The sequence below is a fragment of the Polyodon spathula genome, chromosome 25, assembly GCF_017654505.1.
Source record: "Polyodon spathula isolate WHYD16114869_AA chromosome 25, ASM1765450v1, whole genome shotgun sequence".
NCBI lineage: Eukaryota > Metazoa > Chordata > Actinopteri > Acipenseriformes > Polyodontidae > Polyodon > Polyodon spathula.
The window spans coordinates 6,606,759-6,734,297 of NC_054558.1; the positions used below are offsets into that span (position 1 = coordinate 6,606,759).

At 42.6% G+C, this 127,539-nt stretch overlaps 6 protein-coding genes across 16 annotated transcripts in view; 1 reads left to right on the forward strand and 5 right to left on the reverse strand.

The window, feature by feature from the left end:
* Positions 1-1,689: 1,689 nt before the first annotated feature.
* On the forward strand, positions 1,690-16,985 carry LOC121300122 (ethanolamine kinase 1-like). 2 transcript variants are annotated; one of them, XM_041228539.1, is made up of 9 exons: positions 1,690-1,909; positions 2,058-2,248; positions 8,231-8,490; positions 9,272-9,412; positions 10,414-10,556; positions 11,106-11,189; positions 12,242-12,402; positions 13,843-13,916; positions 14,287-16,985. In XM_041228539.1, exons 2-9 carry the CDS (start codon positions 2,102-2,104, stop codon positions 14,357-14,359), a joined length of 1,083 nt encoding a protein of 360 aa, XP_041084473.1. In that variant the 5' UTR covers positions 1,690-1,909; positions 2,058-2,101; the 3' UTR covers positions 14,360-16,985. The 2 variants fall into 2 exon arrangements, with proteins under 2 accessions (XP_041084473.1, XP_041084472.1); XM_041228538.1 differs by having other exon boundaries at positions 1,691-2,248.
* Positions 16,986-17,858: 873 nt separating this feature from the next.
* On the reverse strand, positions 17,859-42,629 carry LOC121300136 (transcription factor SOX-13-like). 7 transcript variants are annotated; one of them, XM_041228568.1, is made up of 14 exons: positions 42,381-42,629; positions 26,110-26,311; positions 25,573-25,669; positions 25,054-25,128; positions 24,669-24,841; positions 24,430-24,498; positions 23,664-23,775; positions 22,925-23,001; positions 22,526-22,688; positions 22,344-22,450; positions 22,146-22,239; positions 21,851-22,021; positions 20,549-20,768; positions 17,859-20,063 (listed from the first exon to the last, which is right to left on the reverse strand). In XM_041228568.1, the coding sequence occupies exons 2-14, from the start codon at positions 26,308-26,310 to the stop codon at positions 19,802-19,804; spliced, it is 1,821 nt and encodes a 606-aa protein (XP_041084502.1). In that variant the 5' UTR covers position 26,311; positions 42,381-42,629; the 3' UTR covers positions 17,859-19,801. The 7 variants fall into 7 exon arrangements, with proteins under 7 accessions (XP_041084502.1, XP_041084504.1, XP_041084503.1 ...); XM_041228570.1 differs by having other exon boundaries at positions 17,866-20,063; positions 23,664-23,778; positions 25,579-25,669; XM_041228569.1 differs by having other exon boundaries at positions 17,867-20,063; positions 21,851-22,018; positions 23,664-23,778.
* An 8,893-nt stretch (positions 42,630-51,522) lies between these two features.
* On the reverse strand, positions 51,523-55,189 carry LOC121299498 (small nuclear ribonucleoprotein E). The gene is made up of 5 exons (XM_041227244.1): positions 54,976-55,189; positions 53,464-53,490; positions 53,079-53,141; positions 52,232-52,310; positions 51,523-51,812 (listed from the first exon to the last, which is right to left on the reverse strand). The coding sequence occupies exons 1-5, from the start codon at positions 55,027-55,029 to the stop codon at positions 51,757-51,759; spliced, it is 279 nt and encodes a 92-aa protein (XP_041083178.1). The 5' UTR covers positions 55,030-55,189; the 3' UTR covers positions 51,523-51,756.
* Positions 55,190-56,086: 897 nt separating this feature from the next.
* Positions 56,087-65,659, reverse strand: LOC121299661 (zinc finger CCCH domain-containing protein 11A-like). 2 transcript variants are annotated; one of them, XM_041227545.1, is made up of 18 exons: positions 65,558-65,659; positions 64,060-64,122; positions 63,423-63,635; positions 63,161-63,280; positions 62,801-62,924; positions 62,522-62,713; positions 62,022-62,138; positions 61,838-61,918; positions 61,535-61,645; positions 61,225-61,326; positions 60,828-60,923; positions 60,544-60,603; positions 59,937-60,428; positions 59,628-59,707; positions 58,791-59,523; positions 58,526-58,698; positions 58,147-58,319; positions 56,087-57,883 (listed from the first exon to the last, which is right to left on the reverse strand). In XM_041227545.1, exons 3-18 carry the CDS (start codon positions 63,474-63,476, stop codon positions 57,643-57,645), a joined length of 2,949 nt encoding a protein of 982 aa, XP_041083479.1. In that variant the 5' UTR covers positions 63,477-63,635; positions 64,060-64,122; positions 65,558-65,659; the 3' UTR covers positions 56,087-57,642. The 2 variants fall into 2 exon arrangements, with proteins under 2 accessions (XP_041083479.1, XP_041083480.1); XM_041227546.1 differs by lacking the exon at positions 65,558-65,659 and having other exon boundaries at positions 61,225-61,323; positions 64,060-65,289.
* Positions 65,660-67,051: 1,392 nt separating this feature from the next.
* LOC121300298 (acidic mammalian chitinase-like) lies at positions 67,052-71,760 on the reverse strand. Its single transcript, XM_041228812.1, has 11 exons — positions 71,678-71,760; positions 71,340-71,369; positions 70,818-71,022; positions 70,444-70,500; positions 69,981-70,146; positions 69,758-69,882; positions 69,126-69,249; positions 68,683-68,865; positions 68,475-68,591; positions 67,807-67,939; positions 67,052-67,488 (listed from the first exon to the last, which is right to left on the reverse strand). Exons 1-11 carry the CDS (start codon positions 71,700-71,702, stop codon positions 67,277-67,279), a joined length of 1,377 nt encoding a protein of 458 aa, XP_041084746.1. The 5' UTR covers positions 71,703-71,760; the 3' UTR covers positions 67,052-67,276.
* Positions 71,761-90,578: 18,818 nt separating this feature from the next.
* The window catches only part of LOC121300348 (contactin-2-like), a 46,162-nt gene continuing 9,201 nt past the window's right edge, over positions 90,579-127,539 (reverse strand). Inside the window, exons 3-23 of one of the 3 annotated variants that reach the window (XM_041228910.1) lie at positions 112,523-112,661; positions 111,912-111,973; positions 111,212-111,307; positions 110,806-111,018; positions 110,574-110,676; positions 110,108-110,289; positions 109,769-109,905; positions 108,575-108,704; positions 107,979-108,129; positions 107,544-107,671; positions 106,961-107,136; positions 106,258-106,378; positions 105,983-106,141; positions 105,613-105,762; positions 105,074-105,144; positions 104,468-104,702; positions 103,195-103,310; positions 100,702-100,888; positions 100,167-100,279; positions 92,161-92,329; positions 90,579-91,770 (exon numbers count right to left, since the gene is read on the reverse strand). In XM_041228910.1, coding sequence (XP_041084844.1) covers positions 91,664-91,770; positions 92,161-92,329; positions 100,167-100,279; positions 100,702-100,888; positions 103,195-103,310; positions 104,468-104,702; positions 105,074-105,144; positions 105,613-105,762; positions 105,983-106,141; positions 106,258-106,378; positions 106,961-107,136; positions 107,544-107,671; positions 107,979-108,129; positions 108,575-108,704; positions 109,769-109,905; positions 110,108-110,289; positions 110,574-110,676; positions 110,806-111,018; positions 111,212-111,307; positions 111,912-111,973; positions 112,523-112,661 — 2,945 coding nt within the window. In that variant the 3' untranslated portion in view covers positions 90,579-91,663. Of the gene's footprint in view, positions 91,771-92,160; positions 92,330-99,709; positions 99,887-100,166; positions 100,280-100,701; positions 100,889-103,194; positions 103,311-104,467; positions 104,703-105,073; positions 105,145-105,612; positions 105,763-105,982; positions 106,142-106,257; positions 106,379-106,960; positions 107,137-107,543; positions 107,672-107,978; positions 108,130-108,574; positions 108,705-109,768; positions 109,906-110,107; positions 110,290-110,573; positions 110,677-110,805; positions 111,019-111,211; positions 111,308-111,797; positions 111,974-112,522; positions 112,662-127,539 lie in introns of those variants that run through there. The other 2 variants (XM_041228909.1, XR_005947516.1) reach the window with 2 other exon arrangements.

Genomic DNA, 127,539 nt, shown 5'->3' on the forward strand with positions numbered 1-127,539 from the left:
TGAAAACAAAACATACTTTGCTTTGTTTAAAATTAAAATGCTCCCAGTCACATAGATTCTGGTTGCGCTGGAGGCCTGGTTGAGTGATTGCATTCTTCCAGCTAAACGTTTGCTCAACCGGTCCGCTTGTAAGTTTGGTGCTCGTAACTCTGAGGTTCTGCTGTAATGCAAAGTGGGACTGTCACCTGGAATAGAATATGCAGTGTAAGAGGCACTAAGGGACACAGTAAAATACCAGTATAGTGCAGAAGTGAAAACGGGAAGAGAGGGAAACGCATCAATGGGCATGGCAGAGTTGCCCAACCTTACTGGCGAAAAGAGCCATTCAGATTAACAGAGATTCCCTTTAGAGCCATTTAAAGAAGGCTAGCTTTCTCCTGGTTGAGCCAGTTGCAAGATGGGAAATGACATTTACCTGGTTTAGGTGCAGATCCAGTCTAGTTCAAGTTACTATGCATTGTGGCATATTCAATTAAAACACAGATCTTCAATGCACCCTTTTTGTGCTAATTTGTTTTACCACCACACCTAACTTTTTAAAATATTATTTTCAGGTAAAAAAACAGCTTGTATTTTTTGGTTTCACCACATTGCCAGTGAGGTACCCCCCATAGAAGGATGTACTTGGAGTCAGTCCCAGAAACAGTGTCAAGATGATCTCTACCTGGGGGTTGAGGTTCAAAGCCAGATTTGGTGCTCTGATGAAGGTCTATACCTGTTTGAGCAATCTGTTCCTCAAATCCTTTCTTTATTCTGTGTGTAAACCAGTTCAGAGCTGGAATTGATGTTGGGGTTTAATCAGATTCCCAGTGCACACAGGTTCAGAAGCACTGGTTCCTTTGAACCCCTTTGAGGTCCACATGTCAGTGATGCATATTCGTTTTCGGATACAAAGCAATCAATTAAAAAAAAGCATCATTTTAAATGCATTTAAGACTTTGAAATGACTGATAATGTCACGAATGTGGGGTATTTAATTCAAAACCCTTAATTGAACTAATAATTTGCTTAATTAGACTCTTTTTAAAACTTGTTTTCAGCTTTTAAACAGTTGCAGATTTCAAGTTATCGATAACATGGTATAAGTAACTTGAACTCTGCAGCTTTTTAGGAGCAGAGAACAATTAACAAGGTCTTATTAAGTACATTATTATTAGTTTTGTTAAGTAATTGAGAGCTCAGCTGGAATGAAAACCAGGACACGCAGGGGGTCCCCAGGACCAGGGTTGGGAAGCCCTGACGGTGGCAAGCCAAGCAGAACACCCCTTGAAAGCTACGATACGCGGCGGCTGACTGACAGTGCTTGCAGAACATTCTGGAACATGGTGACTATTGAATTTCAATAGCTTTACTGCCACCTAGTGGAGATTGTGTGTAATTCAGCTCAATATGCAACGTGTGTGGTCAAACGGGACCCATTTTGAAACAAGCAAACAAATGTTTTATTTTATTTGCTAGTTTTATACGATTAAAAAATAACGATTGACAAGTAATAAGCGTCTCCAAATATGTAAAATGTCCTAGCCAGGGCAAGGTGTAGAATTAGTTCCATTGTCTTTACCGGCGTTTAGCCTGATTTTTTTAATTTCGAAAAGTTGTTTTTAAAACTTTGAAACAGCACTAAAACGAACAATAATGAAACAGTTATGACTAAACAAAATTATCAATAATAATAATAATAATAATAGATTCATGTAGGCATTCGACTAAATTCACACCAGTTTGCTTCGGTCTTACAACCACCAGGGGAGACACATCTTTACAAACCGCTTCTAATGCTGCCAAGTCCGGCTCTAGCCGAGCCCCCGCCCGCAGGCACGCCGGGTTGCGAGAGCTCGGAGTGGGCGTTTCTCCAGCTCTCTCGCCGGTCTCTCTGACTGAGCTCCCCGCACTGGAACCAAACAATCAGGTGATTCTTCTCCAGGGCGTTGCGCACCGGACACCAACATCACCGTCGTTTCATTAAGAAAAAAAAAAAAAAACCGGCCAGTTATATTGTTCATTCCGTTTCTCTAAAAAACACTGTTTTATTTATATCGCTGTCTTTTATATTGCAGATAATTATTTGCTGTAAAGTCTTGACAGAAAGGAGATAAGCAGAATGGAGACGGAAATCCATGTGCCCGTCGGTTCGCCGGTAATCCGAAAATTGTCAATTTGCGTGGATGAGCATAATGTAATACCCGGTGCATTGAAACTGATCAAAAAGCTTCGACCCGCCTGGGACACCGACCGGGTACAAACCAAGGTAAATAATTATTACTGTTACCTTTCAAAATATACACATTTCCAGCTGGTATGACTTCATTTCCTTTCATTAAAAGTGACAAACCGGCGCAAACGAGAATCCGTCGTATTAACAATGTTATTGTAATCCCAGCCAGGAGTCGGTTTATTATTAAAGCTGTAGTAAATCGTGTTATACTAGAAATGAAGTGTATCCCAGTAGCTATTCATATTTTCTTACTGCAAAAAAAAAAAAAAAAAAAAAAAGCATCGTCTTCACCCTATCGTTTTGATAGATATATATATTTTTTTTTATCATGGCGTTTACATTACTTTACAAAGGGGGCTTTTTGAATAATACTGTGGTGTTACTGAAATGCATCGAAAAGTATCTATCTATCTGTGTGTGTGTGTGTGTGTGTATATATATATATATATATATATATATATATATATATATAGTGTGTGTGTATTATTTAACAGTATGCCATTATTACCAGCTATAGGCTGTGGTGTGCTTTTAATACAACTTCATATAAATTAGACATTCTACACTGCGGGATTCTCAAATGTAACAGGTTGACCCAGTCCCAGTGCAGTGTTGTAATTATGTCATTGTGTTATCTAGATTGGTGCCGCTTTACTGCCTCACCTGCAGACGTGGCCGTACCCAAGTGTTTAGCAGGTCAGCTTTCTCACTGCTGAAACTGACAGCTCTTTTAAAGAAACACACAGCCTTTTTAAAAAGTTATAGGAATGTTTTCTCTCGGCTTTAGCTTAAGCAAGGGTGTAACAGTTTTGGCTAATTGCTCATTTTCAGTTTGTATGAGTTTAATAAGACACACTTGAGCTGGTTACCTATACACTGTGGCTAATCAAGCTCTTAGTAAAGCATGGAATGGATGAAACAGCTATTCAGTAAGAGTCTTATTTCTATCCCCCCCCACTGTCATTACCTGCACCTTAATGAGCGCTAGTCTAAACACTCCATTCTCAGCTCTCCAGCTCTGTCATTACCAGCACCAGTATGTGTTTTTATTTTTTTTCAGTTTCAGCAGTTATCTCAATTTTGCTTTAGTTTTTTAGTTTCAGTTAGCTGGTTAAAGACTCCACTCTCATCCCTGCACGCTGTCGTGATGAATGGTTTTGCCAGTAAAATGAGCCCCTGTTTGGCTGGCTGCTGAGTGCAGCAGCTTAGGGGATGCACTGTAGGTTCGATAGATAGATAGATCTCTAACTGCACTGGAAATTCACAGGCAAAGTCGCCCCTGCTTTTGGTTTATGGCAGGGTGCTAATGAACAGTGTTGCATTAAAAAATGCAATGTGGCCGAAAGCATCCCTCATAAGCAGCATCGCGTGTCACTTGCACATCTGTTTTATTTTTCTGCAGATCTTTGTTTTCTACATTCGATTTGACACCAGTGTGGTATCTTGTTACAACCAATGGTGAAGCCGAGCCAGAACACTGTTCTGTTACTATTTCTATAGGCATCGTGGTGTAGTCGAGACAGATCTCATAACAGGCAAGCTATATATTATTATTATTATTATTTATTATTATTATTATTATTATTACATCGTCCGCACGAGTGTCTGATTCCTCTTGATGCAAAGAAAAGAGCAATACTGTGAAAACAGGGGAGGAAATCTGCATGATAGTATTGAAATCCTTTTTACAAACCAGGAATGCATATATCGAATTAAGCGCTGACAAGAATCACTATCCCACTGTATCGTATATGATTTTAAGCTTTCAGCTCAGCCTTTAGCGAATGTACGAAAGCTGGGACAGCAGCAAAGTCGGCTTTTAATAAACTGGGACAACACACGAGTGAGAGAAGTTTCATCACAAAACAGTTTAAAACAAAAACCAAACGAAGGTTCCCCAAAAAAGAAGCAATACATTTTAATAATAATTATATTGTATCAGCCACGTAAAATACAAACAATTGGCACCAAGTAACAGGATCTGAAGTCGCTTTTCAAAGAAATAGAAATAGACCCCCCCCCACCGTTTGCAATAATCTTGCCCTACATTGTCGTGGATAATATTAGGCGGTGCAGGATTAGTGCTGATCGGGTTATGTGAAATCCTACATACAGTAGGGTTGAGTTACAGTCAGATCAGAATACATGTAAAAGGAGAATATCTGCAGAATAGAGCAATGTTTTAGGAGTCTAGAGTTCCCACAATGCACATCCCTGGTCTTTGCATTCAAGAGTATGGAGGAGCTGAGCCAGACTGTACTCCCACTGATCCACTTGATTGTTCAGCTGGAAGGGCCCAGCCTCCGACAGCAACACTGTCCCTAGGGCTAGTTCTCTTTCTAGCTGTTAAAATGTTTTTATGGACATGGCTTTTAACTGTAATGTAGCTCCAGTGCCACTGAGCAGCCCGCCGGGGTGTTGGTCTGGTTGCAAGGTGCTGCTTTACGTGAATGTCAGCTTGATGTTGTCACAGCAGCAGTTTGTTTATGACTCTGACTGTTCATGGTGTCACTGCTGCAAGTTTCACTGTACTGAGGGAGACCGAGCCAGTGTCGGATTACAGTGCTGTCTTGAGCATTGTGACCTGCGATGGGTGGGTGTGTTTTGTTTGTGTGTTCATTTAGCATACAGGTGCTTGTAAACCTGAAAAAGTACTCTCATGAAACGGAGACACCCTAAATGTTGCGTCTGAAATGATTTCACTTTGTCTTCGTGAAGTGCGAGTCCAGAACAGAGTGACAAGTGTCAGCTACTTCAGTAAAACTTTAACTAAAAAGAAAATACATTTTAAACAGAGGGCAGACATTTTAGACCAAAGTACTGGTGAAATTCGCCAGTGACAAAATGACTGCACTCCTGAGAGCAGAGGTCAAACTGACTGCTTTTTATAGGTTCACAAGATTTCAAAAAGTCACAACCTAGTCTGAAGGGACCTTCAAATCCAAGACTTGATCATCGTTCAGCTGCTGTAGCACATCCGTTTATTAACAGAGTGACGATGAGCTGGGCTCAGTGCGAAATAAACAAAACCAGACGTTTCAGACACCAAATAATGTGCCTACTTTTAAAATCTCTAAACTGAGATCTAATATGGGCCAGCACGCCTTTGTATATCAGGCATCTGACCTTTGGAATTCACTGCCCTCAGACACAAAACTGACCTCTTCATAAATATTTCTTTTTAAATCCTGACCGGGGTTTCAAATCCTGTAAATACTGACTGTGAACAGGATCATGTGCTGTAAATTGGAATTGTTTTACATTTTGTATTATTATTATTATTATTATTATTATTATTATTAATTTGGCAGACGCCCTTCTCCAGATGACTTACATGGCAGTACAAGGTTACAATGCAAGATGAATATTTAAATACAGTATAGTTTACAGTAAGTGCAATAATACAGTATGAAGTATGACGCAACAAATTCTATCTACAATGACATAGTACTGCAATAATACGTTAGCTGAGGCTCCAGCAGTATGGTGCTGAGGTCAGGCAGTCCAGTGCATACTAGGAGGTGGATCAGAGAGATCTACATGTGCAGTTTGAACAGGTGGGTCTTGAGGAGGTGACAAGAGACAGAGCAGCCGTGAAATTCCACAAAACATTTCCAGCTGGTTCCACACATCTCTATCGGCACTAAACTCGGACTCCCTCAGGTAACGTAATCCAAGACTAGAGCTATCCAGGGTCTGTGAAACCAGCCCAAAACATGATCTGCTTTAAGCACAGCCTTGTGTCACAGACGTCCTCCCTGCCGTCGGGCAGTGGTGTGGGGAATGGAATGCGTGTGTCTGTGGGAGGCATGGAATGTTTTGTACAGTGTATAGTTTTGTGTAGATTAATGCAGTGCCACCCTGTATCCAGCACCCTCCATTGAATTGAATACCTGCCATAGTTTAGATCAATTGATTTAGTTGCTTTATCATGTCCAAACGTTCTCTTAAACTTGCAGAATGTTAGCATTGTTTTAATGTAGCGACGCTATAAAGCTGTAACATATTACAGCAGCGAAATACCTCAGGAATAAAATAACGCATTGCCAGGTCCAAATGAAGCTGATAAACGAAGGAGAAAACACGTGTCCATGCAAAAAGAGTGTGTTAGAAAATACCAAATAAATATTTGATTAATTCCTGCCATCGTTATTTATTCATTTTCACGTTGCGTGACGTCTCTGTTATAAATTGCAGATTATTTTTGAACCCATTGCAATCGATATTGCAAACTCTGTATGTATGCATGGCTAAAAATGTATGCTGTTTGAAAATGCATTTTTATCCATGAAGAACATATGTTATATTCACTGTACAGTGCAATTAGCAGCCTTTTAAGTTACTGATTGAAGTGGAATGAGCTAAAATGACTGGCAGACACATGCAAAGGTATGTAGTATTTAGAGTTCTTGTGATAACAGAATGCAGATATGTTTAGTTTTAATAAACATGGTACACAAATGCCCTGTTTAATGAGCCCAGAGATGCCAGTATTTGGTTCACCATATTGTTACATTCATGCACGTCCTGTATTCTCTATAGAACCTGGGGAGGTTCGGGAGGACAAATTGATTGTTTAAACTCCCATAGAGGATAGTTCATATTCTGGCTAACAGATTTTCATGTACCCAGACAACCTTCAATCAAGAATAATCACACAGACTCAGTTTAACGAATCACAGTATGTATTTGACCCCTTTTGGTTTTATTAACGCTTAAGTGATCACAGATCTCCTAGACAGTCCAGACAGTCTGGGGTCTTTTTAAACTAACAGCATTAATACTGTAAAGCAATATAATTACAACACATACTTTGTCAGCCTAAAACACCCAAAGCTAACCTAAAACATACAATAAAACATCCTCCCTAAAGCTACATATAATAATCCTATCCTTATAGCCTTATTCTTCAATAGAGGTGAGATATAAATTCAAGATTATGCTTACCCTCTTATTTTTATATGAAGAGAAATACATCTTGAAATGTAAACCAGGATAAATAAAGGACAGTCGTCCAAACAAGGCTCTTAATACAACACCAGCAGTCGGCTTCACAGAGAGGTCTCCAGCAAACGCACCAGCTAAGACTAAGAGGACCAGTCTTTGAGTTAAAGTGCCTGTGTGTGTCAGTAAATTTAGCCTTGCTTGCTAAAACACATTTCCCTGGTGCAAAGAAGAGCTTGGTACATTCCTAGATGAAATGCACAGGCAAGGGCCCCCTGTCTGGGTTAAGTTGCTTCTTGCTGATAAGAAACTTTGGCTGCAAGCACATTCTAAAAAGGTTCAGTCAGTGTTATTGCATTAAGTCATAATTTGAGTTTTACTGAACCTTCATTTAAGCTAGCGTAGGTTTCTGCAATCATGTTTCTGCTTGTTTAACCATTTCTAAACCAGTACAGTTTTATAATATTATTGCTCATAACAGGTACTGGTAACAATGGCCTTTTAATCAGGTAAGTTTTTGGTATTCCTTCCATCCAAATTATCTGAGTTGGCTAGACTTCACTTTTTAATATCAATGGGTTCCCACACCTCGTTTTCATTTCCGTCATCCGTGGGGAAACCCCACCAAGAAAGGAAGGTGGTTCTGTTGAAGGGTCGTATACTTCTGCAGCACAAGCCTTCCATTCAAAAGGAGCTAGCCCCGTGTACAAGAGAGAAGGGGTTTTAGGGTCACTTGTGACAATGTCACTGTATTTCACCTGGATAAACTCCAATGAGGCATTTCCATAGTAGAGGTGTATCACAGTTAATCCAGACAGCGGCTGACCAGCCAGGTTTCTGCTTGTGCCCCTGTTCGTTATGCGTGTTGTAGTCTGGTGGGCATGGATCCATCGCTATGGCTACGCAGCAAACAGGAGTCTCAGAGGCTGGTGGGGAATGCCTTTTTTTTGATCTGGGAAAGTATTCAAAGTGTTAAATATTGATTTGTTTGCTGAAAGCGAAACTTTGCCTGTTGGGCGCACGAACACTGGTGGGAGTTGAGCATGACTCTCCTCTCTTTCTCTCCTCCAGTTGTTCACGGATGGCATCACTAACAAGCTGGTGGGCTGCTATTTGGAGGAATGCCCGGCTGACACTGTGCTGGTCCGGGTCTATGGGAACAAGACGGAGCTGTTTGTGGACCGTGACAACGAGCTGAAGAGTTTCCAAGTCCTGCACGCCAATGGCTGCGCCCCGCACCTCTACTGTACCTTCCAGAACGGGCTGTGCTACGAGTTCATGCAGGGGGACGCTCTAGGACCCCAACATGTCCGGGACCCTGTGCTTTTCAGGTAACAGACTTTCGGGATGTCTTTAATGGGGTGAAATGTGAACCTCAAAGTAGTCTACAGGGTTAGACACTCGCACTAGCCTTGCACCCAGTCCTGGGTTTCCAAGCTACCATCAATTAAGTATATTATGTAAATGATTTAGTAGGTTGGAGTTTGAGCAACCCCTGTTAATCGTATTTTTCCTTGTCTTATAGCTGCATGAACAGCTTCTAACAGTCAACCTGCAGATGCAAATGAGACTTTAAGTGTGATCATTTAATTCAGAGCAGATTTAGCAGGGTCCTGATTGTTCAAACTCCTGGCAGCTGTTGATTTCAATAATATACTTAAACAAGGGGAGTTCTGAAACCCAGGACTGGATGCAGGGCTAATGGAAGTTTCTAACCCTGAGTATATCATTAAAGATCTTGTGAACAATTATGTGTTGCGATTAGTTTGGTATTGATCCTTACCTGGAGTTGGGGTGAGTTTCCCAACTCCGGCAGAGAAACTCCAGCCCCTACAGAATATAATTTCAATCAAACCTGCTAACAAAGACCACTCAACAAACAGGGTCTGGGATATAAGACTCTGAACCAGAACCCATATCAACATTCAAGACTGAGGAAGACTTCTAGTTGAAACACTTGTCATTAAATTTTCTCTATATGTCTATATATTTATAATATCACTTGGCATAGTGTACATAGGTGTGTTATACTATATAGGTAATATCTACTCCAGGTCTTGTGCTTTATTTAGTAATAATAATAATAATAATATTAATTCAACACCCCTGCAGATTGATTGCTGTGGAGATGGCACGGATCCACACTATCCATGCGCACAACGGCTGCATTCCCAAACCCAACCTGTGGATCAAGCTGCGGAAATACTTCTCCCTCGTGACAACAGAGTTCACGGCAGAGGCCTCCAACATCAGGTAAGAACCCCCCCCCCCGGCACCCTTCACACTGCCCAGTTCAGTCCACTGTCCCCTTCACCGCTAGCAGTTACACCTGCAGTCTTCTAACTGAGCGTTTAACTGAGACCTGAATGAATGTGGAGCAGGATGCTTATCAAGAAAGAGTTCAGCTACCTTGAAACTGGCTTGTGTGATAAAACTGGGTCTGGTGGCTTCTCTTTACTAAAGGTGATAAAACTGTAAATGGGCATCAGTTGCAATGAGTTTTTGCAACAAAAAAAAAAAAAAAAAAAAACTATTCACGGTAAAACGTGAACATGCAAGCACTGACAATGTCGTCTTTAAGCAGCCTTCATGTGACGGTCATCATTTTCAGTGCAGTGGTGATGGAAGCTTTTCAGTGATACCTTGCACATCTTCCATATAGAGTTTAAATGCATGTATTAGTGTTCGTGCACTGTATTATAGTGTTAGGAGTATAGGATGTACAGCTCGGCTGGAGCAGGGGGTAGATTTGTGTCTGCCTGTCTTGGTCTCTGCAGGACTAGTGCCCTGACAAGCCCATTAGTCTGAAAAGGTGAAGTGGTGGTCTGTCTTGCTGGCTCAGTTCCCCTGGTAATCAGCCTGCTCTAATTACAGTATCGCTCTAGCAAAGCAATTACAATAGCAGCTCTCAGAAACAATCGCAGTGCATGGAGCTGCAAGTCTGTCTGCGAAAGGGCTAGAAATAAAACACCACTTGGAGTCGTTTGGTTTTGAATTTTCCTCTGTGTGTGTGTGTGTGTGTGTGTGTGTGTGTGTGTGCACGATTACGCAGCCTGCTTTGAGAATACTCTCATACAATCCTCGATACTGAGACCTGAGTTAACCTAGAGCAAACCTTTCAAATAATGAAATAAACAAACCTGCTTGCAAAGGAAGGGCAGCTCCAGTAGTAAGACTTCGAAAGAACCACTTGTGGCCGCTGTGCTTGGATTACCTGCTGCGTTTCTGAATGGATTGATTTGCTTCATTCCTAGGATCCAGCAGGAAGTGCCCAGCCTGGAAGTGCTTGAACAGGAAATGGCGTGGATGAAGGAGCACCTCTCGCAGCTCGGCTCTCCCATAGTGCTTTGCCACAACGACCTGCTGTGTAAAAACATCATCCACAACGACAAAGAAGGCAAGGGCCCGCCAACCGCTATCTCACAGAGCTTTATTACATTATTATACACAGCTGGCTGGCTTAAAGAATGATCTTAAGTAGATTTTGATTTCATTTTATTACCCTAGCCCCTGCTGTTACTGGGAAACCAGCACAATTAAACATACTGACATGTGTAATTCATGTTCCTCTTCATAGCTGTGTGGCTAATAGAAGTGGTTTTAGTGTTTAGTAAGTGCAGAAAATCTGATCATGTCCCTAGTTTTGTATTTGCAGACCGGGGAATTCTCTATAGATTAGTAAACTATTTCTAAACTGTAGAGTGAGCGTTTCGTTCATTAAAATCCTTCTCCAGTTGGTCACAGATCTCTGACACTTTTCTCTGTGTCTTTAACCCTTTCATGCTTGAAATATTGAAAATAGCTGAAAATAAAGTTTCGATGCAGAATGTATATCAATTGCTTTTATATGGAGGGGAACAAATGGCATTGTTATATGAGGTTGCCGTGTGTGAAAGGGTTAATTTGATTCCTAAATGGCTGCTGATTTCCTCCTCTGCTTCCTCAGGCCAAGTCAGATTTATAGATTACGAGTACGCCAGCTACAATTACCAAGCCTTTGACATTGGGAACCACTTCAATGAGTTTGCAGGTAAGTGAAGACCAGCATGGCCCATGGGGTCAATGCAGAATCCTTTCCCATAGCTCTGAAGCTTTGCTACCCTGGTCCCTGCTCCCCTAATGCTGGGGCTGTAGCTCTTGTTCCACAGCAGGTGGAGAAGGTTGTAAGTAAATGTATCATTACACTGTGTAACAATTATTATTATTATTATTTTTTGTTCCTGGGTAGTAAGTGTTATTTCCTAATTGCTTATGCCTCAAAAGTATAGAAAATGGCTATTATTCCTCACAAACTTTGCTTTTGTGACCAGGACAGTGATATTTCAAAATATCACTATTTCCAATGAGAAAACGGGCAAATGTGTGTCTTTTCGTTCACATAAAGTCAGAAAAAAACATACGAATCCAAAAATGAACATGTATTTATACTAAAGTAATACAAAAATGACTACAAAAGATTTAGAAGTGAGTAGTTTTTTGAGATTTATGATTATACTGTAAATTTACAGTGTAATCGTAAATCTCGAAATTTACGTGAACGAAAAGATACAAATGCCACGTTTTCTCATTGGAAATAGTGATACTTTGAAATATCACTGTCCTGGTCACAAAAGCAAAGTTTGTGGGGAATAATAGCCATTTTCTATACTTTTGAGGCATAAGCAATTAGGAAATAACACTTACTACCCAGGAACAAAAATTGTGTTACATAGTGTTATTGTTGTGTGTTGTTGATAACTCCATCCAGCCCAGAGCAGTAGCGGGAACGCATTGAAGCATTTGCATACATTATTAAAATAGGAATCTGGCATGCAAACGACAGGCAGATGAAGTCCTTGATGCCTTATGCTGCAAAGCGCTTCTTAGTATTGCTCCCTCATGTGAGAATGCTTTTTAAATCTCTCTCTAACTCTTCCCCACTTTTTCCCCCCGTGTGTGCGCGTGCGTACGTTGGTGTGTGTGTCTGCTGGAACGCTGGTCTGATTTGCATTCGTGTCGGTGGGTGTTGCGTTGGTCTGTGTTGTGTCCTTTGCGTGCCCTGTGTGTGTTTTGGATGCTTGTTTGGGTGTGTTTTCGTGCCAGGAGTGAGCGAGGTGGACTACTCCCTCTACCCCAGCAGGGAGCTCCAGATGCAGTGGCTACACATCTATTTGCAGGCCTACAAGCGCTTCACCAAGAAGGGGGAGGAGGTGACGGAGTGCGAGATCGAGACGCTCTACGTGCAGATCAACAAGTTTGCTTTGGTGAGTCTGCAGCGCTTCTTCTGTAGAGCTTGTACACTGTCTTCTCTCTCCCGCAGAACACTTCCAGTATCCGTTTAGATGAAGGGACCAAGCTAACACTCCAGGCAGCAGGGCATTCAGATGGGGAGGTGCCCCTAACACACGATATTTCCCTAATGCCAGTAGCCTACATTTCTTTGGGTTTAGAGTAACTAACTCTGTATAGTCCTATTTGTTCATGGAGTTCAGAAAATGTAGAACTCTTAGTTTTTCCAAAAAAAAAAAAAAAAAAACATCTTAAATCAGAGCTTTTTGCTGTTGTGCTGTTGCTGGTTGATGTTAGGCAGGTTGAAACATTGGCTTGGAGTCTAAATTGAAAATATCCTGTTTTTTGATTTTTTTTTTTTTTTAAATATGATTTTTATATGACTGGTTTTGTATAATTGGAGTGTATTGCACACATGAGCTCTCTCTTTTTTTTAATGTTATACAGCGGTCTGGGATGCTGTGGCATGAAGGGCGCTATATAAAAATAAGTTTGTATTGCATTCTCTGCTCTGGATACATGCATAGACTGTTAAACTGAATTATAAACTTGGGTCTCTGCATGTTGAAGTTAAGCCATAGTGTTATATGGAGTGTGTTAAAATAGTAGGTTATTTCTTCTTAATTGTTGACAGACCTGAGGAACAAGTTCCACTGTAGACTTAATGTGTATATGCAAATCGCCTATAAAACAAGTAACTAAAATACATCAGGGTCACTAGGGAAATGCAGTCCCTTGTGTGATGTGTTCCTATGTGGCCCATGGGATAATGTTATCTAAGGACACTTCCCAGTGATGTGAACCTTTGTGTCTGTTTAACAAACAAGCCCGCTTTGATCGTGGTGAGCCGGGAATGTGTCTCGTCACAGAAGAGTAAACTCTGTGATCTCAGTGAATTGGTCCAGCCTGTCTGCTGGGTTTTAATGGAAAGTGGTGTTCTTGAGTGTGTTTGTTCTTGGTCACGTGAACGCTTCTGCTTTTACTCTACCTGACATCCTGCTCAACCAAACAGGAGAAACTGTAACGTTTTCATATGTCGTTGCAACACTGCCGCTGTTTATCCCCCTGCGAGGAGGGTATTGTTGTGGATAAGCTCTGTAAGTCACACTTACATTTTTAGTATATGGAGAATCACTCATCCAGTTCTGATGAAACTTGGTAAGGACGTTCCTTAGCACAAATTAATAGGACACTAAGACTCTAGGTTGATGTCGTTTCATTTAGTATTGGTATCTTGGCGATTGCCTGCTTATCCGAATTTGATCAGACTGTCCGCGGAGGATTGTTACAAGTAGTTATTCCAGGCATTGCGGATGCAGCCCTGCTTTTCACTGTCCCATTGCTCCTGGCTGTTTGTAAGAAGCCCTGTTTAGACTGGATCAGTTTAATAATGCAGTGTCATCTCTGTCCTGCAGGCTTCTCATTTCTTCTGGGGCTTCTGGGCGCTCATTCAAGCCAAGTACTCCACTATCGACTTTGACTTTCTCGGGTGAGCTACTACTGTTATATATATATATATATATATATATATATATATATATATATATATATATATATATATAGATATAGATATAGATGTGTGTGTGTGTGTGTGTATATATGTATATTATATATATATATATATATATATATATATATATATATATATATATATATATATATATATATGTATGTGTGTGTGTATATATATATATATATATATATATATATATATATAATATCTTTTTCAATGTTAGCTTTTTAGTTTGGTTCTTGTAAAATGTCATCTGTGTGTACTGATTGCTAGTGATCAGAGCTGCTTTGTGATTTGTATTTCACTGCACACTCTGTCTGACCCTCCTCTCTGTGTGTCTGCTCAGGTACGCTGTGCTGCGGTTCAATCAGTACTTCAAGATGAAGCCTGAAGTGATGGCACTAGAGATCCCTGAATGATCCCTGGCCTCTCACAGCAGCGGCAGCTCCTCCTGAAGTCTTTTTAAGGACTTCAAACGAGACGCAGAAGCACTTTTCAGATGGGAACTGAGGTTACACTGGTTTAGTTAGTCCGGTGAAGGGGGGGGGGGGGGGGTAACACACATTGCACAAGCCCCTCCCTTTCCTGTTCTCCTTCCATGTCTAGCTGCAGCACATCACAACAATACATGAAGTCTGTTTTAGTTGGATGATCAGGCCACCATTTTGCCAGATTCTTGATTTGCCTGAATGTCATTTGAATTGTGGGTAGTGAAGATCCTACACAGGCTGAATGTTGTGCCAAGGTGGCCAAATCAAAACTGTAAAACCCACGAGGACCATATTAATATTTGTGCGTTGGAGATGTATTGGAATTCCCCTCTGAATGCTGCACAAGGGGCTGATCTGAATGAATTCCTGCAATAAACCGAACGTGTGTAAATCAGTATTCCTGTAGATCTAATCGATCCATTCACTACTGCCCCACACTCTCAGTTTGTTGCATGAATGTTCTGTCTTTTGTTCTACTCCCCCTGTCTAATAGTAGCGATTCTGGTGCATTCCATACTTTGGAAGCAGAATTATGGGAGGAGTAGAGGTACGTGAATTTTAAAGCTTCTTTTTTTCGGATTGGGGTAGGTTTATTGTTTTGGTGTTCTAGAACGTAAACTTTTTAAAAAGGCACGATCCCCTTTCTGAAAGGCCCTGGCAGGGGGACAAACCTGGAGATAAGCATTTATTACATAAAGATATTCCATATACTGTGAATGTAGAACACTGTGACCTACCTGCCCACGGTACTCACTCCTGATTGGCTAAGCTATATCTTGGGCACCCCTTGTCCGAATCTAATGGAACTTACACCATTTATTATTAGTGTTTAATATCCTTTTGTCTCACAAGGAATGTGTATATACCTTTGCTTATTAATGTGACAAACCCTACCTGTTTTAGGGATAAGATTTAATGCAAAATAGACCAGTGTCTGCTAATTATTAATTCATCGGAAAGATTTCTTTAACTTGTTTTTATCATTGAAAAAATATAATTTGCAACAAGTGTTGCACTTCAGCCTCGGTTACTAACGAAGCCATTCATTTGTGAGGGTTAATTAATAATTGCAATGATCTGTGAATTATTTAAAGGTATTTTGAAATGGGTAATGTATAAATACATATATTCTGAAGTAAGAATATACAAAATGAAAGTAAATGAAGATTTTTGGGGGCGAATTGAAGGCGTGTAGAACACAGCTGGACTTTACTGAAATTGTAAAACTGGGTGACACAGTGACTGAATGCCGTAGCATTTCAACTGGAAGAGCTGACATTCCTAGGTGAAGTTTATCACCGATATTAAAACGTGATCCCGTCTTACTTGACTTAGAATATAAATTATACATTTGCCACATTTGATGTATTAATATAATGTCGTGATAGTTTGTCCCCAGCACGATGCCTCCGGGAAGCCCAGGGCTGAATCGCAGGAGTGAGGGCTCTCTGAGGGTTCATTATTTCGGTGTGAAATCAGCCTGACCTGACTGCAGTCACTAATAACTGGTTTCACACATTCCTATTGGTACTAGCCAACCTTTGCCGCCATTGCTAAAAATGCATCTGTGAAACCAGCCTTTTGTGTAATAAAAAATATCATATGTGCATTTTTAAATGGTTGCAATGCCGTATTTATTTATATTTTATACAGAAAATGTGGTAGTAATTACTAATTAAGTCATATGTAAGTGCTTTGATGTTACTATAAGTATTTGCAAATAACTTAATGTGCTTTTTGTAATAATAAGTCCCACTAAAACATTAGGTCAATATCTAAACTACTGCAGTAGCGCACCTCTGAACAGATCCTGATTAGCACTTCTCATGGCTATCTAATCTAACGTAATCTTAGGTGGTCCTAAACTTGGTTGATTTAAGTGCTGTGTAATAACATGTAATGGCAGTTACATGATACCTAATGAGCAATTATTATATAAAACACTTGCACAAACACACCCACTCTCATTTCAAACACACATTCATGTTGTCAACACTATTGGATACCAATGATTTATTTTATTTATTTATTTTTTTAAAGTTGTGTGTCTTGAGAATAACATTGCCCTGCTTCGAATGATTACCTTTGTGAATGTACTGACCCAGTTTAACTTGAACTGTACAGAATGCCTGTGAGTTGAATTTCTATGCTGTTGACGTGTTAACTGTTTGAATCGTGTGTTGGGTTTGTTACAGGAGGAAGATTAAATGTTAATCATCTACAGAACGTTGAAATGGAGTGTGCTTCAGCGCTCCTGTATTGTGAGTGTGCTGCAGGGGGGTGGGGGGTGCTCCAGCGCTCCTGTATTGTGAGTGTGCTGCAGGGGGGTGGGGGGTGCTCCAGCGCTCCTGTATTGTGAGTGTGCTGCAGGGGGGTGGGGGGTGCTCCAGCGCTCCTGTATTGTGAGAGGGCAAATACAACAGCAACCTGTAAATACTGTAATTTTGTGAAAATTCCTGGTGTACAGTGGCACTTGTACAATTGTGTATGTACTTCTTGGAAGATGTTATTTTACATTGGCTAGTAAATATTTGCATTAAAAGACAAAAAAAAATCAAGTAGCTCTTTCTTTTGTTGAATCCTGGTGAAGGCTGAACGCCACCATCGTCAGATACAATGCAGTAATTCCAAAGATTGCTGATCGTGTCTTGCAAACCCACTGTGAGATTTCAACCATGCATCTTATTTATATATATATATATATATATATATATATATATATATATATATATATATATATATATATATTAGGCTGCAGTGTATTATGAGTATTTAATTGAGGGGATAATGTGACATTTTATCCCGACGTGTCTGTCTCATTCACAAGAGGGCGCTGTGGTCCACATTGTTTTATGTACAGCTGGCTTGTCTGCAGCGTTGCTCTTGATTCAGAGGTAAGGCTGGTAATGGTTTTGAAAAGGCTGCAGGCAGATCAGTAGCCTGATTAGATATAAAATAAATATTTTGCATTAAATGTTTAAGAAAGTGCATAAATACTGAAGCAGTGTCTCAGTTTTGCCATACTAACCTATTCTGTTTGTCAGTTTCTTTGCTGCAATTTTATATATATTTTTCCATTTCATGCAATTTTGAAGTTTTGATTTGTTTTTGTTTTTGTTTTAGCTCATTAAGAGCACACTGGTCATCCCTATAGCTGTTTTCTGCTGTGCAGTTACAATGACGTCAATAACGGGGAATGTGGTTACAATACAGAGCTATGCAAAAAGAGGGGAGGCCTGAGGTAAGATATTTCTGTAAACCATTTATTTCCTGGTCCATAACCCAGAAAATCTTTACTTTTGTATTGTAGCAGAATTTACTAGTACATTTCATCATGTCGTCGTTGTCTTCTTGTCCTGGTGTTTCAGGTGACAAACTGCATTGTTTGCTAGTTTATGAAAACTGCTAAACACGCAGGCAACAGCGAGGCAAGGTTACATTGAAGCATGCTCAAATGTGTTCTAAGTTTTCAGCTCCCCAGTGCAGCGTGGTCTGTTCTTGGTAATCTGAACCATGGTACGTGTGCCAGTGTGCGTGCTTTAACTTTATTTTTAAAACCAAACAGTGACACACACAATCTTGCAGCACGAGAGAAGGATCTCTTTATTGCATCAAACAAACGAACAAACAAACGCATAAAATGTGTCTAAATAAAGTACATGAAATATACAGCTTAAATTACACCAGATTTTATAATCAAATTCTACATCTGTATTTACAAGAACGGGTTACTAGCTCAGCCACGCGGAGTTGAATGTTTTCTGTTTAAAAAAAAAAAAAAAAAAAAAAGTCCCCAAAAGTTTCTTTTTTCTCTTTACAAAGATTTCCAGCATAGTCCACATTTTAATAAATCTATGAATCTAAATAAGACATTTAAATCACTGAAGCAGGGCATTTTACACGCTAGAACAGAAAGCCCTGTTTAAAGATGTTGGTTTCCAGAACCTTATACACATCCCTCATTTTATAGTCTTGGAGGAAATGTACTCCTCGCTTTTTTAAAATCTTAAATTTAACTTCAGATTTTAAATGCATCTGCTGTTTTAGTTCAAATGAAATGTACTCGTGGTAATTTTTTTTCCAAACTAAACGACGCACAACAAGGCTATGAAAACCAGCGAAGAGAGAGCTCCACGTGTCATTCATTACCACTAAAACACATTTATTAAGATTAAGGCTTAAACTGAAAGTCTGCTTTAAAACAGTCAGAAATCCACTGCTCACCCAGTAGATCTTCATTGATTAACTCAAACAGAGTGCTGACCAAACCCTTGCAATGGGCCCAGGGTGAACACAGCCTGACGTTATACTCCCACCTTCTTCCTGCAGTGCACAGGGGTTTGCAGCATGGTATCCAGATCTGACCAGAACGTGCTGTAACACGTTCTTAGAAAAAAAAAACCCACTAAAGCTTTGACATCTGTCTTTCAGTAGTATAGAAACAGTGTAGCTGCTTAACACAACGCGCTGGTTTCTAGTCCCAGTGTGGTGAGCTGCTCTGTGGAGCCTCTCACCCGAGCAGGGGAGCTACAGGACAGAGCAAAAACCACCTTGGGGTTTTCTCCATCACTTTTTTTTGTATTTTTTTTTTGCAATTAAAAATATTACATTTAAAATACCCAAGCGCTAATCCTTCAGCAGAAGGACACCTTGTCAAATGATTAAAAATAAAAAAATAAATAGAATGAATGAGGAGACAGAAAAATTAGTTTTTAAATAACAAATATAAAACTTAACAGTTCTCAGGAAGATCCTGTTTTTTTATTTTTTTTATTTCATTGACCGAAGTGCTAAATCACGGTTGGCAAGGACTAGGCAATAATCATTAAAGAAGGAAATCTTACCCAGGATATTATCTTACCTCTGAGGCAGATAATATTCCAAGTTGCCATATTTGTGTCCCCTGCAGTTGAACAATTGTCTTCACTCAAGATGTGGTACGGGTCAGGGGTCAGGGGTCAGGGCCACTGCAACTACACAAGGCTTAAGTTTCTGATGGCCTTATACATTTTGTTTTTAAAATTAAGAATTTGGTTTGAAAAACTAATTACTAGCTGTTTTTTTTTTTGTTTTTTTTTCTATTTTGTTCAATTTGCTGTTATGTTTTTGCACAATTAAAAGTGTAGTTACTTTACAACTATTGTGCCAGTTCTTTTACTCTGCCACGCCTAGATTCAGCAACAGTGACCACAGATTCTTAATGAAACAAATGTATTGTTGGGGTGTTTACAATGTCTACTTATGTATGCAGAACTTTACCCCACAAAAATGTCTACTACCTTGACTGACATCAGTCAGAGGTAAAAAAATACATTTCCCAGAGTTCTTGGCGGTCATTGAATTGGCTACTGAGCTTTGACCTATGACTCTTCAGTCTGTAAGCACCACTAGCTCCCCCTCACTGCGCTCCCCTGTGTCGCTCTCCTCTCCCTCACTGTTGGGGTGTCTCTCCGCAGGGGGTGGTCCCCTATCCCTCTCCTCCCCCCCGACCGGTCGCAGGCCGTGTGGCTCAAGGACACGTGGGAGGTAGCGCTCCAGCACGGTGGACTGCATGGCCAGCGTCGTCATGGAGACCGGCTGACAAGGGTAGGGCGGGGCCTCTGCTGAGGGGTAATGCAGCTGCTCTGGTTGGCTGACAAACAAAGCAAAAGGAAATTACAATCAGTTATATAGCACCTTTCCCAAAGCATTGTTGCATTTTGCTTTACAAAAGTAAACCGGAAGTCTTGTGTAAAAATAATTCTTTGCCACCTTTGTTCTACAAATAATATTAAATATCAACAAGTTCTAAATATAAAATTCAAGCTATTAGTATAAAAAAAAGTAGATAACCATTGTTACATCCAAACAGATAGCAGGTGCTACTATGTTTACCCAGACTGTACATACATACATGGACACGCATCTGCTTACATACCCAAACAGAGAAACTCTCAGTAACTTGTGTTAAAGAACGCACAGCGCTAACCGAGTTTCATCACAGCTCTGGAATTGTGTCAAACTCAAAATCGTGCATGCATACAGGAACCTCGAATATATCTTCAGGGCTAATAATACTAATAATAATAACAATCGTAAGCAGGCTGAAGTGCGTGTGTGAAGCTGTGCAGTCCCTACCTCTCTGTGTAGCCCCCTGGCCGCCCCTCCTGTCTCCGGCTCTTCATCATGGCCTTGTACTCTCCGACGCGCAGCCGGCGCCCCTCCACGATGCAGGTCCGTTTGGGCCGCGGCTTGTACTTGTAGTCGGGGTAACGCTCCAGGTGCTGCCGGCTCAGCCGTGCCTGCTCCTCGTAATAGGGCTGCTTCTCCTGGTTCGACATTGACTTCCAGCGCGACCCTGCACACACACACACACACACACGGGTTAGTTAGGAGGTAAAGAGTCCACATGCATGCCATTTCTAACTCCTACATTTCCACACGATTGAACTCTTGTCAATTAACTGCAAGTGGCAAGAAAGTATTTTTCATAACATAAAAGGCAATTATAAAAACACAAAGACAGCTCTGTATGCTGTATTTTATTAAGGCTTCATACACCTACATGTAAAACAAAAACCAAGTTACTGTTTGCAGAAGGGAGGCAGTATGGCTCTGTGAAGAGAGTTGCAATGGAGGGAAGGAAGCAGAGTGGCCTAGTGGTTTGAGATCAGGGATGAGCAGCCAGGCAGTGTGGCCTAGTTGATCAACCTATGTGACTGGGAGGTAGGGAAGCAGTGTGGCTGAGTGTATAGAGCTGGGGGACTGGGAAGGTGGTAAAAAATGTGGCCCAGTGGACAAAGGGTTGCCTAGAGACGGAGAGGTGAGACTGAGAGGGAGGCACACAGGCACTAGAGATGACATCTGCCAACCCCTCTCTGATGACAAAGGAATGGAATGCCAGCATGATGAAACAGGAACTGTGCGAGATGAAGAACGAGACGGGCGATCGGGTCTCAGAAAAGAAAGAGCAGCAGGTGCCGGGTCTAAAATAAACCACAGTGCCTGACTGACAGACCAAGCGAGTGTGAGGACAAGAACAAAACAATGAGCGAGAGACAGGTTATACACAAGCAGAGGGCAAGAGGGCAGGATAGAGTGAGGGACTGAAAGAGGGCAGGAGGGAGTGAGTGTAAGGGGAGGCCTGTAAAAGAGGACAGTGAGTAAGAGAGAGAGTGAGCAGGAGTAAAACTGACAATCGAGACTATATTCCGTAACTGTCAGCTTGTAGATTATAGCTCCCAAAATATATCTTGTACATTTCGTGGCCAACGTTACATATGTGAAGGTCGCAAAACTGCCCGTAAACACATTGTGAAAGAGCTACGGTAAACATTTCGACTAGCGGTCTTTCTCAATGTCCAGAAGTTTCTTACAGCACTTCTCAGTGTAGCGCTATTGAGGGTCTGACTGGTCATGGAGGACGCAGGGCTGGCTCACCGAGGATCTTGCTGATGCTGGAGTTGTGCATGTCTGGAAAAGCCTGCAGGATGCGCCGCCTTTCGTCCTTGGCCCACACCATGAAGGCGTTCATCGGCCTCTTGATGTGTCCAGCGGAGGGTGCCCTGGAGTCGGGGAACCCCACGGAGCCGGCTGCCGACAGTCCTCCTGCTGGGGTGACCGAAGGACAGTCAGGCAGGGCAGCTCAACACTGTGCATCGCACAGAGGCATCAATACGAACAAACTGACTGTTTCCCTGCAGGCTCCCGATCCCACCCCCCCCCACACACACACCTTCCGAGTCGCTGCTGTCGTCGGCAGCTCGGTGCTGGGGTTGGCATTCCTCTGTCCTCTCTCTCAGAAGGCATGCCTCCCCTCTTGATCCATCCTGAAACAAAAACACCAGACTGCGTCAGCAACCCGCTGTGCACAACAGCAACAACCAGGATCAATCATGCATGCACTCAGTTCACAGCCTCCCTTCTGCCTCACCTTCCTGCCGGCGCTGTCTCTCTCTCTCCCGCCTGCGCCGTGGCTCCGGAGTAGCTGGCGCGCTTCGTGGATCGCCTTCGTGACAGCGTCTCCCTCGCCCAGGAACCCTGTGGGGGTACAGGATGGGGTCAGCACAACTGGGCATGTTTTTTTCAAATTTGTACTGATGTTGGGTTACTTACCCAGAGTGAGACCGGATCTAGACGGGCTGTGCTGCAGATCAAGGGGTGGTCTGTAGCCCGCTGGCAGGTGCCCCTGTCCCAGATCCATTGACTGAGGACTGGGGGCCTTTCCCAGCTCCTGAGATTTTGGTTTGGAGGTCAAGTTCAAGGGCTGAGGACCCTCCTGGAAGAGATTGAAATGCAAACATTTGGAATCCATTCATCTCCAGCACTGTCATTACCCTGCACCTTAATAATGAGCACTAGTTGAAACACTCCATTCTCAGATCTCTAGCACTGCCATTACTTGGATCTTACTAATGAGCACTAGTCCTAAACAATCCATTCTTAGATCTCTAGCACTATCATTACTACCCACCACCCCCGACAACCTTCCATTGTAGAAACGACATACAGCACCTGCATGTGGACTGGTCCATTTGACCTCTTTACGGGGGTGGGGTGGGGGTTTGGAAGCAGATGCATGGGATAGTCAACTGGTCAAAAGAGAAAGAAGAGAGAGAGAGGGAGGGACACAGTCAGCATCAAAATGAACATGGCTGTAGAGACAATTATCACAACAGCAATACAAATAATAATATTCAATAATAATAAGAAGGTGGTTTTCTTTTGCACCTAATGCAAGATCCAGTATCAATTGTATGGATTCATTTCTAGAATAAAAAGCGAGGGGTTTCAGAAACGTCAAACCTCACGTTTGGAATTGTTCACGGAATATAGACTACAGTGAACAGTTCTGTTTATGTTTCATTTTCAAGGACAAAAAGTTCCCAGCTGATCAGTGTATTCAAATACAAATTTGCATCTCAGTTATGGCTGAGCTGAGCTGAGAACAAATGTAACAATAGGACTCATTGACTTTGATGGACAATTGCACCTCATTTTATTTATGTAGCTAGATTTCTCCTTAATAATGCCCTTTCAAAAGAGAAACAACACATTTGCATGCACCCGTCTGCGGTGAGCTGGGAACTATTCTCTTTTGTTTCCTATAGTTGTTCTTATCTAACAAGCCATTAATAGGTACGCATGTATTATCCTGTACCAGCTGTAACACCCCACAGCACAACGTACAGCCAGCGAATCATATATCGAAGTACATTATACACTTGCATCGCTCCTGCCTGTCCACACATACCTGGTTTGCAAGGAATGGGCTGAATAGGGAGTCCCATCTGGGGGTCAGAGGGGACAGGATGTGCCTGCGTGTTGTGATGGAATGCGGGGATCATCACATAGGGCATGTTGACCTGCTGAAACACATCACACAAACAGCGTTAAAAACACCTGCAAACAAAGACAAGCGAGGACAGCTTAGCACAAGACTGTGCTGGATTTAATTAGTTATTTCACTATAGCACTATTCCATAACACTGTAGAAACGTCTGACACTTCCAATTTCAGAATCTAATTAATGAGTTGTTATTTCTATTTAAAAAAAAAATAAAAAATTAAAATAAGCATTTATATAATTTAACACTAGCCCTAAATACATCTATGGCTAAAAGTTTAGCATCACCTAGAATTTTAGGATAGAGACTGCAGATTAATATGGTGTAATCAAAGCTATAGTAGTATGGTATTTCATGTTAGATGCCAAAATGTCATATTTTTAAATTTTCCTCTTGTATATGGAAAACTACAAAAGTGATATGCAATTCAATATGTTAACGTAACATTATCAGCAGGCTTCATTCGACTAGGGGGTTCATTCAAAAGGGTCATGCAAAACTTTTGGCCACGGCTGTAGTCTCTTGGCTGGTGTATGGAGAACAATTCTCAACTCTCTACAGGAGCTGCAAGAGAATCCCTGCTGTACTCCCAGTGCTCACCTAAGCAAAGCTAGCAGCATGTCAGGCTCTGATCTGTGCTTGTGAACGGCAGGGCAGGCACGCTCTCCTTACCTGGATTTGTTGCTGAAGCAGGTTAATTTTGTGCTGCTGCTGAATTAACTGCTGTTGCTGCTTTGCAATCTAAAGCAAAAAACAACAAAAAAGAAGAAGCATGAATTGGGGACCCTCATTGCATGACCTCTAGGACCTGCCTACCAATGAGGTCGTTGTGCATGTGTTAAACCCAGGTGCAGAGGGTAGCTGTGCGCCTTCAGCGCGCCCCTCCCCCCCCCCCCCCCCCCTCCCCTCACCTGCTCCTGCTGCTGCCTGGAAAGCTCCATCTGCTGCTGCTGCTTCTCGAAGAGCATGGCAGCCATGTTCCTCTGCTCCGAGTGGGCTCCCAGCAGCTGGTCCCGCAGGCTGGACAGCTGGTTGATCATCACCAGTAGCTGCAGCTCCTTCTCCGCCAGGCTATCAGGGGTACCTGCCCAACACACACAGGCATACACACACAGGGTTAGGGCTTCTGTTCTCTGAACTGTACCCCAAGTTAATCTGAGTCAACTGTGTTAATCTGTGCCCATGGCCTTAAACACTGCTGGCTCCACAGACCCTGGTTGAATATTAACTCCGAATCTGACACTAAGGGATAGCCAGCGGACCAGCACTGAGGAAAGAAGGGAACTTTCACCTCACCTTTGAGCTCCTTGTTGTTTCCTAGGATTTTGTCTCTCCATTCGCTGCTCAGCAGTTTTTCAATGGTTGGCATAACTGAAGAAGAGGAAAAACTACATTAAAACACGTTCCATCCCATCAGAGTCTAGAGCTGACCGTTTATTACTTCATAGTATTTAAATGTGTCACCTTTAATTAAAAGATGAACTTGTGTAAAGTGCACACGTACAGCAACACGCGAAAGGGAAACGCATTTATGTGTCAGATGAGATTTCCAGATTTCAGTTCAAACTTCTTGGGCGTGATTTTCCACAGTGGGTGAACTAGTGATGTCATGCAATTACTATGTTGTGGGCAGTTTGTCAGCAATGGAAAACACCGGCCATGGTATTGCAGTGCAGTAAAACATAACCCAGTAAACATTAAACGACAAGCTGGGAGAAGATAGCGATCTTGGTGATGCATTTGAATGTCTTGCTGTAAGCAGTCTGCGCGGAAGACCTGGTACTGTGCAGCGCTCGAGCGCAGTCTGTCTCTCACCCTCACTCATGTTCTGGTTGAGCTCCAGTCTCTCGTGGGGTATCTGGACCGGGCCAGGGCTGGGTCCGTGTGTCCGTCCCCTGCCTGGGGAGCCGTCCTGGCAGACAAAACAAGCCCAGTTACCCCCAATCCAAACCGCCATTAACATAACACTTTTTTTTTTTTTTAACAATTTTTGTTTTTAAAACTGCATGGGGCTTATGCAAATGATTCTAGCAGCTTTTAGGCAAATAAAATAAAATAAAATAAAACAAAGCAAGTGGCACAAGAAATTGCGATCACTGCAACACTCAAGGTCCCTTGTGTGTCTGACAGCAATTCTCAAGCAATGACGTCAATGGAACGTATGTGCAGAACTTCAAGATCCCATTACTTATAAATGACACAACAACACTAACATGTTCCACTGCGGATCGTATGAATAACGAACACATTTCTTTGAAAAGTCTTACAGTATCCAAAAGGTTTGAGATTACTTGTTGGATTGGCAATGTATATTGCAGTTCATTAGGGTGCTCTGCCTGCACTAGAACTCACTGAGGGGGTGTGTGTGTTGCGCGGTGTCCCGCCCCTGCTGGGGGGCTGCAGTGACCAATCACATGGCGAGGTTCGCCGAGTGTCACGGCTTGGGGCCCTGCCCACCTCAGCCTCCTCTTCCTCCAACTTCACACTGAGGCCCACCATGGTCACATCCCCATTGCCGCGGCGACACAGAGAGGTGGGGCTCGAATCACACATCCTGAGTAAACAGAGAGAGAGAGAGAGAGACAAAGGATAATTCTAAATAACTAAATCGAAGTTATCGGAATACCGTATTGAAAAAGTGGTGGGGTGAAGGTTCTTTTAATGTTGAGTGATTTAAGAAGTCTGCTATTATTCACAACACAAAAAAAATGGTACAAAACAGGAGCAGAGAAAAGGTAGTGTCTCTCGTTGAGGTTTAAAAACAACATAGTTGAACTGGATGTAGCTTTGGAGGCGAGGAGGGCATTCTCCCATAGTATAATGCAGATGTGCATTCAATACCGTAACTGCGCAGTATGAAGCAAAAATGACTTGTCTACTACATGCAGTCCCACACTCTGTCATTGTAGATGAGATTAATGGACCTGGTGCAATATTTAAAATAACAACTCGCTAATTAAAAATTGGAACACTAGGAACAGACTGAGAAACGGATAGGTGTGACAAAGGGCAAGCAAAAAACTTTTTCCGTTCCGGAGAAACAAGTTTTAGGAAGACGGGCACCAGGTAGAATCCTCTTTAAAAGAAGCTAAAGATAGCACAGAATTTGTTTTTTTTGTGCAGATCCCCGGGACTGTGCCACAGAAATGAGGGGATAAAACGCAGAATAAACTTGCGCAATGCGAGGGAAGAAAATGAAAGTGTTATTTTTTTTTTTTGGTAGGAAAATGAAAATCTAAATTAAAAAAAAAAAAAAAATCCCTTCTTGAGAAAGAAGGAACAAAAGGAAGTCTTAACAATAGACCTGAAACAAAAGCACTAAAACACAGGAAGTGTGGCAGTGCAACAATGCCGGGCTGGAGCGCGCCAATATCCCCTGCAACGGGCGGGGGGAAGAGGACCGACATTACATCCCTCAACTGCAGTTCTGCACCCCTAATAGCCAAGGGTTTAGATTTATTACCATTCCTATTGTAGTCTCATGCACACAACTCAACCACCATTTAAAAGGGTACTATTTAAAGTCTCATTCATTGTTATTTAGAGGTCACAACAATGCATGCAAGAGACTGTTGTTTACCATACAGTACTGTATAGTCTGTTTGTCCAGAGAAGGGGCTTGAGCAAACGCTGTTAATCAATGCTTATCTACCAGACCTTACCGCAACCCTTACAGATGCAGCTGAAAAAGCTCGGAAACAAACACACAGTCTGAAAACCTGGGGTTATACATATACTGTTATAAGCACAGACTGGGATAGAAGAAGTGAGAGTGAGAGAGAGCGAGACGGAGACAAAGACAGACAGAGGGAGAGACAGATAGAGAGAGAGAGAGAGAGAGAGAGAGAGAGAGAGAGAGAGAGAGAGAGAGAGAGAGAGAGAGAGAGCCCTGTATACGCAGTTTTGAGACCTGTTATTTCTCCCTGCTTGACTAGTATCCTGCTATTCTTAGTGGCCGGACGGGCTCCTGGGCAGTACCACCCTTTCCTGCACAGTCACTGATGCTATCTCACTTTCCCTTCTGTTCGTGCCTTTGCTGCTGGCAAGACATACCCAGCAGTCACAATGTGTTATAAATACCCACAGCAGTAGGCAGAGGGGGCCGGAATGTGGGAGGTATTTCTGGCTTTGCAGCGTTCCCTTACCACTCTTGTGATAAACCTCCAGAAGAGGCGTCAGTCAGCTTCTCACTTTCAAAAGTCAGAGCCGACACAGGCTGGCAAGCGCAGCAGGAAAGCTTCAAGACTTATGTTTTTTTTTTTTTTTAAACTGGTGGCATACAGATGACTAGTGAGCTCAGGCAGACACCTGGGGGGCTGGCCTTTGTCCTCCATCCACTCTCGAGTTCCTGGGTGAAAAAGAAGAAACTGGCTTGGTCGTGGGATTGGAGGACGCCCACTGAACCTTTGGGTCTTCCTGACCTGTGTGTGGAATTGCTGCGTTCAGGGGAAAACATTACTGGGCATTCTAAACTGGGAGAGAAAAAAATTGAGGGTAAAATAATTCTCTAAATAAAAGGTTTTATTTTTTATAAATGAGTGTCTGAGGGTTTTTTAACAAGGACTGTACGGACATCAGTGCTCATTACTTGCTCAAGAAGAACTAACTCAGCTGTGAGCTACAGTGCTTCCACTGCCCGGGGCACCTGTTATCCTTTTCCAGCAGGAGATCTACGGCGATAAGCACCTGTTCCCTCTCTAGGGATATCTGAGCCAATGAGGTCTTAGGGACTTTCGCAGTATGATGGTTACGTTTTTGTAAGACGCAGGCGTCTGTCACCAAGTCCATACCAAGTTTCATCTCAAGTGGGCGAGATGTTCTAAAGATAACGACATAAGATACAAGCATGGTATCCAGACCGCATGGGTCAGAACTGCTGTTTCCACTAATTATACCAACAACAAGAGAAAAAACAAAAGCATTTATTTATGTTTAATGCTTCTAATTTTTTAAGTGGCTGAAAAATACCTATTACCCCATAGTGCCGTTGTCCTCATTTGAGGACCGCATCCTTTGCAACATGTAGGATCATGTTTAACTGGCATCTACCTGTTATTTGAATTTCCTCTTGAACTCCTAATCTAAGTTTGTGAACCATAAAAGTAAAGTCTAAACGTAATGTATCAAATGGCATGAATACAGCTTGTGTTCCGTTTTTTTTTTTGCCCCAGAGAGGAATTAATTTGGTACTTGATGGGTTAAAATAGAATGCACAAGAACAGCAGAACGTGTGTGATTTACTCCAGACGGTTTCCTTGCATGGTATCTTTTTGATAGGATCATTTATAAATTCTGTTATACGAAGGAATACAATCATAGTAATTTCCGCAGATGAATACATTTGAAACAGCGTTTGTTTAAAAACGAATCTACAAACCTAGCGAGTCAGAAAAGCAGCAGACATAGCACTCTGTAGAAAGACAGAAGTACCTAACCTGTGGTATAAACCAGCGCTCTGCCATATGGCAGAATTCACCTAGAGCAAATCAAAGGCATTCTGAGCTTGTCAATTAGTGCATTTACCAACATGAAAAATAATTTTAAAAAAAACCCACCATGAATAATAGATAATGTTAATATGAACAGGGTGTACGGCACAGCCCACGTTTTTAGCACCTCTGGTAGGCATCAGTCTCTTTTCAGTTCTGAAAAGCTGACTTCAGTGAACTATAACACTGAAATAAAAACCTTAAAATCACCAATAATAATAATAATAATAATAATAATAATAATAATAATAATAATAATAATAATAATAATAATAATATACAGACCTCTAAATTGTTGCCTCCACCTGTTGTACAGAGACCTCTTTCCAAGCTGTTGTCTTGAGAAAGGTAGCAATGCATTTACATAGCCAAGAGGCAAACCAAAGAGGCAGGACAGGACCAGGGGAGAGGATCCCACAGCACTGTGACTTTCCTGTATGGAAATGTGCCTCTCTCACTGGTTTCTCACACAGCACTCTGAGTTCAGGATACACATGCGGTGGACCTAAAGCAACAAAGAGCAGCCCCAGTACAGCATTTGCATGACATGTGCAACAGGCTAGCTACTGTACACCAGCAGAGGGGACTGGTCACCAAAAAGGCAGGGGCGGGGGGGGGGGAGGTCCACTTACTAGTACTGCACTGTTTGTTTGTGAAGAGGTTTCCTCTGCAAAGGGATAGAACGGCACAGACCTCCTAAATAAAAATCATTAATGATTTGAAAAAGAATGCAGATGAACAGACAAGGGGGGGACATGAGAAACTTTTTTCCTGGTTCTTTGGGGGGCGTCCCAACTTCGTGTCGTGGATTTGCATACACATACATGGAACTAACTCAACAAAGTGAGACTTTTCAAATAAACACAACAAATAAAACCAGGAAAACACTGTCTGCGGTGTTTTGCACACAGTTTGGTTAGATGTCTATGATTCCCTCCCTGCCCTAGCACCAGGTACTGTCTCATTCCAGGAGTGTACCAGTCCCTTTAATAAATGGAAACTAATGGATCTGTACAAGCCCACTGCAAGAGGGAGAAACAGACTGATCATATTGTATTGCAGGTTCTGGACAGACAGCTACTGTTTATCACAAATACTTGGATTGAAAAAGTTTATCAATCCAAAGGAATTCTTTGGTCCTACACATTACTTTGCCAGCAGTGATTTACAAGAGAGTTGTAACGCTACATTGACAAAAACCAAATGACACCATCAACAGTGAAATCCTCCAATAAAACTGCATGTGTGTTACACATATCATCTGCAACTAAAGTAAAGCTGTATTTTCTTCATTGGGCCAATCTTCTATACACTGGAAGTCTACTCTAAAACGGCAAACCGCCTAGCTTGGTTTTGGGCAGACAACAAAAGGGGAAAAAAAGCATTTTGGGAAAACATGATTTACATCTAATATATAAGAGCAAGAAATGAGCAATCTGAACAAACACGTCACCGTGCTGTACAAGAACTGCTCCATGGCTATACCGCTTTTTATAATAAGAATTATAATAAGTAATCTAGAAAAGGAACGGGAAACAAAACCGACTAAAAGGACCGTTTCAGGGGCCGCTGCTAACTCCCCCCCGAAACCCACAAAAAACAACTTACAGTGCATTGAGTTTCTCAACACACATTATAACACAGCTCTGCCTTAATGAGCCCTTGAGTGTATGCCACAATCGGTGTATAGTAAATAGAGGGCTTTTTAATAAACAGCATCGCAGCTGTTTGTTTCCATGACGACGCGGCCTGTTCATTGTGCCGGGAAAACGAGAACCCAACAGGTACTTAATTGAGCCTGCTGGTCCTAGTATTGAACGCCTACTGGAAGAGCGGTTTAAGGCTCAATGGTTAAACCTTATTCAAGCAGCATAATTAGAGCATGCATTCGATGAGGAACAGAGGGGTATTGTGGAAGGGAATTAAGGCCTGATTGCTGCAGTAAACTGCTACTTTATTTGTTCTGGAAAGTAGAATTAAAACACACAGTACTGTAATTATTAAACAAAAAGTGATTTTCTCTTTTATTATTATTATTATTATTATTATTATTATTATTATTATTATTATTATTATTATATTACTCAAAAAATATTATTCAATCAAATTACAAACTGCAAGCAACTCAAAGACAGCATTTCAGATCAGTACAAATCAACTGGAATTCAGTGCAATGAGAGTGATGCCGGCCTTACTTGGTGTGTCCAGATCAACAAGGGGTCTATCTTAATTTTCAAAACCTGTACAGGGGAAAGAGATCCACAAACAGGTTTACAAGCGGCAGCATTATAATAATAAACCAACACAGCCTGGCTATGGCTGAGGATAAAGGAACAGAAGCCAGAAAACGGCTAATCGCAGGTTCTCGTTCGGCACAGGCTTCCATACTGAAGTTTCACAAGGAACAATCTCAAAAGTGATGAAAACATGGCTAACTACGGTCGTCAGCGTTGCCATGCACCCTGCTGGCAGTGTTACAGTTGCCAGTGCAGAACCCCAGCAGTTCATAATGCAGTCTAGTTGCAGTCTGTTTGTTTCACCCTGCAGTGCAGCGACACTTGCTTCTCACAGGGGGCTGTCCAGTCAGGTGCCTGTCTGCGCTGTGTAGCCGCGTGTTCCGATACAAACAGGATACAATTGTGCGTCTGGAAACGCAGAGGAAACATGCCGACAGAAACAAGCAGATTATTCTCTCTGAACTGGACTAACTTCCTGGCCGGCAGACTGGGGATATCAGACTCACAGGAGAAGTATTCTATACAGAATAATACATGGTCCTGGAGTCAGTTATCACATACTAACAGCAAGGCCTGGGTTTCAGTAACGGGTTTTAACTGCTCAGTTAATGACAGACAACATTCACAGCATAAAGGTGACCAGGTCAACTGTGTAAAACAACCTACATTCTTTTTATAGAACGCCATTTTCATAAGTTAAAGGATATATTTCTTTGTTATTTTAACGTGTTATTGTAATTGCATTGCCGCTCCGACCAGGGATAAGAAACAAATACAATTTTTTTATTAAATGAGAAATCTTTTTTCAGTTCTTGGCAAGGTATATCTATACCTACTATTTAACTAAAACAAGATTTGAATGCACACAGCATCGCCATTGAAGAACTTTCCAAAGTCTGTGTGCGTACGTGTTTCGAGGTTGGATCACTCCGTGCTTGCTAAAGGTTGGGTCAGGTTCACTCTGATGCATGGATGTGTGTGTGTGTGTGTGTGTGTGTGTGTGTGTGTGTGTGTGTGTGTGTGTGTGTGTGTGTGTGTGTGTGTGTGTGTGTCTGTGTGGAAGGCAGCAAGTCATTCAAGTTTAGAAACAGTATCACGGAATCGGTACCAGACCTTATCTATTTCACTGCTCCACGTAGGAAAAATGCAAGCTTTAGGCTTTTCACACCTCGACTCACAAAAAAGTGTCCAACCAGCACACATTACATCAATACTGGGAGCGTCACACACCCCCCCCCCCCCCCCCCCCCCCCCCCCCCCCCACCAAGGATGTCACTTTGTCAATCGCTCAGACCCAGACTCTAACAGCAGCTGAAACACTGAGCATGTCTTACCTTCTTATCTTTGATTTCTTATTCCGGAAAAACTACAAGATCTGACTGAAGTGTTGTTTACCGCTTGCATTGCCTGTTACATCTCACTCAGACCTTTTGCTCACTAAATACCTTGATAGACATAGTCCCATCTTCAAATACCCCATAGATGGTATTACCCTTTTTACCAATGCAGAACGACCAGGGGTGTTTGATCTTCTGAGTGACCAGAAAGCTTCAAGAAGAGAGGAAGCGAGTGTCCAGGCAGCTGAAACTACCTCAGATAATGCAAATAAGATGGTTCAGCCAACAGTGGCTGTTTTCAGGGTGCACAGGCGGCTAGTGGAGAATACAATAAACCAGAAATCATATTTTAATACAGAGTTGATATCATGGGACAAGTTTTAAGAAAGAAAATATGAACTATATTCTTCTATTTCAGAAGCAATTGACGGTGTGTGTTTTCAAATACATTTGTTTCAGAATGGCTCTGGTTGTCAGCAGTACCACAAACATTACTAAAAAAAAAAAAAAAAAAAAAAGTGTGAGACTAATGTTAATGACAATTCCAGTGCGATTTTTCAAAAGGGGTCAATACACAACTTCTATTATGACTTCCAGAGTCACAATACCTGGACCCCCCGTGTCAGTGAAACGTACAGTTCAAGAGTCTACTGCAGAATGATAAAAACATTGACTGATTGATCCCACTACATAGCAAAGACCATATCATACCATGAAGAGGTCAACTTTAAAAGTCCAAAGAAATGAGGTGGAAAGAGATTCGCAGAAGAGCAGGGTGAGGCAGCAAGATTGTGATCTGACGCGGTTTCAATCATTAAAACAGACCCCATAACAGGAGTTTTCTTTTCTTCCCTCTTGCTGCAGACTATTACACAGTGCTAATTACACGAGAACAAAAAGTAAAAAGGTAGGGTTCTTTTGTCAGGGTTTACGTTTTCATTTGGGTCTTTTACCATGCCTCAACAGCGATAATAAATGAACAAATACACATTTCCGACGAGAAAACTGTGAACAACAAAATGACTTTGTCCAAAGCTTCTCTAACGTTGTCTTAAATAATGCATATTCAAAACGGGGGGCGTAAGCAACGCTGAACAGCACTTACCTTCAGAAAACTTTCCTTGCAAAAGCAAAACACTGTTTCTGGATTCGTTAGCAGGTTCAAAGCCGAGGTGGAGAATTCTTTTAAAATCAAATCAAGCTAAAACAATAAGTCACCGTGAAGGTAAATCTAGAGGTAAGTTTGCAGCAGCAAATCAGAGTTAATCAGCTACAAGTCTATTAGGGAGCTTCTAATACATTGATGCCATTTACCTTTAAAGTTGTATGAGATCATCCTGTCTCACTCAAGATATCACCTTATAACACAGTCAAACCCAGCCAGTCTTGAGAGACTGTACAGCTGTGGCCAAAAGCTTTGCATCACCTAGAATTTTAGGATTGAGAAGTCTCCTGGAAGCCAGAATAGTAGTACAGAATTTCATGTCGGATTTTTTTGTTTAACTATAAAAAGCAGTATGTAATTCAATATGTTAACATAACATTACTCGTCAGGTTTCACTCGACTTCATGAAGCAAAATTAGTTCATTCTACAGGGAAGTGGTAATTCTTGCCGTCGAGATCCATTCCAGCAGGTTCTAAAATAGTTAAGAGGCAATTAACTAATTTGGGACCTGATTGGAATGGACCTTGAGAGCCGGATTTGAGTACCAGTGCTATAGGGTAATGCAAAACCTTTGGTCAGAGCTGTAGGTCTTGATCTGCAGGCGACTACAAGCAAACACATCACACAGGTTTATCAGAACGGACACTTTAAGGCTGACATTTCTTCAATGCAGAAGTTTTATTTTTAATTTTTAAATCAACTGTGTGATTACAGTGATATCTCTACTGATTTCTGATAAACTTATCAAAAGTTAAATCAAAATGATTTTAAACTCTTCACTATTTTCAACCCTCTACTGGAGACTGATATAATATATTATATATATTATATAATATTTGAGTGAAGTATATATATATATATATATATATAATATATATATATTTATTTGTCGACATCTGTAGAATCCTGACCTGCTAAATTTATTTATTTTAATTCTGAATTGACGATAAAAATCTAAATATTAATTTTAAAAAAATTTAAAAAAACTAATCAACATCTACCTTCACTTAAAAACATAGTATAAACTGGTTTTATCATTGACAAATAAAAAAAAAAATACATTGATCACAGGAAACAGAAATTTAAATTGTTTTTTTTTTTTTTAATAAGATAAAACAACCTGCCAAATCATTTAAAATGCATTAAAAATCAGCGAACATGGAGAATTCTGAGACAGTCCGAACAAGATAAAATATTAATGAGATGTACATGTATTAAGCACCCTGTAAAAACACAAATTAGTGTGCTCTGCGGCACAAAATTCCACACAAAGACTGTGTGTATACCAGCATACCATTTCTCTCTATAACTTGGTTATCTTTCATATAAATCCATTTTAAAGGATGACTTGATAGTTTGCTTGAAGCTAGTTTACACATTAACATTTTTAAAATGTGTGCATGAATATCTTTCTACCAGTATCCATCTAAATACATTTTGCAAAAGGTAGATTATATACAATTTGATGTTAAATCTTAGATTGGTAAAGAAAATGTCTATTTGCCAAAAGTAAAATAACCAGAATAGACTATTATAGTGTCACAGAATATGCATGCGTATTTCAATTGCAGTTTTCTGAAGGTTTCATGCAATAAAAATCCATAGCACAACAAAAATGACAAAACATGCAAATAAATAAATAAATAAATAAATAATAATAAAAAAACCCAGGTAACAAATGCTGTAAATGTGTCAGGAAATCTGAGTCTCGGGTAGAATAGTCAGTACCCCAGTATGAGCTGATAATCAAACTGAAAGGAACCCGGATTGCAATTAAACAAGGTGCTTGCAAAACTGCCACAAAAGCCTCCTTACAAAATCTGATAGCCTATTCCTATTCTCTAAAGCAAAAATAAAAAAAAAAACACAAACAAGAAATACAGCAGCCACAACCCTAAAGGCTCTTATCTGGAACAGACACCTGCAAGCAGCTGCTTCTAAATACAGAGCAAATCGATCATTATCCAGCGGGCAAAAAGGGCCCATTGAAGCCAAGGGAAATTGTATATGCTCAACCACCGAACAGTGTAATGCAACGCAGAGATTTCCATGACTGCATACTTCGCGATCTTTTCAGCATGGCGCTCCTTGTCTTTTAGAACGTGTTTGCCACTGGAAGACATAACGTGCCTGAGTTAAGTGTTCGGACCGTTGTTTGAGAACGAGGCTTTGTTTTCTAGAAGCAATTGAAAAATGTGTGTTTTGCCAATTTCGGGGATAATCAATTTACTTTTCAGGGAAAATTCCCATGGTTTTATCATTCGATAGCCATCTTTTAGACTTGCAGCTCCAATCATTAGTAAATCTACCCAGTACCATTCATTTTACCAAACTAGACACTAGAAAAGTGTACCTAAGCAGTTTCTTGGTTTCACATAAGACTTTCTTTTCTGAAGCAAACAAACAGAAAAATGGCAACACAGCTTTGTTTTCTAGCTGCAGGGTCTCCATTGACTTCAGCACCAAATCTGAACTAATTTATGAAAACGTGGATATTCTTTCACACCGTGCTTGTTGACTTGACCCTCGTCCTTAAATATTTACTAGCTGTGTCTTTGTACAGCAAAGCACAACAAAACAGACTTCACAATGCTCAAGAAAGCCAAACCGAAACCACTAAAAAGCAAACTCACTGTAACAAACAATAAAACACAGAGTAGACATCCAACGCAATGCAAGTCAGGACAGCCAAACTGACAGACTGCAGTATCCAGAACCACAGTGTGAAACTTATTTCTAGTTCTGAGGTCCACAGAGTTCAGTTTCTAAACACCCCCTAAACACACACACAAGCAAAGCAAGAACACCCACTCGAATGAAAATGTTTAATATTATTAGAGCTGCAACTTGGACCGAAGAACTAATTTAATATAATACTGCTTAAGGTTACATTGGAATTGGAACTGCTTGTGTAATTAAAGAGTAGAGCCTTACACACACAATGCACATGCAGTTGCATTGTAACTACATTGTAATTACACTGTGATTAGAAGCGCTCAGCAGAACCACATTCAACGAATACAGTACTGTTGGTATGACAGCCGAATACAAATACATTTTTTTTGCACAAGGCTTTCATCAATCTGAAAAGTAAGCCGAAGTTGCCCCTTTAAATAAGCTGGCATAGATCACGGCAGCAGTGCTGACCTGTGTCTTAGCTGCCAACTGAGCCAACTGCTATTACCTGAAAGAGCTGGACTCAATGCTCCCCACTTATGCATGACTTTGAGCGCAGGTCTAATGCTTTGAAGCTTTTTACAAATACAGCTGGGTTTTAAATAATAATAATAATAATAATAATAATAATAATAATTCATAATATATTAAATTCAGGACTATTTGTTTAAAATCACATCCTACTGCAAAACGTTTAAAAATAAATTTTTGCTTTTTTTTGCAGGTCTAAAAACGTCCCAGGGGGGAGTCCCCCCTCAATTCTATGCAGTATTTTCAAATAAAACCGTGAATGGCACTCACTGTAGCGACAGGTTCTAGAACTAAAGATCTTGATTTTTCGACTTTCTGAAACACGTCAATTTACATATATATATATATATATATATATATATATATATATATATATATATACACACACACACACACACACACACACACACTACTTTAACAAGGCAAAACATAACAATAATTCTAATTGAAATACAAATAGAAACGAGATTTATTTTTTAAAATGAAAATCTAATTGACCTCACTTACTAACTTTAGTTTGAAAAATACCCATCCTAAGAGCAGTTTGTAGGAATACGGCTGTTCATATTGTTTACATCTTGATCTGTGTTATTAATAACATTGACAGATAATCACACATTCTGGCTTTATTCCTATTCTACAGATTTTATATATAAGACTATAACCATACCCAGCGCAAACTAAGGCTGATTCAATCAATCAAATTGGTATTATTGCCTGATTAACTATTGATAACTTGCTAAAATGTTTTTTTTTTTTTCTGCATTTGTGATTTTGATCAACTCTTATATAAATGGTGATCCAGACTTTGACAGAGCAATGGGAAGCCTACTTGCCAATATTTGTTATTGTGGTATATTGAATCTGTATACCACTGACTTAATCTTATATACTTACTGATTTATTTGGATTTAAGAAATCTCCAACTTAAAGTCATTCTTTAATAGTGCAATAATGTGCATATCTAATACACTCTGCAAGGCATTTGTAAAAACTTCCAAAACAATTTTCAAAATATGGATACAATTACTCAGATTTAACCTGTTAAATATTATTTCCACACTCAATGTACCCTAAATGTGTCTTGAACTTCCATATACTCTGTGTGTGTGTGTATTACATATATATATATATATATATATATATATATATATATATATATATATATATATATATATATATATATATACATACATACATACACACACACACACACACACACACACACACACACACACACAGAAATATAATATAAAAATCATTTGATTTTTTTTTTAGTTTTTTTTGAAAAAAACTTTTTTTTAAAAAAAAAAAAGGGGGTAAGGTGAAAAAAAGTGCTAATGCTAATATTATTAACTGTTCTTTTAATAATAATAATAATATATAATAATAATAATAATAATAATATAATAATAATAATAATAATAATAATAATAATAATAATAATAAATAATAATAATAATAATATACATTAAACATACGCACTGATATTTTAATAGTGTGATGTAGGCCTTGTTGGAAACAAGTTCTTTTATTCTTAAAGGCAAAGACAATAAAAGAGGTGTTTTAGTTAAGCTTACCCGATAATAGCGGTGATGAATCGGATGCAGAGTCCTCAACAATTAAGCAAAGTCTATTTTTCGGGGTAGCTGTTATTTTTGAGCTATCCTGTTTGCTAGCCTTGTATCTGTTGATCAAGCGCTGTTATTGCAGTAGTGTCTCCGGCTTCCGGTATATTACCCAGGGGGTTGGGGGGTTTGGGGGGAATGTGTGTGTGTGTGTGTGTGTGTGTGGGGGGGGGGGGGGGGGGGGGGGGGTGCATTAACATGTTTATCAAACCAAGAATCTAAACGCAACTTAATTCCACCTTCTCAGCACTTACAAATCGACCAAAAAATGATAAAAAAAAAAAAAAAAAAGCCATTAAATTAAAAAAAAAAACAAAGATAAATTGAGGGTGTCGTGTCGACACATTTGCTGGTTGATGCCAAACCAGGAAACGAACTTGTGAAAAATAAGAAACAAGATAACACACGTTTTACTTTCAAAGCAGTTTTTAAATAAAGGCAAAACGAACCCGGTTCCAGGAACAGCAAAGACAGAAATAAAAAAATAAAAAATAAGAAGCCTGACTTTTGCTTGCTCTGTCGCGTGCCATTAAGAGTATGCCAAACCTGCCACCATGTTAAAAAATGTTCAAAGGAAAAATCGACAACAGACTGTCAGCCATTTGCTCCTTGCATCTACTGTCTACACCAGGGTTAATGATGGCATACTTTAGTTACTATGGTTTTAAAAGGTAATGTGCAGTAATGCACCCTGGAGGTATCTGAAACAGTTAAACAGCCTCTGGTAATGTAAGTGGACGTGCCTGTCTGCACAGTAAACAAAAAGAAATGAGGCAAAGTCCAACGCCTTTCTGAATCAGTTGCTTTGCTTGTCTGTCAAACTTGAATGTCCTTCAACCACCTTGCAATCAGACCTGGCTCAATAGGTTAATGGATATCATTCTGCTGGAGATGACGACTGACAACCCGGTTAGCGTCTAGCACTGTGCTCCAGAGACTGCAAGTTCCTGCTGAGAAATGTATCAACAGTAAGCATTGCGCTAGTGGTCACTCTTAGATACCGCATCCCGTTTCCTGTCCTGTCGGGTCAGTGGCGGAGCATGTCCGTCCCATGAGCTGCTAGTCAGGAGGCAGCTGTGTCCCTAAATTAGACGGGCGAAGGAAATGGATTTCATTAGGAGCCTTTTATAGCCGTCACTAACTGGCAGGTGTGCTTCGCTGGCCTGAAACGGCAAAAGGGATATGTCTCTTTCTGTCTTCCTGATTGGTTAACGGAATGAACCTTGACTGCGCTGGGCAAACCTTGAGGCAGCGGAGCCCAATGGTTAAGGCTGAGGACTGGGAGGCAGGTCTTGGGTTCAAGTACTGAACCTTAGAGAGCAAACCCAAAGACTCTGCAAGTTAGCATCTCTTCTACAGCCACAGTTAATACTGGGTGCAACTGGGTCAATATTCTCGGTCATTTTGCAGCTGTGTCCGGCAATACTATTTGCAATAAAGAGAATATCAAGTCTTGCAGACTTACAAGCAGATACCATGGAATGACCTTGCTAGAACACCCAACACTGAGATCCAGGTACTGATCTTTGTTCACAGGGCTACAGGGTTACATGCTTGTCAAGGTTGATCTACAGTAGAGAGAGAGAGAGAGAGAGAGAGAGAGAGAGAGAGAGAGGAGCAGACACTCCCTGCTGATAGTCTCTATTGTGTAAAGTCACAGTGCACGAAGCCAACACTCACAGACACTTTGTAGCTTCCCCTTTAATAACCCGGCAACGTGCTCAGGAACAATCGGAGCTTGACACCCAGGTAATAAAACCTTTTGGTGGGAGGAACAAACAACCCCTCCCCTCCCCTCCTGCTCGCAATCAAAACAGGCAATTCAAGGCAAAGCAACACCTTCCTCCGTCAGGTCATCTCAACAGGAATCCTTAGTTACTGGAGTGAGAACTAAGAATTTAAAATTGCTTTCCTGCCCCTGATGAGCTTAAACACTCTTTTCTCAACCCACCTATGAAGGTTATTTAGATTCACCACTGCTTAGATCATTAAAATAAACCCCAAGGACCTTTCCTAAATGAGCCTTACAGCTTGGATATAGCACGCTGACATGAGTTTAAACAGAGCTGGCCCAGTTTAAAGTTGCATGCCAGCATTGCACATGCCACTGATCTATTGGAGCACTGTGCAAGGTAAGCAGTGTGGTCTTATAGCCACTGAAACGATAATAATCTATCACATTCAACCTGTTCTTTTATTTTTGTTAGAATGCAACTTCTCCTTAGCACACAATTGCTGTGGATTCACACAGACCTGACATCGGTTACAAAGTCAATATGGTCACTTCCACATTCTCTGAAATCAAGTGTAGAAACAATTAAGCGCTGTGTCCAGGAACAACGAAAGCGAGAGGCAACACAAAACGCTTTGTTCTGAAACAGGTGGCTGCCACACGTGGGCCCGGGTATTTTTGACAGGAATTTGAATATGGAATAAGCTTATGTGTATTTATATTTTTAAAAAACAAAAGAAACAAAAAAAAAAAAAAAAACTGCTTCACCAACATGTGCCCGTTAAACTAATTTGGCTTCACGGGCACATTTCAACACGGTTTTCAGTTTGGCACAGGTCTCAGGTGAGAGTAATCTGACAGGGTACATACCGCCTGCCGATAGCCTGCTTCTCTCTGAACTGAATTTCACGTCTCCCTTACACCCACATGTGCTTTTCTGTGTGACCAACGTAGTCAAAGTTGGTCCCCCCCCCCCCCGACTTTTACAACATACTAGCTTGTTTTTGGTCCCAGCCTACCGTCTTTGTAGCTGACGTCAATAGCACCTTGCCACCTCTGCAGTCGGACTGATCAGCTAACGTCTGCCGGCGCTGGTATTAGTAATAATAGTCCAGACGGCTGCGCAAGGGGTTATGTGTTAGAAAACAAAACATCACCATACGCCACATCGCTAATACCCCAAGCAAATTTGAAATAAACAAAAGCTATTGTAGCAGTATTTTCAAGTTTCTGCATGACATACATTACTGTTGCGGCCAGGTTACTGTGTTTCAATACAACATCCAACGCACGATATCGACCACTTACAGATAACCATTGAATACGAGAGAGAGAGAGAGAGAGAGAGAGAGAGAGAGAGAGAGAGAGAGAGAGAGAGAGAGAGAGAAATATATGTACATGAATTATAATTGACGTGGGTTTGAACTAAATTGTTAGGCTACTTTCTTTGCCACACCCATTTAAAAGATATTATGTTCTCTCTAATGTAGTGCACAATTACTACAAAAATATTTACCGATAATCTCAGCAACTTCGGAACGCCTTTTTCTTAACAAGTTGTGAAGTAGTAAGTAACCTGCTTAATGGCAAACAAAATATAATAATAATAATAATAATAATAATAAATACGGTGTTGTTTACTGTGTTATTGTTATTATTATTATTATTTATTATTATTATTATTATTATTATTATTATTATTAAATAACACCTTTTAATTTAGAAATCGGCGATATTATTTAACAGGTACACTGCTATGCACAATAAATGCAAACACATCGGGTTATGTTTTGCATGAATTTTTAAAAACACTAAACAGCTACTCACCACACTTCGGAAAACCAGCACTGCTTGATCACTTATTTTACCGTAGCAATATTTTCGTCCGGACTACTTCAAAATCGAATATAATGCGCAGGTTTCCCCTGTTCCCCGGCACGTCACCCCGCTCCAGTTAACTTTCATGTAACTGTATTTTGCTTTATATTACTGTATGGTTTATAAAACCAGGTTCTAATCGTCACTTCTCTCCCGTCTCTGACTTTCTGCAATTTTGTTTCCAACATTAGCTTTTCCTGCCACTCACCTCCCCCTTAAAGGCGCGGGCACTGGGATTCGCTTTAGCCGACGCAAAAACAAATCCTAGTTAAAGGTGAGTCTGAAGTTGTGGCTTGTGGTGAAAGACACGTGCTGTGCATAAACTACAGAAGCTCATTGAGACTCACCTGCTATTAAAATCAAAATGATTAAAGAGAACAATAATGCAAGCACTCTTGCAAACTTATAATTTGGCATCCATGGCTTACATATTTCGTATGATTTAGCTGGTTTACAATTAACTCAGTGCACTACAACTTAAAAAGCTATCTGAATAGGCAAGCATTACAAAAACTGCAAAATAAATAAATAAATAAATAAAAATAATAATAATTGAAAAAATCAAGTCAGTAATGAATTAGTGTGTATGTGCTTTCTAGTGCATTTGCATAACTTTGAAAGTACATTATTTATTATCAGAGGTAATTGTTACAATTCTTCACTTTGGCTTGGTAATCAAATGCCATTCTTCAAACAGTAATATAACCATGCAGTACAATTATTTAGACACTCAGAGATAGCTCAGAGATGGGCACCGTCAGAAGTGTCGGGCTGGCACGAAAGTGCTTGTCTTAGGGTGCTGTGGCTTATCTAGCCTATGTAGAGTGCTGAATTCTTCTGTCTTACCTGTCTTGACTGAAATGGGCTTGCAGGGAGATGCAGCATTTATATATGTTTATGAAAGTGTGTGTTTCGTGTTATTTTTTGTTGTTGCCCACTCCTGCATGCACAGAGCCCCACTGCAGTACATGTTTGTAAGGCAGTGGATACGGGGGCAGTAGGCTCCAGTTCCCAAACTGTTAACAGTTTTCTCGCTGTCTCCTGTTTGCTTGCCGTGGCGTGCTCAGTGCCTGTGCAGTGTGAGGTTAGAGTGTACAGCTAGTCTATGCTGCTGTGCCATTTCTAATCCCTTCTGTTCCTGCCTTTGTGTGAAAACCCAGCAGGAAGTGCGAGCTGGGCAGACAACAATTAACAAAAAGAACTGTGAAGAATACAATTAGCAATCAATAGGAAAAGGACAGGCCTTTGTGCCGGTTTCCATGGAGACGCCAGAAACCAGAGTTTATGGATTAGAAAGCCTTTCTTTAGTTTTGCTTTTCTTTCTTTCCTTTTTTTGTGGTTGGTTCTCTTAAGTATATCACCTTTCTTTCTTTCTTTCTTTCTTTCTTTCTTTCTTTCTTTCTGTGTTTGATACAAGCTATAGCTGCAGCACACCCTTCTGTGTCCTGTCATTACTGATTAGCTTGTAATGCAAATTGCTTCCCTGGAAAGTGTTCTGTAATACAGTATATACAAGCTTCCTATCCATGTTGCTGGTTGAGTTGCTGGCTGACTGATAGTAGGTTGGATCGAGTCTCAGTATGAGAGGGAAGAGAACAAGTCCCATTATTCAGTGCTCCATTATGCACAACCCAGTGTGTTGCTGGGTTTGTGTACCTTTAAGGGATTGTGTGCTTGCCTGTGTGTCTGTGTCTTTGGCTCATATTTAATAACATAGCTGTCCAGAGTTACTGCACCTCCCTCTGTGCAGGTAATGTGTTAACTGGCTCCAAGCTTGTCAGTGTTGCTAAAAAGTGTGAGAACTCTCCCGCACTTCCTTGCAGTTAATCCTGTTGAGACTGTTTCTAGAGAGAATTTTCCATTTTAGTTTTTATTTTATTTTTTTGAAGAAACAACTGGAAACAGTTGTAAACTTTATTTGAAACTCAAACAAAGCAATACTATGTGCAGTGTGTAGACTATATGCACTATTGTAATCATGCGTGATCTTTGTTGATTGATTTTTAATAATATGCTATGAATAATAAATGACAAGATCCTGGAGTGCCTTTCCGTTACAGGTGTAATAGAGCATAGATGTTCTGTTCTAACGTCAGGGGCAGACACCTTTGTACTGTCCAGTGCGATCCAATGTCCTTAAATAGACCCATCAAACCATTCACCAGGTCCTAAAGCACTTCGTGAAATATATTTTGGATCAAACTGTTCTGTCCAAGTGGTATTCCAATGAATGTGACTGCTTGATTGAGTTGATCCAGATTGGAGAATACAAGGTGCGGAGACTGACCTACTTAGTGTACAGTCTGTCGAACTGCCACGTATGGATCGTGTTCTTTCAGCCGTCTAGCACCCACACTGTGGAACTCCCTACCTAGGGACATTAGAAGCATCTACTCCCTTCCCCACATATAAAAACATTTTTGTTTGATCACGTTTTTAGTTCAAATTCCCTGTGTATATGGGGCACTATATTAAATGTAAATGTGAATGATTGATTGATTGATTGATTGAAGTATAACCTCCACTCACTGTTAAGCGTGCACTGTACGGGGTGTACAGTATCAGAAGCAGGGATAAAGGGGTTAACTTTAGATTGGTGCTACACTTCAGAGTCAAGCATGCTGGTGGAAACTAACAGGGTAAGGAACAGGATACAAAACTCAGATAGAGACGCTGGTAGCACAAAGTGAAAAAACCCTGCTAATTGGGGAGATTGCTGCAGATGGGAGCTGCTCTGCTCTTGTATGGCTAATTATAGGGTACCTACCGCTCTGTCTGCTCATCTATTCACCATATAAAGCTACCCACCCCTTCATTTCACTCAGAACGAGGGCACTCTTGCAAGAGATGATAATCGCAACAGATCTTTTTTTTTTTTTTTTACCATGCAAGGCTGTGGTCCTGTAAACAGCTGTAGGTTAACCCAGGTGATCCATTTGAATAATTATTAACATGTGCCATGCAGGGTTTTGCTGTGCTAGCACCTCATGCATGCTGCTTTGCTGTTTCAAAACCACTGCTCTATTTTAAAACAAGTCTGAACAATTTTCATTAAAAAAAGCAACAGGAACCGCTCAGTCAAGTCTGTTTTGAAAATTAACCTTCAAACATAAGAGCAAGGAGTAGACTTCATTAACTTTTTACAACAAAACTGGACAATAGCACCATTTAAAATAAAAAGTTAAAAGAATAACCTGGAAAAATTGTTCTCATATATTTATCCAAAATGTAATCAAGTAGCTTTAATAGAAAAATAACTAAAAACAAACACATTTTAGCTACTGGTACAATATTTCAATGTAATATATTTGCAATGAGCATTAGCCCACATCGCAATACAACAGTAGCATCATTGTCAGAAGTGCCAGTCTCTGCTTGAAAGAGGCACAGGGCTGGATGGCAGGCTGGGGGTGTTCAGGTCAGGACTGGGGATGAGGTCATTCGCAGTCCCCATCAATGACCGTAGCTAGAGCTATTTCCTGGAACTTTTTATGAGCGCATAAAACAATGTTCAGATTAATAAATGAAGGAGGACAGGTTGGTTTTTTAATTCAGGTCAGAATCATATAAAATGTGACTAAAAAAACACACACACTCTGAACATTAACAAACAGACATATAAAAACTTAAAAAAAAAACGCAAAATCAAACCACACACTCCATTGACAATGCTGACTGAAGCACAAAGATCAGCTTCACAGTGCTATGTGGGGCAGATTGGTGTTTGCATGTTGGCAAGCCCAGCTCACCTTCTCAGTAAAGCAATAACCAATAGCCAAGCTAATTAACCGCAAAAGTCAAATACAGATAAAACTCAGCTATTTTTTAAAGCGATAAATAAGAAGTTTGGTGAATAGCTGAATAAGTGTTTCATTCTGTTCGCTGAGGTTTTTCCAGTGCATTTCTGTAATATTTGAATGCACAGTGAGTTAGGAACATCCAGTTTGTCCACAAGGCTGATCCATGGATTTGAATGCTACTCGGACATCTGCTAATTTAGTAGGTGCGAATCTGGCAAGTGGAATGAGCTTAGCAGTCTAAACTTAGACACCCTGGGCATCTGTACACACAAATAACCAGCACAGAACTCAACACAATTCTGCTGTGCTTAGGAGAGGCCAGGGCTGAACAGCTGGGAGTGCTCGGTGTGTTCAGGGGGAGGTATGCTTTGCTGCAGAGCTGTTTGGGAATGCTTTCATGGCACCTGGGAGCACACTTCCTTTACCTGGGTACAGCTCAGACAGCACAGGTTCGTATCAACCTGACAAAGTTGTTACTTCGTGGGACGCAGAAGAAACAAACCTCATTAATAAGACTACTGACAGCTGCGGGAAAGACCGGAAATAAAAACAGCCACAAATGTTTGTTCAACGTCGTCCATCTTCGCTTGTTTGCATATATTCAATCAATCCCACAAACCAACATGACCTTTTGCTGCCTCTCTACTACTTCCTCAGTCAGCTATACCTGGGAAAATGACACCGGAACGCAACCTTCTTTAACTACCCCTTGCCCAGTACCTGGGAAAAGGCATAGGAAACGAGGCATTAGAAGCGCATTGCCACACCAGGTTGCACAAACAGCGGTATAGAAGAGACTGGTACGCAGGCATTGGAAGTGAATGGAATAGTCACCCAAACATAAACTGTGGTACCCACTTCACCTGTTCCAGAGCATTCGCACTGACCAATGGCTAATGAAAGGCAGAACTTCCCCAGTGCTTTGATAAACAAAGAGCAGTGGTCTGTGAAGCAACTTGAAATCCTGATCACGGAGGCGCGGCTTCACGGGAGCGTTACACCAAATGAATGCAACAGCCCATGGCATGGGGTCCCGTTTAAAAACACTTGCAAGTATTAACTTGAAGTCAATGGCAGTGGCAGTGCTGCTGCCCCCCCCCCCCCCTTTACTGCTCCAAGGGGCCTCACAGTACTGTACATTTGATTAAAACACACAACAAAGAAGCCCACTCCTGTGTGGCGCTGGAAGAAATATCAGTGGTGCCCAACACAAAGGGAGAGCTGAAAATAGCCGGAGCACAATGAAACCTGCCACAGCGTCTATGAGATAATGTCTAATTGGAAACAGTGAGGCCATTCTCCTGCTGTCATTTGCCCCATTGTCCTCGCTTCCCATTGGCTCGCTGCGATTGTTCCCCGCTATTGTCCCCCTCGCCTCTCGCCGTATTGTTATAATTTCATTACTTGTCTTTCTTTTGTTCCCTTCTCCTTTTCTCTCTCTCTCTCTCTCTCTCTCTCTCTCTCTCTCTCTCTCTCTCTCTCTCTCTCTGCTTTTGTTCCTGCTTTTTTGGAAGTGTGTTTTTGTGTGTGTGTATGTGTGTGTGTGTGTGAAAGCCATTTCTCTTTGCTGATTTTATTTAGTTATTATTATTATTATTATTATTATTATTATTATTATTATTATTATTATTATTATTTTACCTTTTACTGTATGAACAATACAAAGCAGTACATAGCATATTCTAGAGCACATTGAACATGAGCTGTACACTGCAGTGATTTGGCCAGTGCAATATCGGCTGTCTTACTGGTACCTGATGGTACCTGACCCTCACAGCTTGATAGTGTGAACCCAATTTTGAAATCCACTAATGTCCCAAGTAGACTGAAAGAAGAACATGACACATACAATTAAAGAGAAAGGCACAATGAAATAGATTGTGCTTGTTACAGACAAAGAATACTCAATGAAGATTCATTTAGTGCTGTTTATTTCACTCTAGTCTTAACCTGCAGCCTCGTTGCTTATTTGCCTGTCCTCATTCAAGGGATAACTACTTCTCCCTGAGCATTCATAGTGATTACCGCCTCTTGAGAGCAACTGGCCTTACTGCAACAGCCTAGACTAAAATCTAGTGCAATTCTAATGTAAGCTTGCAAAGGACATCATAGTTACCATCGTATTTGACCACACCCACTGGACAAGCCTGGCTGCTTTGAGCTGGGGAGTGTTCCAGGTGGAATTCCAGCGGCGTCTTGGGCAGTCCTGGAAGAATGTGTCACTGTGGAAACTCAGCAAGGAATAGGACAACAAGCCTGGTAAATTCGACCATTTTGCCATGTGGTTCCATAGCTCTACTGTTGAGAAGTGATGGATGCCCCCAGCACTATAGCTACGTGGTGTAGATGTCTCCCACAGCTTATAGGGAAATTACGATCTATGATAGATTTGTGTATTTTCTTCTATATTCAATTCTTTACAAAAACAGTCTCTTGTATTAGCATATGTGCTTATATCGAATATAAATACCACCCCCCCCATGCTAAGTGCATTATATGGTACCTACAGATTAAACCTTATAAAGCACTGCCGATCAAGCCATTGGTCAGCATAGCTGTTATGCCAGTGAGAGAGGAAATGGGCCCAGACATAACATTATCTACAAACCTCATGCAAACAAAATGGACACCAATAGCAAACCAAACATAATGTAAATGACGGAAATGCTTCTGGTTGAGACGGGAACAATATTATACGGAAACAACTTATATAATGGATAGAAGTGATTTCTATATAAAGAACAAGCACTGAAAGCATGCATTGGGAATGTGCCAGTCGGTCGGCGGTCTCACACCTGGCTAGTGGAGCTGGCTGTGGGGAGGTTGGTACAGCCTGTGGTTTGAGAACAAAGCCCTCGAGAACAATTAATAACAAAACACAGAAAGAAACAGGAAACCACCGCAAAATGGAAATCTGCCCCTGCCAGGGGTTTCCGCCGGGCACGACGCTGTGGGAACGGAGGAGACGCGACAAGGACAGGCAGACAGGCTCAGGACTGGAGGTAGGCCTGAATCTCTCACACGAAGAGCCTCCTTTGGCCGCCCCTGATATAGTGATTCCATTCATGGAAGAAGTGCCCAGCTCCCAAAGGATTGTGCGGGTTGCCTTCAACCATCCACATGGGTGAAATAAGCACAGCACTCCCTTCTGGGAGTTTTCATTTTATGCAGCAAGTACAATGTATCGAAAAGATGTTTCACCCTAGTTATGACGCTAGAACTGTTTTTCAAATACAGGATATTTCATATGTAACCAATTCTAGCTGGAAAATAATTTTACTTTTAATCAGCCATAAAGTTATTCAGAAGTGTGCCAAGTTTTATGAACCACTGAGCTTTTGAAGCCAGCAAAATTGTCTTGATTGCCGCAGGTTCCGTTTGCAAATAACCCTGCGTTCATTGTCATACAGGCTCTTTGAACTGTGGTGCATCTCAAGCAATTGAAGAAAGGATAATGAGGGGTGGAAAACTGCTATTCTGCAACTTACCTTATATAAAGGATCACATTATAGTTTTTACTTGCCTACTATTACCAAAGGGTGGTTATCAGGGTGGGCTTTTAGCAGGGTGGTGGTCTGTATACAAATAATATAGATTTATTAAGATCATTTGAATGCACAGTAAATACAAATACATATATAGAGTTGCAATGCATCCTAGCTCACACTGGCCATCTCTCTCAGAGCTCTACGGGAAAGGGAAAGAGAGAGGGCCACCCTGTGCTGTGTAAGTTTGTCCCTTTCTAAATCTGGGCAGTTTTTTTTACTTGAACCCATCTCTCTCCTGCCGTAGAGACAAGACAGGTGGAACCAATGTTATCGACCCCAACAGAAACTTGCAGAGCAAAAAACTAAAAAACAAAACCTGCTGATATGTGATAAAAATGATGTGAAAACCTAAGCCTGCAGAAACAGCTAGATCTCCACACCCTAAGCTTGTGGTGGCGTAGTTAGGAATCTCTTTCTTCTGACAGGTTTCTCCGGTTCAGCTTCCTCGCTGATAGAGAAGGTTCCTGCCGCAGAACCCCACACCTCATGCCCCCCCTTCCCTGAGCTCATGAGCTCCCGACCCTCCGAGCTACTGCAGATTTTTATCATACTTCCTCAGTAATAAAAAAAAAAAACCTCCCTCTTCAACAAAGTGAAAATGCCTGACAGGGCACCGCAGAGTGCTCTCTTTGCTTCTCTCTCGATACATATATATTTGTTTGTAAAGGAAGCACTATGCACCACAAACACAAAGCACTTGCTGTGCAATATAGCTACTGGAAAACGGGGCAGCATGTTGCTATAGGGCTTGTTCACAAAGTTATTGACTGGGGGATCAGAGATTTTATAACTCAAGGGATGAACAGGTTTTTATGTTTGAATATTCTTTCAAGATTCGAACGAATATTCAGATATTCTTTCATTTTGAATTAGCTGAATATAGTGACATATTACAACATCTCCTAGAAATAAACCTTGGTACCCCCATCAGATCAGCTTATAAAGGAGAGAACTCGTATATAATGCTGGATTTTCAGACTTTGACTCTGCACTGCACCAGACCCATTTTAAATCATGACGCACGCTTTCATCGCGATGGAGACAACAGCATTGCATTGCATTGTTGCTGTTAGGCGCACGGAAAACGACAAGAGATTCTGCGTTTGCTTAAGATTTAAACTTAATCACAATATATCTATACCCATTCTCTGTTTAAAGTCTCAACCTGTAAAATGGATAAGTTGAGACTTCACTTGTACAATTATAGGTTGCAACAAAGCAGTTTAGGGAACCCCCTGGTGGTCAAAGTTCTAAACTACTTCACAATTAAGAGACCTGAACAACTGGTTAGTGCACACTACTTTTTTTCTCTGCAGATGACAAACAAGTACCTACAGGTGGCTCAAGTCCTGGATCACAAGTGCTGGACTAAATTCATTCTTGTCAGATTCCAATAATAAGAGTGGAGGATAAGCTCAGTGCAGAAGGTGTTTATAGGAGACACCAACATCCTTAGAAACAGCAGGGTACTTACACTCTGATTCTGAAGTGCAGTTTACAACACTGTTGATGAAACTGCAAGAAGCAACTCAAGGTTGTTGTTGACTTGTCTTGCATCTTCAGCAATGCTATTTTCTTTTCACAAGTGCAACCTGCTTGGTGGCAGATCGTTCAATCATTACCTTCCATTGTGACATCTGTAAGTCGCCTTGGATAAAGGCGTCTGCCAAATAAATAATAATCTGGCCATCAGAGGCTAAATAAAGATTACACACATTAACAAGGCTCAAAAAAAACAAAAAAAACAACCAAAAATCTTTATTGTAACACAAACGAGATGAGCAAGAAATGCACATAACCAGTGAACAAGATCCCACTGGCGGTGACATAACCAGCACTGTTACAAAAGCAAATGTGACCTGGAGCTCCAACAGTCAGTACAAAAATACAAATATTATCTGCATTGAAATCGTTATTTCCATGTGTGACTCCACAGCCCTGGGGATGCTATTCAGCAGTGAAGAAGCTTGGTGTGCATTAGACAGCAACACTCTGCAATAAGGTGATATTGTCTCCTTTTATCATAAGCCGACCTGCAAAAAAAGATAACAGATTCATTTAAACTACTAGGTGTAAAATATCACTGAAATAACAACTTTATTTCTACATGCAGGGTGCTATGGATTTAATTACATTACTTTCAGATGTAATTTAAAACAGTTTCAGCACTGTTTTAAAAGACACATCCACATTGCATCTAATGGTTGCTCTCGCTCATTAGGTTTCAGAACGTACATCAACATCACAAACAGATTCACCCTTAGGTGCAAGGATTTTTAATTAAATACAATGCTGCATCTTACTGCACATGGAAACAACTTAATTGTTTCCTGGATAGTGGAAAACCTGAGTGCATAGCTTCTAGAGTCACACTCTCTTGTGAGTTTGCTGTGGGACTGTATGAACTCAGTCACCCGCTATGCTCGGCGGTCCAGTGTACACAGAAACTTACCGAGAGTTTTCCTGGCTTTTGTTTTCATGTGGACCTCCTCTGCGTCATCGAGCACCAAGTTCATGTATTCATCAAAACCCTGAAAGACCAAGCACAAAATCAACGCCTGCATTAACACCCGGGCAGCAATATGGGAAGTGTTCGCCTGAACAAGAAATACTTTTTTTCCTCATAAAACTATATATCAGAACTACTCAAAGCAGTCCATAGGTTTAAATGAATTATTTTTTAATAAAAATTAGGGTCAGTGCCAATTATTTGTTTTTATTATTTTCTCCCAGTTTGATATGTCCAATTATTTTTTTAGGCTCAGCTCACCGCTACCACCCCTGCGCTGACTCGGGAGCGGCGAAGACGAAAAACACGCTGTCCGCTTATTTTCACACTGTGGACTCACCACGCAGCCACCCAGGAGCTACAGCGTTGGAGGACAACGCAGCTCTGGGCAGCTTATAGGCAGGCCTGCAGGCGCCCAGCCAGTCTACAGGGGTCGCTGGTGCGCGGTGAGCCGAGGGCACCCTGGCCAACCTAAACTCTCCCCCCTCCGGGCGACGCTCGGCTAGTTGTGCACCGCCCCCTGGGAGCTCCCATACACAGTCGGTTGTAGAATAGCCTGGTCTCGAACCGTCGATGTCCAGGCTATAGGGCACATCCTGCACTCCCTGTGGAGCGCCCTTACTGGATGCACCACTCGGGAGCCCCCAACTTGAACCACCTTTTGATTGCTTGCTTATATTTTTACATTACCTGTTGGACTGGCCTGTTAGATGCTTCCGAAAAGGAGATTTATTTTTCCACTTTTAAAAAGAATAATTTCAATAAAAACACCACCTTAGGTTCCACTTACAATAATGCAACCTTCTATCCGCATGTTCACCTGCTCATACAACCACACCTGGATTCTGGAGCGCTGGAGGAAAAGAAACAAAAGGGAGGTCTGTCAGTAACACACACAACCTCTGTTATTACTGGCATTACATTACAGATGTCAGTGTCATCACCTGCATGTCAGGTGATAATACTGACAACTGTAATGCATCACCTGGAGATCTCCAGTATCAAGTTTCCCATGCACTTACCTGCTAAAGCATGAAAGAGGTGGTTAAAAAAATTTAAACAACACAAAAGTTACTGGACAGAATCAACATCTGCACCATGGCTGCGGTACATAATCATTAATAAGCTGTACTCATTAAAAAAAAAAATAATAATAATAATAAATGCATACTCACATTCTGAAGGTACCTAAAGATAAGATTCTGTGAAAGGCAAGTTAAGGCACACCACACAAAACACTGAAACTCTTAAGCTAAATATCACCTGATACGCAGATCAAAAACCATATGACCCAAATGCATCCATCACTGTTGCCAGACCCACTGCGACGCTTATGTCTGGCTCAAACAAGACCTACTGTTGGGGTGTTACTGTTGCGTGCTTCCATTTGCGTCTGCATAGAACTCACAATGGACAGTGGGGTGAATGTATTATTAGTACATGCATACTAGCAGACTACAAACAAGTCACAATAAAAACAATTGAAAATAAATGCTGCGGCCTTCAAATTGTTCTGTAAAAGGCAAAGGATAAGAAACGGCGGTATAGCGCCATTCAAACGTAACCTTATTTGACATGGTGCTACGCAAACGAACGTTTCTGGATAAATCTAAAACAACGGAACACAATTCAGAGAGCTGTGTGCGGTTAGCGATCACAAGCAGCCCTGCAGTGCGGGGCAGCCTCTCCCTATCAATTCAGAGAGCTGTGTGCGGTTAGCGATCACAAGCAGCCCTGCAGTGCGGGGCAGCCTCTCCCTATCAATTCAGAGAGCTGTGCGCTGTTAGCGATCACAAGCAGCCCTGCAGTGCGGGGCAGCCTCTCCCTATCAATTCAGAGAGCTGTGCGCTGTTAGCGATCACATGCAGCCCTGCAGTGCGGGGCAGCCTCTCCCTATCAATTCAGAGAGCTGTGCGCTGTTAGCGATCACAAGCAGCCCTGCAGTGCGGGGCAGCCTCTCCCTATCAATTCAGAGAGCTGTGTGCTGTTAGCGATCACAAGCAGCCCTGCAGTGCGGGGCAGCCTCTCCCTATCAATTCAGAGAGCTGTGTGCGGTTAGCGATCACAAGCAGCCCTGCAGTGCGGGGCAGCCTCTCCCTATCAATTCAGAGAGCTGTGCGCTGTTAGCGATCACAAGCAGCCCTGCAGTGCGGGGCAGCCTCTCCCTATCAATTCAGAGAGCTGTGCGCTGTTAGCGATCACATGCAGCCCTGCAGTGCGGGGCAGCCTCTCCCTATCAATTCAGAGAGCTGTGCGCTGTTAGCGATCACAAGCAGCCCTGCAGTGCGGGGCAGCCTCTCCCTATCAATTCAGAGAGCTGTGCGCTGTTAGCGATCACAAGCAGCCCTGCAGTGCGGGGCAGCCTCTCCCTATCAATTCAGAGAGCTGTGTGCTGTTAGCGATCACAAGCAGCCCTGCAGTGCGGGGCAGCCTCTCCCTATCAATTCAGAGAGCTGTGTGCTGTTAGCGATCACATGCAGCCCTGCAGTGCGGGGCAGCCTCTCCCTATCAATTCAGAGAGCTGTGTGCTGTTAGCGATCACAAGCAGCCCTGCAGTGCGGGGCAGCCTCTCCCTATCAATTCAGAGAGCTGTGTGCTGTTAGCGATCACAAGCAGCCCTGCAGTGCGGGGCAGCCTCTCCATACCAACTCTACACCGGACCCCGCTCTTGTGTTGTAAAAGGATACAATCGGCTGCACCATAACTTTTTGCACTTTCTGTCCTTGTCCTCGGTACGCCATGGCTGTGGGAGCGTGTGTGGATCCTCCCGCTTGATGCAATGAATTAACTGAATAGCTACTTTTAGGAAAAGCTCATTGACTCCCGTTCCGATCTCTTTCCCTTTCTCTGCAAACGCACACTACACGCTCTCTCCCAGCGAAATCCTGTTGCAAATGGCGGACTTCCGTTTGACTGCAAGGGCATATGGGACACTGGACGACTTCTACGTCTGAGCATTTCCAATCCATAACTAGATCGCCTAACGCCACCTACTGGACGGGTGTTAATAACGCAACGTATTTTTGTACCCTTTCAATGTTACTTTGTAATATGTTAAATTTACTACACGGAAGATTACCTTTGTCCAAGCTTTGTGTACAGCAGAAGCATCAGCCTTAGTTAACAATGCTGTTTAACTTAGCCGTGTAAGAAGTTATCAAACGTCCTTAAACAGCTGCAGTCATTTTTAAGAATTAACCTTACGATTTAGTAGAGTGCAGGAGGACAGGCTAATCGGTATAATTTGTGTAACACAAAACAACTTTGACATCATTTTAAAAAAAGCAGAATACAACTTTATTTACAATTTTTTTAAATGATAGCATATAAACATTTGAAATTAAAACAATACAAAATTATACAATTCAGATGAAGCACAATGAAAACGTCCTACACCCTACAAGCAACATAACAGACAACTGAAATGTAGATGCCGCTTTTGGTTTTCAACGATACAGGGGTTGAGGTAAAGCTAGAATAAGTAACAGCGGTTTTACCATTAATTAAAGGTCAGTCCTACAAATGTGATTCAGTATCCGAAAGCAGGTTGCCACTTGTTACAATACACACAAAGGTATTCTGCTGATGTGAATCTGGTAGAATCACACAAATTAGACCGGAAACAAATAACCCCTGAGAAGCTCATCCTTTTCTTTGAAACAACTCAATAGAACTGAAAAAAAAAAAGAATTGGCCTCATAAATACACACATAAAAAACACTTCTATTAGTTTAAATAAAAGTCTAATCTTTTTTCGAAAAAGGACAGGAACTTACATTTGGTACCTAAAGAACAGAATTATGGTGAATAGAAACTGGAGAGACAACCGTGCCACTCAGCGTATTACATCTGGATAGCTAGCGGCCAGTTTGTCTATCCTGGTCTCACAAATTGACAGTAAACAGGGCTCACATTAAAATGGAGAATTAAATAACTTTCTGGACTATTTTCAAAGTTTAAACTGAATTTCCAGCATTGTGTTTGACAAGAGGCATCTTACAGCAGCTTCTCTATATAAAGTCAAACCCCAATCACAGTTAGAAAAAGAAGAAAAAACCTAAACAGCACATCACACAAAACTGGACTCTCCAGTCAACAGCCTAGCCCCAGCCAAGAGAATTGGGGATCAGATCACACTAAATGTAAGGGTTATGCCACAAGTTATTTACTCTCTCCACAGTTTTAAAAGTCTCTTGTCTTTCTTGCTTGCTTTTGACAAGACAATTCCCTCAAATTATTAATGAGGAAAGTTAAGTGCTGGACAGATGCTTGAGTCAGATGGTCCTTGCCTGCTTGGTAACATGACTGCTGCTATAACACTCGCATTTAAGCTGCCGATACCTCCAAAAGGGCAAAAATCAATTCCAAAGAAAAAATTATTTGCCTATAATATGATATGGCTATAAAGGACAACCACTACTTGTTTGGGTTTACAATAGTTTTAGTGCAGGGGCACAATGCAGCTAGGCAGTTTATTTGTGAGCTGTCTTGTAGAGCTGTATGTTTAAGCCTGTTTTAGATTTTTCTTTTTCTGGTCAGGTGGAACAGTTGGTGACTTACATGAACGACTGCACATGAAAAAATTGTCCTTTTTGCAGACGAAAAATAAATCTAAAAACATTGATCGGTATTTGTTAGTTTCTGGGGACTTTGTCTTTCTGAAGAGTGAAACATACATACAAAAAAGCAATATGCAATTAGAATTCCCTTTGGGAACAGGTAGTAAAAGTCTCATACATTTAACAGCTAAATGCACAGAAACTGACCTATACTATATAACTCACTGGGAAAAGGGAAGGGGGAGCTTCTTAAAGTTATAAATTGAGAAACAGTTAAATTAAAAGAAATCAAATGCTGCCCCTTGTCTTTGATTAGAGATCCTGAGCATGCAAGGAATGCTAACTTGAGACACACCAGTTAAGGCAGTGCAAACTGCTAGTCAGGTGAAGAGGTTAAACCAAGAAGTAACCATTCTGCATTCATTACAAGTCTGGGACTGGTGTAGAGACAGCACTGGAGGCGGGAGCAGCAGTGGTTGTGGGGGCAAACGAGCCACTTCAGTCTTATCCATTTGTAGCAAACATAAAGCTCCAAGAGGTTCAAGGACCTAAAAAAAATGTGATGGGTGCTACTCGAAGCCCATATGCTGATTTTTGTTTTGTTTTTTTTAGTATGTGGTGCCAGCTCTGCATTCCCAAAAGCCCCTCCAACATGAATCTTAAGAATAAAAGAAAAACTTTTTTTTTTTTTTTTTTTTTTTTTTTTTTTTGAGTGACCTTTGGGTGCCTGTGCACTACCGCACTACCACCCCTTCCCCCGTCAGCCCCTCACAGCCTCTCTCCCAGGCGAGGTCCCTAGCTGCCGATCATCTCGGAGAGCTCCAGTAGCAGGTCATCTTCCCCCTTGGCCGGGTCCAACTCAAGCTCGTCCTCCAGCCGGTCATCAGAGAACTCCTTCATCAACTCCTCAAAGTCGTCCACCGCGGCGCAGCTGTTGAGGGAGGCGCCGGCCCGCGAGGACACTGAGCTCAGCCTGCGAGTCCTCACCTGATGGGCGGGCCGCTGAGGGTGGGCAGAGGGACTGGCCACCACCACGCTGGAAATGAAGAATGGAAACACAGCTGAGGAGTTTCAATTCATTTGCAAGCAATTACACTGGATAAAATGCACATGTAATACTGTTGACAGATGACATATACTGATGAATGCAGAGCTGGAATCCTTTCATGATTTTGCAATCTAACTTGCACACACGAATTACGACTCATTGAAGGTAGCAAACTAGCACAAGTTGTTTCACAGATTACTGAAAGAAGGAAGAGGCACAGCTCTTGTCTGTAGTCTAGAGTTCTGGTTTACCTTTCTGTAGCTCGCTGGGGCTCTTCTGCTGGGGTACTCTGTACCGCTGCTGGCTTGGTCCTTTCGGCCTCTGCCAGAGGGAATTTCTGCAGAGAGTTTACCGGTTTCTTGCGTGGCTCAGACGGACAGTCATTTTTGGGCAATGTCTCTGGTTTATCTGAATTTGCAACAGTCTAGAAAAAAAAAGCAATAAACACATAAAAAGATGAAAACTAATCAATTACGGCTTTAGACTAATCTATTTCTGCTGTCTTAAAGTATAAAAATATATGATTAGTACAAGCAGTTTTACTAAATTAGGTAGGGTCATTTTTTATTGATAAATCTAGGCAGAAAGCCAAGACAGGTTAAATAGTCACAGGGTGTCAGCCCTTCTCACCTCAGACTGCTTGTGGGGAGGCTCCTGCTCTTCCTCTGTAGAGGACGCGCTGTTCATGGGTTTCACAGCAGCTATAGCCGACGGGTGGCTCTCAGGAGCTTTACGTTTCTGTCCCAGCCTCACGGGGGAAGCTGGCTTCATCATCGACGGCTTCACATTCAGCTTTGGTCTCACTGGAATAGAGGAAGAGGGAGAGAAAACAGTTAAGACACAGGGAGAAATTCAGAGGTCTAGTGCCCATGCAAGAGAACCAAAAGAATATTACCTTTTGGCTCAGGTGCCTGTACTGCTGGTTTTTCAGCCACTGCCTGCTGCACTGCTTCAGGCTGGGGCTCCTCTGGGGTCACTGGGGAAGCACTGTCTTTTGGACCTGATGGAGACTGTACTGCTTTTTCTTCTACGACAGGGTCCGGTACACCCTCTTTCTTTTCAGCAGTGGCTGGTGAAAGCCGTTTGGCTGAAGCAAGGACTTTCTCTGTCGTCTTAAAGGAGACAGGAACTGTCGCTCTCTTTTTGTTTGACGCAGGAACTTTCTTACTTGGCTGGACTGACACTGGTGATGTCTCTTTTTGCTGGACAGATGTTTGGGAAAGCTGTCCCTCTTTGACAGATGTGGTCTCTTTCTGCTTGACAGAGGTAGGAACAGTATCTGTCTCGCACTGTTTGACACTAGCTGGTGATGTCGCTCTCTGCTGGACAGGGGCAGGGACAAGGTCTCTTTTTTTAAGCAAGACAGGAGCACGTTCTCTTGGTTGGGCAGCGGCTGGCTGTGTTGCTCTTTGTTGGGCAGGAACTGGTAAAAGCTGGCCCTGTTTGACACCGGCTGGAGCCTCCTCTACTGGTTTAAGAGGGGCAGGAGTCGTCGCGCCCGGCTCGATGGAGGCTGGTGAGGAGTCTCCCTGCTGTTTACGAAGTCGCTTCTCTCTCATGATCTCCTCAAAGCTCTTCACCAACACTTTCTCCACTGGGGCGCTGCTGCTCCCATTTGTTGTTGCCGCCTGTTGACAGGAAATAAAAATTACAACAACGGAGCCTAAACTTAAAACCCATTATATTCTGAATAGTGATGATAATTGACAATTGGTCGTTTTCTCCCTCTTACCTGCAAGGTGTCGGGTTCGGGGGATGGTTCTTCAGGCTCCTTCGTGGACTCTACTACTTTATCATTTTTACCAAGGGCTCCTAATAAAAGAAAACAGAGTCTAAACAAGAATAAACTAAAACAAAAAAAAAAATCAGTTTCTAACTATATATAAATAAAAAAGGGACACTTTTTCAAGGGCACCATTTTGGCAGGTAGCAGATACATTACCAGGCAAAATAATGCAATTTTTACAAATAAAAAAAAGTCAATTGGACAAAACTACACAAATACTATCATCTAGAAAATCAAACAAACTGGCTGACGTACCTGCTGCTTTGTTAATACGCAGGATCCGTCGTCTTGTGGCAGCGGCGTCTCTCTGATCTCCAGCCCCGGGGTTGTTCTCAGTCATCTCCGCCTTCCCAGCTCTCTGCTGCATTCGAGCTGCCTTCTCTCTGCGGATCTCCTCCAAGGTCTTCACCCGGACCTCCCCCGGCTCAGACAGCCCTTTCCCTGGTGCTGCCTCTTTCCTCTCTTTCTGTGTGTCTGAGGCTGCCGTCTCGAGGAGGAGGCTCCTGGCAGCTTTCTGCTGCTCCTCCAGCTGTTCCTGCTTCTTGGTGTGCTGGATTTCAGAGGTTTTGACATCAACGTTCACAAGGGGTTTGCTGGGTTTCTTCCCTGGGCTCACTGTCCGGGCTGAGGGCTGTATTGGGCGGTTTTGCTCCCTCTCTCCCTGCATCTTCAGCGCCTTCTCTAGTCGAATCTCCTCAAGAGTCTTTATGCGGACCACACCAGACCATTTTGCTCGATTGTCATTCCCTGTTAAGGTACAAATTCACAATGTAATCATCATAAATTTTGCTGTCAAATCAAAAAAGTTTTCATTTGTTTTAGGTGGGACAAAAGCATAAAAATATTAGTTAGCCCAGTTTACCTGTTTCAGTAGCTGGCTGTTCCACAGGAAATCCCAGACGTTTCCTCATTGACTTCGGCACTTGTGTAAAAAAAAAAAAAAAAAAAAAAAAAAAAAAAGCAGCATATTTACCCATCAGACTCAAAGACCGTACCAAGTTAAAAAAAAAAAAAATTAAATGGAGATAAAACGTTTTGTTTTTATAAAAGTAAATTGGAACTGCACTTTATTTCTTTTTTTTTTTTCTTACATTGCACTGCAGGACTATGGTTACATACTTAGAAACACAAGTGATAAATGTGTACCTTTATTGAGAATGACATCTGCGCGCTCCTCTGCGGAATCCACTTTCCTGCCTAGCCTCTCAGCAAGACAGCGCTTCACGGAAAGATTGCTCTCAACTGGAAATATTTGAATAGAAGAGAGAAGTCAATCCTTTATGTCTTAACTTATTATCTTCTTATAAAAACAACCTGTCTCAGTATATTAGTGATCAAATGGTCCACAGCATCTTTAGCGTAGCCCGCTTGAATGAAGAATTTACCTCCAACATCTAGCTTGTGTACGTTCATTTTACCGTAATTTAATATCACGTCTGGACCGATTCAAGGAGACTTGGTGTGACGTAAAAAACGAAAGCTTGCTTTCAACTTTAAAACTCTCTTAATAGGAACTTAAGTGAACCTTTCAAAAGGTCCTCACCTTTTTTTACAACTACATCTCCCTCCAGTTCTGCCTTTCGTTTGCCCAGCCTTTCAGCTATGTTGCGTTTCATGAAAGCATCACCTTGGACCGGGACAACTGCTTTTTAAAAAAAAAAAAAAAAAAAAAAAATTAAAAAAAAAAAAAAAAAGTGTTAGTTCCAGAAAGAATCCTGCAATGCAACAGTTTAATCCCATACCCTTCATACTCCTTGTATCCTCTAAACAACGAGCTTCGGAAAACACATTAATTCATTGCTGAGCTCAAGCGAACCTCATTTCAGAGGAGGTATGATGAATGCAAATCTTACCTTTCTTTGTTGAGAGGCAGGCTGGTCTCACCACGGACCTCACAATTTCCTTCTCCAGACCTGTCCTGTCCTGCTGTTCGGCTAGAGGAACGACACCACTTAAGTAATTACCTGCAGGAAAACAATGACTGAGACATCAACATATACGCTTTCAAACACAACACATCTTATTCAAAAACAGATATGGCTTGCCCTGCGACAGTCAGACAGAAGTGCAACTTTTCACTTCCAAAGACATCGTGGGCGACGCCACTTTTAGCAGACACAAACAGATAATAGTTTAGATACCAGAAGAATATTTACCAGATTTTATTAAATTCGCCTTTAATGCCTTTCTCAGTCGGATTTCTTCAAGTGTTTTAATGCCAAAGTTTAATGAGTCATCTACAAAACAATGGTATAAAAAAAGAGAAGTTTAAGAAAACAATTTGAACATTGAGTAAGTTTAAAATAGATGGTTCAGTCTGAGTGACCTGTAGAAACATGCCTTTGGTAGGACTGGGGATGTGTTTTCTTGTGCCAGTGATCACCAGGCCATTCTGGAGTCCATCAGGAGAGGACACCAACCCAGGTTTACCATCCTCTCCTTCATCAGAGACCTCATCTGCAGAAACAGAGGATACAGAGTGAGCCCGGTCAGACAATTTATTTAAATGTACTCTTATATACTTTCACTCAAAGTACATCCTTAAATCAGTCAATGATTTTTATTTATTTTATTATTACTGTAAAATTCTAGAAGACAAAGCATTTCAATATATATTATTAATTGTGTTGACTGTTTCTAGTGTCTATTTTACACGAGAAATCTTAAATAAAATATTTGCTGATATTGAGCTTTTCATATTACACGAGTAGTATTGGTAAAAAAAAATAAAAAAATAAACAACTGCAATTTATCTTCCAATGAATCTGTCAATCTGTGCCATGCTAATTTGCTTAGGAAACTGAAATTTTAGGAGAAAAAAAATTATATCCAAGTTGTACCATCATCGTCCTCATCTTCATCGTCTGCAGCATTAATAACAACGGGGGGGTGTGTGGGACTGGGCACATTCTCCAAAGTCTCTGCCTTGATCACCCCTCGGAGCTGGGGGTTCGGGGGGTTGGAGGGAGCAAGGGTTGGGGGAACAGGCTCTGGGGGCTGCACCTCATTGACTTCTTTTCTCATGAGTGGAGCTGTGTGAAAGTTAATTAAATATAAGCCTCTACACAATAATAATAATAATAAGCAGCAGCAAATCTCTTAAGAAGCAAGTTGCTCACTTTGACTGGGTGGAATGAAAACTCCATCGATTATGCGAGATTTTTCATGGTGAAAAGCGCAGTTCAACTTCCTGCATCCAGCAGGTTGGGTCTCCCAGTAGCAGGGAATTGCATTTCTCTTTTTCTTGAAGGTTAAAAAAAAAATAAGACAAATTTGATTAAACCAGAAAGAGCAATATTCTGTCTGGGCCTGCAACTTTTTCAGCTCCACCTTTCCAGTAGAAGTACAGAAACTGGGAAAGTCTGAAGCTTTTTTTGTTGATTGATCACAGCAGGTGATGAGCAATCTGATCAAACTAACATATTCTTTCAATGATATCAGAGAAGAAACTTGGTTGTGAGCGCTGATTTCACACTTACCTCGATCTCCATGTGGCGGAACTTGCACACTTTCCGGAAGCAACGTTCCTCCTGCCAGAGGTTGCAGACTGTTTCACTGCCCAGAGCTGCTTCGCAGTGACGAAACGGACAGCTGTCACCCTAGTGAGACCAGGCAGGGTGTTAACAAACCACTACATCACACACCTTCTATTGGTTTGTGAAGACTTGAACAAATACATTTAAAATCAAAATAACAAAAAAACATTTAGAATGCAAACTGATTATCAAGACAAGCCCTTACCTTGGAACAGGTGGAGTAGAAAAAGAAATAGCAGTCATCTCCTTGGCTGGACATTCTGATGACTTGTCTCTACAGATGAGGCTGAAGAGCTGATTGGTATAGGTACAACTCCTGTCTCAATGTAGGTCTGTCTTTCTTCTGATGATCAGGATCAACTGAAAAAGCCTCTTCTTGGATCCCTTCGCTTCCCAGACCGGACCAAAAGACTCTTCTCTGCGCCAAGTCAAAGAGGGGAGGACGGGGCATTACCATACTGTCTGCCTTATACAAGGATAGCCGGGTTACAGCACCTCAGCTGACCCTAAGTTACCTCACTAATTTTAGGATTTATATAAAAGGAACCTCTTTAAAGACCACACAACTATTGATGTTTACCTTTGCTAATTAATGATTAAATTACAGCAATCAGACTCCTGCTACTTGTGTTATGGGAAGAAAAAAAAATGACCATGTTTACATAGATTAGTTCCAACAGCCATGACTAGGTGCAGGGTTGAAGCTCCGACAATCTACAGCAGATTTATAATGGGCCTGTGGCTGCTCAGATTACTTTTACTGGCACCTGATCCAGCTCTGACCTCAGAAGGACAAACATACAGTTTAAAGAAATACTGTGTGAAAACCTGGAAGTCAGTACCTGTTGCTGTTCAGTGGGTCTGCCCCTTCTTCACCCACTTTCACTCAGCTTCTCCTGCAGGGCCTGAAGGAACACTCACTCCATGAGTTATACTTAAAGAGGCCTGAGAAACTCTTGTTTATTCCCCCTCTCCGTCACACAGCTTTGAAGACTCAATTCACCAACAGCCTTCTGGTGCCCGCAACTCTATGTTGCCCGCAAATCACAAGTACTGGAGGGAACAAGTCCTTTTTGGGGGGATTCCTCTCCTGTGCTTTGGGTGGGGCTGTAGCAGACAGCCCAGTAAAATGGGATGGACAAACAATTATAAATCTTCCGCTACAGAGTTCATTGAAGGGCTGTGATACAGAGAAATAGGGGAGGGGAGTTGCTGAGTTTTAACAGCAACCAGAAAACAGAGAGATCAGATAACGTCTTGAAGACCGTTACTGCTATTTTTTTTTCTTAATTTTTTTTTTTTTTTTTTTTTGGTAATGATTGATTGTGATCCCAATCCAGTGATCTTCTAGGAGGGCTTCCTTCTTTTACCTGATGAAAAACAAAACACACACTCCCCCATTCTTAACTTTTTGGTTAGACAGTGTTTGAAACTGCTCTGTGGACTTATTTAATTGCCACTGGCATCGAATGAAATCATAACAGACATTTTATAAACCCTCTGTTTTACATGCCTTAAATTAGCGGCATGAACCAAGATCCAATAAAGTTATTCATTGCATTTTAACAACACTGATTTTTTTTTTCTACCCTGGACCTTCCCCGATACTAAAAAATAGGACCAGGCAACCAGAAAACGCACTTTTTGTACAATACAGTGGCGTATACGCTTTCCCACAAAATGTACAAGTACTACAGACAAATACAAAATCACTTTCTAATGTGTTTCTCATTTTAGACGTAGTACGACTGGGGTCTAGAATTACAAACAGTCTTCATTACTTTATGAAGAAATCTTGTGTTTTATTATATTTCATTGTAGTAAGTAAGGGGCCATGTATCCATCAAGTGCCAGATTAAAAAAAAAACCCATCAAGTTACGTAACTACACGGCACCGTACTACTAGACTTAACACTTGCACGGTAAACTCAGTTTGACAATGTTGCATAACTTGATATAATCATGCAGTTATTTATTTATTTATTTTTTCAAACTATCATTTGCTGTTTGTTTTTGTATCACTTCCTTTTCCATTACAAACAAACACGGCATTTTCTAGGGTAACCAAAACGTTTCAATTAAAATGAATTATATATATATATATATATATATATATATATATATATATATACTACTTCGATTTCATTTCAGGACCTATTTGAAACATTGTACGAACAATACCGAAAATAGAGAGCCGTTCTCGTTATTTAGAGGCCTAAACACGAGAAAAAAAAACAAAAAAAAAACAGCTTCAAATCTTAAGAGAATCTGTAAATAACACCCGCCCCCCAAAATATACACAATTACCAGCACAGTTTAGTTAAATAACAATTCAGTTACCCGGAATATTTTAAAAACTATTTTTATGTGTCCCCTTTCACTGAATACGCTGCTCTCCCGGCGTCTCCTGCCTCGGCGTCTTCTTCCTCGAAACTGCCAGGAGCTAAGATGGCGCTGGGTTATTTTTTTTGTTGCCAGTAACAAACATGACAATTGATTGCTATTTTTCCAGAAGTCAATATGGAGCCATAATTCATTTTACTGTTCTTGTTCTTCTTCTTTGTAGGGTTGTTGGCGCATGTCATCTAAGTGGAGACAATGAGCACCCTCTCCCTTTATTTACGCATATGTAGTTATTTACTTATAACTTCTCCCATTTCCCTATGATTTTTAAATATATTTTAATATACATTTCTCTTTCTCCATTACATGTTGCCACCAATTTCTATATAAGGGGTCGGGGTTGGTAGGTGACACAAGTAGCTAGTTGTACAGGCAGCTAAAGCTAAGGATTTTTTGTATAGGTCAGTGAAGTACAAATTCCCTGTAACTGATCTTATAAACACAAATATACACTAACTAAAGGTAGTTCTAAAACACAGGACTGTGTGCAGGCCGAGGGCGTTTTATCTAGTGTGAGACAACCATGAGGAGCCCTTGGCTCTAGCGCCCCTGGTGGGATAAATTGACTCTGGAAAATTGCATTATGTTTAAGGAGATAACTTAAAAATTATTTCAACTGTCATTTGCAAATTGCCCCCTTCTGTAAATGTTACTTTATGTGTGTCATTTTCTTTTATCGTTTTTGTATTTGTTTATTTTCTTCCTTTCTTTACACCTGTCCAGGGACTGCCAACGAAAATGAGCTCATAGCCAAATCTGGGTTCAGTTAATCTTATGACATGTCATAAATGTAAAAAAAAAAAAATGTACGTTGTCCCTGTCAAATAAATAAATGACATGATTACTGAAAAATATAAAGGACATATGAGCAAATTACAAACTGTTATGATAATGAAAATGTTTTTAAAGGCTTGGTTATTATCTCTTTAAGATACAGTACGCGCAATAGAAAATCAAAATTACAACACCCGGCCATTGGATGTCACTATGCACTGTAGCAGGCAGTACTAAACCCAAACATAATTGAACGGTGTCTCCCGTTGCTTTCTTTGTTGTACAGGGCAGGTGTTAAATGACTGTTAACTAATGTTTTAAAATCCCCCCTTTTTAACCTTATTATCACTGGTCCCCATTTCCTTGTGCCGAGAATATTGAGGGCGGAAGCTGGGCACGAACCGACGACACTGCGCACTACAAGGGAGCGTCTAAAGCAAAATGGAAAAGAGCCAGGCTCCCATGCATTCGTGGTTTCAAAGCAGAATCAGTTACAGAATCGGTAACGGCTGTGTATCTCACAACACCGCCTGTTACAATCGGATTGCTGCTAGACACTAAGAGAGAAAAAAGTTATAAAAGCCAAATAATTGAAAGGGAAACTTAGGGGATGCACTAAAAAACACACACACACACAAACACACACGCACAAATAAATCATATATTCAAATCTTTATTCAGGCACCGTCACCTGCCTTAACATGAAGAGGGCATTTTGATTCGTTCAGATTTATTTTTAAAAGCTAAAAAAACAAACACACAAACAGGTGTCTTCAGGGGCTTGCTTTTGATCAGATACAAACATTGCGTTAACATACACGTTGATCAGGTTTGGCATTGTCTTGCAGATTAATTTGATAGTGCACTCTTGGAAACAACGTTTTATGGCCAGTCACAGCATTTGCACTTATTTTTGAAAACCAGCCCGGTTGGGCACCTCTGAAGGTAGGTCACCCCTTGGTAACAGTTGTAGAATGAGTTGGGGTCCATGTTGTTGGCATACAGGCCGTCAGGTTTGCCAGCACAGAAACCACTGCTTGTGGTGGTAGAGGATTGGCTGGGACGAAGGGTAGTCGTGGGAGACGGGGGTATTTCTAAAAAAAAAAAAAAAATAATAAAAAAAAGAACATTTATTTTCTTTATTAATGGCTATTCATTATGTGTATGACATATCATATTCTACAGCCTCTCTGTTGGATATTATTCAAATATTAAAATATATGTTGAGAGCTATAACATTGAAAAACTTAACCACGATGCAAAAGAGCCGAGCTCCTCTGCATTCGTGGTTTTAGTGCTATTAACACTCATCTTATCTCACAGCAGGGGACTGAATCGATAACGGCAATGCATCACACAGCACTGCCCGTTCCACTTTGTAAAGGGCATCTTCTGACCCGCGGTGGATTTACCTATATCCAGCAGGGTACGGAGCTTGGTGATAAGAGGGTAATTGCCCTGTCTGCAGAACTGTCCGTTGAAATCATCCAGATCAATAGCCCACACGAAGGCCCCTCCGAACTTGTTGTCCTTCAGATATCGCACCTGTACAAAGGTTAGGGTTAAGAGCAGTGAGTAAAAAGAGCTGTTTGTCACTATTGGGGATCAAGAGAATTAGTTTTATCAGCCAGCCAATAGAAAGCCTCTAAAGGACACGAGTCAGCTTTGGTTATTTTCTTCCCCCAGAGAACTGACTGTAAAGCCTGCATTTCTAATCATTTTTATTGATACCCCCCCCCCCCCCCCCCCCCCCCCCCCCCCCCCCCCCCCCCCCCCCCCCTCCCCCCCCCCCCCCCCCCCCCCCCCCCCCCCCCCCCCCCCCCCCCCCCCCCCCCCCCCCCCCCCCCCCCCCCCCCCCCCCCCCCCCCCCCCCCCCCCCCCCCCCCCCCCACATTTCCCCCCCCCCCCCCCCCCCCCCCCCCCCCCCCCCCCCCCCCCCCCCCCCCCCCCCCCCCCCCCCCCCCCCCCCCCCCCCCCCCCCACCCCCCCCCCCCCCCCCCCCCCCCCCCCCCGTATTGAGTGATGGAAAGATTGCAGGTCCTGTGATGTCTAATAAATAAATGCGTTATGGAAGAAATACCTTAGTTTCAAAGCTTTCAACAGTGTCAAAGCCCACCCACTCGTTCCCCTTGGTGGCATAGGGCACTTTCTGGTCTGTGATCCACTGGATGGAGGTTCCTTCCAGGAAGTTACAAATCTGGAAGAGACATAAGTATTTATTTAAATGGAAGCACTCAACAGCGAAACTAGGTTCACAGACTTGGGTTTGAGTGGAGTCTGCGGCTCACCTCATAGTAAGACCAGAAGCCTGGCTCACGGGTGTACTGTCCTGCCAATGCAGGCCCACTGGCAGGAGCTCCCACACCGGACTGAGCAGAGGATAGGCGGAACGTGCGTCCATACGCAGCGAATCCCATCATTAGCTTCTTCAGTGGAGCTCCCTGGTCATGCCAGTACTTCATAGCATAGTCCTGTGGGAATGGGAAGAGAGAGGGTGAGAAAGAGGGCAGAACGGGTCCCAGTATTTCATCATATGTCTATAAACTGCATAAACTTCTATCTACTGTTTAACTCAAGAATACCTTGCACATTTTTTTTTTTATTATCAGATTAGAGACCTGCTTTTATTACATTATTATGAACTGCATGATAGTTATTGATATCAGTAATCAACGGTCAAAGATTGCTGTTGTGTTGCAAGGTATGGCTTATGGTGTGTCTGTATTCTTACAGTATTGAAGTAGATCATCTGCCCTTGATCAGTGGAGCCACGGTACAGGGGACTGTTGTGGCCTGTGAAGGTTTCCCAGGATCCATGGAAATCGTACGTCATGACATTGATAAAGTCCAGGTACCTGGAGATGCAGATACAGATATATTTTACAAACATACACAGCCACTGGCTTACAGGTATGGATCTCCAGCAGTTGATGTTTTCAAGCCCAATTATGTGTCCTTATGTGTCCTTCTGCTGGAAATACACAGATGAAATGTTAAGGGATTAACCATGAATGTCCATGAAATCTTCATGAACATTAAAGCCCATTTCTATCATAATTCACAAATGGATGAATTACACGACGCTGGTACTGGAACAAGCCAGGAATCTGATCTACTGGGACTAACCTGGGTAGTAGCAGTAGTAGTATTAGTAGTCGTAGTAGTCATAGTAGTAGTATTAGGGGTTACTTAAAGATGCTGATTTGTAATATTGCTTTTAGACTCTGAGACTATTGAGATTAAAGTCTGGCACCCTTTCAAGGTTTAGATTGTACTCAATAGTCACCAAATGAAATAGGTTAATTACTTTTCTACAGATCTTCCTACTGTACCTCCCCAATGACCCAATCATCCATAACTCACTTTGAGATCTCAGCAATCTCATAGCCATTGTCAATGATTTCCTTGCTAGCAGCCACTGCTGCTGTGAGCAGGAGCCTGGGTCTGTTGGTTGACTTCGACTCATCTTCAAACGTGGCCAGAAGTTCCTGAAGAAAGAAAGAGAAAGGCGGGCCAATCAGTGACTTGTATACAGAGAGACCGATTGAACTAAAATAACACGGGCAAGGTTACTGTGGCGTCCCACCTTGACCAGCAAACTGAAATGCTGCTTGTCCTCTGGGGGGCTGCCTCTTGCCCCAGGGTATTCCCAGTCCAGGTCAAGCCCGTCAAAGCCGTGCTTGCGCAGAAACTTGATGGACGACTGGATAAACCTGTTGCGGGTCACTTGAGAGGAAGCCATGATATTGAACCTGGAACAGGCAGGGAAAGGTTTTATCATGAAGCAGTCAGCATGATTGATTTGTGCAGCTACTTTGGACGCTTTTGGGAAGGTGCTCTGACACTGAACAGCAAAGGAAATAAATCAGCCTATCAGATTGTAGGATTTAGATGTCTGTTTTAATTTTTCATGCAACTATGCTTTTTTTTTTTAAAACAGATGTTCTATTATGTTTAGACTAACGGTCTTAAGCAATGGTTTAATGGGGGTTGTGATGAGTTTATTAGGTGTATAAACCACTGTCATGTGGTGTAAGGGTACTGCTTACTGTCTTGTTCCAAAGTTCCAACCTCCAACAGCCAGCAGAGTCTTCAACTGAGGGTTACTATGGAAAGAAAGAAAAGCAACCTGTCAGTCTCCATTGGTGGGATCAGAAGTGGATCTGTGCAATCTGCTTCTGATAAGCTGTGCATTGATCAAAAGTGTAGGCAGTTGTGCAAAAATACAACTACAGATATTGCTTAACATTACATTTGCATTACATCACAGCATGAATGAATCTTCATGTGTCCCGAACCTGACCTCCATCTGGCACTGCCTGTGCTGTTGTAGGGTTTGCATGACTCTACAGTGCCACAATCCTAAGACATACTACCAGATCCCCAAGTGGCAATGACTAAGTGGAGCTCCAGATCCACACACCTGTTTTTGAGGGCATTGAAGCTCTGGTACAGAATCTCGTCATTCCACTCGAAGGTGGTGAGCTCGCTGTTGTCGTTCAGGACGGAGAAGGCATAGATCAGGTGAGTACACAAGTGAGGGTCCACATTGTTGGGCATGTATTTCCCAACATCAGGTCTATACTGGGACCAGTTTGTAAAGTAGCACACCAGCTTGAAGGCAGAACCTAAACACAACCACACAGCAACTTTAACTCCTGGCATCATTAGAAAAATACAAACTTGTAACAATTAATAACACTGTATTGACATGTAGTTAGAGAGTATTTGTGCATTTTAAACAGACTACTCGTTTTTACAAAGCAGTTCCTATTACAATGTAAATGCAGATGTATGGTAATGGTTTTTAAAGATTGTGTTACGCACTACTAAGCTGCTCATTAAAAGATTTTGATTTGAAGCCGTAAATTATTATAGAAAGAAAAGACTTAACAGCTGGGTTATCTCCTCTGTGTAAAACTCATAATAGTCCAACAGTACTTACCAACTTGGAGGAACATCAGCAGGCCCAAGCCTTTTCAGGAGACAGATAAGGATTTAGTTAGAAACTCAAAGTACATGCTAAAATAATGCTAAGTTCCTGGGAATTTGAGTAATAGAAACTCAAAGTACATGCTCCACATAATCAAAGGAGGCAGAGGAAAACACAAACTGGTGGTTCTCTTTTGTCTTTTGAACAACCCGTCTCTCTCTCTCTCTCTCTCTCTCTCTCTCTCTCTCTCTCTCTCTCTCTCTCTCTCTCTCTCTCTCTCTCTCTCTCTCTCTCTCTCTCTCTCTCTCTCTCTCTCTCTCTCTCAAGGTTGTATTATAAATAGGACTTACCTGCTAAAATAGTCAGCAATGTCATTTTATCTCTGCAGTAGCCTCTGTCACACGAAGAATCAAATTAAACTCTGCCGAGTTCTTTTTATACCAAAACAACTGAATGAAGGAAGAGTCATGCAGCACAGTGCAATCGCAAACCATGTGACATGTTCTTTCAACAGAGGAACTGGTTGAGGGCAGTACAATGTAATTGTGCTGCAATGTTTCCTGAGGGTCCTGTTTTGTAACATTGAAAACATGTTTACCACCTTCATAGGGAATGACGAGATTCTGTACCAGAGCTTCAACGCCCTCAAAAACAGGTGTGTGGACCTGGAGCTCCACTTAGTCATTGCCACTTGGGGATCTGGTAGTATGTCTTAGGATTGTGGCACTGTAGGGTCATGCAAACCCTACAACAGCACAGGCAGTGCCAGATGGAGGTCAGGTTCGGGACACATGAGGATTCACTCATGCTGTGATGTAATGTAAATGTAATGTTAAACAAGGGAAGAAGTCTTGAAGGTACTTGAAGGCTGCCGACTCCTTATCTAGAGCTCTGACAAATTGTTTCATAAGGCTCAATTTGATGTGCAGTGGGGGTCCACCAGCGGCTCCCACTTGACGTTGTTCCTCCCCACAGAGAACTCGGTCCGCTGTGGCCAGTTCCGCCTGTGGTAGTGTGCCTTGGTGTCCCTGCTGTCCCAAAGGCAAAGATAGCAGGGAGACTTGGTAAAACCGCCTTGGAGACCCATCAAGAATGCCACCATTTTGAAGTCTCCTATGACCTCCCAGCCGTACTCATCATACTTCAAGGCGTCCAGCAAGGTCTTGATGCTGTTGTAATCCTCTTTGAGGTGCACCGAGTGAGCCAGGGGAAGAGACGGGTACTTGTTACCATTATGGAGCAGCACGGCTTTGAGGCTCCTGGATGAGCTGTCAATGAAGAGGCGCCACTCATTCTGGTTACAGGCGATTCCGATTGCCTCGAACAGACTGGTCACATTGTGGCAGAAGCAGAGCCCATCTTGACAGGTGAAGAAGCTGGAAAAAGGTTGGTGATGCTTCCTCTGATCTGCGACTTGCACACTTTCATCCAACAAGTTCCACTGCTTGAGCCTAGACGTCAAAAGCTCGGCATTGGACTTGGTGAGACCAAGATCTCTAATCAAGTCGTTGAGGTCTTTTTGGTTGGGGTAGTATGGGTTTCTCTCCTCAGCTCCACCTCTGAAATTGTCATCTGGATCTACAACGTCTTCCTCGCTCTCTGACTTGCTGCTCTCTTCTAAAGACGGCTGCTCTCTCTCCGGAGGAGTGGGTACAGGGAGCTCATGGCAGTGTGGCACCGGGGCGATGGATGAAGGAAGGTCCGGATACGTGATAGCAGGTGCATTCTTGCCAGTCCGACGTTTGGAAGGGTCCACCATGCAGAAGTAGCAGTTGCTTGAGTGGTCAGTGGGTTCCCGCCAAATTCTTGGGATAGCGAACTTCATGGCTCTCTTTTCCCCTCTGTACCATCCTACAAAAATACATTTATTTCACCCATGACTAATGTGTAAGAGATTCTCGCAACATTTTTCATATATGATATATTTTTTCAATAACATTGAAAATTGTAAAACATTTTAAAATGAAAAACTTTTACAATTTAAAAAATTGTAACAAATTTTATAACATAAAATTCCGAGCAACAATTGTCCATCTTACCTTCCAGAGTTTTTTTGCAGTGCTCGCAGGTGAAATGAGGTGCCCAGGGTTTGTCTTGATTCCCGACAGGCATGCCGAAATATGTCTTGTAGGCCTGTGGCAAAGTGGTTGGTAAGGGAAACAGATGTCGCGGTGATGCGGTGCAGGAGTGATGAACAGACAACAGTGATTCAGTGAATAAGTGCTTTATTGCTCTTTTCCAGGTCTGGCGACCGTCAAAAATAATAAATCCCCGGCAATACACAACAATGTGTAAAGCACGGGGATAATGAAAACAAGGGCACAGTCCTGAACAAAAACAACGGTACGGTCACCAGTCCTGGGTGATTGAAAACGTGCAGGTGCTCAGTGCAGTGGTGCTCCGGATAGTGCTCTCCTTTCGACAGCTCCGGAGATGTGCGTTAACTGTCTAGTGCTGAATACAAAAACAGACAGTTACACAACAATACAAAACACGAACACAATCCACTCTGAGAGCTCCTCTCTCAGTCCTTCTCTCTCTCCACTCGTTTAACCCAAACGAAGGAGAAGATCAGCGTTACCCTGGCCCCTATATGTAATCCCGCATGATATCTAGGTAAACGGTTGCAGCTGCCTTATTACTTGCAGCTGCCTCTCGTTTACCTTTCAAATCAATACGGTCTTACAACAGAGTCTCGCTTCTTTCCAGGCTGACCCACTTCCCTGACCCGGAAACGAACTGTCAGGCCAGCCCTTCCAGATACTTCTCCTCCCGTTCTTTAGCGCCCTCACAGGTTGGGAGGAAGATTCATCACCAGAACTCATCTTTCCGTCACAAGGCCTCACACATCTTAACAGATGCTTCCACAGAGTACTTTTTCGCTCTTGTCTTGATAAATTGGCCACAGACATAGCAAAATGCGTCTGCCGGATGCTTGCAGCCTCTTGATGCCATCTCAGAAAAATGCAGATATGTATCCACTTAGGCAGCTGGAACTAAACTGAACTGGTGGGCTTAAGGCCCCTGTATTTATACTACTATTTATATTACTGGAAAGTTCTAGAAAGTTCAAAAGTTACTCCAAGTTTACTCAGCACTGAATCTATCTGGAATGTTCTGGAAAATAGGTAAATTTCAAAATATCACCGTCCTGGTCACAAAAGCAAAGTTTGTGGGGAATAATAGCCATTTTCTATACTTTTGAGGCATAAGCAATTAGGAAATAACACTTACTACCCAGGAACCAAAAAAATATATAAAATTTGTTACACAGTGTAATTATCGCAAAAGAAAAGTACCACAACCCAACTAAGGAACAATGTTTTAATGCAATTAATTATATATGTGAAACATCTGAAAGGCATGCTTGCCCTTAGTTGTTAACTGCAAATAGATTGCATAGAATTTGTAATATATATGGTCTAAGCCTCATGCTTTCATGAAGGGGCTGCCGTTACCAGTTTTGAACCCTGCGCTGGTCCTCACAGGTGTTCTGCACTCATCTTATTGCTGTGTTGCTACTGCATGTGCTTATGGGGAATTAGTATTGCTTCTTTTTCCAGACAAGCATGTGTTTCAGTGACACAAGAAAGCAAGTCATGAACTGTGTTTTAATTGGGGAACACCTTACTGGTTTCAAGTAAGAAAGTCAAACCCAAGCAGTGTAACCCTGAGTTTGCATTACTTTATGGTGTGATTATAGCTAAAGGTTGAATCTGCCTTCACTTGTGACTACCAGTATTGCCTAACTAGCAATGAACAAGCGCTGTAGTAAAACTTAAAGGAGAATGATGCTAAGTTTCTTTTAGATCTCCTGTATGTTCTACACATGCAATAACACACAAGAAGACGTGAGCTGTACTGATCCTGCAAGCCGTTGTCAGGTGCCTTCAACCACTTTATATGTGGCATTCCAACCCTCAACCTTCAAGTGTGTTATTGAGTTTATAAAATGGCAGGTATATGGATGGAAGCTGTGGTTGAGCTGCTCAGAATGCAGTGAGATTCAAAACATTTTACAGCAACTTTTGTACCCCGGGAGGACTGCCTGGCAGCCTGCGATAACCAAATCCAGAGATGTGGGCAGAGTTGCAGCAGACTTGTTATTCAATCCCAGTGCCACATGAGGAACCATCCTCAGCATCATGCAACACAGTGCAATCGCAAACCATGTGACATGTTCTTTCAACAGAGGAACTGGTTGAGGGCAGTACAATGTAATTGTGCTGCAATGTTTCCTGAGGGTCCTGTTTTGTAACATTGAAAACATGTTTACCACCTTCATAGGGAATGACGAGATTCTGTACCAGAGCTTCAACGCCCTCAAAAACAGGTGTGTGGATCTGGAGCTCCACTTAGTCATTGCCACTTGGGGATCTGGTAGTATGTCTTAGGATTGTGGCACTGTAGGGTCATGCAAACCCTACAACAGCACAGGCAGTGCCAGATGGAGGTCAGGTTCGGGACACATGAGGATTCACTCATGCTGTGATGTAATGTAAATGTAATGTTAAACAAGGGAAGAAGTCTTGAAGGTACTTGAAGGCTGCCGACTCCTTATCTAGAGCTCTGACAAATTGTTTCATAAGGCTCAATTTGATGTGCAGTGGGGGTCCACCAGCGGCTCCCACTTGACGTTGTTCCTCCCCACAGAGAACTCGGTCCGCTGTGGCCAGTTCTGCCTGTGGTAGTGTGCCTTGGTGTCCCTGCTGTCCCAAAGGCAAAGATAGCAGGGAGACTTGGTAAAACCGCCTTGGAGACCCATCAAGAATGCCACCATTTTTAAGTCTCCTATGACCTCCCAGCCGCACTCATCATACTTCAAGGCGTCCAGCAAGGTCCTGATGCTGTTGTAATCCTCTTTGAGGTGCACCGAGTGAGCCAGGGGAAGAGACGGGTACTTGTTACCATTATGGAGCAGCACGGCTTTGAGGCTCCTGGATGAGCTGTCAATGAAGAGGCGCCACTCATTCTGGTTACAGGCGATTCCGATTGCCTCGAACAGACCGGTCACATTGTGGCAGAAGCAGAGCCCATCTTGACAGGTGAAGAAGCTGGAAAAAGGTTGGTGATGCTTCCTCTGATCTGCGACTTGCACACTTTCATCCAACAAGTTCCAGTGCTTGAGCCTAGACGTCAAACACTCGGCATTGGACTTGGTGAGACCAAGATCTCTAATCAAGTCGTTGAGGTCTTTTTGGTTGGGGTAGTATGGGTCTCTCTCGTCAGCTCCACCTCTGAAATTGTCATCTGGATCTACAACGTCTTCCTCGCTCTCTGACTTGCTGCTCTCTTCTAAAGACGGCTGCTCTCTCTCCGGAGGAGTGGGTACAGGGAGCTCATGGCAGTGTGGCACCGGGGCGATGGATGAAGAAAGGTCCGGATACCTGATAGCAGGTGCATTCTTGCCAGTCAGACGTTTGGAAGGGTCCAGCATGCAGAAGTAGCAGTTGCTTGAGTGGTCAGTGGGTTCCAGCCAAATTCTTAGGATAGCAAACTTCATGGCTCTCTTTTCCCCTCTGTACCATCCTACAAAAATACATTTATTTCACCCATGACTAATGTGTAAGAGATTCTCGCAACATTTTTCATATATGATATATTTTTTCAATAACATTGAAAATTGAAAAACATTTTAAAATTAAACTTTTACAATTTAAAAAATTGTAACAAATTTTATAACATAAAATTCCGAGCAACAATTGTCCATCTTACCTTCCAGAGTTTTTTTGCAGTGCTCGCAGGTGAAATGAGGTGCCAAGGGTTTGTCTTGATTCCCGACAGGCATGCCGAAATATGTCTTGTAGGCCTGTGGCAAAGTGGTTGGTAAGGGAAACAGATGTCGCGGTGATGCGGTGCAGGAGTGATGAACAGACAACAGTGATTCAGTGAATAAGTGCTTTATTGCTCTTTTCCAGGTCTGGCGACCGTCAAAAATAATAAATCCCCGGCAATACACAACAATGTGTAAAGCACGGGGATAATGAAACCAAGGGCACAGTCCTGAACAAAAACAGCGGTACGGTCACCAGTCCTGGGTGATCGAAAACGTGCAGGTGCTCAGTGCAGTGGTGCTCCGGATAGTGCTCTCCTTTCGACAGCTCCGGAGACGTGCGTTAACTGTCTAGTGCTGAATACAAAAACAGACAGTTACACAACAATACAAAACACGAACACAATCCACTCTGAGAGCTCCTCTCTCAGTCCTTCTCTCTCTCCACTCGTTTAACCCAAACGAAGGAGAAGATCAGCGTTACCCTGGCCCCTATATGTAATCCCGCATGATATCGAGATAAACGGTTGCAGCTGCCTTATTACTTGCAGCTGCCTCTCGTTTACCTTTCAAATCAATATGGTCTTACAACAGAGTCGCGCTTCTCTCCAGGCTGACCCACTTCCCTGACCCGGAAACGAACTGTCAGGCCAGCCCTTCCAGATACTTCTCCTCCCGTTCTTTAGCGCCCTCACAGGTTGGGAGGAAGATTCATCACCAGAACTCATCTTTCCGTCACAAGGCCTCACACATCTTAACAGATGCTTCCACAGAGTACTTTTTCGCTCTTGTCTTGATAAATTGGCCACAGACATAGCAAAATGCGTCTGCCGGATGCTTGCAGCCTCTTGATGCCATCTCAGAAAAATGCAGATATGTATCCACTTAGGCAGCTGGAACTAAACTGAACTGGTGGGCTTAAGGCCCCTGTATTTATACTACTATTTATATTACTGGAAAGTTCTAGAAAGTTCTAGAAGTTACTCCAAGTTTACTCAGCACTGAATCTATCTGGAATGTTCTGGAAAATAGGTAAATTTCAAAATATCACTGTCCTGGTCACAAAAGCAAAGTTTGTGGGGAATAATAGCCATTTTATATACTTTTGAGGCATAAGCAATTAGGAAATAACACTTACTACCCAGGAACCAAAAAAATATATAAAATTTGTTACACAGTGTAATTATCGCAAAAGAAAAGTACCACAACCCAACTAAGGAACAATGTTTTAATGCAATTAATTATATATGTGAAACATCTGAAAGGCATGCTTGCCCTTAGTTGTTAACTGCAAATAGATTGCATAGAATTTGTAATATATATGGTCTAAGCCTCATGCTTTCATGAAGGGGCTGCCGTTACCAGTTTTGAACCCTGCGCTGGTCCTCACAGGTGTTCTGCACTCATCTTATTGCTGTGTTGCTACTGCATGTACTTCTGGGGAATTAATATTGCTTTTGTTTTTCCAGACAAGCATGTGTTGCAAAGTGACACAAGAAAGCAAGTCATGAACTGTGTTTTAATTGGGGAACACCTTACTGGTTTCAAGTAAGAAAGTCAAACCCAAGCAGTGTAACCCTGAGTTTGCATTACTTTATGGTGTGATTATAGCTAAAGGTTGAATCTGCCTTCACTTGTAACTACCAGTATTGCCTAACTAGCAATGAACAAGCGCTGTAGTAAAACTTAAAGGAGAATGATGCTAAGTTTCTTTTAGATCTCCTGTATGTTCTACACATGCAATAACACACAAGAAGACGTGAGCTGTACTGATCCTGCAAGCCGTTGTCAGGTGCCTTCAACCACTTTATATGTGGCATTCCAACCCTCAACCTTCAAGTGTGTTATTGAGTTTATAAAATGGCAGGTATATGGATGGAAGCTGTGGTTGAGCTGCTCAGAATGCAGTGAGATTCAAAACATTTTACAGCAACTTTTGTACCCCGGGAGGACTGCCTGGCAGCCTGCGATAACCAAATCCAGAGATGTGGGCAGAGTTGCAGCAGACTTGTTATTCAATCCCAGTGCCACATGAGGAACCATCCTCAGCATCATGCAACACAGTGCAATCGCAAACCATGTGACATGTTCTTTCAACAGAGGAACTGGTTGAGGGCAGTACAATGTAATTGTGCTGCAATGTTTCCTGAGGGTCCTGTTTTGTAACATTGAAAACATGTTTACCACCTTCATAGGGAATGACGAGATTCTGTACCAGAGCTTCAACGCCCTCAAAAACAGGTGTGTGGATCTGGAGCTCCACTTAGTCATTGCCACTTGGGGATCTGGTAGTATGTCTTAGGATTGTGGCACTGTAGGGTCATGCAAACCCTACAACAGCACAGGCAGTGCCAGATGGAGGTCAGGTTCGGGACACATGAGGATTCACTCATGCTGTGATGTAATGTAAATGTAATGTTAAACAAGGGAAGAAGTCTTGAAGGTACTTGAAGGCTGCCGACTCCTTATCTAGAGCTCTGACAAATTGTTTCATAAGGCTCAATTTGATGTGCAGTGGGGGTCCACCAGTGGCTCCCACTTGACGTTGTTCCTCCCCACAGAGAACTCGGTCCGCTGTGGCCAGTCCCGCCTGTGGTAGTGCGCCTTGGTGTCCCTGCTGTCCCAAAGGCAAAGATAGCAGGGAAACTTGGTAAAACCGCCTTGGAGACCCATCAGGAATGCCACCATTTTGAAGTCTCCTATGACCTCCCAGCCGTACTCATCATACTTCAAGGCGTCCAGCAAGGTCTTGATGCTGTTGTAATCCTCTTTGAGGTGCACCGAGTGAGCCAGGGGAAGAGACGGGTACTTGTTACCATTATGGAGCAGCACGGCTTTGAGGCTCCTGGATGAGCTGTCAATGAAGAGGCGCCACTCATTCTGGTTACAGGCGATTCCGATTGCCTCGAACAGACTGGTCACATTGTGGCAGAAGCAGAGCCCATCTTGACAGGTGAAGAAGCTGGAAAAAGGTTGGTGACGCTTCCTCTGATCTGCGACTTGCACACTTTCATCCAACAAGTTCCACTGCTTGAGCCTAGACGTCAAAAGCTCGGCATTGGACTTGGTGAGACCAAGATCTCTAATCAAGTCGTTGAGGTCTTTTTGGTTGGGGTAGTATGGGTTTCTCTCCTCAGCTCCACCTCTGAAATTGTCATCTGGATCTACAACGTCTTCCTCGCTCTCTGACTTGCTGCTCTCTTCTAAAGACGGCTGCTCTCTCTCCGGAGGAGTGGGTATGGGGAGCTCATGGCAGTGTGGCACCAGGGCGATGGATGAAGGAAGGTCCGGATACGTGATAGCAGGTGCATTCTTGCCAGTCAGACGTTTGGAAGGGTCCAGCATGCAGAAGTAGCAGTTGCTTGAGTGGTCAGTGGGTTCCAGCCAAATTCTTAGGATAGCAAACTTCATGGCTCTCTTTTCCCCTCTGTACCATCCTACAAAAATACATTTATTTCACCCATGACTAATGTGTAAGAGATTCTCGCAACATTTTTCATATATGATATATTTTTTCAATAACATTGAAAATTGTAAAACATTTTAAAATTAAAAACTTTTACAATTTAAAAAATTTAACAAATTTTATAACATAAAATTCCAAGCAACAATTGTCCATCTTACCTTCCAGAGTTTTTTTGCAGTGCTCGCAGGTGAAATGAGGTGCCCAGGGTTTGTCTTGATCCCCGACAGGCATGCCGAAATATGTCTTGTAGGCCTGTGGCAAAGTGGTTGGTAAGGGAAACAGATGTCGCGGTGATGCGGTGCAGGAGTGATGAACAGACAACAGTGATTCAGTGAATAAGTGCTTTATTGCTCTTTTCCAGGTCTGGCGACCGTCAAAAATAATAAATCCCCGGCAATACACAACAATGTGTAAAGCACGGGGATAATGAAAACAAGGGCACAGTCCTGAACAAAAACAACGGTACGGTCACCAGTCCTGGGTGATCGAAAACGTGCAGGTGCTCAGTGCAGTGGTGCTCCGGATAGTGCTCTCCTTTCGACAGCTCCGGAGACGTGCGTTAACTGTCTAGTGCTGAATACAAAAACAGACAGTTACACAACAATACAAAACACGAACACAATCCACTCTGAGAGCTCCTCTCTCAGTCCTTCTCTCTCTCCACTCGTTTAACCCAAACGAAGGAAAAGATCAGCGTTACCCTGGCCCCTATATGTAATCCCGCATGATATCGAGATAAACGGTTGCAGCTGCCTTATTACTTGCAGCTGCCTCTCGTTTACCTTTCAAATCAATACGGTCTTACAACAGAGTCGCGCTTCCCTCCAGGCTGCCCCACTTCCCTGACCCGGAAACGAACTGTCAGGCCAGCCCTTCCAGATACTTCTCCTCCCGTTCTTTAGCGCCCTCACAGGTTGGGAGGAAGATTCATCACCAGAACTCATCTTTCCGTCACAAGGCCTCACACATCTTAACAGATGCTTCCACAGAGTACTTTTTCGCTCTTGTCTTGATAAATTGGCCACAGACATAGCAAAATGCGTCTGCCGGATGCTTGCAGCCTCTTGATGCCATCTCAGAAAAATGCAGATATGTATCCACTTAGGCAGCTGGAACTAAACTGAACTGGTGGGCTTAAGGCCCCTGTATTTATACTACTATTTATATTACTGGAAAGTTCTAGAAAGTTCAAAAGTTACTCCAAGTTTACTCAGCACTGAATCTATCTGGAATGTTCTGGAAAATAGGTAAATTTCAAAATATCACTGTCCTGGTCACAAAAGCAATGTTTGTGGGGAATAATAGCCATTTTCTATACTTTTGAGGCATAAGCAATTAGGAAATAACACTTACTACCCAGGAACCAAAAAAATATATAAAATTTGTTACACAGTGTAATTATCGCAAAAGAAAAGTACCACAACCCAACTAAGGAACAATGTTTTAATGCAATTAATTATATATGTGAAACATCTGAAAGGCATGCTTGCCCTTAGTTGTTAACTGCAAATAGATTGCATAGAATTTGTAATATATATGGTCTAAGCCTCATGCTTTCATGAAGGGGCTGCCGTTACCAGTTTTGAACCCTGCGCTGGTCCTCACAGGTGTTCTGCACTCATCTTATTGCTGTGTTGCTACTGCATGTACTTCTGGGGAATTAATATTGCTTTTGTTTTTCCAGACAAGCATGTGTTGCAAAGTGACACAAGAAAGCAAGTCATGAACTGTGTTTTAATTGGGGAACACCTTACTGGTTTCAAGTAAGAAAGTCAAACCCAAGCAGTGTAACCCTGAGTTTGCATTACTTTATGGTGTGATTATAGCTAAAGGTTGAATCTGCCTTCACTTGTAACTACCAGTATTGCCTAACTAGCAATGAACAAGCGCTGTAGTAAAACTTAAAGGAGAATGATGCTAAGTTTCTTTTAGATCTCCTGTATGTTCTACACATGCAATAACACACAAGAAGACGTGAGCTGTACTGATCCTGCAAGCCGTTGTCAGGTGCCTTCAACCACTTTATATGTGGCATTCCAACCCTCAACCTTCAAGTGTGTTATTGAGTTTATAAAATGGCAGGTATATGGATGGAAGCTGTGGTTGAGCTGCTCAGAATGCAGTGAGATTCAAAACATTTTACAGCAACTTTTGTACCCCGGGAGGACTGCCTGGCAGCCTGCGATAACCAAATCCAGAGATGTGGGCAGAGTTGCAGCAGACTTGTTATTCAATCCCAGTGCCACATGAGGAACCATCCTCAGCATCATGCAACACAGTGCAATCGCAAACCATGTGACATGTTCTTTCAACAGAGGAACTGGTTGAGGGCAGTACAATGTAATTGTGCTGCAATGTTTCCTGAGGGTCCTGTTTTGTAACATTGAAAACATGTTTACCACCTTCATAGGGAATGACGAGATTCTGTACCAGAGCTTCAACGCCCTCAAAAACAGGTGTGTGGATCTGGAGCTCCACTTAGTCATTGCCACTTGGGGATCTGGTAGTATGTCTTAGGATTGTGGCACTGTAGGGTCATGCAAACCCTACAACAGCACAGGCAGTGCCAGATGGAGGTCAGGTTCGGGACACATGAGGATTCACTCATGCTGTGATGTAATGTAAATGTAATGTTAAACAAGGGAAGAAGTCTTGAAGGTACTTGAAGGCTGCCGACTCCTTATCTAGAGCTCTGACAAATTGTTTCATAAGGCTCAATTTGATGTGCAGTGGGGGTCCACCAGCGGCTCCCACTTGACGTTGTTCCTCCCCACAGAGAACTCGGTCCGCTGTGGCCAGTTCTGCCTGTGGTAGTGTGCCTTGGTGTCCCTGCTGTCCCAAAGGCAAAGATAGCAGGGAGACTTGGTAAAACCGCCTTGGAGACCCATCAAGAATGCCACCATTTTGAAGTCTCCTATGACCTCCCAGCCGTACTCATCATACTTCAAGGCGTCCAGCAAGGTCCTGATGCTGTTGTAATCCTCTTTGAGGTGCACCGAGTGAGCCAGGGGAAGAGACGGGTACTTGTTACCATTATGGAGCAGCACGGCTTTGAGGCTCCTGGATGAGCTGTCAATGAAGAGGCGCCACTCATTCTGGTTACAGGCGATTCCGATTGCCTCGAACAGACCGGTCACATTGTGGCAGAAGCAGAGCCCATCTTGACAGGTGAAGAAGCTGGAAAAAGGTTGGTGACGCTTCCTCTGATCTGCGACTTGCACACTTTCATCCAACAAGTTCCACTGCTTGAGCCTAGACGTCAAAAGCTCGGCATTGGACTTGGTGAGACCAAGATCTCTAATCAAGTCGTTGAGGTCTTTTTGGTTGGGGTAGTATGGGTCTCTCTCGTCAGCTCCACCTCTGAAATTGTCATCTGGATCTACAACGTCTTCCTCGCTCTCTGACTTGCTGCTCTCTTCTAAAGACGGCTGCTCTCTCTCCGGAGGAGTGGGTACGGGGAGCTCATGGCAGTGTGGCACCGGGGCGATGGATGAAGGAAGGTCCGGATACGTGATAGCAGGTGCATTCTTGCCAGTCCGACGTTTGGAAGGGTCCACCATGCAGAAGTAGCAGTTGCTTGAGTGGTCAGTGGGTTCCCGCCAAATTCTTGGGATAGCGAACTTCATGGCTCTCTTTTCCCCTCTGTACCATCCTACAAAAATACATTTATTTCACCCATGACTAATGTGTAAGAGATTCTCGCAACATTTTTCATATATGATATATTTTTTCAATAACATTGAAAATTGTAAAACATTTTAAAATTAAAAACTTTTACAATTTAAAAAATTTTAACAAATTTTATAACATAAAATTCCGAGCAACAATTGTCCATCTTACCTTCCAGAGTTTTTTTGCAGTGCTCGCAGGTGAAATGAGGTGCCCAGGGTTTGTCTTGATTCCCGACAGGCATGCCGAAATATGTCTTGTAGGCCTGTGGCAAAGTGGTTGGTAAGGGAAACAGATGTCGCGGTGATGCGGTGCAGGAGTGATGAACAGACAACAGTGATTCAGTGAATAAGTGCTTTATTGCTCTTTTCCAGGTCTGGCGACCGTCAAAAATAATAAATCCCCGGCAATACACAACAATGTGTAAAGCACGGGGATAATGAAAACAAGGGCACAGTCCTGAACAAAAACAACGGTACGGTCACCAGTCCTGGGTGATCGAAAACGTGCAGGTGCTCAGTGCAGTGGTGCTCCGGATAGTGCTCTCCTTTCGACAGCTCCGGAGATGTGCGTTAACTGTCTAGTGCTGAATACAAAAACAGACAGTTACACAACAATACAAAACACGAACACAATCCACTCTGAGAGCTCCTCTCTCAGTCCTTCTCTCTCTCCACTCGTTTAACCCAAACGAAGGAGAAGATCAGCGTTACCCTGGCCCCTATATGTAATCCCGCATGATATCTAGGTAAACGGTTGCAGCTGCCTTATTACTTGCAGCTGCCTCTCGTTTACCTTTCAAATCAATACGGTCTTACAACAGAGTCGCGCTTCCCTCCAGGCTGCCCCACTTCCCTGACCCGGAAACGAACTGTCAGGCCAGCCCTTCCAGATACTTCTCCTCCCGTTCTTTAGCGCCCTCACAGGTTGGGAGGAAGATTCATCACCAGAACTCATCTTTCCGTCACAAGGCCTCACACATCTTAACAGATGCTTCCACAGAGTACTTTTTCGCTCTTGTCTTGATAAATTGGCCACAGACATAGCAAAATGCGTCTGCCGGATGCTTGCAGCCTCTTGATGCCATCTCAGAAAAATGCAGATATGTATCCACTTAGGCAGCTGGAACTAAACTGAACTGGTGGGCTTAAGGCCCCTGTATTTATACTACTATTTATATTACTGGAAAGTTCTAGAAAGTTCAAAAGTTACTCCAAGTTTACTCAGCACTGAATCTATCTGGAATGTTCTGGAAAATAGGTAAATTTCAAAATATCACTGTCCTGGTCACAAAAGCAAAGTTTGTGGGGAATAATAGCCATTTTCTATACTTTTGAGGCATAAGCAATTAGGAAATAACACTTACTACCCAGGAACCAAAAAAATATATAAAATTTGTTACACAGTGTAATTATCGCAAAAGAAAAGTACCACAACCCGACTAAGGAACAATGTTTTAATGCAATTAATTATATATGTGAAACATCTGAAAGGCATGCTTGCCCTTAGTTGTTAACTGCAAATAGATTGCATAGAATTTGTAATATATATGGTCTAAGCCTCATGCTTTCATGAAGGGGCTGCCGTTACCAGTTTTGAACCCTGCGCTGGTCCTCACAGGTGTTCTGCACTCATCTTATTGCTGTGTTGCTACTGCATGTGCTTATGGGGAATTAGTATTGCTTCTTTTTCCAGACAAGCATGTGTTTCAGTGACACAAGAAAGCAAGTCATGAACTGTGTTTTAATTGGGGAACACCTTACTGGTTTCAAGTAAGAAAGTCAAACCCAAGCAGTGTAACCCTGAGTTTGCATTACTTTATGGTGTGATTATAGCTAAAGGTTGAATCTGCCTTCACTTGTGACTACCAGTATTGCCTAACTAGCAATGAACAAGCGCTGTAGTAAAACTTAAAGGAGAATGATGCTAAGTTTCTTTTAGATCTCCTGTATGTTCTACACATGCAATAACACACAAGAAGACGTGAGCTGTACTGATCCTGCAAGCCGTTGTCAGGTGCCTTCAACCACTTTATATGTGGCATTCCAACCCTCAACCTTCAAGTGTGTTATTGAGTTTATAAAATGGCAGGTATATGGATGGAAGCTGTGGTTGAGCTGCTCAGAATGCAGTGAGATTCAAAACATTTTACAGCAACTTTTGTACCCCGGGAGGACTGCCTGGCAGCCTGCGATAACCAAATCCAGAGATGTGGGCAGAGTTGCAGCAGACTTGTTATTCAATCCCAGTGCCACATGAGAAACCATCCTCAACATCATGCAACACAGTGCAATCGCAAACCATGTGACATGTTCTTTCAACAGAGGAACTGGTTGAGGGCAGTACAATGTAATTGTGCTGCAATGTTACCTGAGGGTCCTGTTTTGTAACATTGAAAACATGTTTATGTGGAGTGCAGGGTAATACAGTCAGGGGTGCGCAGGTTCACGTCCTGGCTGTTCAAAGTCACCGGTCTTCATTGAGGATTCCGTGAAAATGGGGGGTAAAATAATAATATATACAATAGCTGCTGCTCAGACAGAGGCCAGTTTGCACTGTTAAGTTGTAATATGCAATATGATCAATTGTTTGTTGTAGGGGAATAATTGCATAGAACCATTCCTGTACCTGTTTGTTGCTACTCTGTACTACAATTATTCACTGAGTTATATGCTTTGAAGCAATCTGAGTTTATGATCTATTAAGTTTATAGAAATAAGTAAATGTATTAAATTGCAGGTACGTGTAGCTGAAACCAAACTGTGGGTGGTGTGACAAAAGGAACATGGATTTAGCTTATCGGTTGATCAGGGCGAACCCACCTTTCCACCTAACCTTTATTGTATGCCCTTGTAAATACCTGTCCCCCTGTTCTTAATTACACCAACTCTAGCTTGCTCTAGCTTATCAGTTGATCAGGACGAGCCCACCTTTTGTGCTAACTTGTAAATACCTGTCCCCCTTTTTTTGCTGCACCAACTGAGTTGGCTCTTGGTGATCTGTAATCTCAGGTTGGCGATGTTGTAAAAGTAAAAAAGCCTGCTCTAATTAAATCTCAAAGCTGAACAGATGGAAAGTATAATTTTACAATCTTTTTATGATGTCAATTTAATAATTATCGCAAAAGAAAAGCACCACAACCCCACTAAGGAACAATTTTTTAATACAATTAATTATATATGTGAAACATCTGAAAGGCATGCTTGCCCTTACTTGTTACAGTTATCTGTATGTTTACTTGTTAACTGCAAATAGATTGCACAGAATTTGTAATAAATATGGTCTAAACCTCATGCTTTCATGAAGGGGCTGCCCTTACCAGTTTTGAGCCCTGCGCTGGTCCTCACAGGTGTTCTGCACTCATCTTATTGCTGTGTTGCTACTGCATGTACTTCTGGGGAATTAATATTGCTTTTGTTTTTCCAGACAAGCATGTGTTGCAAAGTGACACAAGAAAGCAAGTCATGAACTGTGTTTTAATTGGGAAACACCTTACTAGTTTCAAGTAAGAAAGTCAAACCCGTTGTAAAACTGAGTTGGCTCTAGCTTATTGGTTGAAAGGGAAACCACCCTGTCTCTCTGTAAAGGTATAATAACTGTATGCTAACTCTGTATGGCAGAACACTGCTCGGGCTTCCTAACACTGATGTGTTGAGCTGTTCTCGTTTACTCAAACTAATAAAGCTTTATATCTCTGAATACCTGGTGCAGTTGGCTCGTTAAGTTGCGGACCTGAAAAGTTCCATGACATTGTAATCTAATGGGGGAGATAAGACAAGACAGTATTGTTTTTACGACAATTCTCACTCGTTTATCGAATAGCTTATTTATAGGTGCCTTTTTATTTTTTATTTTCCCTTTGTGACATTTCGATTACATTACAAACTACCCTTTTGGTTCCCAGTGCACTAGATATTTTGTACCCTGGGGGAGCTCGCTGCTCGGTTTCATGATTGTCCATCATAGACCCTCCTACCCCAAAAGACCCCGTTCTCTCCCCACCCCCCGCGTACAAACAACACAAACACAGCTGCAATGAAACTGTTGCCTTTTGATGTTTCATCACATGATCTAAAACTACACTGTATAACTGAGATACAAGCTAACTGCATGAGGTTTGTTAATAACAGTGACCATAGCAAATTAAGAGACAATTACTATGCTTATTAGTGGGTGGCCAATCTCAGAGCCTGAAAGAAATGCTTTGTGTCAGTTAAGTTTCCCTAATCTTTCTTCTAAGTCTGGTGTAATGCTATTTGTGTCCTGCATGATTCTCTATTGCGCCTTCTGCTTAGATCATTATTTGCCACGATGACCAATTACACCAGCCAGTATTGCTTCTGCAAAGACTCCTCAATGCTCATTGCTTACTAATTATTCCAACAAAAAGGGCTTCTGATAAATAAACAGTGATATGAGCAGAAACAGCAATAGAAAATCGTACAGAACAGACCAATTAGGATGTGATACAGGTAACAAATGCAATTCTACAAAAATGTAGTTGATATACAGTATACCTTCACTGTTTCATTAGGGGATTTGAAGCTACTTGAATGTTAGTTCCACATGCTAACAGATTCCACAGAAGCATGGTGCAGTAAGGTGGTGTTCCTATGTGTTTTTACATTCCACAGAAAGCCCGGTTTCATTTATATATATATATATATATATATATATATATATATATATATATATATATATATATATATATATATATATATATATATATATATATATATACACACACACACACACACACACACACACACACACACATACACTTTAAGGACTGGTTTCAGGAATTTTTTTCTAAGGACTGTTTTTTTTTTTTTTAATTAGGGAAACTTTATTTTGCTAACCAGAACACTAACAGCCCTGTGACCTGTTATCTGTGACCAGGAATCCGTACAGTGAAGTAGCATCAAAATCAACCCAACGTCATTTTTAATAAATATCACATGCAGTACGATACCTATAAAAAGAGCTCAGTTCTCCAAGAAGAAGAATTGCGGTGTTCAGGAGATTTCAAAGGGCTCTTACAGACAGGCATACAATGTAAAATGCCACACACTGTACGTAAACACCCTGGTGCTCAAAAATACCTTTTTGTTTATCCTCTCCCTGCTTCGGTTTTCTCATCGTTGCTGAATTTAGGAATACTAAAGAAAGTGGCTTGATTAAGGGCGTAAATCTATAGAAAAAAACGCTTTCAGATAGGAAGATCTGGGGTCTGTTCTCCACGCAAAGGCATTTTAAATGCTTGGCTCTGGAAGGGTTCACCAACAGAAGGTAATGTAAGAATCCCTTGTGGTACCTGTTTTGCAACATTAACAGGTTTACATTAATAAAAGCTTTGTAAAAAGCCTTTATTGTTAAAATAGGGAGACCAAGCAGGGAAGGTGCCAATGTCAATGTTTTTTTTTTGCAATCCCAGTGTTGAAGCATTTACTTATTGCACCTACAGATTTGTTCATTGGATGTAGTTTTTTCATCCACAGCTTCACTTTAAAAGCAATGGGTGAAATTGTTAAAAGTTAACAGAGGAATGGAAGGGACTAATGGAGCTGTGTCCACTTTGAAAACTTGTGTGTGGGGAGGTGTACTGATCCCATCCCATTTACCACCTGCATGATTTATGCCCTATGTGTACCATTACTGATCTATGCTAAAAGAGATCTATCAAAGAGACTGGAGCTGTAGTTTTTAGTAAACAGAATGTAAACCAAGCATAAAAAGAAACTTATCACTATTATAACACATTTATTTAAAAAAAAAAGGTATATAAATGATGGACATTGACAAAATGTTTTTCTTTTTAATAACTCGATCATTCATCCTTGACCATGACACGCTTGAGTGACTATGACTGAAGCATAAGCAATTAATCACCTAATTACTGAGACAGTTGATCGGACACTGGATATGGAGTGATTTCAGCTGCTGAATTGCAAGCTTGATTAAAAACAATAAAATCACAGAAAAAAACAATATGCCACAATCTGTCAAGAGAGCAGCACCTTCGTGCAATCGACATGCTGGAGGCTGGACTAGGGCAGCGCACTGTGGCTCGCCCTCTTGGGTGCTCACAGCCAGCAATTTCAAACCTGGCGAGACGGTATAACCAGACACACTGTCAGTGACAGGCCACAACCAAGAGTCACAACACCTGCCCAAGATCGACATATCATTCTGCAGCATCTTCGTGATGTCATCTTCATCTTCAATTGTTAATAAGCACAATAAAAAGTCACTGCAGCTGCTCTAAAACAGAGTTTGTCATTTTTTGATCACATCTAATGAATTTTATCCAAATATAAGTGATACATTTCTTTTGATGCGCAAATATAAGTGATACGTTACTTCTGATGCTCAAATATAAGTGATAAGTTTCTTTTGATGCTCAGTATATGTAATCAGTTTTGATCCATTTGTAATAAAGTTAATAAAACAGCCTTGAGAGATTAAATTGATCGAGCTTAGAAAATGTATCAGTAGAAATGGACGCTTACTGTTAATCATAACATGACTGCTTATAAAATGAATGTTGACCTTGAAGAAGACTACAACTCTCAATATGCTTTGAAAACATAGATGCTTTCTCCCCAGCTGGGGTGTACCCAACTGTGTTGAGATTTGTACAAGGAAACAGCTTCAAATTGTGAAGTGCATGAATTATTTTACTGTCTAGACCTATATAGCTCTCACATTCAGTCATTCAATATACAATTATATTTACAGGTTTTTAAAAAAGGAAACAGTGCAAAAAACAAGATTTTAAGCTTTTAGCCAATGAGCTGTGAGGTAATGAGAATTCAGGATCATGGGAATTCAGGATCATGGGAATTCAGGAACATTTACACATGGCAAAGGTCGGGTCTCATTTGACGAATTTTACCAACTCATCAGCTGCTTTCATGAAGCACACTGGCAGTCCCAAAGAACTGCTTTTATGCACTGTATCTTACAAAGCAGAGCAATCTTAAAGGTTGCCAAGATGTGCTTTCAGAATATAGCTTATTGCATGTCATAGGAAAAACCTTTACATGCATCTCGATAGTGTTACAAACTGCTGGGTAGGCCCCTGGTTTGCAGACTGTGCTGCGCTCTTTTTCACATGACGCTGTGAGCGTGCTCACAGCTATGCCTTGTTGCTCTATGTGAAGGTATAGTTACTTTCTAAAAACTATTCAAGTTAATAATCCATAATGCAGATTTCTATCAAAATGATTGTTTAAATCACATTTGTCAGTCTTTCTGAAGACCCTGATAAGTCATTAGGTGCCTCAAAAACAGCCTTCAGAGTACTATGAAATCTTCTAAAAGAAAGGAAAAAAAAAACAACAACAAAAAAAGCATCCTTTATTTTTTCTTCCTGTTATAAAAAGTCAGAAAAGTGTGTCCAACCAAGGAGTTTCATTCAGGCTGGAGTCAGTGCTCCAATAATCCAATGAGAGCGAGCATTACTAAGGGGGTGATGAAGACGATGTGCAGAGGGGTGTGCTCTGTTGCTGAGTTCTGAACCATCATGCCGGTGCCTGCAGCAAAGAAAATATCCTGTGTTAAATTAGCAGGCAGCACTTGACATGCAGTGTGATTGAAACTGCACAGTGAGCAGCTACACTATGAATCTGAAACACCACAACACCTACAAACTTTGATCTGGTAGTTATACCCGGAGTTGTACTATAACTAGACAACCACTTTGCAATTACAATGCAAAAGCACAGCGAAATGAAGTGTAGTAAAGCCAAGCACCGCTGGAAAAATATGATACAAAACCATGGTCAGGCTTGGTAAATGCATTGGAAATGGTCAACTTTGACAAAATTTGATAAAGGTTCTGTTACTAATGAGATCTCAGAGATGTTTTTGGGATCACCTCCCCTTTCCCTCATACCTGCCCTCTCCCTCTCTTCCTCCCTCACCTGAGTCCCGGGAGACTATGACCTCTTTTGGGGCTCCGTCACCCCCTTCCCCCCAGACTCGGATCTCCAGCACAGCATAGCCGTTGTCTCGGGGTAGGGGCAGCTGGATGGAGGTCTTCCCCTTATCCAGGACCTTCAGCACTGCCTGACCCTCCTGCTTGTACAGGATCTGGAGCAAGAGAGCGGCACACATGCATTACAGTGCAGTCCAACACTCTGGTGGGATTAAACAGTTAGTGTGAGACAGAAAAAAATGGTTTCTTAAATGTAAAATCCAATATAGTACATTTCCGAGATACTTACAGCATGTAGTGTATTCCCATATATGAATGGAAATGCTACTTTAACAGTACAGCCCACACTTTTGTGAGCTACATCATGCAGTAATGCAATTAGTGCAAGCTGTATATTCTGGCTGGGGGTTATTCCTGTAATACAGGTGTCCACTCAATTGATCTGAATCGAACAGCTATGTGACCAGGAGCAATGCGTGATTTGCTTATTTTTTTAAGGCAAAGAATGCGTTTCAGAAGTGGAAAAAGGCGCATTTGAATTTACATTGAACTGCTGTTTATTGAAATACACTAAATTGTTGGACATCATGAATCACTATATTGGCCTTTTTGTGAGATCTATGAAATCTTATCTCCAAATTTGTATACCTGAATCACACCCACAGCACAGACACTGTTTGTCAAAATAAAAACTTTCTTTTTACTACAAAGAACACAGTAAAACATAGGTTTTGAGATAAGATCGGATCTTATCAGTTTTAGGAATAGCATATATTACGCTTGTAAGGCAGCATGATTGAGACCTTGAGAAAGGTCCCTGGGCGAGCCAAGCACACATAGCATTCTGCAGCAGCTTGACTAGTGTAGCCAGTAGGAACATCAGTTAGTATCAGAAATGTGTATTGAATTGGGGAAGATATACAGCATCTCGTGTACCACATGCTTCACAATAGAGCCCATGAATTTCTACCAATCCCTAGAGGGGCTATTGTTTCATTGTAAAAACACTATCAAATGGGAAGCTGTTAAGTAAGGGATAAACAATGAGAAAAGCCACCATCACACCTGAAACGATAACCATACATCGTTATGGAGCAGTCACACCAGAACGAAAAAGGGCTGCGATATATTGTATAGCAAATGCCAATTTCCTGCAAGATGAGGGACAGTGATGAGGAGCATTAAGAAATACTCCTGTCGTATTATAGCAAGAGAAGATGAGTGTGGGTACACAGAGTACCAGAGTAGGGAGGAGTTAGGGGAATGCACCACGCTCGTTGGTATAGTTTATGAGCAGATACTGAATATGACTATTCTAATAAGTATTATCGATTCTCTATTTATGAAACATGGCAAGCATAACATTTCATTAAGGTGACAAACTGTTAAAAGAAAAATTGGCCGACTAATCTGCAGATTATAATCTGGTGGGTAAAGAATAATTGAAGACTAATCTGTAGATTATAATCTGGTGGGTTCTGTAAGAGTTTTCAATACTATGCTTTGCTATCTTCCAAAGAGAACTTGTTAGCATATTTTAAACTTCTTTGTTGATTTTTTGCAACAATTATTAGGGTGTTTACCCTCAATAAAATGTAAATGTTTTCTAAAACCAAGTGCTTCCATTTTCATATACTGATTCAAAAGGTTTCTGGCAAAGATGGAGGAAAAAATAATTCTAGGCATTCTGATGACACTATTTGACACAACACTGGCACTGAGTACCATCAGAATTCGTCCTTGTGTGATTGCATTACTTTTAGCAAATAATATTGTAGCGTTTTCTGGGGCGGGTTCTTTGTAAGGCGAGGTTTACACATAAAGCCACACAACACAAGTCCAAGTAAAGGTTTAAAACCTGTTTATTATTTTCAGGCTTTGACAGCATTCTTGATAAATAAAAATCAAAACAACCAAAGTAAATAATCCGCTGCCAGTGGGAGGTCCTTCAACCGTTGTTTTTTCAAGCTGGGGTTTGTTACCGAGGGTCGTTTTCATAAAGAAGGTGGGTCCAAGTGCCGTTCGAATTCTCCAGTCCAGTCCTAGTTTGTCGTTGAGTGTTCAATCCTTGTTGTAATTATCTCTGTAAAACCTCCTTCTCCACGTTCTCTCTCTCTCTCTCTCTCTCTCTCTCTCTCTAAACACCACCTACTCCTTCACCTGCCAGGGTCAAAAAGACAAAGAAAGAAATCCAGGGTGCGGTTAAATAGAGCAACTGATTAGTATCACCTGTCTGCAGTTTGGCTCTGATTAAAACTGGAGACAGGTGTGGCTGTTCTGCTGCAGTCTAGAAGTTTCCACTGAGCTGTCCGTGGTCCTGCCTCTGTGGAATACTTCACATTGCTGTCCGTGGTCCTGGCAGCCAAAAAACAAAGAAACCTCGCAGGCGCATAACGTCCATCCATAACACAACCCCTGAAACCTCTGTATACCTTCCCCCCCCCAGCGTTGACCCTGTGGTCAGAGCGGTCGAGGAAAACATGGCACGCATACGAGACATGGCATCAGCATTACCATGTTTAGAACCAGAACGGTGGACGATCCGATAATGGAAGGGCTGAAGGCTGAGGAACCAACGGGTGATCCGGGTGTTAGTGTCCTTATTTTTCTTCATCCAGGTAAGGGGAGCATGATCTGTCATCAATACAAACTTGCAAAGTCCAAAGGGCAGTTGCACATATTGGAACAGGCCGTCTGGAGTAGAGAACGCAGTCTTCTCACGAGCTGCTGGGGGGTCAGATGAACCTGCCAATACCCCTTGGTTAGGTCAAGTGTACTAATGAATCGTGCATCTCCCAGTCTTTCTATCATCTCATCTATTCTCGGCATGGGATAAGCATCAAATTCAGAAATTGCATTCAACTTATGGAAGTCATTACAGAATCGTACTGATCCATCTGGTTTTGACACCAGGACTATCGGGCTGGACCATGCACTGTGTGATTCTTCAATGATTCCCAGTTCCAACATCTTCCTCACTTCTTTAATTGCCACTATCTTCACCTCTGGCACCCGATAAGGTTTTTGATGGACCCGTATCCCTGGAGGCGTGATGATGTCATGTTGGATTCGATGGGTGTGTCCTGGTAAGGAAGAAAACACATCTTTATTTTTCATAACCAACTCATGCAGCTCCTGGGTCTGGGAAGGCGATATATCTCCAATGGAAATTTCTTCCAGCAGGTTCTCTGAAGTAGAGGAAGTGGCTGAAAACACTGACTTCTGTATGTTTTCTTTACACCACAGTGCTTCTTGACTTACCCACTTTAACAGGTTAACATGATACACCTGCTCTGGCTTTCGTCTTCCTGGCTGACAGATGAGGTAGTTCACGGGTCCCATTTTCTGCAACACCTCATAGGGTCCCCGCCATGTGGCCAGGAATTTACATTCCGTCGTAGGTACTAACACCATTACCAGATCCCCTGGGTTGAACTCTCGGGTTTGAGCGGGACGATTATATACTCGACTCTGGGCTTCCTGGGCCTGCTGTAAATGTTTCTTCACAATGGGCATTACACTGTTTATTCATTCTCTCATTTCTTCTATATGTTCTATGACAGTGTTGTGGGGGCTGGGCTGTTGCTCCAAGTTCTCCTTAGTCACATCTAACAATCCCCTGGGCCTGTGGGAAAACAATAGCTCAAATGGTGAGAAACCAGTGGATGCCTGGGGTACCTCTCTTATGGCAAACATCAAAAATGGCAGCAGCTGATCCCAATTTCGCCCATCCCGCTCCATAGTCCGTCTGAGCATAGATTTCAGGGTTCTATTTAACCTCTCGACTAGGCCGTCAGTCTGGGGGTGATATACAGGAGGGCGCAGTTGTTTGATTTGAAGCAATTTACATAAATCTTTCATTACCTTAGACATGAACATCGTGCCTTGGTCTGTCAGGATTTCTTTGGGTAAACCTACCCGGGAGAACATGTGCAGCAGCTCTCTAGCGATGCTCTTGGTGTTGGCACTACGCAGGGGAATGGCCTCGGGATACTGGTATCATAATCTACCACAACAAGTATATATTGAAAGCCTTTCGCAGACCGTGGTAATGGTCCAATTAAATCCATAGCAATTCTATTGAATGGCGTGTCTATCACTGGCAATGGCATTAAGGGATTTTGTAAAACAGGAAGTGGTGAGGTTCTTTGACAGTCAGGACACCCCTGGCAATATCTTACCACATCCGCATACACTCTCAGCCAGAAGAAACATTGTAACACCCGTTCTTGTGTTTTCTCTCTTCGTAAATGTCCCCCCAACAAATGGCTATGGGCCAGGTTCAGCACTGTTCGCCGAAATGGGGTTGGAACCAACAGCTGCTCCACTGTGACGTCATTGGACTTTGTGACCTGGTACAAGAGATTATTTCTTATGGAAAAATGAGGAAAAGTGAGTGCATTAGCAGGATCTATAGGTATACCGTCTATTACCTTGACATTCTGTCTTGCGTTCTGTAGTGTGGGGTCTTCCAGCTGAGCAGTACCAAACTTTCCCCTATACTGTGTTAACGCAGGAGGAAAAATCTCATTGGCATAAGAATTTCCAGCATCCTCACCCTGCTCTTCTGGCTCCTCCTCTTCCACCATTTCTGGACCATTTATCCCGACTGGGTTTCCTGTCTCTTCATCGTCTTCTTCCCCTTCCTCCCCCAGGAGAACAAGTGTGTTGGATAAGGGAGTCGGGCAGGTAAGTACCAATTTGTTAATTTTCCTTTCATAGGACAGGGAGTTCTTTGGTAGCGTCTTCATTTTCTTTTCACTGGAAAATGTAAATGGTACTTGGCATGCCCTATTACTGGCCCAGCCATCTCCTTTGTCCTGTAGTCCTTTCCATAATTCTTTAAAAATATGGACAGTCGCGGCCCAGTATCACAGGATATGGTAGGGTTTCAATCAATCCTAGGTTACCTCTGAACCGCCCTCTGGTGGTGTTAACCTCTACATCTGCAGCTGGATAAGATTTGGTGTCCCCATGTATACAAATGATGTCCATGGTTGGTGCTGCAGTCATCTGCGGCTGGGTTATTAGCGAAGACATGATGAGGGAGACCATGCTCCCGGAGTCAAGAAGAGCATCTACTTCTTTCCCTTGTACCCGACTGAGGTGCGGTGGGTGGCGGTGGGCTTGGACATGGGCAGAAATGACATGGCAGTGGTGTATATTGGAAATGTCGACCTGCATAGATTCCGCCTTCTTGGGACAGTTCCATGCGATGTGTCCTGTTTCGCCACAGTTGTAGCACTCTCGGGTGTGTGTCGACAAACCGCCTATTCCTCATCTTTGCTTCAGGTGGGGAAACAGGGTCCTGGCGCGTATGTTCCTCATCTGCCCTTTGGTTTCTTTCTTTCCAAACCCGGGGTGGCTGAAGTTGGGATGTTTTCCTTCCTCCTTCTTTGAGGCCTCTCTTTTCATGGGTGGTTCTGTCCAGAAGGCTGGGTTTGAGCAGTTCGTCAGTTGCTCGACATCTCTCAACGAGGTCCACCACTCCGTCCGCTGTGGTGGGACTACCCTGGCTGCCAACCTTCTTTAGCTCGTAAGGTAAGCCTTGAATGAAGTGGTCAATCACTATTCTTTCCACTATAGCACCAGTACTGAGGGTTGCGGGCTCCAGCCATTTTTTTGCTAGGTGGACAAGGTCAAACATCTGTGAACTGGGTGCCTTCTCGGGTTGATATGTCCAAGTATGGAATTGCTGTGCCCTCAAACTGACAGTGATTCCCAACCGTGCTAATATTTCCTTCTTCAATTTGTCATAGTCATTAGCTTCTGTTGCCTCCAGATCAGACCATGCTTTTTGTGCTTCCCCACAAAGAAATGGAGCCAGTATTCCCGCCCACTTTATCTTTGGCCTAATCTGTCGTCATGCAGTGCACTCAAATGTCTTTAGGAAAGCCTCAATGTCTTCTTCCGGCGTCATTTTCTGCAGATACAGAGTAGCCACGATAGGTAGACCAGCAGTCTGATGAGCAATTTTCACTGCAGTGATTTCAGCAGTTAATTTTTGCATGTCCATATTCATCTGTAGTTGGCATTTCCTTTGTTCCTCCAACAACAAGCGATTGGTTTCCACTTGCTGCCGATTTGCTTCTTGTTGCATGTTATTGGAAGTGACTAATTGCCTCAACAGATCTTCCATAGTTGTCTGCCCTTAAAACAACCAAAAACTACCAAAAAGGGATATATATATATATATATATATATATATATATATATATATATATATATATATATATATTATATATATATTTTTTTTGTGCGTCTGTGTGTAACCTCACTGCCTTGCCTGCATTCTCCACCAAAGTAATGTTTTCTGGGGCGGGTTCTTTGTAAGGCAGGGTTTACACATAAAGCCACACAACACAAGTCCAAGTAAAGGTTTTAAAACCTGTTTATTATTTTCAGGCTTTCACAGCATTCTTGATAAATAAAAATCAAAACAACCAAAGTAAATAATCCGCTGCCAGTGGGAGGTCCATCAAGCGTTGTTTTTTCAAGCTGGGGTTTGTTACCGAGGGTCGTTTTCATAAAGAAGATGGGTCCAAGTGCCATTCGAGTCTCCAGTCCAGTCCTAGTTAGTCGTTGAGTGTTCAATCCTTGTTGTAATTATCTCTGTAAAACCTCCTTCTCCACGTTCTCTCTCTCTCTCTCTCTCTCTCTCTCTCTCTCTCTCTCTCTCTCTCTCTCTCTCTCTCTCTCTCTCTCTCTCTCTCTCTCTCTCTCTCTCTCTCTCTCTCTCTCTCTCTCTCTCTCTCTCTCTCTCTCTCTCTAAACACCACCTACTCCTTCACCTGCCAGGGTCAAAAAGACAAAGAAAGAAATCCAGGGTGCGGTTAAATAGAGCAACTGATTAGTATCACCTGTCTGCAGTTTGGCTCTGATTACAACTAGAGACAGGTGTGGCTGTTCTGCTGCAGTCTAGAAGTTTCCACTGAGCTGTCCGTGGTCCTGCCTCTGTGGAATACTTCACATTGCTGTCCGTGGTCCTGGCAGCCAAAAAACAAAGAAACCTCGCAGGGGTTTTCTGTGGATTTGTAGCACTAATCGCTAATCAACAATATATCTGCCCTGCATGCCCCTTCTCTTCAAAGCCTCAAAGGCACTTTTAGTTCGAAGTTTTGCAGAATGAATCAATTGAAAGACCAAAGGGGCAAGTCTCAGAAATGTCTGATACTTTGCTATTGCTATTGTGCGCTTGACTGAGATTGCTGTCAGTTACGGTTTCAGGAATCGATGTCATTCAGGGTTATAGTCCCCCTGATATCACAGTATAGAATATTTTTAACCTTGAAAGCTTTGAACATGAGAATGTGGTGTCTGCTATTTTTTTTATTATTATTATTATTATTATTATTATTATTATTATTATTATTATTATTATTATTATTATTATTATTGTATTTTTTGACTTGCACTCTATGGTAACTGTATGGTAACCTCTCCATTTCTGACTGTAATGTATGGACTAGGGAGCAGATCTGGTAATTAAACATAGTAGTGAAGCTACAGGTAGACTCAATACATTACAGTTTCACCTTTAGGCAGCGCACTGCATTTTGTAAATATATGCGTTGTATTGCAAGGTATTGTCATTTCTCAGTGTCACATTCTGTCCTGCAGCATGGCACAGACTGGTGCTATCAGAAGCCAATGCACCCAGCCCATCCCAGATAAGAAGGGGAACAATTTAGCTGAGAGAGACGCCTTGTTATCTGGAATGAGAAACAGACAGACAGCACACAATGTCTCTTAGTTTGATTACCATTATCAGATTCCGACTCTTGTAAATGGCCTATGAGTCTTCCTATCATAGACACCATCAGTGCAATTACCCTCTGAATGGTGATGATGAAACTTAAACTCAGCTTTATTCATCACAGCTTAGAAACAGATTTGTTTTCTTTTCTCTGGGTCAAAATTGGCCAAAGTTCTACTGTATTATTGATTTTGGAAGCTCTCTTGAAAATACTGAAAGCAGTGTTTTTCACACACCTTGTATCCCATCACGGCTGACTCATTCTTCAGTGCCTTGACAGGATCCCAGACCACCGTTACCCACGATCCATCAGACCTCCACGAAACATTGCCAGGCTCCTGGCTGGGAGCTGTGCACACACAGAGCAAGGTGGGAAATAAAACATTGCTGTGGAGTGTTTGTATTTACCTTGTTTTGTATAACTACGCACTTGATTCCATCCTCCACCCTAACATCAACCAAACCAAAATACAAACCAAGCCCCAACCCCAACTCCAGTTCCAACCATAATCTTAACCCTTACCCTAACCATCACCCTCACCCTCACCCTCACCCTGACACTAATTAATCCTATCCCTAACCCTAACCTCTCCTTCACCCTCATCCTCATTCTCACCCTCACCGTTACCATGACACTAACTAACCATAACCCTAACCTCACCTTCACCCTCACCCTAACCCTAGCAATAACCCTTATCCTAACCCAACCCTAATCCTAACACTAACCCTAGCACTACCCTAACCCTAACCCTCAACCTAAGGTTGTCTTACGTGGTTTCTTGGTGGCAGTGGTGGTGGTGGGACTGGGGGGCCCAGTCCCTGCACTGTTGTAGGCCAGCACCGCCACGTGGTACAAGGTGCTAGGCCTCAAGCCTGAGACTCGTGCTGAGGTCTCCAGCCCGGCCGTCCTCACTCGGTCTGCAGCTGCCTCATTATCATTCTTCCTCCAGTAACGGATCTATAATACCGCAGTAACCAAAAAGAAAAATAAATGCACCCTAGCTGCACTGATACATGTCTCACATATTTCAAGGATGTTAATGAGACTCTTGCTTGCAGTGGGAGTCTTATTCCCATCCCTGTATTTGAAACCAAGAATATGAGTTCACAGGATTTTGGTAGTATAAATATACTTTGGAGTGGTCTGGTGACACTTGCTATGTCTACCGTTCAAAATGTAAAAAAAAAAAAAAATGCTACACCAATATGTTTGCATCAATGGCTTCAGTTATACCGCTGAAATACTAACTTAATATAAATATCTGTGTTCTGGCCAGTTTTTTATATTTAAAACAAGTAAGTACAACCCGTGCCTTCAAGTGTGTTACTGTGCTTGAAAATGGCTCATTGTAACATTTTTGCAAATCTACAATCCCATCCTATTATCCCTCTGCAATGCCATACTACTAATCCTTGTGCATCGCTAATAATATTGCTTTTTCATCCTTTGATGAATTTGCTGTCATAGCACACGACTGGCTTTGGCTTCTTTCATACAGGAATGTAAAGCCGACCCGACCTTTGGTAATATGAGCTGCACTAAACAGCTGGAGTTTCTTCTGCAACAGCAGCCGAGTCCAGTGGGGCTCTAGCTGCACTTTACACTGTGCTGCTATCTGCTGTGCCTCCTTCGTTCCCTCTTTGCTTCAATCACTCTTGCCATGTAGCATTGTACTCTGCACTGTAGCTGTCATGCAGCAAAGTGGTGGTGGGAGGGGGGACTTCTTTACTTGGAACAGTTCAGAATTGGTCACGCTTCATTTTACCTGCAGGTATTGATCAGGGACACGATTCTACAGTATTTGATCTCACACTCTCAGCCTTGCTGCTGACGTGACCGACCCCTGATGCCAGCATTGTAATATATAATTATTATGAACTGTCATTTGAACACTTTTTAGAAAATGTACACCATGTATGCATGCATGTATTGTGGCAGAGCAGGGGGAGGAAGTGTGACAGGGCAGAGGCCCTGCACACTATGAAATGTGTATTTGGAGCTCCCTGGGCAAAGCCACAGGTGGAGTTAACAGTTGAATTGGTTTAGGGCTTGTTAAATTGTTTAAATGAACTGCAGTTTTATTGAACAGGTTGAACTAAAGAACAAAGGAATAAATGTTTGGTGTGGGTTGTGTAGGAGGGTTTGGAGCGGAGGAGTGTAACATAGTGAAACAAGTGAGAAAGGTACCGGTTGGTAGATAGGTAGGTAGGTAGGTGTGAGGATTTATCAATAACCAGTTATAAAGGATCTCCTAATGAGTGGGTTTCCATAATTATTTTCATTACTGTACTGAATCTGTCTTTGGAAATTCCCTCAAGGAGTTTTTAACTCCCACTCTGCTTGTTAGCTAATGTTATTTTTTTAACAGACACTCACTGTTTTTTGCTCAATAGCTTATCCCACTCAAATACACCATGATCCAAACAGATACCAAAACCACCATTAACTGCGAGAACATGTAACCAAATGCTAAGACACAGACAGTGCCTGATAGGAGCGAGGGTCCCTATTTTCTTTCTACGTCCGCCTGGCGAAGAGAATGATCTCACACAAAACCGCTCAGGTTAGTGAGGGTCACCATCAACAAAAACAGAACACATTTCAGTAGGTTGAAACTTGATATCCTGTAGGCTCGGTTTTATTTATTTATTTATTTATTTATTTATTTTTTCAGGCTTTGAAAACAAGAACTGACCTGCCAAATTTCACACTGGTTGTAATTTAATGAGTATATTTGTGTGCAGTTCCAGTGGTAATAAAAGTTAACAAACAAACAAATAAATTACTCCTATAAAACATTATGGGTCATAACTACAGACAAACAAAACCAAACATCTTGCCAATAGAATTGATAACTGGTTACTTTTTAACTCAAACCATTCACAAAGCTTTAACTTCATAAATCCCCTTTCATCACCGTTTTTTTAATTAAATTTTTTAAAAACTGTTTACATGAACTCTATGGAGTACAAGAAGTTGCCCTGGTTCAACTTTAAAAAAACATCCGAGCATTATAAAGAAAAGCACAGATAGGAAACATGGTACACTTACAGCTATAGTGACCAATGAGGCCAAATAATGGCAGCTTGGTGTTCAGGAATCTGTTCTACTGTTCCTAAAAAAAGGAAGCATCCATCTAACACAGTTTAATGAATGTCAGTTTTGAATAAGGTGGTCATCTATCATTAGGTCAGGATAACCAATTATAAATGCCATTAAACAGACAACAGATGAGTGAATGAATCCATGACTGTGTGCCTCACCTCATATCCACGAAGCATGCCGTTGATGGAGAGGTTCTGGACTGGGTCCCAGGACACCAGCATTTCGGAAGCGGACAAGCTGCTGGCATTCACTCTTCTGGGGGCCACTGTTGGTTCTGTGGTGAACGGAGGGAGATTGGCATGTATTCTCTATTCATATTTAACACACAATTCTCTGATTCTTCCGGAGCCAGATTCTCTAGAGACATCCATGTTTCCACAATTAAATCACAATTTTACCCTTTAACTTAGTGCTAACTTTAAAGTCTCCATCACAGAATTCAGTCCCCAAGCGTGATGCTTGAAATATTATCCAGCATGATGCTATTCAAAGTGAGGATGTTCCTGGTGAATTTACTGTATGAACTGGCAAGCTGTGCTGCTTACTGTATTTATCACCCAAGAACAAGAGGCTCAGGATGATGACAATTGTACTCCTAAAGACCATGTGCTTTGGCTTGTCATCATCTGCATTTTGCCTTTATAAAAACATTAAACAATACATTTGTAGTACTAAAAAAAGACTTAGTTATAAAATTGTTCAATGGCTTGACCCAAAAGACATTTTGACATTGGTCTGATTTTTATAGCTCATATTATTTTTACAGCTGGGGATAGACAGCTGAAAAAAATATTGATTTCTTATTTTGCTATGTATTTCATTGGCACCGTCTGGTGGGAAACCCCTCAACAAGGTTGAGCAATATAGAAATTAGTTTTTTCTTTTTTTTTTTAATTTAGTCGTTGCCAATGATTTTTACCCCAGTTTTCTCTCCAATTTGGAATGCCCAATTATTATTTTTTATCCCGGTTCACCACTGCAACCCCCCCGTGCCAACTCGGCAAGCGGCGGCAGACGCACATGTCCTCCGAAACGTGTCCTGCCAAGCTGTCTTTTTTCACGCTGCAGGTCTACAGCGAAGCCACCAGACCCATAGTGCCGGAGGACAACACAGAGTGGCTTCTACAACAGAGCCGCATTCGCCCAATCAGCCACAGGAGTCGCTGTTGATCGGTGAACCGAAGATTACCCTGCGACCTGAATCCTCCCTACCCAGGCGGTGGGCAACCTATTGTGCACTGCCCCCTGGGAACTCCCAGCCACGTTTGGCGATAGCATAACCTGGACTCGAACCAGTGATCTCCAGACTATAGGGCACATCCTGCACTCCACGCAAAGCGCTTTTACTGGATGCGCCCCTCGGGAGCCCATACAAATTATTTTTTCTACAGCATCTTGGCCATGCTCCTCCTCCAGTCTCTCAGCGCTCACCTTCCTCTGCAGAATAAATGATGACAGTTTGGCTGAAAGGGCCCTCTCCTTTGCGGTTGTATCCTTTGATCTTGACCTCGAAGGGACAGTACGGGGTTGTGGTCTCATTGCGGTACATAAAGCGGGAAGATTCCACGTTGGCCACTTTCTCCAGGCGCCAGTCCCGGTCTGCCTTCTTTCGGAATGCCAGGATGTAGCCAAATGCCTCTCCATTCTGGTACTGGCGGGCCATTGGCTACCGATGAGAAAAAAAAAAGTGTTTCTAATTTTCATTAAACAAAAAATTGCAAACCATAATTAAGCTGCAATAAAAAGGGTAATCACACAGGGAGCAACTAAACTCTTGAGGCTGAGGATTTTATACTAGCGAGGGATAAGTATTATATGACAAGAGCATTGTTCTTTCCTTGCTCTGTTTTCCTGTTGTTTTTAATTTGACAGTCAGTTAAGTGCTGCTGAGTTACTTCAGCCTAAGCAGTCATTTGGTTTGGTGGCAGGCTGCAGAAGCTATGGACCTGCTATGATGTGTTTTTTTATTGCAGGATATGCATGCAAACGACTCCACATGGAATATTATAGATGAGTAAAGCTGGCAGACACACTCACAGTCCAGCTGATGATGAGCTCATGCCTGTCCCCGCCTCCGCCCCCCAATCCAGAGGGGGCGATAGTGGGAGCTGTGGAGATCAACACAAACACTTCAGCTTGCTTACCTCACTCCTCACCCTTCTGAAACTTGGTATCTGCCCAACCCATTGTAAAAGTACCCAAACCTAACCACAACTGTTCTTCCTACCCAATATATATGTTTAACAGGCAAGTCACTTTATCATGGCCTTTAAACATCAGCTGCAATCACAGGCTATAATTAATTTACTTGTAGTTATATTGATCTAGATTTTCCAACTTGCCGTGGGTTCAAAAAGCCCCATCGTTTGTGTCCAATAGCCCAGTGTAACATGAAAATAAATGTCATTTAGGAGTAAAAACTGAATTTTCAGTTGCTTTCACATTGCTCTTTGGAAAAGGTGTGAGCCTCTTGTCAGGTCGTCATTGTAAAAGATCATTTGTTCTCAATTGACTCATCTGGATAAATAAAGGTTTCGGCCACAGTTTTGGGTGACAGGTCAATGTGCTGTACGGACCTGCCTCTCGGGTGCGGATCCTGTGTGAAGGGCTGCTGGGCTCCCCACTCCCCAGAATGTTGCTGGCGATGACCCGGAACTCGTAATCCATCCAGGGCAGGAGGTTGAGGACACGGGCAGACTCTGCATTACCCTCAATATTCGGCAGGTCTGCGGGGCGGGACAGAGCGCTGTAATCGGTACTTCCTTATCTCATCCTCGATCAGATAGGATGGTTTTACACTAACGATGCACTATCAGACTCTAAGAGGCTGCTGTATTTCACTATCAATGACCTGTGACCAGGAATAGCTTGAGGAGCTGTTCTGTGTGCATAAGGTAACGTGAACTCATGAAGCTCGAAAACAAAGTAAAGATTAATATGACTCACCAGTCTGCATTTTCTTCCAGTCCGCAGACAGTGCAGTTCTGGACTCGATGGTGTACTTTCCAATGGGACTGTGGTTATCATACCCCCGGCTCCATCTCAGCTCCACCTCCGTTTCCTTGATATTTTTCACGACTACCCCCCCTGGTGGACCCGGAGGACCTACACCAAGTGAAAACCAGACTCTTTTTAAGGGCAAGAAATACAACTTATGCCATTACTAGGACCTAAGCCAAAGTGCTATCCGATTAAACTGCGCTTCCCAATCTATACATTACCTCTTACAACTAGCATCGCGGAGGCCGATGCGCTGTCCACCACGGTCTGGGCTGTGCATGTGTACCTCCCAGAATGCTTCAGTTTCGCATTTAGAATAAGCAGGTCTCCGATAGTTTCTTTCTGGGGAGACATTTCAATACAATTCAGTAACAGGCTGCGATAAAGAGAGAAAGGATCAATGTTGTAAATCTTCCTCCCGACCAGAAAGGGCGCTGTGTAAAGTTGGTAGTACATATCCCCATAGACGGGTCGACTTTGGGCGGAAACAGGAAGTAGGCAATCTTGGTGGGGGCACGTAGCTGTCAGTGATCAACTTTGGGTCAAGCAGTTTCACCGGGACGCCAAGCTGAATGCAGGGAGGAGTTGGGTAGTACAAAAGGGACGCAGCTACGCAAGTACGCCGCTTTACGCTGAGTGGATGACTAAGCCTTTGTCTTGATTTGCTTTGTTTATTTTGTTTGGGACTGCAATCCGCCATGTTGTGCTTCCCCTATACCATTGCTGGTATATGGGTGACCTGCTTTTTTTTGAGAAGTTTTATTCTTTTGTTATTTTAATTAGATAAACAGGGGCAGTTTTTGGAAGCGAAACCCTGGTCTGGACATTACATTTATTACACCCTTTGCACATCCTGTTCACATAAACCTGGACACATAATAACATCAGAAAAGCAATGAAAGAAAGCAGAGTGCGATGGCTCACTGTTGTGGCGCGCTGATAGTGCCCGCCGGCCTTCTCCATGTCCAGAGGAAAGCCGTTCAGCACCCAGGTGAAGGTCAGGTCCATGGTGGGGTCATGTGACGCGTGGCACTGGAGTGTGACATTCTCGCCCTGGTTGATGTCAGCATTGGAGGGGGCCAGAGTGATCTTAGTGCCATCTGCATGGGGTAAACGGAGAGATGTCAACAGGGACAACAAGACCATTTATCGGCCAGTGGTGGAAGTAGTTTTGCAACTTTACCGGCCTTGCTTATGCTTTACGATGTTTTTGCAGAGATGGAAATAAGACTTTTGAATTTCATATGAATGAATATGAATTTCGTATGAATCTGAATATGAATGAATATGAATTTCACCCATCCCAGGTTTTAAAACAAGCTTGATTAGCCACAGTGTTAGGTAACAATCTCAGGAGTGTCTTATTAAACTCCCAGTAAAACCATCTTTTTCCTTGTATGCTTTTACCATGGTAATCTTTAATAAGGGTGTATATTATACAGTATCTGTGTTCGCAGTGGGAGTAGGGATGGAGTGGGCTGGGTTGACAGGGGCAGGGCAGTCCTACCTCGGACTGAGAGGATCCCGGTGCTGTTGGCTTTCCCCAGAAAGTTCTCAGCGAAGCAGGTGTACTTCCCCCCATCTGAACGGCTGATATTCCGAATCCAGAGGCTGCTGTCCTCCGTGATGGTGACCCTGCGAGCCGGGACACGCTTTTTAAAGGTATGAAATCCATTTCTTAGCTCTCATTCGCTTAGGTGCCCGGGAACTTGTAATAATTAAACACATTTGCAGAACTTTGAAAACTTTGACCGAAGCCAGAGTTGTCTGAATGACTTAAATTGAGCAGCATCACACTTATGCCTGATTCACACTGAACAGATTTGCAATCGCATTTCACTTCATTCACAGTCACGTGTTCCAGACATGATGAACCCATGTTATGTAGATAGTGTGGATCCTCAGATTGAATCTACTCATGAAATGAACGGGCTGGGGTTACCTGCTGTTGTTGGTGAGAAGCTCAGTGCCTCTGCTCCAGAACACTTCGGGTTTGGGTGCGGCTCGTGGGAGACACTTGATCATAACCTCGCCCCCCCGTGCTGCCGGGATCAACCGTCGCACCGGGTTCAACCGGAAATCAGGAGCCTGGACTGCGGCCAGAGAAACGGGGAGAGAACAACAGGAAAAACAGAATGTGAATCAGATAGCCAGCACAGGATGTCAGATTATAGAGAATCCATAATGGGTACCATTTGTAAATTATAACGTTTTTGTTTTAATTATCCAACAGATTACATCCCTGGCTTTGTAAAATAGATCACCATTTTGTGAAATACTTAATAGACGAAATATTGTTGGGGAGGTCTCTTAGAAGCTTTTAGTTTTATAATGAAAAAGAATTGTAATGGACGGACGTTTTTACTTGAAGCTTTCTGAGACATGTTTTAATATTGTAATGACAGATTAGATGGGTGAAAAATGAACTAGCAAAATAATGAGCGAGTATAAGCCTCTATGGAAGCTCTTGCTGGATAGGGAGTAGAGATCACTCTAGAGATACGTCCCTCCTACAGGTTTTACCCTTTCACCTCTCACCTTGTACCCTCAGCTCGGCATTGGCGTAGATGGTGCCGTGCTTGTTTTCTGCCACACACTGGTACATCCCAGAATCCCCCAGGGTCAGGCCAGAGATCCTCAGCTCTCCATTGTTCACTTCGATACGATCCTGGGAGAAGATTGCAAAGAGGGATGAACTACAAATGTTGAGATACAGCAACCTGCATAGTCTATTGCATACTGTGACAGAGATCGAATGATTCTTGGTGTTAGATCTCCTTCCTGACCTGTGAGGGCGTTGTGTAAAGGGAACAGAGTACCCAGGATTGGATGGCCCAGCAGTTCATTCCCAGGGTTAGGTGGAAGTTGGCCATCTAGAAAGGGGACTGAGCTACGGTACACTAAATCATTGACCCAGAAGGTTAACGGTGTGGCACCCGTGGATTGGAGGAGCGGGTGCATGCGTTAACCAAGGGGTCATGGTTGACAGTATATAAAGGGGACGTAGTGAGGTGATCTGTTCCTTGTGATGGTTATGCAAAGAACCGAATGGACGGATACCGTGATTATTACCGTGAGTGTTTTGTTTGTTTTGTCTGTCTGTCTAAAACTTATTGTTTGTTTGTTTATTAAGAATAGACAGCTAACACGATCCAAAGCTGTTGCCCACGGCCAGCACTAAACCCGGACAATCCTGCACGTTGCATCACAGATAAACTGTACTTCACAGCGAGCACTACAGCACGCACTTTGGACTGGTGACGGTGTTTGTATCTCGTGTGTGTTTGTACTGGACTATTGTTTCTTATTGTTTATGGGACTGCAACCGATAATTATTCCCTGTGCAAAACACAGGCTGTGTACTGCCAGTCCTCTTGTTATTTACTGTTGGGTCATCAGACCATTTGGATTACAAATAGAACAGAAACCATTTCACCAGCACTTTGTTGTCTTTTCCTGTTGAATTACTCCACCTGCACATCACCTGCTCTACTAATTACCACTTTGCCACACATACGCATTCTGTATGCCCCTACTTTTTGTTCTGAATCAAAAAGCACAATTTGAATGTTATAAAATTAGCAATAAACGGATAATGGATTCACCTGCTTGCAGATACGTGGTTTCATAGCAGTTATATTCATTGCCACCAGATATCATGTTTAACCCATGTCATTGTGAAGACTTCACAATGGTCAGCAGTGTTTGTATTCAGCACACCTGACTGCGTACCTGTGAACTCAGGGGCAGCCCGTTGCGGAGCCACCGCATTGAGGGTCTAGGTTTTCCTGCAGCCGCGCAGCTCCAGCGCAACTGAGAGGCAATCTCCACTTCTGTGTCACTCATCACCTGCAACCACTCTGGTTGGGCTTGGGGGAGAGGGAAAATGTCAGGGATACCAATATTCCACCAACTCAAATACTAGTGCGGTAAGAAAACCTGAAGATTGTGGGTTAGTAACCCTGCACCCCCATCAAGCAGTTAACATCTAATAACAGAATTGAATAACAAGTCTTTTGTATGATTCATTAGGATGTAGTTTTGAACCTGGGTCCTCCCAGGTCCTGTTACCTTGCACGGTGATCCTGCCCTGGTAGCTGACCTGGCCCTCTGTGTTCTTGGCCTCGCACTCGTATACTCCTTCATCCTCGAAGCCCAGCTCGGGGATCTGCAGGATGGGTTTCCTGGCTGTGGGGAGGGCCTTGGTGGGAAGAGAACCGTCCACCTTCCGCCACTGTAGCTCCGGTTCTGGACTGGGGGAGATTCGCAACAGTGAGGAAGGCTCTTTGTGTAAGAGAAAAAGAGAGGCGATAGGGAGGGAGAGCAGGGGAATGTGAGAGAGAAGTGGGGAGATAGGGCTGGGCAAGAGAGTGAGTGCGAGGGAATGGTCTGGCTAAACAGATCAGTCCTATTTCAATGTTCTGAATTCCTGGTGATTGTTGTGTAAAATATATTATATACAGCACCCATCCATGTAGACATTATGGGTTCTGCAGCAAATCACAATGTGGTAGAATGAACCAATAGCGGCCCTTACTTGCCATAGGCGAAGCACTCGAGTTGTGCGGTCTGCCCAGCCAGGGCATAGGTCTCGGAGGGGAAGCGCACCTTAATGCTGGGGCTGTATTTTCTATGGCTGGCTGGAGAGAGAGAGATAGAGAGACAGAGGGGGATGAGAAGTTATGCTGCAGCTTTACGAAAGTCAGTCTCAGCTGGAACTCAAGTCAAAGACGATGGGTGTATGTTACAATAAGGGAATGTGTTCTCACTGTCGCTGTTGACTCTGAGCAGCGTGGCTTTGCTGAACACACTCTTGGTGATGAAGTCAATGCGGCTCGTGGCAAAGCAGGAGTAGTTGCCCACATCCTGAAGATCCGCCCTAGCCACATATAGGTTACCCGTCACCTGGGAGACAAACCAGCGGCCGTTCCCAGCTGGCACAAACTCCGGGAATTCCTTCTGCAGCCAGCGATAGGAGAGGCCTTCAAGAGGAAGAAAAAGAGAAAGAGGAGAGGAAGTTTATTAATTACAAAAAATAGGACCAAACTAAGAGACAGGCAGCTAAGTCGGCACAAGATAGTCTTCTAAGAAACAATCCCAAAGCAGTTTATTTCCTTCATATGTGTAGCATTATATTTGATTGAGTATTTAGACATGTCCACCCAGACAGGTTACCCGGATAGTGTTGGGGTGGGTTGCAAGGTATGGTGAATCCCATTCCCTCGTTAACCGTCAGAGTGCTTCGTTCATCTGGAGAAAATTCATGGAGGTCTAAAAAGTAAAAAAGGGGGAAGGGGTGTATGAATACATTTTGACAAGGCTGCACAGTGATAAATCCCTTCCTTAATTTTCAGAATATAGTACATTCATGCAATATGTTGCAGGTTATTTTATATGTTGTAATATTATACATAGTATACTGTGGTATCTTTGATTGGATGCACATTATACAAGGCATGTAACCCTAGGCTTATCAGTCATCTGCGTTATACAAAGGGTGCAGGTTATAGTTATTTTATATTATATTTACAAAATTACTGTATACAGTTAATTCAGTATGCAATAGCTTTCTCCAACATATATTGAGATTGATAAACCAATGCTGAACGGAGCATATTTTAAGAAACAAGCCATCCCTCAAGAGCAGTGGAAACCCTCAAATATGATACATTTACCAGCAATCCAGAATGGCTGCTTTAGAAACCATGATTCTGAATCTGGAAAGATAAGAGGCTCTCTGGAAAGCGGGTGCAACACTCACAGCCGAATCGGAGCAGGGCCTCTCTACTGATGACCGTGCCGCTGGGGTTGGTGGCAAAGCACTGGTAGGAGCCACTGTCCCGGGCACGCATTGGGGTGTTTATCACAAGGTTACCTGCCATCAGGCTGTAGCTCAGGTCTGAGTCCAAGCGCAGATCTGTGCCGTTCATCTTCCACCTGCAGGTGGTGCTCACGTCACTTTTGCACTATAGTGTATAACGCTATGCACAATAACTATGACTCAGTATATGCATGCAAGTGTGCGCATCCCCAACCTTGCAACTAGCTTAATCTAAAGAGCAGCTAACCACAAGGAGCAGACCATGTAAGATCTCTCTGGATCAAGACTAGAGCTGCACAAACCCATTATTCGATTATTCTGATCAAGCTCTCCACAGGTATGGACTGGGCAAATTTACCATTCCAAGTGAAACAACAGTAGAAACAGCTGCTTGGTAAATTAGCCAGGTCAACACCAATCACCCCTCACCTAATTGTCAGCACCTGATTTCTGTGGAGAGCTCAGAATAATCGATTCCTGCAGCAATAATCAGGACAATCTCTCCAATTAAAACAAAGTCCTACTATACTGTAGCAATGAATCCCCATGCCTCCTTTATAAAGTAAGTATATATTAGGTTTCTAGTCTAGACAAATAGCAGTTAAAAAACACTCTGCAACATGTACCAAACTGTGGAGCCTCTATAACGGGACACGATAACTCACCTGTATGAGGCTGAGGGGTTGGCTCTGGCTCTGCAGGAGAGTGTCACCTTCTCCTCGGCTGATCCCTCTGGGTAGAGAACACTGGAGGGCTGCTCCTCGAACACTGGACCATAGCTGGACCCCGTCGAGATGCCTTGCACTGGAACAGAGAGAACCAGAAGAGTTCTGTTTGCATGTATATTTTACTAAAAAGACTCACTCTGTGCTTGAAAGCGGCACCTGTTTGTAGTTTTCTACTTCTGCAAAGTGTTTTTTATACTGGTTTTGTGAGATTCATGAGACTTCTGGAGAGGTGCTCAATATGGAACTGGGATATTTTGTATGGGAGGATGTTCTTTTGACAACTAGAGTATTTGTGCTTTTTACAAGAGAAAGAGGGGGGGGGGGGGGGGGGGGGGTAAACCTTGGACTATTCTGAACTGCCTATCACTGTGCAATAGGAAACAGAGAAACTGTGTGAATAATGAATCCCTCAGACCAGTGCTCAAGGTCTCTCCGAGCTGCCATAGGGGACAGATTGAGAATCCCATGCTACCACAATGCAGTGCAAAACATCATGCATAATAACAAACATTATAAAGACTGCACCGTGGCACAAAGCTTAATCTAAATCAGAGGTTTTCAACCATTTCATCTCAAGTACCGGTGTTTCCAACAGCGATCGCCAGGTGTACCAGTAACTATGTGCAATCCAAGCCCTACCCCATTACAACCAGGTTTGTTGTGTCTGTACTTGCTTGTTTGTTGCTTGTTTGTTGCCTCATTCTGGTGAATGGTGAATGAACTCGGCATGTTTATAATTTTAAATATTTGGCAAGTGTTGTGTATTGAATTGGTGACCGCAACTCTAATTGTGTACAGTGGTAATACATGGAACAAAACATGTTGCAGCTCGCATGCTCAGTGTTGGTGAAGTCCTGATCTGAATGCATGTAACACACACAGTTCTTTTGATTTACATACAGTTTTCTTTTCAGTAAAGACAAGTTCTCCCAGGAACATGTCAAAACGGGTAGTTTTGAGAACACTCAAATCATTTGAGTGATTTCTTACTGAAAGATATTCTCTCCAGATCGAGAAATAGGTAGATAGACTCAGTAGATACGGTATATTTATATGACTGGCACTGAAAGGATCTGGTTCTTGTAGTATTAAACAGGTAACCCTTGATGATAGAACTCTGCAGATGTGTCAAGAATAAGCTGTGCAGGGGCGCAACTATTAATATTACCGAGGTTAAAAAAAACCGTGTCACTGTACCAATGCGAGACAAAACACAATAGTGTATTCAACGCACTAAGGGCTCCTTCTGACCACAAACTTAAACAAAACAGTGTAACGCACTTTATAGTTTGCAATACAAGGTGTTGATGAACTACAGCAAGCACATTAAATAACGGGTATCACTGGGGTGACTCTATTTCCAAAGCTAAGAACAGGGACACACACATATAAAATAGTTTTAAAAATATCCTTTTTTTTTGTTTTTTTTTTTTGTTTTTAAGCATGCTCCTTATGTAAATATACTAGGGTTCACTAAGTGCTACTGTCAACTTTGCTGTTTACAACTCGCTGTAAAACTGAATACGAATCAGAAAAGCATTTTTTAGAATCTTATGTACTCCTTTCAAATTAAATACGAATCACATTATACATGCTTAAGTATATATTGTCTATATGTCCATTTAAAAACTATTTTCAGAAAATATCACCATCAGAAGCATTTTGAAACCGGTAAACATGGAAGACAAATATTAATTCAGATTTGAAAACACACATTTTAGTATAATATATTAAGTAAAGAAAACATATCAAGTACAATTTACTTTCCATGTTGTTTGTTGTCTCTCTGGTGCTTTAGCATTAAACTGAGATAAACAACCTCTGACTGCGGCGCGACTACGCGCCTTCCATTTCCAATTCGTGCTCAGGTTCACCTATATGTTATAGCCTGGTGTAGAGCTATTTTTAATCTTAATTGATATCATTTTGAGTATTTATTTTATTTAATATGGAAACCTAGACTCACAATATTATTCTGCACCCATATTTTTAATATGACTGCCGAGTGTTTCTGTAACGAGTGCTATCTGGCGCACTTGGAAATCGGGACTTGTTTTTTAAAGTTTTGGCGAAAAATGTTGGGACCAGTAATTGGAAGTGATTGAATGAGAGGAAGGGTAACATTTGTTCTCAAGAAAAATCACCTGGTTTAACTGTCATTTAACGGGAGTCCAGTGAAGGTGTTAGAGGTGATCGTCACATTTGACTACAGGGGTAATTAGCTGGCAGTGGTCACAGGTGATTATTGTTAATGGGCAGCGCTATAATAGTGTGGTCGGGCAAAGCTAAGGTACTCTTCGGTTCTTGCTATGTGCATAATGGAGTTTTTTGACCGGTGCTGGCGAGCGTCCCGGTCATTACGCAGCTCCATTCCATCGGCGATGCAGCTTTTTCTCCTTTTCTCCTGCTTTTTTGTTGCTGGTATTTTTCCTTCGCAGAGCTCTGCGGGGCACGGGGAAACAGAGACGTACAGCGAAGAAAACGAGTCTAATCCGGGTCAACCCTGGGATCACATCGAAACCGGGTTGCACGGCGAGGAGCTAGACCCCCTTGCGGAGACGCACGGCGAGGAGCTAGACCCCCTTGCGGAGACGCACGGCGAGGAGCTAGACCCCCTTGCGGAGACGCACGGCGAGGAGCTAGACCCCCTTGCGGAGACGCACGGCGAGGAGCTAGACCCCCTTGCGGAGACGCACGGCGAGGAGCTAGACCCCCTTGCGGAGACGCACGGCGAGGAGCTAGACCCCCTTGCGGAGACGCACGGCGAGGAGAGTGACCCCCTTGCGGGGACGCACGGCGAGGAGAGTGACCCCCTTGCGGAGACGCACGGCGAGGAGACTAGACCCCCTTGCGGAGACGCACGGCGAGGAGAGTGACCCCCTTGCGGAGACGCACGGCGAGGAGAGTGACCCCCTTGCGGAGACGCACGGCGAGGAGAGTGACCCCCTTGCGGAGACGCACGGCGAGGAGAGTGACCCCCTTGCGGAGACGCACGGCGAGGAGAGTGACCCCCTTGCGGAGACGCACGGCGAGGAGAGTGACCCCCTTGCGGAGACGCACGGCGAGGAGAGTGACCCCCTTGCGGAGACGCACGGCGAGGAGAGTGACCCCCTTGCGGAGACGCACGGCGAGGAGAGTGACCCCCTTGCGGAGACGCACGGCGAGGAGAGTGACCCTCGTGAGTGGACGCACGGCGAGGAGAGTGACCCCCTTGCGGAGACGCACGGCGAGGAGAGTGACCCCCTTGCGGAGACGCACGGCGAGGAGAGTGACCCCCTTGCGGAGACGCACGGCGAGGAGAGTGACCCCCTTGCGGAGACGCACGGCGAGGAGAGTGACCCCCTTGCGGAGACGCACGGCGAGGAGAGTGACCCCCTTGCGGAGACGCACGGCGAGGAGAGTGACCCCCTTGCGGAGACACTGTTGGAACAGGTGGAGCTGGAGCCGCACGGCGAGGAAAACGTTCTGGTTCAACATCCAGTGCCATCAAGGCCTTACCCTGTAAGGTTTTTCCCACCTTATGGCATCCCAGTGCCTGTCACTCCCTTTCCTTTCAAGCTGCTTAGCCCTCGGGTGATCCCTGTCAACGCGCCCGTGCCGCCTGAGCTCCGAAGGGTTATGAATCCCAAGCCTACTGCAGTTCCCCGGCCGCTACCCATTAGCCTTGCAGCAGCGGTCCGCGTGTTGTGCAGTGGAAGCACAATGTACGTGAGGGTACGGACTGACATGTACGGGTTCAAGTGTAAATCAGGCCAGCTGACTCTGGGGACCGGCTGCAAAAGCAATGGATTCTCTAGCGGGTATCTTCTCTTTACCTACGACCTGAAAGCATGTGGGAGCCAGGTGTCTGTGAGTATGCCATGCTGGAGCCAGTTCTTTCTCTACTTTAAAATTGTTTACAAGCAACAGGTTCATCAGGTCGTGTGGGGTGGCTTTCATTTTAATAACCATGCGTTATGTTACGATTTTATCTTTGTGTAGGCTACTTCTAATATAATCAAAATATTGATCTGCTTTCTGCTGTAACGCTCAATTTTTTTCTTTCTATACCACCTTCAAGATGGAAGCTGGACAGTTGGTCTACAAGAACGTCCTTAAATATGTCCCGTCTGTCCACAACAGTACAATTCGGAGATCTATGCCATTCACTGTACCCCTTCAGTGTCGTTACTATAGGTAAGGAACATCTTTCTGATTATATAGTGAAAGCGGACTTTAACCCTGGTTTTAAAAAAGCTAATGTTCAAGAGGCATGTTGCATTGAAAAAACGTCAGCTTGATTCTTCCTGTTTTTGTAGGCATCACCACGTCTACAAGCACGGTATTCGTCCACTTTGGAGGAATCAAACTCGCTTCAAGAGTCTCCAGTCCCCATACGGCTTTGCCCTAAGAATAATTAATGGTAATCGTCTGCAATGGCTATAGAGCTTAGTGTATTAACTACAGCATGTGTTGTGATCAGCATATCAGAAGGGTTCCCTGTTATCTATCTATATGATTTAATAGGGTGTATATAGATGAGGTCAAGTACTTTGAAATTGGGGGGGTGCTGCTACACTGGACTGTGGTTCTCTGAATGAGTCCACATGTCAAAGTAGTGACTTGGTTTTTAATATGAATCCTAAGCGGCATACTTCAGCTGTCCTCACCCTTTCTTTTTACTCCCTAGGTGATTGGGTTCCTGATCACATGATGAATACATTCTACCTTGGACAGCCCATACATTTTGAAGCGACTACAAATCTCACTATTCCTGGGACTAAGCTTTTCATCCACAGCTGTTATGCAACAGCATCTCCAGCTTTAAATTCAACCCCCAGATATACAGTGATTGAGAATTATGGGTAAGACTATTGCTTATTCTACTGAAACCTGGATGCTGCTCTCATGGCTTTTCTGTGGAGGTCAGCTGTTCTAAATCCACTGCTTGCTGGTAATGCTTCACAGGGATGCTCCCAGTTAACTTTGCATGAACTAGAATTTCAGAGGCAGGCAAATGTACTGCTTTTAAAGCTGTAGTACGTGGCTTTGGTGTAGCATGTTGCAAGGTAATGACTTGGGAGTGATTGTAATTGATTCTGGAGTTGCATTACCTCAACACACCACAGCAGTGACATCACATGTTAAACATAGCAGGGCTTAAATTCCTTTTATAATGTCCAGTTCTATGTTTAAAAACCCACACACTTCCTCCCTTTCCAGGTGTATGGTGGACAGCAAGTATGAAACCTGTAGCTCCCATTTTGTGCCTCCCAGAACCAAGAATACAATCAATTTCTTTGTTGATGCTTTCCAGTTCAATGTGCTGTCCCCTCTGGTAGGTTTCCCTTTGTACCTGCTAATCCCTATACTGTGTTTTGACACACTCCTGTTGGCACCCTGTAATCTACTTCACGATTGCCTGGATCTCTTCCAATGCAATTTCTGTAACGGACACCAGTGCCATGTTCACACCCCCTGAAACTATTGCTAGCATGTGTTGGAAGTGTGGCGCTTGCATGAAGTGAATGGCAACCACAAGTGTGGACGTGATTGTGCTGTATTTAGGTAGTGTGGCATGACGCTCCTTCAATGTAGTTCTGATGCCCGACGTACACACTGTTGCATGCACACAGATGGTTTGCTGCAGAAGTTGACCATGTCGCTCCCCACTAACCTGGTGTATAGTTTGTAACTAACAAAATAATTCTCTATTCCCAAGGTGAACAAATACTACATGCACTGCACAATGGTGGTAACGAGCAACAGCGTGGTAACGCAGAGTGCCAAATCTTGCCACTATGATAAGAGTGTGAGAAGGTAGGTTACATTTTAAGAATGGCAGGTATCTCTCCATTGCATGCCTTGCGTAGCGCAAGATGAAGGCAGCAATTTAATGATGTTTGTTTTCTGGTACGAAAGATTAGCTTCCATTGTTCTGGGAGGGTGGCATTCCAATGAGGCCCCGTCCTCTTTCTAGCAGCATGTCGCTTCCGAGGCAGATGTGAATAACGACTGTCTCTGTTCAGGTGGGTGGAACTTGAAGGTAACCACAGTGTCTGTTCCTGCTGTGACTCTGTGTGCATCAATGAAGATTCGACTTTGCCTGTCGGTATGTATGTGACCCCTAGAAAGCAAGGGGAAGGGTTTAGGAATTTCAGATACCGTGACTTCTGCTTGACTGACTTTTGTAGCAGTGTTCAGGTCTTGGCCTGTACCCTCCAACTCAATATTTGTATTTAAATCGTTTCTTCCCTCAGGTAGTAAAAGCACCATAAGCAGCGATGCCCTGCTGGTAATTGGAAAGCAGGGACTTGATGTTGAGGCAGAAGGCAGGGAAGATCATGATCCTATCCAGCATTTGGAAGAGACGTATGCTGACACCACGGTGCCAGAGCACAGTGACCCTGCGAACTATGAGGGGGCTGGGGAACCTGGTCACTTTGAAGAGGCGGATCAGTGGAGGGCACTATCTGCAGAGCACTGGTATGGGTTGGTTTTTTTTTTTTTTATTTTTTTTTTTTTTTTAAATAAACATTGTGGTTTGTTTTGACTGTATCGAGTCTACCATTGCAGATCTGACATGGTTTTAAACCCAGAGTTTGTCTGATGCCCTACACTTTCAGTGGTATTTTTGGAGGTTAAGCACTCAATAGTTCAGTTGTGGTGGTGAATATTCGTTTCATTTCTTAATTTACATTGCCCTTGTTCTAATACTGATCATCTTTTCTTTCTCAGGTGATAATGGAAGATGCAGTTCTCCTGTGTAGTTTTTGGATTATCATGACTGCTAAATAAATGTTTTGAGATCATACCTTTTGTTTTGTCCTCTTTGAATTTGGTTTTAAATCAACCAACTAAACAAATAGGCTGTATTAAATCAAAATTGAGATCAATTGGCTACTCTGAACCAGGTAACCTTTTGGATGGACTGAATGGCCTCCCCCTCATCTGGCTTTTTTTAGAAAATGGGGTTTAATTTTTATTTTAGAATGAGAGAGAACTGAGCTCTTGATGGAAGGGACTCTGCTATTGCATAGTTCACCCCCTATTCTCCAAGTCGCTCTGGAATAGTGTCTGCTAAAAACTGATGCTGATTAAATGCTGTTATGTATTGAGGAAACCAAGTCTAGGAGCAGCCTTGGTCTGGTGGGATTACACCCGCTTGAGCAGGGAAAGCAAACTCACCATGCAGTAACATTTGCTGGACCTGAACCACCATTGTGCAAAATAACCACTACCTGAAAATGTGGAAATGGAATGACTATATTGTGGCTATAGGATCAGGGATAGGAACAATACTGCTATTTCATAGCAGGGTTATGACATGCTTGATTTGTCACAGTGTGTGCAGACAAGCAGATCAAGTGTGTCTTACAGCAGAACCTCATTTATCTGCACCCCTTTCTACCACAACTTCAATGCTCCCGGTCGAGTTACCTCTGAAAGAGTTACATCATTGCTAATGTGAACTTAATGCCCAGGCTGTGCACACACCCAAGTGTGAGCTCTTCCTCTGCAAATTCCCTCTGGGTAGAGAACACTGGCCCATAGCTGGACCCTGTCGAGATGCCTTGCCCTGTAATAGAGAAAACCAGGGGAGTGCAGTTCACGTGTATATTCTATTAAAAAAGAATCACTGTGTGCTTGAATGTGGCACCTGTTTGTAGCATTCTTCTTTTCCAAAGTGTTTTTTATATTGGTTTTGTGAGATTCATGAGTCTTCTAGGGAGGTCCTTGATGTGGAACTGGGGTATTTTGTATGGGAGGATGCTGTTTTGACCACTGGAGTATTTATGATTTTTACAAGAAAGAGAGAGGAGGAGTATTCCTTGGGCTATTCTGAACTGCCTATCACAGTGCAATAGGAAACAGTGAAACTGTGTGAATAATGAATCCCTCAGACCAGTGCTCAGGGTCTCTCAGCTGCCATGGGGGACAGATTAAGAATCCCATGCTACCACAATGCAGTGCAAAACACCATGCATAAAAACTGGTGATGGCAAAAATGAGGCAATTGCTTCAGAACTGGTTGACTGATTCAAGGCAATTGGGGCATGGTGCTCAACAGTGCCATCTGGTAGCGGCTGGGAGTATGGTAATTCTTACAAGCGACTCAGAAAGCAAGCAAATCGCGACCTGCCTGCTTCGCGGTTTTCCGTGAATCTTGTGTTTCAGTTCAACTAGGGCGAACCATTCACAGGTGTCAGCAGCATTTCACGAAGGCAACTTCGTTTTGTTTGCTTCATTCAAAGCGGAAACGAACCCCGGTAATACGATGGCACGTGATAATGATTAAGTGTCATTGCTTTTCTGGTCTGAAGATAGTTTAAATCAATGCTTTACAGTACACCAGTTAGCTATGTTGAGGAGGCAATGTCATGCCCTTGCTTGTAAGTTTTTCATGGTTTCATGCACATTGATATGGTATATGGATATGGTAATATATGATCCATTTATAACCCGCATAATAATAATAATAATGAACAAACAGGTTTAGTGATTTCCTTAAAAAAGATCATAGTTTACCAATGAAAGATGGACGAATCAGTGAGAAAATGTGTTTGTTTTTGCATTGCATTACAATACAATTGATATACATCTTGCTTTGACCGTGAATTGCTATCCCATGACTTCCAAGTATAACAATCTACAATCTATAAATATATGTGATACTGCTGCATATAAAATCGAGAAAATTTTAATGAATGTCGCCTATTGTCAAAATATTTAAAACACAACACATAATTTTACAATTACATGTACGTTGTTTTACACTACGTCTATTCATATATATATATATATGTCATTAAACACCAGACGAAGATGCATGAGAACGTTGTTTCAACAGTAGTTTTCATCGTCATCCAAACGAGCAGGTATCGTCATCCCATCTCTGTTGCAATGTTACGCATATGGGACAGGAGAAACAAAAAGCGTGATGACTTGAGAATTTAGGTTCAGATGAGGCTTCGACCCTTTGCTTCAAAACCCTTCGGATTCGAACCTTATGATCCCTTTCTGCCATCCTTAATAATAATAAACATTATAATGACACTACCGTGGAAGAAAGCATTAACCTAAATCGGAGGTTTTCAACCATTTCATCTCAAGTACCGGTGTTTCCAACAGCGATCGCCAGGTGTACCAGTAACTATGTGCAATCTTAAACTGCTGTTGTAAATCCAAGCCCTACCCCATTACAACCAGTTTTGTTGTGTCTGTACTTGCTTGTTTGTTGCCTCATTCTGCTGAATGGTTGATCTATGCAGACGATGACTGCAATGAACTTGGCATGTTTATAATTTTAAATATTTGGCAAGTGTTGTGTATTGAATTGGTGACCGCAACTCTAATTGTGTACAGTGGTAATACATGGAACATACCATGCTGCAGCTCGCATGCTCAGTGTTGGTGAAGTCCTGATCTGATTTCTGATTTACTGTAATAACCCGAGATCCAAGATGCAAGAGTATAACTGTAATCACAGTGTCTTTATTACAACAATCTCTGTTGAAACCTACACCTTAGTGTTCTCTAACTAAGGACTTCTTCGACCCCTGGTATCCTAGCAGAGGTTAAGTATGTAGGGCGCTACTGACCTCTAGTGGTATAACTTGAACTGCATTATATACATAAGCATTCACATTATTACATTCTCCCCCCCCTTTAAGATTTCAAATTCTCTAAAATTTGGAAACAGTTAAACAGTTATAAACAAAATGTAACACTAATACACTAAATGTCTCTGAACTATTGCTGTAACAAAAACTACACACAATAGTCTATCCTTAACTGTACATAAACATTGAATTTCAAACTTTTTTTTAAATTTTTTATTTACAAAGTCAAAGTCCTTCAGGTAACCAGGCTTTTTGAGAGTTCTTTGGGAAAGACGCACAGCTTGTGCCATGCTTTGATTGTCCCTGCCCACCTCTGGGGAACTCCCAGCTTGTTCCTCTGTTTTCAAAGCAAGCTGCTCTGAGACAGTGTCCGCATTGCTTGGAACAAGTTCATCTGGCATGGTTACTCTAGCTGGTGGTTGTAGAACCTCTGCAGGTGTGTCCTGCACAATATCCTCTGACCCAATGGTGTTGTCCTGTTGTCTAGACAGGATCTGATCTATGTGTCTGCGTACTATTCTGCCATCTCCCAGCATTACCTTGAAAGATACAGGACCAGTCACTGCTGCAATGACTCCTGGTATCCACTTGGGGCCATAACTGAAGTTTCTTGTCATCACAGAGTCTCCGTCTCCAAAACTCCTCCCCTTTGTGTGCTTGTCGTGGTGTTCCTTTTGTTTATTCTGCTTAAGTTCCACTTTCCTCTTTAAATCGGGATGCACTAAGTCAAGCGTAGACCGAAGTTTCCTCCCTAGTAGCATCTCTGCTGGAGAGAGTCCTGTGGTAGTTTGAGGTGTTAACCTATAGTTGAATAGTACCCTTGACACTTTAGTTGACATACTTCCTTCTCCCGCTTTCTTCATCATCGTCTTGAATATCTGAACGGCTCGTTCTGCGAGGCGGTTGGAAGACGCATGAAACGGGGCTGATGTAACATGGACAATGCCATTGTTGTTCATGAATTCCTTGAACTCTGAGCTGACAAAACAGGTGCCGTTATCAGAAACTACCATTTCTGGTAATCCCTGATTGCTAAAACTTTTTCGCAGTCAATTGTAACAGCTGATGTTGCTGAAGTTACCGGGTAAACATCCATCCATTTGGAATGAGCATCTATGAGTATCAAAAACATCTACCCCATAAATGGTCCTGCATAATCTAGGTGTAATTGCTTCCACGGTCTGTCTGGCCACTCCCAGGGATGTAGCGGGGCTGTGGCTGGTGCTTTCCGGTGTTTCTGACACTTGCTACATGCCTCTACCCGTGTCTCTACCTCTTCATCTAGTTTGGGCCACCAGAACTTAAGAGAATCGCCCGTTTTTCTTGCCGTTGTCTATCTCATTTACTTCAAAAAAAATAAATGCGACAGCACTTCGCAATATTCCTCCCATGTCTGTAACTGACTATCAAACGGCGCGGTTGTTCCTACAGTGGCAGCCATGTTCCGTTGTCTGTGAGCGCTCTCGCTAACGTTAGCAGGTTGGGCCGAAGCTATGCAGCTACACTTGTCTCTTCTCCTTCGTTGTCTCCGTTTTCCTCCTCGCCATATTTAATATCCCGAGATTCAAGATGTAAGAGTATAACTTTAATCACAGTGTCTTTACTTGAACAATCTCTGTTGAAACCTACACATTACTATTCTCTAACTAAGGACTTCCTCGACCCCCAGGTATCCTAGCAGAGGTTAAGTATGTAGGGCGCTACTGACCTCTAGTGGCATAACTTGAACTGCATTATATACATAAGCATTCACATTACCACTTTTACATACAGTTTTCTTTTCAGTAAAGACAAGTTCTCCCAGGAACATGTCAAAACGGGTAGTTTTGAGAACACTCAAATCATCTGAGTGATTTCTTACTGAAAGATATTCTCTCCAGATCGAGAAATAGGTAGATAGACTCAGTAGATACGGTATATTTATATGACTGGCACTGAAAGGATCTGGTTCTTGCAGTATTAAACAGGTAACCCTTGATGATAGAACTCTGCAGATGTGTCAAGAATAAGCTGTGCAGGGACGCAACTATTAATATTACCGAGGTTCAAAAACAACGTATGTCACTGTCACTGTATAGTTTGCAATACATGGTGTTGATGAACTACAGCAAGCACATTAAATAACGGGTATCACTGGGGTGACTCTATTTCCAAAGCTAAGAACAGGGACACACACATATAAAATAGTTTTAAAAATATCCTTTTTTTTTGTTGTTTTTTTTTGTTTTTAAGCATGCTCCTTATGTAAATATACTAGGGTTCACTAAGTGCTACTGTCAACTTTGCTGTTTACAACTCGCTGTAAAACTGAATACGAATCAGTAAAGCATTTTTTAGAATCTTATGTACTCCTTTCAAATTAAATACGAATCACATTATACATGCTTAAGTATATATTGTCTATATGTCCATTTAAAAACTATTTTCAGAAAATATCACCATCAGAAGCATTTTGAAACCGGTAAACATGGAAGACAAATATTAATTCAGATTTGAAAACACACATTTTAGTATAATATATTAAGTAAAGAAAACATATCAAGTACAATTTACTTTCCATGTTGTTTGTTGTCTCTCTGGTGCTTTAGCATTAAACTGAGATAAACAACCTCTGACTGCAGCGCGACTACGCGCCTTCCATTTCCAATTCGTGCTCAGGTTCACCTATATGTTATAGCCTGGTGTAGAGCTATTTTTAATCTTAATTGATATCATTTTGAGTATTTATTTTATTTAATATGGAAACCTAGACTCACAATATTATTCTGCACCCATATTTTTAATATGACTGCCGAGTGTTTCTGTAACGAGTGCTATCTGGCGCACTTGGAAATCGGGACTTGTTTTTTAAAGTTTTGGCGAAAAATGTTGGGACCAGTAATTGGAAGTGATTGAATGAGAGGAAGGGTAACATTTGTTCTCAAGAAAAATCACCTGGTTTAACTGTCATTTAACGGGAGTCCAGTGAAGGTGTTAGAGGTGATCGTCACATTTGACTACAGGGGTAATTAGCTGGCAGTGGTCACAGGTGATTATTGTTAATGGGCAGCGCTATAATAGTGTGGTCGGGCAAAGCTAAGGTACTCTTCGGTTCTTGCTATGTGCATAATGGAGTTTTTTGACCGGTGCTGGCGAGCGTCCCGGTCATTACGCAGCTCCATTCCATCGGCGATGCAGCTTTTTCTCCTTTTCTCCTGCTTTTTTGTTGCTGGTATTTTTCCTTCGCAGAGCTCTGCGGGGCACGGGGAAACAGAGACGTACAGCGAAGAAAACGAGTCTAATCCGGGTCAACCCTGGGATCACATCGAAACAGGGTTGCACGGCGAGGAGCTAGACCCCCTTGCGGACGCACGGCGAGGACGACCCCCTTGCGGAGACGCACGGCGAGGAGCTAGACCCTCTTGCGGAGACGCACGGCGAGGAGCTAGACCCCCTTGCGGAGACGCACGGCGAGGAGCTAGACCCCCTTGCGGAGACGCACGGCGAGGAGATAGACCCTCTTGCGGAGACGCACGGCGAGGAGATAGACCCTCTTGCGGAGACGCACGGCGAGGAGATAGACCCTCTTGCGGAGACGCACGGCGAGGAGCTAGACCCACTTGCGGAGACGCACGGCGAGGGAGCTAGACCCCCTTGCGGAGACGCACGGCGAGGAGCTAGACCCCCTTGCGGAGACGCACGGCGAGGAGAGTGACCCCCTGCGGAGACGCACGGCGAGGAGAGTGACCCCCTTGCGGAGACGCACGGCGAGGAGAGTGACCCCCTTGCGGAGACGCACGGCGAGGAGAGTGACCCCCTTGCGGAGACGCACGGCGAGGAGACCGACCCTCGTGAGGGGACGCACGGCGAGGAGACCGACCCTCTTGAGGGGACGCACGGCGAGGAGAGTGACCCTCTTGCGGAGACGCACGGCGAGGAGAGAGACCCTCTTGCGGAGACGCACGGCGAGGAGAGTGACCCCCTTGCGGGAGACGCACGGCGAGGAGAGTGACCCCCTTGCGGAGACGCACGGCGAGGAGAGTGACCCCCTTGCGGAGACGCACGGCGAGGAGAGTGACCCTCGTGCGGAGACGCACGGCGAGGAGAGTGACCCCCTTGCGGAGACGCACGGCGAGGAGAGTGACCCCCTTGCGGAGACGCACGGCGAGGAGAGTGACCCCCTTGCGGAGACGCACGGCGAGGAGAGTGACCCCCTTGCGGAGACGCACGGCGAGGAGAGTGACCCCCTTGCGGAGACGCACGGCGAGGAGAGTGACCCCCTTGCGGAGACGCACGGCGAGGAGAGTGACCCCCTTGCGGAGACACTGTTGGAACAGGTGGAGCTGGAGCCGCACGGCGAGGAAAACGTTCTGGTTCAACATCCAGTACCATCAAGGCCTTACCCTGTAAGGTTTTTTCCACCTTATGGCATCCCAGTGCCTGTCACTCCCTTTCCTTTCAAGCTGCTTAGCCCTCGGGTGATCCCTGTCAACGCGCCCGTGCCGCCTGAGCTCCGAAGGGTTATGAATCCCAAGCCTACTGCAGTTCCCCGGCCGCTACCCATTAGCCTTGCAGCAGCGGTCCGCGTGTTGTGCAGTGGAAGCACAATGTACGTGAGGGTACGGACTGACATGTACGGGTTCAAGTGTAAATCAGGCCAGCTGACTCTGGGGACCGGCTGCAAAAGCAATGGATTCTCTAGCGGGTATCTTCTCTTTACCTACGACCTGAAAGCATGTGGGAGCCAGGTGTCTGTGAGTATGCCATGCTGGAGCCAGTTCTTTCTCTACTTTAAAATTGTTTACAAGCAACAGGTTCATCAGGTCGTGTGGGGTGGCTTTCATTTTAATAACCATGCGTTATGTTACGATTTTATCTTTGTGTAGGCTACTTCTAATATAATCAAAATATTGATCTGCTTTCTGCTGTAACGCTCAATTTTTTTTCTTTCTATACCACCTTCAAGATGGAAGCTGGACAGTTGGTCTACAAGAACGTCCTTAAATATGTCCCGTCTGTCCACAACAGTACAATTCGGAGATCTATGCCATTCACTGTACCCCTTCAGTGTCGTTACTATAGGTAAGGAACATCTTTCTGATTATATAGTGAAAGCGGACTTTAACCCCGGTTTTAAAAAAGCTAATGTTCAAGAGGCATGTTGCATTGAAAACACGTCAGCTTGATTCTTTCTGTTTTTGTAGGCATCACCACGTCTACAAGCACGGTATTCGTCCACTTTGGAGGAATCAAACTCGCTTCAAGAGTCTCCAGTCCCCATACGGCTTTGCCCTAAGAATAATTAATGGTAATCGTCTGCAATGGCTATAGAGCTTAGTGTATTAACTACAGCATGTGTTGTGATCAGCATAT

Excerpts from the sequence above, each read along its gene's own strand:
- LOC121300122 (XM_041228539.1), top strand. The coding sequence starts at position 2,102 with ATGGAGACGGAAATCCATGTGCCCGTCGGTTCGCCGGTAATCCGAAAA. Across the intron at positions 9,413-10,413 it reads GCAGAGGCCTCCAACATCAG|GATCCAGCAGGAAGTGCCCA; the intron begins GTAAGAACCCCC and ends CTTCATTCCTAG. Across the intron at positions 10,557-11,105 it reads CATCCACAACGACAAAGAAG|GCCAAGTCAGATTTATAGAT; the intron begins GCAAGGGCCCGC and ends CTGCTTCCTCAG.
- LOC121300298 (XM_041228812.1), bottom strand. The coding sequence starts at position 71,702 with ATGACATTGCTGACTATTTTAGCAG. Across the intron at positions 71,370-71,677 it reads ATTGCTGACTATTTTAGCAG|GCTTGGGCCTGCTGATGTTC; the intron begins GTAAGTCCTATT and ends TCTCCTGAAAAG. Across the intron at positions 67,489-67,806 it reads CCGTACCCTGCTGGATATAG|AAATACCCCCGTCTCCCACG; the intron begins GTAAATCCACCG and ends TTTTTTTTTTAG.
- LOC121299498 (XM_041227244.1), bottom strand. The coding sequence starts at position 55,029 with ATGGCGTACCGAGGACAAGGACAGAAAGTGCAAAAAGTTATGGTGCAG. Across the intron at positions 52,311-53,078 it reads GGATAGAAGGTTGCATTATT|GGTTTTGATGAATACATGAA; the intron begins GTAAGTGGAACC and ends TTGGTCTTTCAG. Across the intron at positions 51,813-52,231 it reads AAAAGCCAGGAAAACTCTCG|GTCGGCTTATGATAAAAGGA; the intron begins GTAAGTTTCTGT and ends CTTTTTTTGCAG.
- LOC121300136 (XM_041228566.1), bottom strand. The coding sequence starts at position 26,310 with ATGTGTGATTCGAGCCCCACCTCTCTGTGTCGCCGCGGCAATGGGGAT. Across the intron at positions 24,842-25,053 it reads AAACAACAAGGAGCTCAAAG|GTACCCCTGATAGCCTGGCG; the intron begins GTGAGGTGAAAG and ends TGTGTTGGGCAG. Across the intron at positions 24,499-24,668 it reads CCAGGCAGCAGCAGGAGCAG|ATTGCAAAGCAGCAACAGCA; the intron begins GTGAGGGGAGGG and ends TTTTTGCTTTAG.
- LOC121299661 (XM_041227545.1), bottom strand. The coding sequence starts at position 63,476 with ATGTCCAGCCAAGGAGATGACTGCTATTTCTTTTTCTACTCCACCTGT. Across the intron at positions 62,925-63,160 it reads TCCGCCACATGGAGATCGAG|AAAAAGAGAAATGCAATTCC; the intron begins GTAAGTGTGAAA and ends TTAACCTTCAAG. Across the intron at positions 62,139-62,521 it reads TGAAGATGAGGACGATGATG|ATGAGGTCTCTGATGAAGGA; the intron begins GTACAACTTGGA and ends CTGTTTCTGCAG.